General features: G+C 44.7%; 4 long non-coding RNA genes across 21 annotated transcripts; 2 read left to right on the forward strand and 2 right to left on the reverse strand.

The window, feature by feature from the left end:
- Window positions 1–38,403: 38,403 nt before the first annotated feature.
- On the reverse strand, window positions 38,404–64,445 carry LOC133230655 (uncharacterized). Its single transcript, XR_009730933.1, has 2 exons — window positions 64,365–64,445; window positions 38,404–39,923 (listed from the first exon to the last, which is right to left on the reverse strand). It is a non-coding gene; the product is annotated as an uncharacterized LOC133230655 (long non-coding RNA).
- On the reverse strand, window positions 53,858–60,169 carry LOC133230652 (uncharacterized). Of its 12 annotated transcripts, XR_009730926.1 has the most exons (6): window positions 59,927–60,169; window positions 59,530–59,831; window positions 57,780–58,916; window positions 57,222–57,264; window positions 56,423–56,458; window positions 53,858–55,555 (listed from the first exon to the last, which is right to left on the reverse strand). It is a non-coding gene; the product is annotated as an uncharacterized LOC133230652 (long non-coding RNA). The 12 variants fall into 12 exon arrangements; XR_009730922.1 differs by lacking the exon at window positions 59,927–60,169 and having other exon boundaries at window positions 57,222–58,058; window positions 58,765–58,916; window positions 59,530–59,878; XR_009730921.1 differs by lacking the exon at window positions 59,927–60,169 and having other exon boundaries at window positions 57,222–58,058; window positions 58,734–58,916; window positions 59,530–59,878.
- Window positions 63,814–70,119, forward strand: LOC133230651 (uncharacterized). 6 transcript variants are annotated; one of them, XR_009730919.1, is made up of 6 exons: window positions 63,814–64,056; window positions 64,153–64,454; window positions 65,068–66,204; window positions 66,720–66,762; window positions 67,526–67,561; window positions 68,429–70,119. It is a non-coding gene; the product is annotated as an uncharacterized LOC133230651 (long non-coding RNA). The 6 variants fall into 6 exon arrangements; XR_009730916.1 differs by lacking the exon at window positions 63,814–64,056 and having other exon boundaries at window positions 64,365–64,454; window positions 65,068–66,262; XR_009730918.1 differs by lacking the exon at window positions 63,814–64,056 and having other exon boundaries at window positions 64,365–64,454; window positions 67,526–67,679.
- A 3,070-nt stretch (window positions 70,120–73,189) lies between these two features.
- Window positions 73,190–82,572, forward strand: LOC133230661 (uncharacterized). Of its 2 annotated transcripts, XR_009730940.1 has the most exons (4): window positions 73,190–73,824; window positions 79,596–79,645; window positions 80,759–80,795; window positions 81,745–82,572. It is a non-coding gene; the product is annotated as an uncharacterized LOC133230661 (long non-coding RNA). The 2 variants fall into 2 exon arrangements; XR_009730939.1 differs by having other exon boundaries at window positions 80,759–82,572.
- Window positions 82,573–101,503: the final 18,931 nt, after the last annotated feature.

Consider the following 101,503-nt stretch of genomic DNA (forward strand, 5'->3'; position numbering starts at 1 on the left):
AAAATCCAACAGTTGTTAATATTGTTTTAAAAAACATCTTCACATTTTAGATTTAAATCTCTTCTACAAAATTGATGATTCTATTATGTCAGAGATGGATTAGAAAAATGCAATAATTTAGTGCCTACATGCACTATGCCAAAGCCTTTGACTGTGTGGATCACAACAAACTGTGGAAAATTCTTCAGACATGGGAATACCACACCACCCAATCTGCTTCTTGAGAAATCTATATGGAAGTCAAGAAGCAACAGTTAGAACTGGACATGGAACGACAGGCTGGTACCAAATTCGGAAAGGAGTACATCAAGGCTGTATATTGTCACCCTGCTTATTTAACTTAGATGCAGAGTACATCATGAGAAATGCTGGGCTAGATGAAGCACAAGCTGGAATCAAGATTTTCAGGAAAAATATCAATAACCTCAGATATGCAGATGACACCACCCTTATGGCAGAAAGCAAAGAAGAACTAAAGAGCCTCTTGATGAAAGTGAAAGATGAGGGTGAAAAAGTTGGCTTAAAACTCAACATTCAGAAAACTAAGATCGTGGCATCTGGTCCCATCACTTCATGGCAAATAGATGGTGAAACAGTGGAAACAGTGACAGACTTTATTTTCCTGGGCTCCAAAATCACTGCAGATGGTGACTGCAGCCATGAGATTAAAAAATGCTTACTCCTTGGAAGAAAAGCTATGACCAACCCAGACAGCATATTAAAAAGCAGAGACGTTACTTTGCCAACAAAGGTCCATCTAGTCAAAGGTATGGTTTTTCCAGTAGTCATGTATAGATGTGAGAGCTGGACCATAAAGCAAGCTGAGCTCCGAAGAATTGATGCTTTGGAACTGTGGTATTGGAGAAGACTCTTGAGAGTCCCTTGGACTGCAAGGAGATCCAACCAGTCCATCCTTAAGGAAATCAGTCCTGAATATTCGTTGTAAGGACTGATAGTAATGCCAAAACTCCAATACTTTGGCCATCTGATGTGAAGAACTGACTCACTTGAAAACACCCTGATGCTGGGCAAGATTGAAGGCAGAAGGAGAAGGGGACAACAGAGGATAAGATGGTTGGATGGCATCCACGGACATGAGTGTGAGCAAGCTCTGGGAGTTGGTCATGAACAGGGAAGCCTGGCATGCTGCAGTCCATGGGGTTGCAAAGAGACAGACATGACTTAGTGACTGAACTGAACTGATTGAATACACTGCTGCTGCTGCTGCTGCTAAGTCGCTTCAGTCGTGTCTGACTCTGTGTGACCCCATAGATGGCAGCCCACCAGGCTCCCCCATCCCTGGGATTCTCCAGGCAAGAACACTGGAGTGGGTTGCCATTTCCTTCTCCAATGTATGAAAGTGAAAAGTGTAAGTGAAGTCACTCAGTCGTGTCCGACTTAGCGACCCCATGGACTGCAGCCTACCAGGCTCCTCTGTCCATGGATTTTCCAGGCAAGAGTACTGGAGTGGGGTGCCATTGCCTTCTCCAATTGAATACACTGAAAGAACCTATATGGGAAAAGACCTCCTCCCTCCAAAATAGATATATGTTCATGTATACCAAAACCAGGTTCCTGTACCTAAAACAAACACAACATCGGAAATCAACTCTACTTCAATAGAAAATAAACTCTAAACCAAAACAAAAACCACAGCTGGAGCAGGGAGAAATGCTGCCCCTTCTGGCCACTTTAGTATCAGCCACTGAAAAAACCTCTGCTCTTGGGACACTTATCCACCTGCTACGTGGGAGACCTGGGTTCGACCCCTGGGTTGGGAAGATCCCCTTAAGAAGGGGACAGCTACCCACTCCAGTATTCTGGCCTGGAGAAGTCCATGGACTGTATAGTCCATGGGGTCGCAAAGAGTCAGACACGACTGAGCGGCTTTCACTTTCACTTGGACACTTGTTTTCACCAGGCCTGCGAGAATGTAAGGAAAAAACACCTGTCCTCAACAAATGTCCTCAAGCAGATCCTGGAAAAAGAATTCAAAAGAGGGCAGACAACAAGAGGGCAATCTCCACAGGTCAGTTTTACACTGTATTGTTGTTATTTTTTTTTAAATCATATGAAAAGCCTCCACACACTAAAATCGTATAGAAATGCAAATCAAAACTACAATGAGGAATCACCTCACATTGGTCAAAATGACCTTTGTCAAAAAGTCCACAAACAATAAAGGCTGGTAAGTTTTGGAGAAAAGGGAATTCTCTTGCACTGATGTTGTCAATGTAAATTGTTAAAAGTCCATACAGAGGAGAGGGTGGAGCCTCCTTAAACAAGAGAACAGTGAATGAAATTATGACACTCCCTATCCCCCTACAGAAAAAAATAACTCGAAAATGACTGAAGAGCTAAACGGAGGGACAATTACTCTAAACCTCTTGAGGGATTTATAGGGAAAACACACTTTGACATAAACAGCAGCAAGCCCTTTTGGATCCGTTGCAGGAAGGGGGACCCCTCCCAGGGAACGAAACTGGGCTCTTGTCTAACACTCGGAAATGAATTGTCTGAGGAGACACATGCACTGACAAAGCAAGAGATTTTCTTGGGAAAGGGCACCCGGCTGGAGAGCAGGAGGGTAAGGGAACCCAGGAGAGCAGCTCTGTCACAAGGCTTGCAGTCTCGGGTGTTATGGTGATGGGATTAGTGTCCGGGTTGTCTTTAGCCAATCATTCTGACCCAGAGTCCTTCCTAGTGAGGCATGCCTTGTTCAGCCAAGATGGATGCCAGCAAGAAGGATTCTGGGATGTGGTCAGATATGAGGTGTCTCCTTTTGACCTTTCCTGAATTCTTCTGGTTGGGGGTGGCTTATAAGTTCCATGTTCCTTACCAGGACCTCTTGTCATAAAACAATTCATGCAAATAGTTACTATGGTGCCTGGCCAGGGTGGGTGGTTTCAGTCAGCATGCTTCTCCTAACAAATCCACTGTTAAAATAATGAAAAACTAAACAAAACTCGACAAAAGAGCCTCTAACCTCAAAAGCTTTTGCATTGCAAGGGAAACCGTAAACCAAACTTAAAAAAAACTGGGAATGAGGGGGAAAAAATGTTTGCAACTGAATTTAGAAACAAGAAATTTCTCTCCAAAACATGCAATCGGCTCATGCAGCTCAATACCAAAAATACAATCAACCCAGCAGAAAAATGGGCCAAAGATCTAAATGGACATTTGTCCAAAGAAGGCATCCAGGTGGCCATAAAGCACCAAAAAAGATGCTCAGCATCACTAGTTACTGGAGAAATGCAAATCAAAATGGCAACAAGGTATCACCTCACACCCCTCAGAATGTCCATCTTCTCAAAGATCTACAAAGATTAAATGTTGCTGAAGGCAAGGGGAACAGGGAATCCTACACTGTGGGCCTGGCAGTAAATGGGTGGCCTGCAGCCATGAAGTAAAACAGTATGGAGGTTCCTTTAAACATTAACTATAGAGTTACCACGTGATCTGGCAAGCCCACTCCTTGCCTTAGATCCAGAAGGAAGATTAATTTTAAATGACACGTGCATCCCTCTTTTCAGGGCAGCCCTACTGACAATATCAAAGACACAGCATCAACCAAAATGTCCATCCATAGAGAAATGAAGAGTAACTACTCCTCTGTACACTGGAATACACTCAGCCCTCAAAAAGAACAAAAATACGCCATTGGCCGCAGCGTGGATGGATCAAGAGATTTATCATATTGGGTGAAGTCTGTCAGAGAGGGAAAGAGAAATGTCTTATCACTTACAGGTGGAATCTGTCATTTCATTCAAACGAACTAATTTATAAACAGAAACAAACTCACAGGCTTAGAAAACCCACTTATAGTTATTTTTTATTTTTTAAAAAGGTAGGGGAAGGGAGACATTAAGAGGTTGGGATTAACATACACATAGTACTGGGAGGCCTGGCGTGCTGCGATTCATGGGGTCGCAAAGAGTCGGACACAACTGAGCGACTGAACTGAACTGAGTACTTATCAACTAGAGAATCCAAAAGGACCTAGTGACTAGCACACAGAAGTCTACTGAACACATGGAAGGAACCGATATGGGAAAAGAATCTGAAAAATAAAACAGATAAACGTTCATATATAACTAAATCAAGTTCCTGTATACCTATAACAAACAACGTTGGAAATCAGCTCTTCTCCAATAGAAAATAGACGCTAAATTGCAAAAGAAAAACAGTGGAGCATTAAGAAGTGCTGCCGCCTTGTGGCCACTGTTGGTAACAACAACTGAAAAACCTGTTCTCATGGGCACTTAACATTCACCACGTCTGTGGGGCTGTCAGTAAAATACACCAGCCCTCAACAAATGTCCCTGGGTTGGTAACGGAGAAAGAACTCAAAACAGAGCAGATTGTCAAGAGGACGATCTCGGGAGGTCAGTTTGACTCTCACTGTTTTCTAAAAAATCACATGGACATATTTCAACATTGTGAAATCTTAAGAGAAATGCAAATCAAAACTACAATGAGGTATCACCTCACACAGGTTAGAATGGACATCGGCAAAAGGTCTAAAACCAATAAATGCTGGGGAGGTTGTGGAGAGAAGGGAACCCTCCTACAGTGGTGCTGGCAATGTCGATTGTTAACAGCCAGCACACAGAACAGCCGGGAGGTTCCTCAAGTAAAAAGTGAATGAAATTAAGACACTCCAGAGAGAAAAAGAAACTCCACATTGATTAAAGAGCTGAATAGACGGCCAGTAATCCAAATCTCTTGAGGAAAATACAGGTGTAACATGCTTTGACAGAAATCACAACTGTTTTTGGTCTACCTCTTAGAGTAATGGAAAACTAAACTAAACAAATGGGGCCTCGTTGACTTTAAAAGCATTTGCTCAGCAAGGGGAGCCATAAACAGGAAAAAAAATAGAAAGCCCTCAGAATGGTAAAAATTAAGTGAATTTACTTGTTGAATATTAAGTGCCCATCAGCACAGTTTTTCCAGTTGTTGTTATGAATGCACTTGAATCATCCAGAAACATCCCCCTCCCCGGTCCCTGGAAAAATTGCCTTCCACAAATCCAGTCCCCAAAATGCTGGAGACTGCTGCTCTATAGCATAACAATAAGAATATATCTAACAGAACTGACCACTACAGTAAAAACTGACTACATATTAAACTTGTTTTTTAAGTTTTCAAAAACAGCAAGATCTTTCTTATATAGAGCTCCAACATAAATACAAATTAGAATACAAAACATTTTTCAAGGTGAACTAATTAGGTTTTTGGGGAGAAAGTCCACAAAGAAAACAGCACTTTACTGTTACTTATTTCTAGACAAATTAAGGTTCTGTGGGTATTATTTTAGCCCTGTATTACATGCTTTGTCTCTATTTACTGACAATGAGAAGTTTGGAGGTTTTTCCCCTAAAATTTAAAATAAATAACATTTTCTGTAAAGGAAAATTAACAAGCTAACTTGTTAACAAATTAACTTTATACTTAACAAGCTAACTTTATTCTTCAAGGAACTATAAGAGAAGAAATGAGCCTAAAGTTAGCAGAAGGAAAGGAATACTAAAAAAAACTATAATAAGAGAAGAAATGAGCCTAAAGTTAGCAGAAGGAAAGGAATACTAAAAATCAGAGCAGAAGTAAATGAAATAAAGACCAGCGAACTAATAAAACAGATCAGTGAAACCAAGAGTTTTTTTTCCTCTTTCAGAAGAAAATGTTTCATTACTTAGGACTGGTAGGGACACGTGGGAGGGCAACCTTCCGTCAGGCACCTAAGACTTTCAGCAGCTCACTTCCATCCTGTCTTCCGTTCCTGTCTAGATCCGGCTGAATTAATTGCCCTCGAAAAAGCAGGAAACACGTTTTGGTTTCATCCCAGCGATTCACATTCTCCCTCCTCCTGGAACCCCCCTCCCACCACTTCACTCTCGTCACTCCTTCTCCCACTCCAGCCCAGCGGGCTTCACCTGCCCAGACACACCTGCTGGTCATCCTCAATCAGCACGACCAAGCCGCTCTGTTAGTCTCAAAACAAAATTCATACTTTGTTTTTTACTCCTTTGTCCACTGTCTTCCTAATACGCTGAGAGCCATGTGAGGATGAGCACTGCTCTCCTTACCCACTCACAGATGCTCTGCCCTCCGTCTCTGCACACAGGGAGCCTCCCCTCCTTCTCTTCCCCAGCATCTCTCACGACAGAGGAAATACAAACATTCATTCATTTTGAGCTCTCCTCTGAATTATAATTACCTGCAAATTCCCAGGGACTCCAGAAAGCTAGGTTTTATATGGTACCTTCAATAAATCCCATAAAACCTTTTATGTTAGCAAAAAAAAAAAAAACAAACTCTCACTTGAATTTTTGCTCAGTAAAGCCCCACTGGAAACCCCACGATCTGCTCCCCAATCATCCCTCCATCCAGCCGGAGCCGGGGTGTGCTCAGGGGGCAGGGTCAGCACGTGTCCTGCCCAATGTCAGCCCAAACACAGCTCCAATGTTCTCTCCTGTTGGAGACCCCCTCTGTCTTTTGCTTAGCAGTGGAGCATAAAGAAGCACTCACCTGACTCTGGCTCTTTGCTCCAGAGTTCTGTGCAGGTAAGAGTTACTCAGGATGGACCAGGGGATCCTGAGTCTGTAGTTACAGGGACTGGGTCCTGAGACCCGCTCTGCTCACAGAGATGCCATCACCACACCAGCTGCAGCATCAGAGACAACAGCAGCGTCTGCACAGAGCATCTGCTGCGTCTCCAATGAGAAGCGAATGTTTTCCTAGGCACAGTCCTCCTCCTCCTCAGATCAGAAGAGAAAGACAGAGGGAGAGAGAAAGACAGTGAGACAGAGAGAAAGAAACAGAAAGAGAGAGATACAGTGAGAGACACACACGGAGAAAGAGACAGAGACAGGCAGAGAGAGTGTGTGTGTGTTTCTTACACAAAGTAGCCTGCCAGGCTCCTCTGTCTGTGTGACCCCATGGACTGTGGCCCGTCAGGCTCCTCTGTCCATGGGATTTCCCAGGCAAGAAAACTGGAGTGGGTGGCCATTTCCTTCTCTAGGGGATCTTCTCGACCCAGGGATTGAAACGACATCTCCTGAGTTTCCTTCCATTGGCGGGGGATTCTTTAGCACTGCACCACCTGGGAAGCCCCTGACTAAGGACAACTGCTGGCAATTATCCAGATGATTCCAATGGGGAGTGGAACAGCAGGCAGAAAGGGTTCTCAGCCTTCTCGGGGGTAAGACTCGGTTTAGAATCAACATTGAGACTAGGCATTAACGGGACACTCCGAGGCGCATCAGGAACCTCCTCTGTGGGACTTCCTTGGTGGTCCAGTGGTTGAGAATCAGTCTTGCAATGCAGGGGACGTGGGTTAGATCCCTGGTCGAGGAACTAAGATCCCACACGCTGGAGCAACTAGGCTTGCGTGCTGCAACTACTGGGCCTGCGAGCTTTAGAGCCTGTGTGCCACAACTAAGACCCACCACAGCCGAATGCATAAATAAACACTTTAAAAAGAGGAACTTGCTGAGTGCTGCCCCAGGTCACATGTGTGAGGTCTTGCACCAAGGCCACAGAAGCAGAGCCCAGAACCAAGGTCACCGCCAAAGCTGACTGAGCCCCTTTGTAGCCTTGTCAAAAGGCCCTGATAATCACTAACAACCCTCCGGACTCCCAATTAAGCAAAGATGCCCACTCCAGTAAACACCCTATAGCATCCCAACCAATCACCTAATGCCAACCTTCCGGCAGGAATTTCCTTTGTCTTGATATAAAAGCTGGCTCATGAACACTCATGAACACTGTCAACTCTCCTGGTCTATCAGGAGTTGACAGCCTGCTGCGTTCGCAGTGCCCACTCTCTCTCTGCTCTTTGTTCTTAGTAAACTCACTCCCTTCTCAAGTGCTCTGGTCTGGAAATTCTTTTCCAACCCATGCTCATACTGCCTCAACATCTGGTGGCCTATGGGGATTGCTCTCAAGGGACCTTCCCCCAGTCTCCTTTCTTCTTTCCTTCTTCCTTGGGCCCTCTGAGAACAGGCAAGTGGCTGTGGAAGCAACTGAGGAACTCTGGCCAGCGTCACCCTCTGGTGTGTCCCGAAGGCCCCACTGCTCGCTGTGCCCCACCAGTTGCCACCCAAATAGGTGAGGGTCTCTCTTTTTCACTCCTTTCCAACTGAGGACTAGGCAAATCAATATTGTGTTGGCATGGGTCAGCCCTTTAAAAGCCACTAGGATGCCTGCCGCTAGAAGACACCCGTGGCAGAATAAAGGGAGTCATGGAACAGATAGGCTATCAGAGCTTCTGCCCCTAAGACAACTTCCATGCACTGTATGTGCCATATTGGTTCAAGCAAGACACTGAGCCCATTGCCCAGGCCACCACCTCCTAGCAGGAGTAAACAGCACATTACCCCTCAGCTTCTCTTCTCTGTCTCTTTCACTTTCCCTCCCTGTCATGATTTAATTTACAGGGGCCTAGAAGCAGCCTCTGAATCACCCCAAAGAATGCCTTGCACGTGTCAAAGGATCCTCAGAAGGTGAGTCACGGTTGTTCCGGGAACACTCTCTCTGTCCTTTCCGGCCCTAGTTGCCAGGTGTTTTCCGTGGTTTGGGCCTAGGCTGGTGCCTAGCCACACGGTTTGTGCCACTCGCAGTCACACATTCAGAGGTGATCTCTCACTGTCGGACGCAGTTGCTGGGATGGTGGGCCATTTGTGCCGTTAGCCACACGGTGCCTCGTCACACACAGAGCCTTCACTGGGACAGCTGGAACGCCTTCTGTGGCCAGTGAATTCTCGGTACCCCATTCTAAAAATGGGCTCAGGTATGTCTTGAGACCCTCCTTCACACTCACCTCTAGGCTGTATTCTGAAGAACTGGAAAAAAAAATCTGACCCTGAAAATCTTAAGAAGAAAAGGGTCACTTTCTTTTGCAACAAAACTTGGAGCCAGTACAAATTGAGGAACCAAGAAAAATGGCTTCCTCGTGGCCCACTAAATTACAACACAATCCTCCAATTTCATCCCTTTTGATGTTCCATATGCTCAAAAACTTATGGCACTCAGTCAGATTCCAGATCTAAGGGGCTCACGCCACATATGTCTTTCTGCTGCTGCCCTATCCCCTCATCCACCTCTGTCTCTCCCTCCACCAGATCTCCTGGTCCAGGAGTGTTTCCTATAATCAAAAGCCTGGAAAAAACGCTTCTAAAATTCTAAAGAATCCCCTTCTAACTCCTCCTGTCTCTTGGGGCAGTGGGGTGGGAGAGAAGGAAGTGGGAACAGAACCAAGCTTCCCCTATTCCTGCAAGTTCTCCTACTCCTTCAGATTCTTCTAATCAAACCAAGACCCCGCCATCTCAGAGGAACAATCCCTGCTGGGACAACACCTTATCAGTCAATCTGCACCTGTGACCAGAGCCGATGTGAATTTGAACACTCTCCAATTTAAAAATTTAAGCTATAAGACCATTACCACAGAAAGGAAAAACACAATATAGCCATGATATTCTTAGAATCCAGAAAAAAAAAAAAAAAAAACTGGCTAAAATGAAATCTTTTTGAAACTGCAAAACTATTTCTTTTTGCACGTGCAATTAGGAAAAAGCTAGCTTGTTAAGATACTTTGTTTTTGGAGTTCTGATCCTGCCTGAGAAGCAAAAACATTCCTAGGGAAAAAAACTGAAGTTAACTCTTTTCATGTCCTTGAGATACACAGCCCACTCTGCCTGAGACTCCAGCTGAGAGCTAATTAGTAGAACTTCAAGCCAAGGGGAATAAAGGGGCAAAGAGATATTTTAAATCTCAAGTGGAAAACTATGAGATCTCTGTCTGTCCAGATATATGCATGTCTCAGTGTGTGTCTTTGATTTGGATAATATTGTTGAGGTTAATTTCTCAATGAGCTCTATTTAATTGATTATATTCTTTGCAGCCAAAGATGGAGAAGCTCTAAACAGTCAACAAAAACAAGACCAGGAGCTGACTGTGGCTCAGATCATGAACTCTTTGTTACCAAATACAGACTTAAATTGAAGAAAGTAGGGAAAACCACTAGACCATTCAGGTATGACCTAAATCAAATCCCTTATGATTATACAGTGGAAGTGAGATTTAAGGGCGTAGATCTGATAGAGTACCTGATGAACTATGGACTGAGGTTCGTGACATTGTACAGGAGACAGGGATCAAGACCATCTCCATGGAAAAGAAATGCAAAAAAGCAAAATGGCTGTCTGGGGAGGCCTTACAAATAGCTGTGGAAAGAAGAGAAGTGAAAAGCAAAGCAGAAAAGGAAAGATATAAGCATCTGAATGCTGAATTCCAAAGAATAGCAAGAAGAGATAAGAAAGACTTCCTCAGCGATCAATGCAAAGAAATAGGGGAAAAAAACAGAATAGGAAAGACTAGAAATCTCTGCAAAAAAATTAGAGATTCCAAGGGAACATTTCATGCAAAGATGGGCTCTATAAAGGACAAAAATGGTATGGACCTAACAGAAGCAGAAGATGTTAAGAAGAGGTGGCAAGAATACACAGAAGAACTGTACAAAAAAGATCTTCACAACCCAGATAATCAAGATGGTGTGATCACTGACCTAGAGCCAGACATCCTGGAATATGAAGTCAAATGGGCCTTAGAAAGCAGCACTACGAACAAAGCTAGTGGAGGTGATGGAATTCCAGTTGAGCTATTTCAAATCCTGAAAGACGATGCTGTGAAAGTGCTGCACTCAATATGCCAGCAAATTTGGAAAACTCAGCAGTGGCCACAGGACTGGAAGAGGTCAATTTTCATTCCAATCCCAAAGAAAGGCAATGCCAAACAGTGCCCAACTACCGAACAATTGCACTCATCTCACATGCTAGTAAAAAAATGCTCAAAATTCTCCAAGCCTGGCTTCAGCAATAGGTGAACCATGAACTTCCAGATATTCAAGCTGGTTTTAGAAAAGGCAGAGGAACCAGAGATCAAATTGCCAACATCCGCTGGATCATGGAAAAAAACAAGAGAGTTCCAGAAAAACATCTATTTCTGCTTTATTGACTATGCCAAAGCCTTTGATCGTGTGGATCACAATAAACTGTGGAAAATTCTTCAAGAGATGGGCATACTAGACCACCTGACCTGCCTCTTGAGAAATCTGTATGCAGGTCAGGAAGCAACAGTTAGAACTGGACATGGAACAACAGACTGGTTCCAAATAGGGAAAGGAGTACATCAAGGCTGTATATTGTCACCCTGCTTATTTAACTACTATGCAGAGTACATCATGAGAAATGCTGGACTGGAAGAAACACAAGCTGGAATCAAGATTGCTGGGAGAAATATCAATAACCTCAGATATGCAGATGACACCACCCTTATGGCAGAAAGTGAAGAGGAACTCAAAAGCCTCTTGATGAAGGTGAAAGAGGAGAGTGAAAAAATTGGCTTAAAACTCAACATTCAGAAAACAAATATCATGGCATCTGGTCCCATCACTTCATGGGAAATAGATGGGGAAGCAGTGGAAACAGTGTCAGATTTTATTTTTCTGGGCTCCAAAATCACTGCAGATGGTGACTGCAGCCATGAAATTAAAAGACGCTTACTCCTTGGAAGAAAAGTTATGAGCAACCTAGATAGCATATTGAAAAGCAGAGACATTACTTTGCCAACAAAATTCCGTCTAGTCAAGGCTATGGTTTTTCCAGTGGTCATGTATGGATGTGAGAGTTGGACTGTGAAGAAGACTGAGCGCCGAAGAATTGATGCTTTTGAACTGTGGTGTTGGAGAAGACTCTTGAGAGTCCCTTGGACTGCAAGGAGATCCAACCAGTCCATTCTGAAGGAGATGAGCCCTTGGATTTCTTTGGAAGGAATGATGCTAAAGCTGAAACTCCAATAGTTTGGCCACCTCATGCGAAGAGTTGACTCATTGGAAAAGACTCTGATGTTTGGAGGAATTGCGGGCTGGAGGAGAAGGGGACGACAGAGGATGAGATGGCTGGATGGCATCACTGACTCAATGGACGTGAGTCTGAGTGAAGTCCGGGATTTGGTGATGGACAGGGAGGCCTGGCATGCTGCGATTCATGGGGTCACAAAGAGTCGGACACGACTGAGCCACTGAACTGAACTGAACTGAAAGAAAAGTAGGGCTTCTCTGGTGGCTCAGATGGTAAAGAATCTGCCCGCAATGCAGAGGAGCCAAGTTCAATCCCTGGGTCGGGAAGATCCCCTGGAGAAGGGAATGGCTACCCACTCCAGTATTCTTGCCTGGAGAATTCCATGGACAGAGGAGACTGGTGAACTACAGTCCATGGGGTTGCGAAGAGTCCGACACAACTGAGCGACTAAAACACATACAGTAAAGTAAGCGTTTATAAATCAAGCGATTCTGAATTCAAGAAAAAGTAAACTATATGAGTTTCAGGCTCATGTAAACTGGGAAATATTCAGTATTACGTTAATCAGTTCAGTTCAGTTGCTCAGTCGTGTCTGACTCTTTCCAACCCCATGGACTGAAGCACGCCAGGCTCCTTTCCCAATTTGGAACCAGTCTGTTGTTCCATGTCCGGTTCTAACTGCTGCTTCTTCATCTGTATACAGATTTCTCAGGAGGTAGGTAAGGTGGTCTGATATTCCCATCTCTTTCAGAATTTTCCACAGTTTCCTGTGATCCACACAGTCAAAGGCTTTGGCATGGTCAATAAAGCAGAAGTAGATGTTTTTCTGGAACTCTCTTGCTTTTTCCATGATTCTACGGATGCTGGCAATTTCATCTCTGGTTCGTCTGCCTTTTCTAAATCCAGCTTCAACATAAGGAAGTTCTTGGTTCACATACTGTTGAGTCCTGGCTTGGAGAATTTTGATAATGACTTTGCTAGTGATTGAGATGAGTACAATGGTGCGCTAGTTTGAACATTCTTTGGCATTGCCTTCTTGGGAATTGGAATGAAAATTGACCTTTTCAAGTACTGTGGTTACTGCTGGTTTTTTTTTAATTTGCTGGCATATTGAGTAGAGCACTTTCACAGCATCATCTTTTAGGATTTGAAATAGCTTAACTGGAATTCTATCACCTCCACTAGCTTTGTTTGTAGTGATGCTTCCTAAGGCCCACTTGACTTCCGAGTCCAAGATGGCTCTAGGTGAGTGATCACACCATCATGGTTGTCTGGGTCATGAAGATATACCCATTTGAATGCAGAATTTTGAAGAATAGCAAGGTGAGATACGACAGGCTTCCTTGGTGATCAATGCAAAAAAATAGAGGAAAACAATAGAATGGGAAAGACTAGAGATCTCTTCAAGAAAATTATAGATACCAAGGGAACATGTCATGCAAAGATGGGCACAATAAAGGACAAAAATGGTATGGATCTAACAGATGCAGACGATATTAAGAAGAGGTGGCAACAATACACACAAGAACTGTACAAAAAAGATCTTCATGACTCAGATAACCACGATGGTGTGATCACTCACCTAGAGCCAGACATCCGGAACTACCTTATCAGGTAAATAAAAAGCCTGTCTCAAAGAAATCTCAAAGTATAGTGGGAACTCTAGAAGAAAAAATCCACCTCAACAAAAACTGATGACAGACCTATGACATCTACAGTCAATGGACCAAACATATTAATAGCAAATTAGTCTTGGCTGTGTTTAATAAGATCAGATCAGTCACTCAGTCGTGTCAAACTCTTTGCGACCCCATGAATCGCAGCACGCCAGGGCTCCCGTCCATCACCAACTCCCGGAGTTCACTCAGACTCACGTCCATCAAGTCAGTGATGCCATCCAGCCATCTCATCCTCTGTCGTCCCCTTCTCCTCCTGCCCCCAATCCCTCCCAGCATCAGAGTCTTTTCCAATGAGTCAACTCTTCGCATGAGGTGGCCAAAGTACTGGAGTTTCAGCTTTAACATCATTCCTCCCAAAGAAATCCCAGGGCTGATCTCCTTCCCAATGGACTGGTTGAAACTCCTTGCAGTCCAAGGGACTCTCAAGAGTCTTCTCCATCATAGTTCAAAAGCATCAATTCTTTGGCGCTCAGCCTTCTTCACAGTCCAACTCTCACATCCATACATGACCACAGGAAAAACCATAGCCTTGACTAGACGGACCTTTGTTGGCAAAATAATGTCTCTGCTTTTGAATATGCTATCTAGGTTGGCCATAACTTCAAGGAGTAAGCGCCTTTTAATTTCATGGCTGCACTCACCATCTGTAGTGATTTTGGAGCCCAGAAAAATAAAGTCTGACACTGTTTCCACTGTTTCCTCATCTATTTCTCATGAAGTGATGGGACCGGATGCCATGATCTTCGTTTTCTGAATGTTGAGCTTTAAGCCAACTTTTTCACTCTCCACTTTCACTTTCATCAAGAGGCTTTTGAGTTCCTCTTCACTTTCTGCCATAAGGGTGGTGTCATCTGCATAGCTGAGGTTATTGATATTTCTCCCGGCAGTCTTGATTCCAGCTTGTGTTTCTTCCAGTCCAGCGTTTCTCATGATGTACTCTGCATAGTAGTTAAATAAACAGGGTGAAAATATACAGCCTTGACGAACACCTTTTCCTGTTTGGAACCAGTCTGTTGTTCCATGTCCAGTTCTAACTGTTGCTTCCTGACCTGCATACAGATTTCTCAAGAGGCAGATCAGGTGTTCTTGTATTCCCATCTCTTTCAGAATTTTCCACAGTTTATTGTGATCCACACAGTCAAAGGCTTTGGTGCCGGGGTCCAGCCCCGGTGGATCCAGGGAATTCGAAGCGGGGACGGCGTCATGGCGTCGGCGAGGATCAGGAAACAACTGCTTAATTAAACGTTAATTAAGGATATAAAGAGTAATAGAATAAGGATAGCTCAGTGAGGAAATTCAGTGGAGAAAAGAGGCTGAATAATTCAGCCAGAAGGTAAGAGAAAGAACGACATGGTGAGACCAAGTTTCGGTGAACAAGGCCCGCATTTTATTTTCCAAAGTAGTTTTTATACCTTAAGTTATGCATAGAGGATAATGGGAGAAGGGGTAGAGTCATGCAGTAAGCCAGGCTTTCTTCCTGCAAACTTATCATATGCAAAAGTTTAGGTGACTTGCATCATCTTCTGGCCCGGGCCTTTTCCTCTAAAGGTGATTATTCTAAAGTCAGGCGCCAGCCTCCAAAAAGTATTAGATAAAGTTGCATTCCTACAGAGCAAAGGTGTGGTGGGCTATAACAAGAAAAAGAATTAACTCAAGGGTCCCAGGTTACAAACATTAAAGCTACTATTTACACCAATTATATTAATCAATACACTGCCAGGGACACAGCAGGTAAGGGATATGGAGACTTAGCAGCAAATATTGGCCCAACAAGTGAAAATCCCTTCACCAATACAATTTCTAATCAATCTTTTGACTGCTCAAAGGAATCTGTATTTAGACAGTTTAGAACATCTCATGCCTCTCACAGTTTGGAGGCTCTGAGCAATCACATGTGGCCGGAAAAACCTATTCAGGCAGGCTAGAGGACTTCCAAGGGAGTTTGTAGGTTGAAACACTGTCACACCCAGGAATTATTAACTGGAGCTGTAAGCTAACTCTTTTTTCAGAGAGAGGTAGTGGGGGACAGGTGAAAGCACAAAGCAGAAAGTAGGCAGACTCTGGTTTTGGGGGTAGATTGCTCGAGAATTTCCAGGGAGACTCCTGAGGCTTGATACTGCCTTTGCGTATGCCAAGCCTCCTTCCTCATGACCTTTGCCAGGGGCGGAGCTCGCTCCCCGCACTTTGGCATAGTCAATAAAGCAGAAATAGGTGCTTTTCTGGAACTCTCTAGCTTTTTCCATGATCCAGTGGATGTTGGCAATTTGATCTCTGGTTCCTCGGCCTTTTCTAAAACCAGCTTGAACATCAGGAAGTTCACGGTTCATATATTGCTGAAGCCTGGCTTGGAGAATTTTGAGCATTTCTTTACTAGCGTGTGAGATGAGTGCAATTGTGCGGTAGTTTGAGCACTCTTTGGCATTGCCTTTCTTTGGGATTAGAATGAAAACTGACCTCTTCCAGTCCTGTGGCCACTTGAGTTTTCCAAATTTGCTGGCATATTGAGTGCAGCACTTTCACAGCATCATCTTTCAGGATTTGGAATAGCTCAACTGGAATTCCATCACCTCCACTAGCTTTGTTCGTAGTACTGCTTTCTAAGGCCCACTTGACTTCACATTTCAGGATGTCTGGCTCTAGGTCAGTGATCACACCATCGTGATTATCTGGGTCGTGAAGATCTTTTTTGTACAGTTCTTCTGTGTATTCTTGCCATCTCTTCTTAATATCTTCTGCTTCTGTTAGGTCCATACAATTTCTGTGCTTTATCAAGACCATCTTTGCAGGAAATATTCCTTTGGTATCTCTGATTTTCTTGAAGAGATCCCTAGTCTTTCCCATTCTATTGTTTTCCTCTATTTCTTTGCATTGATCACTGAGGAAGGCTTTCTTATCTCTTCTTGCTATTCTTTGAAACTCTGCATTCAGATATTTATATCTTTCCTTTTCTCCTTTGCTTTTCGCGTCTCTTCTTTTCACAGCTATTTTAAGGCCTCCCCAGACAGCCATTTTGCTTTTTTGCATTTGTTTTCCATGGGGATGGTCTTGATCCCTGTCTCCTGTACAATGTCACGAACCTCATTCCATAGTTCATCAGGTACTCTATCTATCAGATCTAGGCCCTTAAATCTATTTCTCACTTATACTGTATAATCATAAGGGATTTGATTTAGGTCATAACTGAATGATCTAGTGGTTTTCCCTACTTTCTTCAATTTAAGTCTGAATTTGGCAATAAGGAGTTCATGATCTGAGCCACAGTCAGCTCCTGGTCTTGTTTTTGTTGACTGTATAGAGCTTCTCCATCTTTGGCTGCAAAGAATATAATCAATCTGATTTCAGTGTTGACTATCTGGTGATGTCCATGTGTAGAGTCTTCTCTTGTGTTGTTGGAAGAGGGTGTTTGCTATGACCAGTGCATTTTCTTGGCAAAACTCTATTAGTCTTTGCCCTGCTTCATTCCATATTCCAAGGCCAAATTTGCCTGTTACTTCAGGTGCTTCCTGACTTCCTACTTTTGCATTTCAGTCCCCTATAATGAAAAGGACATCTTTTTTGGGTGTTAGTTCTAAAAGGTCTTGTAGGTCTTCATAGAACCGTTCAACTTCAGCTTCTTCTGTGTTACTGGTTGGGGCATAGACTTGGATTACTGTGATATTGAATGGTTTGCCTTCGAAACGAACAGAGATCATTCTGTCGTTTTTGAGATTGCATCCAAGTACTGCATTTCGGACTCTTTTGTTGACCATGATGGCTAATCCATTTCTTCTGAGGGATTCCTGCCCACAGTAGTAGATATAATGCTCATCTGAGTTAAATTCACCCGTTCCAGACCATTTGAGTTCACTGATTCCTAGAATGTCGACATTCACTCTTGCCATCTCTTGTTTGACCACTTCCTATTTGCCTTGATTCATGGACCTGACAGTCCAGGTTCTTATGCAATATTGCTCTTTACAGCATCGGACCTTGCTTCTATCACCAGTCACATCCACAGCTGGGTATTCTTTATGCTTTGGCTCCATCTCTTCCTTCTTTTTGGAGTTATTTCTTCACTGATCTCCAGTAGCATATTGGGCACCTACTGACCTGGGGAGTTTCTCTTTCAGTATCCTATAATTTTGCCTTTTCGTACTGTTCATGGGGTTCTCAAGGCAAGAATACTGAAGTGGTTTGCCATTCCCTTCTCCAGTGGACCACATTCTGTCAGATCTCTCCACCATGACCTGCCCATCTTGGGTTGCCCCACGGGCATGGCTTAATTTCATTGAGTTAGCCAAGGCTGTGGTCCTAGTGTGATTAGATTGACTAGTTTTCTGTGAGTATGGTTTCAGTGTGTTTGCCCTCTGATGCCCTCTTGCAACACCTACCGTCTTACTTGGGTTTCTCTTACCTTGGGCATGGGGTATCTCTTCACAGCTGCTCCAGCAAAGCGCAGCCATTGCTCCTTACCTTGGACATGTTTAATAAAAATTAGGGTAATGGTAGAAAAAAATTTGTCTCACTGAATATTAAATCCTAGTTTTGTTAATTAAGGTTAGTGTTTATTAAGATTCACTTCTGAAATAATTATTTGTTGTTATAAAATTTAATTAAGTTAATAAGACGACATTCTAAGTTTGTTTCTGAAGACTAACTTCATAATCAACCTTTGGATAAAGAGCAGATGATCCATGATCTACAACCAGAGGATTAACACCAACTTATGGTCATTCAACAAACTAAGTCAGACGACAAGGTAAATACTGGGCTACCCCTAATAGAAGCTCTTAAATTCTTCCTTGTGACGTTACTATTACTGCTAGCTATATTGCTTTCTATATTGCTTATCTTACAGAATTGTTGTCTTTTCCATTACCAATTGTGTGACTGAGTCTCTAATAAAAGGATGATCTATCGTTCCATATGAGATCAATGATTATAATAATGTAGCTCTAAGTATGAGAAGAAGCCAAAAGAAGGAATATTTTCATGCACTATAAGAGACTACTAGTAAGGCAGATATGATCCAGGACTTTTGCTACTTTCGTAGCCTAATCCAGTAACAGCACATTGAGTGGACAATCAAAACATCTTCGCTAGACCTGGGAATGAGCATTCCTAATATATCTTTACTAGACAAACATTCCTAACATCATGGGACAAAATGATCACAATATGGCCCCAAAACCGTGCTCAAATCTATGGCCATGAAGGGAATCTGAGGCTGGAAGCTGGCACTTGCCATCTGCCTCTACAAAGATGAAATCAGGAGCCACTACAGCTGCTGACCTTCTACACCCACAGAAAGGAATTCAGGGTAGAAATCATGAATGAGGCATTTTGTGCTCTAAGAAAAACTGGCAGGACAGGTCTTCAGACAGTTAGACGTTTTCAAGTAAAGATTTCATGAACCCCAATTCTTGCATCTTCTCTTATCTAGAGAAGCCCCAACATCACAGACCAATGTCTGGCCTTGGTTCTCCTGACTAGCCCCTCTTTTAGGCCCCTCGGCAGGTTTTCTACTTCTATTAATCTTCAGGCCGTGTATCTCTAACCTTCTTGTTAAGTTTATTTCTTCTAGAATACAAATAAAATCTCCAGATGCTGATGCAACAAGGATACCAGCTGGTTGACACGCGGACTATGCTAGAACAAGCAGCTTTCTCATTCCACAGACTCTCATCTCCCTCCAAAAATGCACCCTGACAGTGTGGGCATTGGGACCAGGACCCCACAACCCTCCTGTCCAGCAGGAAGAAGCCAGAGCAGTTTCTGCCCCTTTCCCCAATGACTCGGGTCCCCACGTCGCAAGAGAGGATAGGCAGGTAGTTAGACATGAGCAGGGTATAAAGGGGCCAAAGATTTGGCCCATTAATAAGAGGGGAGAACACTGAATCCTGCCCCAGGGCACAGGTGTGAGGTCTTGCACCAAGGCCACAGAAGCAGAGCCCAGAACCAAAGTCACCTCGAAAGCTGACTGTCCCACTTTATAACTGTTGCCAAAAACCCCCTGCTGCTGCTGCTGCTAAGTCACTTCAGTCATGTCTTACTCTGTGCGACCCAATGGACGGCAGCCCACCAGGCTCCCCCGTCCCTGGGATCCTCCAGGCAAGAACACTCGAGTGGGTTGCCATTTCCTTCTCCAATGCATGCAAGTGAAAAGTGAAAGGGAAGTCACTCAGTCGTGTCCGACTCTTAGCGACCCCATGGACTGCAGCCCACCAGGCTCCTCTGTCCATGGGATTTTCCAGGCAAGAGTACTGGAGTGGGGTGCCATTGCCTTCTCCGAAAAACCCCCTAATACTAACTAAAAAGCTGCCTGACTCCCAATTAGGCAGATGCCCACTCCATTAAACACCCTATAGCGTCCCAACCACTCACCTAATGCCAACCTTTCATCACGAATTTTCTTTGTTTTAAGGCTACAAAACGTGGCTATTAACTCATGCACGCTGTCAACTCTCCCTGGTCTGTCAGCAGTTGTCAGCCAGCTGCGCTCGCGGTGCCCACTCTCTCTCTGCTCTTTGTTTTTAATAAACTCACTCCCTTCTGAAATGCCCTGTGTCTGGAAATTCTTTTCCAACCCGCGCTCAGACTGCCTGAACAGTGTCGACTTGGGAGCTTGGGAGGCAGGCTCCCCATATGAGCAGAGGGCCCAGAGGCGCCAGGGCGGCCTTGAGAGGAGGGTGGGGGGCACAGGGCCCGGGAGCCAGTCTTCAAGGGATAGAATAGGGTCAGAACAGAGGGAAGGAGGAGCTCTGCACCACAGAGGAACCCTCCCAGTGGAAGGACCGTCCCCACAAGAGAAGCATGTGGATGGTGTGGACTCCAACAAGCTCTGAGCTTCCCAAGGGAGGCTGGCGGTTCCAAAGGGCAGGATGCACCTGAGGCCTCTTTTTGCCTGAAAGACAGAAACTACACAAGTAATCTCATCTCTGCAGAGTCATTCCTCACCCCGACTTTCCCCTCCCATCCCCCAGGACAGCAACTTTCTCTTCTTTCCCTGCCCCCTAAACTCGTCCCCCTTCACCCGCTCTTCTAGATCATTTTGGGCTCTGCACACTCCTAGGCCTGCCCCATCCTCCATTTTCTCCCCTTCCCACTTCTTGTATTCTAGATTCTTCTGCCCACTATACCCTTCGCTCCCTGGGTCCTGGATCCTTTTCAGCCTCCATGTGGCCTCAGTTTCACCTACTCTCAAACTCCATTTCACCTACTCTCAAACTCATTTCACCAGCTCTCAAACTCCATGGAAGGACGTTTGGCGCCCCCACGTGGACATTCATTTTCCTGCAGGGCTTCCCCCAGACGCTGGAGGCCCCAACCAGACCCTCTCTGAGAGCAACCCTGCCCTTCTCAGCCTGGTTCCAGCTGGAACCTGGAAACCCTGCCCTCTTGTCCTACATTCTAGGCCCTACCCCAAGCCGTTCCCTCACTTCCCCAGGCTGGAGTCCAGGAACCGTATTCTGGTCCCCATCCCCACTGCTCATGCCCTTCAGTTTTTGAATCGCCTGCACCCTCAGCTCAAGACTTCTGTCTCCTCCAGGGTCCTGACATCCCCCAACTCCTGAGCAAAGTCTGCCTTTCTAGCCCCAAAGGATTCCAATCTCCTTCTCCACCTGGTTACCTGGACCCTTTCTCCATCCACTCCTCTTCCCTGGGACTCCTTTGTGCCAGGAGATTTGTGCCGGCGTGTCACTAACTCCCTTCACAAACAGATGCAAAACACATAGAAACATACACACACACACAAATAGATATAAACACACAATACACAGACATACACACACACCCGTGTACACACACGTATGTAGGCACATAGCTACATACATACACACAAATAGACATATATGGATACATATTCACACACACACACACACACACACACACTCAACCCACAGATCTCCAGCACCAGGGCCTTGACTGATTGGCATGGAGCTCTTCTCTGAAAACCCCGCCCCCTGGGCTTCCTCTGTGAAGCCGGCACCTCCCACGACGTCTCCCGGAGGATGTAAATTCAAGGTGTGTTCTGAGAGGAACACCCACAACTCGAGCTTGCGCCATGTCGTCACTTCTTTCGGTGATCGTAGACAAGGTCGTGGAAGTCCGAGAGTGGGTGCGGGCTAAATTTCTCACACAGAAGGTAAAAAAATTTTCCGTGATGTCCTGGACTGGATGCTCTTACCCAGCAGGGTCCCCCAGTCTGCTGGGGAAGGGCACCTGGCTGGCCAGGAAGTTGCCCACTCTATCTGGGGATCTGGTCAACAGAGGGTGTCTGCCAGATGAACCTTTAATGGTTATCTGCCCTGTGGGTGCCAACTTGGGAGTTTGGGGCGGGCTGATCCCGACCTGTTGGGACGGCGAGGAGCCATGGGGCCTTGAGAGGAGTCAGGGGTGCACTGGGGCCCGGGCAAGGGAGAGAATTGGCTGAGAACAGAGGGAAGGAGAAGCTCCACGCCACCGAGAAGCCCTCGAAGTGTAAGCACCGTTCTGGGAAGGGAAGTGTGGACGGTGTGGACCCCAACAAGCTCTGTGCTTCCCAAGGGGGGCCTGGAGGCTGGCAGTTCCAACAGCGGGAGATGTGACTGAGGCCTCTTTTTGCCTCAAGAACTGAAACTGCACAAGCAGCCCCGCCCTCACGCCCACTTTCCCTTCCCTTCCCCGAGGACAGTAACCCGCTCTTCTTTCCCTGCCCTCTAAACTCGTCCCCGCTTCCCGGCTTTTCTAGCTCCTTCTGGGCTCTGCCTACCACAGTCTTCCTCATGCTTACTCATCCTGTGCCCTCGTGTTCTAGGTTCTTCTCCCGCGCTCCCCTCCCCTCCCTTGGCTCTGGCTCCTCTTCAGCCTCCGCTGTGGTCTCACAGCGGTCTTCACTTGCTCACACATCTCAGCCTCACACAAGCTCAGCGGAAGCACATTTGAAGCCCAGAGATGGACATTCCCTGTTTTGTTACATATACTAGTTTGTGGTATTTTGTTAAATTCCTCATGCAAGTGATATCATATTGTATTTGCCACTGTTTTCTCCCACTTAATAGATTATGTTTACTCTTTTATCTAACCAAAAGCATCTAAAGCACACCAACTGAGAAATGAAAAAGGGATACAAATGAACTTATCTACAAAACAAATAAAATTATAGATGTAGAAAGCAATCTGATGGTTACCTGGGGTAAGGAGGGGAGGGATAAACTGGAAGACTGAGGTTGACATGTACACACGACTATATATAAAATAGATGAGGAATAACAACCTTCTGTATAGCACAGGGAACTCTACTCAGTACTCTGTAATGACTTATATGGAAAAAGAATCTGGAAAAGAGTGGATATATGTATGACTCACTTTGCTGTATAACTGAAACTAACACAACACTGTAAATCACCTATACCCCTAGAAAAAAAGATTTTTAAGGAAGTAAAAGAACAAAACTCTTAATGGAAAAGAAAATGAAAGTCAAAGCAATGTACATGTACCAGATACATACCAGTGTCTGGTATATATTATAATAATACGTATACTAAAAATATATATACATAATATATATATGGGGCTTCCCAGGTGACACAGTAGTAAAGAATCTGCCTGCCAACACAGGAGATGCAAGAGATGCCGGTTCAATCTCTGGGTCACAAAGATCCCCTGACATAGGAAATGACAACCCACTCCAGTATTCTTGCCTGGAAAATTCCATGGACAGAGGAACCTAGCCGGCTATATAGTCTATGGGGTCACAGTTGAACACGACTGAGTGCGCGCACACACACGTATATAACATACATGATATATATCATATTATATAATATATAATGCATAATACAATATATAGTAGATATATATACTATGTTTGTATGCATAATGTATATTTTCTGTGGGTTTCTCATAGATAAATTAATGATATATGGAACAGAACAAGCCCTGAAACCCTTGAACTGTTGGGTTGCCCAGTCCAAGGGATGCTGATATTTGTACTACATAAGATAGCAACTCGTTAAACGTGAATCGTTCATAAAACAATATCATATATATCTTTAAACAGATGTTTGGTCGCCAAATAGCAGAAGCCATTACGGTTTAATTTCTTTTTATATATTTGTTCAGAATCTATGCTATCTTTGCAAAATCTTAGAAGACAACGTCGTTTATTATTGTTAAAGAAGCCGCATCGTTGAAGGAAGTTAACAGTAGAGATTTGGATATCCTTATTAATTATAAATACTGACTCCTCTGTCTAAGAGAGAGGACTGATTTAAAACTGGGGAGACATCCCTAACATGATAACAGGTTTCAGGAGACACAGATTACCAGCTTGGCTTCCTGTGGTGGCCACTAAACTGTGATTTCCTCCAACACTGGCAAACATTTAGAAATCGAACTTTTGCTGTTTTAAGCAAGACACCAACTGTGCCTTCCTGGCAATGAGTAGACTTGACCCTGGAGATAAAGGATTACCAAACTGTCATGTCGTCTTCTGCCTGGTTCTGTGCTGACCGAGACTTCAACCGGGCGCAGAGTAGGGGAAGGGCCAGATGGTGACCGGGCAGGACCCTAGGAGGCTTTCCCAGAATAAAGCCCCAGCCGAGTCTTCCGCCTGCCTTCTGTCTGTAGAAAATCTTTCGTCAAAGAATAAACTTGGGGACTTCCTTGGGGGTCCAGTGGGTGAAGACTCTGAACTTCCACTGCAGGGAACGCAGGTTTGATCTTGGTTGGGGAACGAGAATCCTACTTGCTTGCGACGTGGCCAGAAAATAAAAAGTAAAAATTTTTTTAAAAGAATAAATTTAATCAGAGAAGTGAAAAAAATGCAAAAAGCAAAGGAAAACAGTCAAACAAGCCAAAATAATAATACTTCAGCCATTAGACAAAGTCAAGGACCTTTATTTAGTTCTTCCTCAAGATCTATAGATATTGTTCTGTTCCTTATATGGGAACTGTTTAGCAGATACTCAAACCCCTACCAAGTGGAGGAAGTTAACTGTATGTTGCCCAGAAGCAAGTCAACCCCAGACCACTTGGAAGCAGAAGGTTGATGACGCTGCCTCTTCATTACCTCACCACCGACCATGGGTCGGTAAACAGTGTGAGACTCCTCACTACCACCACCAGGCTGGGACACACAGTCTTAAGGCATTGCCTGCTGTGGCCCTCTTTGCCTGGCCAAACAGTAAAGCTAATTTCTTTCTACTTCACCCAACACTTCCTTAAAGGTTTCATCCTGCACCACTGTACAGAGGCCAGATTTTGGCAACAAATTGGCCGGTCGGTATGGGGTTGATTTAGGGGCAGCCCCACGGGGGTCCCCTTGCTTGATCAGACTCTCCGAGGTCATTCCTCCACGCCAGGCTCTTTTGAGAAGGCAGAGGGTTGGAAGATTCCTTCAAAGGCCAGGTGGCCTGGGACTCTTGTCAAGAAGGCTGAGCTCCAGTCCTACCAGGTACTGCATCCAGGCAGTGGGGGCTCTGAGTCAGAAGTGGAGGGTGAAGGAGGACCACCCTAGAAGCTGGGGAGGCCACCTTCACCTTAAAGAAGTTTCTCCAGCCTATGTCAGCCTGAATGTTTCTGCTCCAAAGAATTATTTGGAGGAAGGAGAAAGAATCAGGGACATGGAGACACCTTGGCCAGCATCTGGGTAAGGCCCCAGGTGAATATTCTGAGGCTCCTTTGAAACAGGAGGGGAAAGGGCAGGGCACAACCTTTGACATATCCCGAGGGCACAACATAAATGAATTAAAATCAAACGAGTCCAAGATGGCCGACAAGTCAACTTGACTAGACCTTGATCCTTGGTATAACTCATTGTAACACATCAGCAAGCTAAATGGCACACTCAAGGTGCCGTGACAGTTCCGAGGTGGAAATCCCCTCCCGTTCCTCAAAACTTTGGGAATAATCCTCCCACTTAGTAGTCTATGAAATGATCCAGCCCATAGAAACTACCACACCACATTTCCAGGCCGTTGTGCTCACCCTCTGTAATGGCTCACACTCTGTCTGTGGGGAGTGTTTCTCTATGAATAAATCTACTTCTTACCTATCACTTTGTCTATCACTGGATTCTTTCTGTGATGAGACATCAAGAACCTGAGTCACGCCATGGAAAAAAACAGAAGAGGGCACTCAATACACCTGTGAGCCCCTGGGAGATCTCAGATACCTATTCAGGACTACCAATGAGTGCCATTCTAATGAACACCCCCAAAATCTGGTTTCTGGGGATAAGATTTCTCAGGATAGCTCTAAAGAGCCAACACAGCTTGGTAGAGACTGTACTCCAAAACAGACAGGAGATAGATCTTCTGATCCCTAAACAAGGAGGGACTTGAGCCATCCTGGCCATGTGAATTTAAAACTGACTGATGCCCCTACTCGTCCATGTTATGCCATATTGATGATGCTTATGATTGTTCCATGTACTGTCAATTGTCTAACCTGTTTTTTCTCTTCCCAAGTCAACCAGCTACAACATGCAGTGCCAGTTCAACAAAGGTATAAAACTACAGCCGACCACGGAAAATATCACTCACCCTGAGATGGACACCGCTGTAAGGACTCTGAGGCTTGAGACTAGCAAGAGGGGGAGGCCCAATACCCCTCGCCGTCCCAGTTCAGCAGGAAGTAGCCAGAAAGATCTCGACACCCCTATTCCCAAAGAACTGGGCCTTCCATCTCTTGAGGGGGTAATGTTAGGTAGTTAGAATAGGGAAAAGGAGTCCAGAATGGCGGTGTCTAAAAGATGAGGAACAGAAAAGCCCACGAAAATAGAACAAAAGAAGGTCTGAGGACCGGAGTGAGGACCTCAGGTAAAACAAACACCACTCCTGACTGGCCCAATTGACATAGGACAGGCCCAGGAAAAAAACATATAAAAAGAGGAGCCAAAGCTAGCTCGCTCGCTCTCTCCCACATGCTGGGGCGCTCATCTCTTCGTGTCTTTGGATCAACGTGCCTTCACGCCTCAAAGATGGATTTTCCTGCTATCTTCTAAATAAAATGGAGCTGTAATACTGAGCTGTAACACTGATTTGTGTAAGAGCTATAACACGGTCCGTTAGAGACCTGAGAGCTATAACACGGTGTCTCCGAGACCCGAGAGCTGTGACACGCCAAGGGGGCTTTAATGTCCATCACTCCAAATCTTTGTTGTGACGAGGCAGAACCGAGGAGCATACACTCGCCTGATAGAACCAACTAAGGCCAAGATGGCAGAGTCGACTTCCACTAGACCCTGAGCCTCAGTATATGCTCATTGTAATATATCAGCAAGCTAAGTGACCATCCACCACAGTTGGCAAAGTGAATAACCATTGTTTCACACTGATCTATGACTCTATCTGATTTAGTGTTTTAACCCCTTTTGATATTTTCAACAAAACTTCCTAAATCAAATTCTAATGAAGTCTTCTTGACCCCTAGCTAACTCTGGGATGCTTCAAAGGGCCCCTGAAACAGGACAAAGAGAGATATTAAGCTAATTAGGTTCATTTGGTAGGTTAAATTACATGGGCAGTATTATCAAATGAGTAATATGTTAAGGTCCTTTAATGAACCAGAACCTGGTGGTCCGGAGTTGATGATAAGAAAGTAAAAGAGAGAAAGAGAAAGAGGCTGATATTCCTTGGTTTATGCAGAAAACCAATAAAGTCCTTTGACACAGGGCTTGTGTCGCTCACGAAGGCACCTGGCGCCCTCTCGAGGCGGGTGAAGGGACAGGGCGCCTTCTTGAGAGGGTCTTAGAAGCCCAGAAAGGAGAGTGAGCACGACGGGTCTCTGCGCTCCACAGAATTAGCCTGAGAGAGAGAGAAAGAAAGACATGGGGACCAAAGCTTTGGTGGAGCAAAGGTGTTTTATTCAACATTGTGTGGGTATTTATACTGTCTTACAAGATAGCTATTTTCAGCAGAGATAAAATCAAAACTTACAAGTTCTCAAGGAAACATGAAGTCATCCATATGAAAGAGAGAGGGTTGTAAATAATCACTTTTACTGTATGGTTCATAAAAAGGAAGAGGGTCGTAATAGTTACTTATCACCGTATGGAAAAACTAACGACGGAAATGCATGCATTCTTAAGCCCCCGGGAGTAGTTTGCTACTCCATGTAATTCCTGAATATTCAGGAATTAATAAGGGGCAGAGAATTCATGACAGACCCAAAACAGCACACAGGAAGCCTCCTTTTAAATGCTTCCTGACAATTCTCCCTATTTTATTATGTTTGTAAAATGAAATTTGATTTGTTCCCAGTTGTAGGCACTATGATTAAAATGAACAGGAGTAACACAAAATTGAAGTAATCTGGAAACAAGTCCAGCCATGGGCCCTTCTTCCCAGGGTCGTTGGAGATTTACTGGTAACCACAAACTACGTCGAGATGGAAGAATCAAAAGGGAATCATGTCTTAAAGAGATAGAGGAGTTAAGACAAGTATATAGTTTGCAATTAATACAAGTTACAGAATATGAAGTCTTATTAAATTGTAAATTTCCTATGGCTATAACAAAAGGAAGTGGGACACAGGCCTGTATAAATATGACTGATTATAGCGAAAGAAATAGTTACTATGACCACGACTGGTCCCTGTGAAATGTCGGGTCCAAGTTCCAATTTCTTCTGTGCTCGAAGCAAGTTTCCAAATGTGTCATTGTTCAGGCCCACTCTGTTTATCGAGGACTATCCTAGGACGAAGTGGGGCTAATCCACCGTCAAGCCACCCAAGAAGTCCTTTGCCAAGGTAATGTTCCATCGTAGTGTCAGTGACCTTCCATGTGACTTGTATAACATAATCACACACCGTGCTATTAACCTCTTCTGAGCAGTTAGAGAACCACATACCATGGGGTCCCCAATCAAGAATTATGTGATAAGCCACAAACATTAATTTTACTGATTTGGCTTGACATTAGTCCCAACGAACAGGAGTATATGTAAAGTTCTTATAAGTAAACCCTTTGCATAACGTTCTTTGTTTTTTACCTAACTCTTTCCCTAACACTTTCCCTAAAGTCTCAGTAGTATAAACGTGGTTCATAGACAAAGAAAGGGCAGTAAATAACCCAAGCAGTGTCCGAAAATTCTTTTTGGGAGGCAGGGCGAAAGCCCAAGTTTGTCGGCTAATGTTTATGCACAATTCTGCTGGGCCCACGCACAAGGGAAGGACTTCAGAGCCTAAAGAGATGTTAATTAGTTTTCCCTACTCCCCAGGGTGTGAGAGCCCTTTCAGGTTCTAGGGAGGGGGCATATGGGTGGAGTCATTGGTTGATAAGATCGGTCTTTTCTCTGTCCATTCTATGACCTGCAATAGAGGGGGGAGGGCCTAGAGGAGCTATCCCACATTGAAGGTCAGGAAGGGCGGCGGTGAGGAGATACCCCTCGTCCAAGGTAAGGAGCAATGGCTGCGCTTTGCTGGATCAGCCGTGAAGAGATACTCCACGCCCAAGGTAAGAGAAACCCAAGTAAGACGGTAGGTGTTGCAAGAGGGCATCAGAGGGCAGACACACTGAACCCATGCTCACAGAAAACTAGTCAATCTAATCACACTAGGACCACAGCCTTGTCTAACTCAATGAAACTAAGCCATGCCCGTGGGGCAACCCAAGACGGGCAGATCATGGTGGAGAGATGTGACAGAATGTGGTCCACTGGAGAAGGGCATGGCAAACCACTTCAGTATTCTTGCCTTGAGAACCCCATGAACAGTATGAAAAGGCAAAATGATAGGATACTGAAAGAGAAACTCCTCAGGTCAGTAGGTGCCCAACATGCTACTGGAGATCAGTGGAGAAATAACTCCAAAAAGAAGGAAGGGATGGAGCCAAAGCAAAAAGAATACCCAGCTGTGGATGTGACTGGTGATAGAAGCAAGGTCCGATGTTGTAAAGAGCAATATTGCATAAGAACCTGGAATGTCAGGTCCATGAATCAAGGCAAACTGGAAGTGGTCAAATAAGAGATGGCAAGCGTGAATGTCGACATTCTAGGAATCAGTGAACTCAAATGGACTGGAATGGGTGAATTTAACTCAGATGAGCATTATATCTACTACTGTGGGCAGGAATCCCTCAGAAGAAATGGAGGGGCCTTCAGGGTCAACAAAACAGTCCGAAATGCAGTACTCGGATGCAATCTCAAAAACGACAGAATGATCTCTGTTCGTTTCCAAGGCAAACCATTCAATATCACAGTAATCCCAGTCTATGCCCCAACCAGTAATGCTGAAGAAGCTGAAGTTGAACGGTTCTATGAAGACCTACAATACCTTTTAGAACTAACATCCAAAAAAGATGTCCTTCTCATTATACGGGACTGGAATGCAAAAGTAGGAAGTCAAGAAACACCTGGAGTAACAGGCAAATTTGGCCTTGGAATTCAGAATGAAGCAGGGCAAAGACTAATAGAGTTTTGCCAAGAAAATGCACTGGTCATAACAAACACCCTCTTCCAACAACACAAGAGAAGACTCTATACATGGACATCACCAGATGGTCAACACCGAAATCAGATTGATTATATTCTTTGCAGCCAACGATGGAGAAGGAGCTGGAACGAAGACCAGGAGCTGACTGTGGCTCAGACCATGAATTCCTTATTGCCAAATTCAGACTGAAATTGAAGAAAGTAGGGAAAACCACTAGACTGTTGAGGTATGACCTAAATCAAATCCCTTATGAATATATAGTGGAAGTGAGAAATAGATTTAAGGGCATAGATCTGATAGATAGAGTGCTTGGTGAACTATGGACTGAGGTTCGTGGCATTGTACAGGAGACAGAGATCAAGACCATCCCCATGGAAAAGAAATGCAAAAAAGCAAAATGGCTGTCTGGCGAGGCCTTACAAATAGCTGTGAAAAGAAGAGAAGAGAAAAGCAAAGCAGAAAAGGAAAGACATAAACATATAAATGTAGAGTTCCAAAGAATAGCAAGAAGAGATAAGAAAGCCTTCTTCAGCGATCAATGCAAAGAAATAGAGGAAAACAACACAATGGGAAAGACTAGGGATCTCTTCAAGAAAATCAGAGATACCAAAGGAATATTTCATGCAAAGATGAGCTCGATAAAGGACAGAAATGGTATGGATCTAACAGAAGTAGAAGTTATTAAGAAGAGATGGCAAGAATACACAGAAAAACTGTACAAAAAAGATCTTCACGACCCAGATAATCATGATGGTGTGATCACTGCCCTAGAGCCAGTCATCCTGGAATGTGAAGTCAAGTGGGCCTTAGAAAGCAGCACTACGAACAAAGCTAGTGGAGGTGATGGAATTCCAGTTGAGCTATTCCAAATCCTGAAAGATGATGCTGTGAAAGTGCTGCACTCAATATGCCAGCAAATTTGGAAAACTCAGCAGTGGCCACAGGACTGAAAGAGGTCAGTTTTCATCCAATCCCAAAGAAAGGCAATGCCAAAGAATGCTCAAACTACCACACAATTGCACTCATCTCACACGCTAGTAAAGGAATGCTCAAAATTCTCCAAGCCAGGCTTCAGCAGTATGTAAACCATGAACTTCCTGATGTTCAAGCTGGTTTTAGGAAAGGCCGAGGAACCAGAGATCAAATTGCCAACATCCCCTGGATCATGGAAAAAGCAAGAGAGTTCCAGAAAAACATTGATTTCTGCTTTATTGACTATGCCAAAGCCTTTGACTGTGTGGCTCACAATAAACTGTGGAAAATTCTGAAAGAGATGGGAATACCAGACCACCTGATCTGCCTCTTGAGAAATCTGTATGCAGGTCAGGAAGCAACAGTTAGAACTGGACATGGAACAACAGACTGGTTCCAAATAGGAAAAAGAGTTCGTCAAGGCTATATATTGTCACCCTGTTCATTTAACTTCTATGCAGAGTACACCATGAGAAACGCTGAAGTGGAAGAAACACAAGCTGGAATCAAGATTGCCGGGACAAATATCAATAGCCTCAGATATGCAGATGACACCACCCTTATGGCAGGAAGTGAAGAGGAACTCAAAAGCCTCTTGATGAAAGTGAAAGTGGAGAGTGAAAAAATTGGATTAAAGCTCAACATTCACAAAACTAAGATCATGGCATCTGGTCCCACCACTTCATGGGAAATAGATGGGGAAACAGTGGAAACAGTGTCAGATTTTATTCTTCTGGGCTCCAAAATCACTGCAGATGGTGACTGCAGCCGTGAAATTAAAAGAGTCTTACTCCGTGGAAGGAAAGTTATGACCAACCTAGATAGCATATTCAAAAGCAGAGACATTACTTTGCCAACAAAGGTCCGTCTAGTCAAGGCTATGGTTTTTCCTGTGGTCATGTATGGATGTGAGAGTTGGACTGTGAAGAAGGCTGAGGGCTGAAGAATTGATGCTTTTGAACTGTGGTGTTGGAGAAGACTCTTGAGAGTCCCTTGGCCTGCAAGGAGATCCAACCAGTCCATTGTGAAGGAGATCAGCCCTGGGATTTCTTTGGAAGGAATGATGCTAAACTGAAACTCCAGTACTTTGGCCACCTCATGCAAAGAGTTGACTCATTGGAAAAGACTCTGATGCTGGGAGGGATTGGGGGCAGAAGGAGAAGGGGACAACAGAGGATGAGATGGCTCGATGACATCACTGACTCAATGGACATGAGTCTGAGTGAACTCCAGGAGTTGTTAATGGACAGGGAGGCCTGGCGTGCTGCGATTCATGGGGTCGCAAAGAGTCGGATAGGACTGAGCGACTGATCTGATCTGGGTATGTAAACTTGGTTAGTCAGAGCTCGAGCAAGGGGAGATACAGGCCAAAAGACTGAGCATTGCCAGGACAATCTATTCAGGACTCCAAGGCATTCCCTGTTGAGAGGCCAAATTTTCAGCTCGATTAGTAAGAGTTTTTATTTGTCCCCAAGTGGGGAGATCATAAAGGTGATGCCGCCGAAGACGGTCCTTCCTGGTGATCTTTAGACCCGCCATGGCCCGTATTGGAATTTCTTTCTCCTGGGGTCCTTGTTGTTCCGTCTCCATTTTGAAGGCCGGGGGCCCCCTTGGGTCGAGTCTTCTGAAGAGGAAGCCATGTGAGTTCCTTGGATCCAACTGGGGAAATACAAGCCTACCCTTTTCCCTGTAAGATTAGTTCCCCGATTTCCATTTTTTCGTTAACCCATCTTGGTACCAAATGGGCAGAGGAAGAGAAGTGTCCTTCAATTCCTTGAAATGCTTTTCTGCATATTTCCCTGTGGTAAGTTTAAAAAATTTAAAACAAAGCTGTATTAACAGTAGTTATAGGTTTAGAAAATGTCTTTTGTTGGAATCTAGTAAAGTCTGCTTTAAATAAGGAAGATAGTAGTGTTGCTGTGTATTCCCCCTTTTTTAACTTTTGTATTTGCAGCTTTAGCGTGTGATGTGCTTGTTCGACTATGCCTTGTGCCTGTGGATTATAAGGAACACCTGTAATATGTTTAATAGAAAAAGATTGTAAAAATTGTTTAAAGTGTCTAGAAATATAGGCAGGACCATTGTCTGTTTTTAGAGAACTAGGAGCTCCCGTTCCAGCAAAACCAGCTAATAAGTGAGTTATATTCACTTTTCACTTTCATGCATTGGAGAAGGAAATGGCAACCCACTCCAGTATTCTTGCCTGGAGAATCCCAGGGATGGCGGAGCCTGGTGGGCTGCCGTCTATAGAGTCGCCCAGATTCGGACACGACTGAAGGGACTTAGCAGCAGCAGCAGCAGGAGTTTCCATTCCAGCAAAACAAGCTAATAAATGAGTTATAACGTGTTGTGTAGCCTCACCGCGAAGAGGTGTGGCCCAAATAAAAGAATTAGTGTCGATACAGACATGCAAGAAAGAACATGGAGAAAGTCCAGGGCAATGAGTTACATCCATTTGCCATAGTTCATTAGGTTGAAAACCACGAGGATTAATACCTTGTGCAATGGGTCGAAGATGTAGAGATCTACAAGTAGAGCAATTACTAACAATTTCTTTAGCCTGGCGGTATGGGATTTTCCATAGCTGGTGTAGGGAGCCAGCATTGTTATGCAACAGAGCATGCTGTTCCTCTGGAGTAGCAAAGGAAACCATTTCCTCAGCTTGCTCATTACCATAAGTCATGGGGCCAGGAAGACAAGAATGTGCTCGAATATGTGTAATATAAATGGGAGAATTGCGGTTTCTAACAACAGATTTAGTTCGAAAAAGAGTTGCTGAATAATAGGTTGATTGGAGTTTATGGTGGAGGTTTCTATATTTTTTAATACAAAAACAATATATAGAGTCAGAGACTATATTAATGGGGTAAGGATGTAGGCAAATAACTTGAATAAGAGCATATAATTCATTTTGTTGAGCAGAATGAAATTCAGTATAAAAGATTTTATATTCTGTAAGAGACCAGAATGAAGCTTTGGCGTTTTTCAGTTCAGTCGCTCAGTCGTGTCCGACTCTTTGCGACCCCATGAGTCGCAGCATGCCAGGCCTCCCTGTCCATCACCAACTCCCGGAGTTCACTCAGACTCACGTCCATCGAGTCAGCGATGCCATCCAGCCATCTCATCCTCTGTCGTCCCCTTCTCCTCCGGCCCCCAATCCCTCCCAGCATCAGAGTCTTTTCCAATGAGTCAACTCTTCACATGAGGTGGCCAAAGTACTGCTTTAGCATCATTCCGTTTTTAGTCCCATCTATAGAGAAAAACCTCGGCCTGTGGTATAGGCTGTGAGCTGATAATGTGAGAAATAATAAACTCCGTATTTTTGAAGAAATTTCACAGCTTACCAGAAGGATAATGAAATGAAATTTCTCCAAAATATTCCAGAAAAGCTATTTGGAAATTGGTAGCAGTTTGTAATGAGTTCTCAAATTGAGATTTATTGATAGGTATTATAATTTTATGAGGATCAGAGCCAATTAGAGTTTTAGTCCTATTTCTTCCCTTGATAATGATTAGAGCAATTAAATCAAGGTAGGGTGTAAGTGACTTTATTCCCCTAAAACGGGTGTAGATCCAGTCTACTGGGTGTTCTTGTTGGGCAAGAAGTCCTGTGGGAGAATGAGGAGAGGGGAGTATAAACAATTCTAGAGGTACATCTAGTTTGATGCGAGTAGGAAATTGTTTTTGTAATTTATTTTGCACCAAATAGAGTTCCTCTCGTGCCTCTTGAGAAAGTGAACGAGGGCTATTTAAATCAGGATCTCCTTTTAAAGTATTAAATAGGTTATTCAGTTGATAATTAGCAATGCCTGAAGAAAGTCTAATCCAATTTATATCACCTAAGAGCTTTTGAAAATCATTTACGGTTGATAATTTATCAGTACGGATCTGAGTTAGTTGGGGAGTAATACATTGTCTATTAACAACAAACCCCAAGTAATGGTAAGGTGTAGAGGTTTGAATTTTTTCAGCGGCAATGATTAATCCAGAGTTTCTTAGGCATACTTGAGCTGTATTAAACATGTGTTGAGTTTCTAAGCTAGATGGAGCTGAAAACAATATATCATCCATATAGTGAATAACAAGAAAGTTAGGAAATTGCTTTCTCACAGACTCAAGGGCTTTGGCTACGTAGTACTGACACATGGTGGGAGAATTCATCATTCCTCGTGGCAGTACATTCCATTGGTACCGTTTATGAGGTCCAATATGATTAGGATAAGGGAGAGAGAAAGCGAATCTTTCTCGGTCTAAAGGGTGTAAAGGTATATTAAAAAAGCAATCTTGTAAATCAATAATAATAATATGTCAATTTTGAGGAATAGTGGTAGGTGATGGGATTCCTGGTTGTAATGCACCCATAGGTTTCATAGATGCATTAACTTTTCTAAGGTCTGTTAGGAGATGCCATTTGTTAGATTTCTTTTTTATAGCAAAAATTGGAGAGTTCCAAGGAGAACAAGATTCCTCAATATGCTTTAATTCTACTTGCGTATCTATAAGTCCCTTAGCCGCCTGTAATTTCTCTTTCATGAAGGGCCACTGCTCTGTCCAAATAGGCTCGTCGTTCTTCCAAGTTATTTTAATAATTGTATTGTTTGTTAATGAGCAGTGGCCCCTAGGAAAAATGTGAAATGTATATCTGAGTTTGCCATTGCATAAGTAAGTCCCTTCCTATTAGATTCAGGGGTTGGCCTTCTGGTTCCTCACATGGATAAATTTGAGTACTCTGATAAACCTCTTGTACTTTGGTTTGAGAAATCCTTGCAATCTGGCAAGAAATTTTTTGTACAGGCCAGGATTTGGGGCCATAAATGTTTGGAAATAATAGTAATATCAGATCCAGTGTCGAGAAGAACAGAAAATCTTTTACCATTAATTTTGATATTTATAGTCAGTCGGGCAAATTCAGATACTAATGATGTCCAAGAGGACTGTTTTTGATCTGTACTGCCAAATCCGCCCATCCGTACATCATTAGAGGAGTTAATAGAAATAGAAGTTAATAGAAATGTAAGGTAAAAGGAGTAATTGAGCAATTTTATCCCCCCCTTTTGATTTGCCATAAAATTTGATGGCATCCTAATTTGAATTTCTGCTTTATAATCTGAATCAATTACTCCAGGGTGAACAGTAATTCCTTTAGAAGTCAAACTAGATTGGCCAAGTAAAAGGCTGAAGGTTTGTGTTTTCCAGAAGACTCACCCTTAGAGAATAAAGATACTCTTAGGAGAAAAGTTGATGTTAAGTCTCACCATGTCCCTGAAGTATTAATACAAACACAGGCCACATTGCCTGCGTTTCAGCCTTGGCTTACTTAGGATTGAAACTGAGCAGGGGGAGAGGGGTGGAAGGAGGGAAGAAAAAGAAGCCTTTGACCTCAAGTGTGTACATTTGTTATTCTCTCTCTTTTTCATAAACCGACAAGCTTAAATGCAGTGCCTGATTCATGAAATGTAAAATGATGAAACAGATCTCTGCTCGTGTGTGTGTCTCAGTGAGTGTCTTTATCTTTAGAAAATATTCCTGAGATTAACTTCTAAATGAGCTCTATTCCATTGACTTAAAGAAAAATAAGTGCTTACAAATTTCTAAGACTCACAAAATCTGAGAAATGTTCAATATTAAGTCTCTGTCTGGTACTGATGTCAGTTTTGCTTGTTTAATTGTGTCTGATTACTAGAGGCACGAGACACCAACATTTAGCCTCAGCACCGACTTTCCTTGTACCTGGTTCTACTGCTAGTCAGTAGGTCACAGCTGTTGCAAAATTTGTCAGCACAAAAGTTGACCCATAGTGATATATTGTCATAAATAACTGAGATAAATGGTAGAAAAGCATTTATGTAAGGTCTTTAAAAGAATTATATTTTGTTTTTCTGGATTCTTGGGAATTTAAACCATTTGAGTTTTGTTAAATTAGTTTCCATGATGAGAATTCATTGAAGAGTTAAATCAATTTTAGATAAAATACTGAAACATTGACTGGTGAACAAGTCTATATTTACTTACCTTAGCCTTTTATGAAAAAAACATTAAATATATTTCAGTTTACTAAGTACATATATTGTACCACATAAAGAAAAATTAGCCATAAAATTTGTATGTCTTATAGGTTATAAAATTTAATGTTGTTAAAGAAAATCAATTGCTTGTTACTTGGTTTTAGTTTTAAGGCAATTAAAAATGCATTAAGTTTTAATATATGCTAAAAATCTATAATAATAAATATATATAAATAAAATATTGCACATAAAATGATATAATACATAGCATAATAATATATAGTAAAAGTTTATATAACAGAGTTATAGAGTATATATTATTACATACATTATATTGATATTAATGTATAGTATAATACATCAATATATAATATATAAATTATATGCTTTAGATATAATGTAAAATGTATATTTATAATATATATTATATAGGGTATATATTCTTATTATGTATAATATAACATATATTGCAAAATATTATATATAACACATTATCTATAATTTTTTATACATTACTAAAATATATCATGATATATATGTCATTATATGAAATATTATATTTTATATATAATACATTCTATAGAATAGTATGTTATCCTACCTTACAATATATATAATTTTATATATAATTTATATATTATATAATATAATACTATCTACTATATAATTATATTTTAATATATAACATATAATTAAAACATTATATATAATATATATTTATATAATATATATTATAGTAATAAATATATCTTACTTATTATCATTAATAACATTAATTCAATGATAATAAAAATAAAATTTATATTATATATAAAATTTAAAATTCATGTAAAATTTTAAAATATAAATTATATAAATTTAAATTTATATTACTATTTAATTACTATAGTATCATGATATTACACTAATATATATTATACTATATATATTATACTAATACATATATACTAATATATATTATACTATACTAATATAATGTTAATATAATAGTACAATATTCAGAAAGCCATGACAATATATTAAGAAACGCCAGATCTGGGTCCTTGTGTCCCAGGGACAAAAACGTTCACATCAGGAAGCCTGTGGGAGGTTTCTATGCCCCTTTCATTCCCCCACTTTATCCTCTGGGCTCCATTGGTATACATCGTGATTGGGGTGTGATTTGATTTCAGAGATTGCCTTCTCAAACCATCCAGTGCCACCACAGCCTCTCCAAATATTCGGCTACTGAGACAGGGTTTTCTCAAAACTGGCCTAGTCTCAAGTCCACAATTTGAGCAGGTGGACCTCCACTCGCCTTCCCGTTTCTCTGAACCACATCTGCACCCCAGCCCCCTGGCCTCCACCCCCCACAGAGGGCTCCTGTCGATTCCTACCCCCACCCCTGCACTTTCTCCTGCTGGAGACCCACTCCCACTCTAGGGTCCTCGTGAGAGACCCTGGGCTGGACATCAGGCAAATCACACCAAAGAAACAGACCATCCACTGCACTGCATTTACTTATATCTTTATTTTACTCAGGTATCAGGTTTCGATTTTCTTTTTTTTTTAAGTTGTAGATGGAGGGCACCACGGGTCGGGGGAGTGGGGCATGGACAGGGTGTTTTGGGATGCGAGGAGAAGGAGTCTCATCGGTTGGATTCAGAAATAAGAATGTGAAGCAGAGAACGTGGCAATGTAACAACCATCTGCAGCCCTCGGGGAGCATTCTCAAGGGACGAGGCTTCCCATTTCAATGAAAACTCAAGATTCAGCAAACTTCCAAGATATTGCTCTGGAGGGAAAAGAAGGCTCAAACCTCAGGCAAATCCCAGTGCAGAGATCAGTACCCTTGTTGCAGGAAGGGGGACCCCTTCCAGGGCCCGAACCTGGGCTCTTGTCTAACACTCGGAAATGAATTGTCGGAGGAGACACATGTGCTGACAAAGCAAGACATTTTCTAGGGAAGGAGCACCCGGGTGGAGAGCCATAGGGTAATGGAACCCAGGAGAACAGCTCTGTCCCATGGTTTGTGGTCTCGGGTGTTATGGTGATGGGATTAGTTTCCGGGTTGTCTGTAGTCAATCTTTCTGACTCAGAGTCCTTCCTGGTGGTGCACGCCTTCTTCAGGCCAGATGGATGCCAGAGAGAAGGATTCTGGGAGGTGGGCGGACATGCGATGTCTCCTTTGGACCTCTCCCAAACTCTTCCGGTTGGTGGAGGCTTATTAGTTCCGTGTTCCTTGCCAGAAGCTCCTGTCATAAAACGACTCATGCAAATGGTTACTGTGGTGCCTGGCCAGGGTGGGCAGTTTCAACCAGTGCGCTTGCCCTAACACCCTGATCACCGGAACCATCTCTACTTAGCTGGAGAGGAAAGACTCAGCAAGCAGCTGAGAAAAGCTGACCAATCCTGGTTAGAACAAGGTGAGCAGTCTTTGCCAGAAAACCAAGGTACCCCTGACCTTGCTTTGTCTGAAGGACATTGTAGCACTGAACAGCTTCTGCCAGAAGGGCACTGCAGCACGAGAATATACTCTATGGAACATTCCAAAGCAAAAGAAAACGTCAAACCAAAAGGCACAGGCAGAATATGAGCAAGCTACGCGTGCTGTGAAGAAACAAGAATTTGAGAGGCAAAAACAAGAGAGAGGAGAAGCTCCAAGGCTCTACCAACACAAGAAAATGCAAGTGTTCAAGATGCGGAGCCAAAAGACTCTCAAAATGGCAAGCCAAATACGGATTTACAAATGGAGTGTTTTCTAAGAAAATACTGGAAAAGAATTAAGGGTAAAAACTTAGGGTAAAAATATCTACTTGCCATTGAGTAGGTTTGTATAGGGGCTGTCCCTCCTAACATGTAACAATTTTTCAACATAAATTGCATTCCGAAGGAAAACAGTGGCAACTTATGGCCTGGGTGCAGTCTGGCCATCATGTAATTAACATCTCCACTTGGTGCTTCAGTATCTGTAATGTGGCTCACAGGATAAGGCTCAGAATATTATCTATAGCCCTTCAGAAACAGCTATGCTTAATGACTATGTTATTATTAGTCTCCTTTGACACTTTTCCTTTGCTTTCCCATCTCTCACTTCTTTGATTGCAGTCATTCTTTGACTAAAGTTTTCCTCAGATAGAAGAAAGGCAGGCACATGGCAGGGCATGGGGCGCAAGGACCATAGGGTTCTGCTCCTGTTTCAATACCTGTGCTCCTGGAGAAAGGGGGATGCCGCTAAAACATTGTCTGCCCAGAGGGTGTGCAATGGAGATGCTGAGCCCTTGGGGTACCTGTGGGAAGCCTGGAAAGGGGGAATTGTGTCCCTTTGGGAGTGCAGGCTATCTTAGATGAGAGACCGTTGACGCAGGCACTGAACAAAACAAAATATGTGCCAGTTGTTGATTGAACAGAATTAGTGGTTTTGACAATATTGGATGTTGGGTCTGGGGGCTCTAATCGATGAAGCCACAGTATTATTAGTAGTCATCCAGTATGAAATGCTCTAAATTTCCCCCCAAATCTTAGGCCAGGTAAGGTTCGGGTGTCAAATGGAGAAGTGGGGATAATCACCCACTAGGTGATTATCTCTTTTAATAATTAATAGATATTAATTAATATCAATCAATTAATTTAATAATATATGGATAATTTAAAAATTAAAAGAGACACTGTAACATATATTAAAGTTAAACCAATTTTCTTGTGATTGTGAATTGGTTTCATAAAACAGCATCCTAGGGACCGCTCCCCCCCAGTTAAAACAGTTAATGTGCTCCAAAGTAAATGAAAACATAGTCTTCAAAGATGAAAATTTTGTAAAACCCTAATTACTAAAGATGCTTACTCCTTGGAAGGAAAGTTATGTCCAACCTGGATAGCATATTCAAAAGCGGAGACATTACTTTGCCAACAAAGGTCCGTCTAGTCAAGTCTATGGTTTTTCCTGTGGTCATGTATAGATGTGAGAGTTGGACTGTGGAGAAGGCTGAGCGCCGAAGAATTGATGCTTTTGAACTGTGGAGTTGGAGAAGACTCTTGAGAGTCTCTTGGACTGCAAGGAGATCCAACCAGTCCATTCTGAAGGAGATCAGCCCTGGGATTTCTTTGGAAGGAATGATGTTAAAGCTGAAACACCAATAGTTTGGCCACCTCATGCGAAGAGTTGACTCACTGGAAAAGATTCTGATGCTGGGAGGGATTGGGGGCCGGAGGAGAAGGGGATGACAGAGGATGAGATGGCTGGATGGCATCACTGACTCGATGAATGTGAGTCTGAGTGAACTCTGGGAGTTGGTGATGGACAGGGAGGCCTGGCATGCTGCGATTCATGGGGTCTCAAAGAGTCGGACACGACTGAGCGACTCAATTGACTGACTGACTGACAGTGTCTCTGCCCATAAGCGATATTTTAAAACAATGGCTAGTATGACTGGAAATTTAGGCCAGGCATCAGTTAAAGTGAAACATTATATTCTTCTATTTTATATGTAGATGGGCTTCCCTGGTGGCTCAGATGGTAAAGATTCTGCCTGCAATGCAGTAGATGGGGTTCCATCCCTGGGTCGGGCAGATCCCTGGAGAAGGGAATGGCCACCCACTCCAGTGTTCTTCCCTGGAGAATTCCATGGACAAAGGAGCCTGGAGGGCTACAGTCCGTGAAGTTGCACAGCGTCGGACACACATGAGCAACGAACACTTTAACTTTTCATATATACTTACCTGCATTGCCAGCCAGATTCTTAACCACTTAGTCCACTAGGGAATCCCCAGATGTCTGGGTAGATTCTCGGGAGAAAGGGCTTGTCTCTGATGAGGCTGGTGTCCCTTCCCAAGTCCTCAGCATCCCCTTTTCACCTACAGCTTCCTGGTCTCTGTCTCCAATCCCTGCCCACAGTATGCCCTCCTGGGGTCCATGTTGAAGCTGGGGGCGTCAAGGACCCAGATGCCAGTCTTCAAGGGACTGAATAGGGTCAGAGCAGAGGGGAGGAGCAGCTCTTGTGAAGTCTTAAGAAAATCCACTATTGTGTTAGAGGACTTATCACTGTGGGATGTTTATGACCAAGATTTCCGTTTGCTTATGATTTACACATCCCAACTCTGCCTGCCTAACCAACAAGACTGATTTGAACCTGGAGAGACATCACTAACATGATGGTAACAGTGTTCAGGAGACAAAGATTACCAGCTTGCCTTCCTGTACTGGTTCCTCCACTGCAGGAACCAGGACAAAATATAGAAATGGAATATTTGCTGTTACCGGCACCACACGAACGTTACCTTCCTGCCTGTGTGCCTCTTCGGTGGTTCTTTGTGACCCTTTGGACTGTGGCCCCCCAGGCTCCAATATCCATGGCATTTCCCAGGCAAAAATGCTGTAGTGGTGTGCCATTTGCTACTCCAGGGGATCTTACGCATCCAGAGACCAGACTCAAGTCCCCGGCTTGTCCTGCATTGCAGGCATATTCTTTACCCCTCAGCCATCCTGATAACGTGTACACTTCACCCTAAAGAAATAAAGTGCATCTGAACTCTCCTGTGGCCTCCTGCCTGTTTCTGTGCTGACTTCCTTCTCCTGGAGGGCTGAGACACCAGGAGGGGCAGACCAGGGAAGGGCCAGATTGTAACCCAGCAGGACCCACTGAGGCTTTTCCAGAAGAAACCCCCAGTCAAGTCCTCCACCAGCCTTTTGTCTGTAGAAAATCTTTCACCAAATAATCCATTTAGGGGCTTCCCTGGTGGTCTGGTGGCTGAGACTCCACCAGTCAAATTCATGGGCTGAAGGTAGGATCCAGGTCGGGGAATAAAGATCCCTCATGCATTCTGGCACAGATCGGGGAAACCAAAAATAAATTTCATCAGAGCAGTGAGAGGATCCTGAAGGGGAAAATGTCAAACAAGACAAAATAACAAACAAGCCATCAAACAAAGTCAAGGACTTTTCTTCCTCAAGGTCTCTTGATAATATTTGTGCCTTATGCGTGAGCTATTTTGCAGTTACCAAAACCCCCACCAGGCTGAACAAGTGAACTGCTGCCCACAGCAGGTAGACCCCAGACTGGCTGGAACAAGAAGGCTGATTCTGCAGCCTCCCCACTGCCTCAACACCAGCCATGGCTCCATAAACACTAAAGACTCCACATATCCGCTCCAGGCTGGCACTCACGGTCTTGGGGGCACTAGGCCAATGTGGGCCAATTTTCCTAGCAAAGCAGTAAAGCTCTTTCTTTCTACCTCACCCAAACTTCTTTCTTACAAACTTCACTTTGCCTTGGTGTGCAGAGGCTGAATTTGGGTAACAAATTTGGAGACCAGTGTGGGGTTGGCTTAGGGGTGACCCCCTGGGTGTCCCCTGGCTCCAGCACACTCTCTAGATTTTTCCTCCACGCAGCCTCTTTCCAGAAGGTTGGAATGCTGGGAAGATTCCTTCAGAGGCCTGAATTCTGAGGACCCGTGTCAAGAAGGCTGAGCCCCAGTCATACTCGGTCCACCAAGCAGGCAGTAGGGACACCAAGGCGGTAGAGGAGGGAAGAGGAAGGGCCGCTCCAGAGGGTGGGAAGGCCACCTTCGCCTCAAGGATGTTCCTGTCTTCCTCCAGCTTGAATTTTGCTGCTCCAAGCAATTATTTTGAGGAAGGAGAAAGACAGCATCTTGGACATTGAGACATCTCAGCCAGCATCTGGGTGAATCCCCCACTCTGTATCCGAGGCTCCTTCAACGTGTCCATCTGAGGAACATTTGTTTCCATCTGGGGAACGTTGAGTGCCTGTCTGTTTAGTTTTCATGTTGGAAATTCCACCTGTGAGGTCTAAGGACTAAGGTCATGGTCTTGGCAGGAATTGGAAACAGCCACTCTGAGCTTTATGCTTTCTGGTGTCCTCCGCCTCATATAAGATTTCCATCAGCTAATGAGATCTGGTTTGCATTTTGCTCATAGGTGTCTGATCAAAAATGGGAAATGCTCCTTTGATTTCCTCTGATAACCTCCTAGGACACATTTTGGATGACTGGTGCAAAATGACCTACACGTTTAAACATATCAATAAAGACAAAATAGTTTAACACCATGTAGTCGCAATATTAGACTTTAGAGAAAATGGTTGAGACGAAACTCTTTTGAAATTTTAGAACTGGTTCTTTTTGCATGTGCAGATGGAGAGAGATGGCTTGATGACACCCTTTAGTTTTCTAGAACACTCACCCTGAGAGAACAAAGATATTCTTAGGAGAAGTTGATGTTAAGCCTCACCATGTCCCTAAGTATTAATACAAACACAGCCCACATTGCCTGCGTTTCAGCCTTGGCTTATTTCGAAGAACTGAAACCGAGCCGGGAGACGGGTGGAAGGAGGAAAGAAAAAGACGCCTTTGGTCTCAAGTGTGAACATTTGACGGTTCTCTCTGTTTTTCATCAGCTGACAAGTTTAATTGCAGGGCCTGATTCATGAAATGTAAAATGATGAAACAGATCTCTGCTCATGTGTTTGTCTCCATGAGTGTCTTTGTCTTTAGAAAACATTCCTGAGGTTAACTTCTAAATGAGCTCTATTCCATTGACTCAAAGTACAATAAGTGCTTACAAATGGAGTATTTCTGAGTCACAAAATCTGAGAAATGTCCAACATTAAGTCTCTGTGTGGTACTGACATCAGTTTAGCTTGTTAACTGTGTCTGATTACTGGAGACACGAGACACCAACATTCTTTTCTGTACTTAGCTCTACTGCTAGTCACTAGGTCATACCTGTGGCAAAAGTTGTCAGCAAGAAAGTTCACTCACACTGATAACTGTCATAAATAACTGAGATAAATGGTATAGAAGCTTTTAGGTAAGCTCTTGAAAAGAATTACACTTTGTATTTTGGACACTCAGGAATTTAAACCATTATAGTTTTGTTAAATTAAATTCAATGATGAGAATTCATTGAAAATGTAAATCAATTTTAGAGAAAACAGTGAAACATTGAGTGCTGAACAAGTCTATGTTTACTTACCTTTCCTTTTATGAAAAAACACTAAACATTTTTGAATTTACTAAGTACATATGTCGTACGACAGAAAGAAAAATTGTACCCTAAGATATGCATGTCTTATATGTTATAAAATATACTGTTGATACAAAAATTAAATTGCCTATTTCTTGATCTTCAGTTTTAAGGGATTTTGCTAATGTGATATGATTTAACATCTACTAAAAACAAATTGGAGTTTCAGACTCAGCACCAGTCCTTCCAATGAACACACAAGACTGGTCTCCTTTAGGATGGACTGGTTGGATCTCCTTGCAGTCCAAGGAGCTCTCAAGAGTCTTCTCCAACATCACAGTTCAAAAGCATCAATTCTTCAGCACTCAGCTTTCTTCACAGTCCAACTCTCACATCCATACATGACCACTGGTAAACCATAGCCTTGATTAGATGAACCTTTGTTGGCAAAGTACTGTCTCTGCTTTTTAATATGCTATCTAGGTTCGTCATAACTTTCCTTCCAAGGAGTAAGCATCTTTTGATTTCATGGCTGCAGTTACCATCTGCAGTGATTCTTAGCCCCCCAAAATAAAGTCTCTCACTGCTTCCACTGTTTCCACATCTGTTTCCCATGAAGTGATGGAACCTGATGCCATGATCTTAGTTTTTGAATACTGCACTTTAAGCCAACTTTTTCACTCTCCTCTTTAACTTTCATCAAGAGGCTCTTTAGTTTTTCTTTGCTTTCTGCCATAAGGGTGGTGTCATCTGCATATCTGAGGTTATTGATATTTCTCCCGGCAATCTTGATTCCAGCTTCTGCTTCTTCCAGCCCAGCATTTCTCATGATGTGACTTTAGCAAGAATTGTGTACATTTCAGGATTGATTATGATTAAATATAAGTTAATTAAGTAAATAACTTTTATTATTAATAGTAAGCTGCAACAATTCTGGAATTTGGTTTTCTCTCTCTGTTAACAGAACAAACTTTTTCTGGAATATGAGCTGCCTTGGAGAACAGATGGTAAGTCTCTTTCTTAGCTAACTCCGAGTGTTCCAGAGGAACTGTGAGGCATCTCAGAGGGAAATATTAGATTAACTAGCATCACTGGTATGTTAAACACCATGGGGAGCATTATCAAGTGAATGAGAAGCCTTCTCAGGTTATACTGGGATGGATATTATTAATAGAGATTTGCCACACACACACAAAAAAAATGGAATTCCTACGAACCTGGTAGGTCCCAATGTCATAATTAGGACATACCAGGGCATACCAAGTTCTGCTACCAAGTCATAATTCTGGTTATTGTAACCAAGTTTCTTAACCCATTACATTGTGCTCAGTTGTGTCACCATATCTTTCAGTCTTTAAGTCAGTCACACATAGTTATTATATATATATATTATATATATATAAGTACATAGTTATTGTACTTGGATGGTTTTGCAAAAGGTCTTCATCTCCAAGAAGATTCATAGCAGAGACCATTTTGATGAGCACTGATGTCTGATCAGTTTCACACTATACCAGGCAACTAAGTGGATAAGATATTTTAAAATCCCAATTAAAAAACCCTGCTGGTATTATAAAAGTATTTAACAAAAGATGAAATACTGAGTCAACTTGTAAATATAGTTTTAAAGTTTATGGGGGTTTTTTTGCTCTGAAATATTATTGATCTGTTGGCTTTCTAGATAAAGCCCAGCCCTTCCCCTCAAGCTACTAATGATTGACAGCAATTGAATAAATGCCCTCTGTGAGTAAAACAGAAATATGTTACTTTTCTCTTGCTTGGTTTCTCAGAAGTTAGAGATGCTTAACTCTGAGCAGCCTTATCAGGTAAATAAAAATGACCGTCTCATGACATTTGCAATAATCTTCATATGTCGGGGCCCTTATGAAGAGAGAAATCAGCAAGCAAAATCAAATGACAGGATTTGGGCCTGGACTTCCTGAGGTTAGAATGGTGTTGGTTCCTTGTCTTCTGGAATTCAGTCTGAGACTCTTTTTTGTACCTATGGTTTTATGATTTACTTATTTAGGCATTCTTGGAGGCTGGTCTTTGATGTAGCACATAGGCTCTTCATTGCTACTAAGGCTTTCTCTGGTTGCAACACTAATTCTGAGCGAGACAATTCAAGCTCTAGCCTCACAGCAAGGACCACTGGGACATGACATATTTATCAGATGGAAACACTCGAAAACTCATCTTGCTTGTGGCCCTCTATAATAGGAGGACTCTTGAAAAATATCACAAATCATTAATCATTATTCTCATTGTAATATGCTTTCATATTTTGCAAATGTTTGTCCAGGGGCTAGGATAAAGTGATCAAAGAGAGAAATAATATTTCCTTAACACAAACTGTTGATGCTAACAAAGCTTGGAACTTGAGATTATTTCCAGCTCTTGTGTCCTTTCCTCAAATCAGATAGGTTGACTCCCCTTGGAATTGTAGCCCAGAAGGAACTTACGAGGCCTTCGTAGATCCCCACCCACGTGCACCTGCCTTTGATCTATGAAAAACAACTTTAGTCAAGAATGTCTTTAATCATAGCAGTGAGAAAATACAGAAATAAAGGAAACTGTCAAAGAAGTCAAAATAATAATATCGTAGCAATTAAACAAACTCATGGACTGCTAGTTCTTCCTCAAGGGCTATCGATAATATTCGGAGCCAGGACCTTTGACCCCTTTTACAGAATCTGAAACCTCTGCCAGATGGAAGAAGCCCACAAGCAGGAAGACCTGAGACCGCCTGGAACCACAAGGGTGATGCTGCTGCTCCCCGAGACCTCATCACAGACCCAACAGAAGAGCATCCTCGAGTTGATCAGGCTCTGCTCCTTGAACAATGTAAGACTCCTCAAACCCCTCCAGGACCAGACACATGGCCTTTCCTTTATTTTAATATTTTATTTATTTATCTATTTATTTGGCTGCCTTGGTTCTCATTTGCAGATGTAGGATAGTCCCTACCTCTGATGGGATCTTGCTTGTAGCGCAAAGACTCACCAGCTGTGGGGCGAGGGCTCAGCTGCTCCTGGACTGTGAGATCTTAGATTCCCCACCAGGGATCGAACCCACGTCCACTGCATTTCAAGGTGGACTCTAAACCACTGGACCACCACGGAAGTCCCAGGACACAGTCTTGAGGGCAATTTGCCTGTTTGGTCCCCCTTGTGTGGCAAAGCAGTAAAGCTAGTTTTTCCATTTCACTTAAAACTCTCTCTCTCAGATGTAACCTGGCCCCAGTACACGGAGGCCCAATTTTGGCAAGGAGATCTGGAGGGAAACCAGAAGCAATTGGAAGAACAGGGTCTTGGGGGCAGGAGGGCTGAGGGACCTGAATCCCAGCGGGGTGGAAGGCTGCGAGGTGCCAAATGGGACATTCCGGAGGGGAGCCCTGAGGAGGTGTCCTGTGGGCAGCAGGGGCGGCGCCCGCACAGACGGACTCCTGATCTCAGCGGAGGGGCCAGAGGAACTCGGGCGGCCCGGAGAGGAGTCAGGGGCACAGGGCTCGGGCGCCAGTCTTCTAGGGACAGAACAGGGTCAGAACAGAGGGAAGGAGAAGCTCTGCGCCACGGAGGAGCCCCCGGAGTGTGAGGACTGCCCTGGAGGGGAAGCGTGTGGACGACGGTGTGGACTCCAAGAAGTTCCGTGCTTCCCAAGGCGGGGCCCAGGAGGCTGGCAGTTCCAACAGTGCCAGATGCACCTGAGGCCTCTATTTGCCTCAAGGAGGGAAACTGGGAATGCAGCCCCGTCCCTCCCCCACCAGAGTTACTCCTCACCCTGACTTTCCCCCCGATCCTTCAGGGCAGTGCCCCTCTCTTCACCCCCTGCCCCCTAAACTCGTCTGCCATCACCGGCATTTCTAGATTCTTCTGGGCTCTGCACACTCCTAGGCCTGCCCCGTCCTCGATTCTCTGCCCCTCCCCGCTCTCCAGGTTCTAGATTTCAGACACGCTGGGACCTGGGCTGCAGTGCTTCCACGTGGACACACATCTTGAGCCACAGACAAGAAGGAAACGACAAGGGACTAAAAATAACTCTACATACATGAACAGCTGGGGCAAATGATGCACGAGATAAAAAAAGGAAAAAGATCAAAACTCCAGTCACCCCTTCAGAGCTGGAGAACTAAAGAGGGACCTGGACGTGATGCCTGCACAGAGCACCACCAAGGGGCTGGGCAGACCTGGCAGTCAGCCCTCCGGCCCAATGCTGGACCCAGCCTGCCCTCACCCCACTTAATGGACCAGATTTCCCACACGCACCCCTACACCCCCTCACCCCCCAGGAGCAAACAAGGCAACTTGTCACTTGACTCCCTTCCTGATGCACCCAGAGCCCCAATAAAACCTTGTCTGAATTTCCTGTCTGGCCTCTTATCAATGTCTATTGACTGAGGATTCCAAGAACCCTGGTGGGTAACATCCCCTTCCGGCTCTGCACACTCCTAAGTCAACACACTCCTCCCTTTCCTCCCTCCCCGCTCCCTGTGTTCTAGACTCTTCTGTCCTCGGTGCCATCCCCTCCCTGGACTCTGAATCTGTTTTGCCTCCACTGTGGTCTCAGTTTGGTTCACCTACTCACACATCTCAGCATCTCTCAAACTTGGCTGATGCATGACTTTGACTTCAAGGTGGGCATTCACTTTCCTACAGAGCTTCTCCAGATGCTGCAGGCCCCACCCAGACTCCCTCTAAGAGAAATCCTGCCCTTCTCAGCCTGGTCCCAGCTGGAGCCTGGAAAGCCTGCCCTCTGTCCCACACTCTAGATCCCACCCCAAGACCTCTCACCATTGGCCTCCCTCACTTCCCCTGGGCTCGAGTCCAGCAACCCTTTACTCACACACCCAGGCTCAACTCAGTTCGTATTAAATTCTAAAATTATTTCATTGATAATTTTGAAAGGCACTTTCCATTTACAGCTCTTACAACATATTGCCTATATTCCCGTGTTGTACGCTCCATCCTTGAAGCTGTCTTAGGGCTTCTCAGGTGGCACTAATGTTCAGGAATCTGCCTGCCAATGCAGGACACATAGGAGACACGGGATCGATCCCTGGGTAGGGGAGATCGCCTGCAGAAGGAAATGGCAACCCAATCCCAGTATTCTTGCCTGGAAAAGTCCATGGACAGGGGAGCCTGTCTTCCTCCCAGCAGTTGGTACCTCCCCCTCCCCATATTTAAGCTCCTGCCCTCCCACCAGAAACCACTAGTTTCAAAATATCCTTCTGCTGCTTTTTTTGTTATATCCACTACTGGCCAGGAAAGTAGTGTATACAACAATTTTTTTTTTGTTATATCCACTACAAGAAAACAGTATAAAAGTATAAAAACTTTTTTCTTATATCCACTTCATGTACCGTCAAGAAAGTTCTGTATATAGAAACAAAGTGTTACTTTGTGCCACTTTGTTGGATACTGTGCTGTAATCCAACAGCACAGTAAGGAGTAGCCAAAACACAGCCTCTAGGAGATGGAGACTTCCCATATGTCTGTCAGAGCAAGTAAATTCAGGACCTAGACTAAAAGCAACAGAAACGCTCACTTTTTCGGCATGGAGACACTGATTTATTTAACCTCCAAGACAGACCATCCACCAAAATGTCCATCAATAAAGAAATAAAGGGTAACTGGTCCATCTATATACTGGAATACACTAAGCCATCAAAAAAACCGAAGGAAAGAAGGCCATTGGCAGCAGCTGAAATGGACCCACAGATGATCATAAGTAAGTGAAAGACAAATATCCTAAGCTATCACTTCTAGATGGAATCTCAACATGGATACAATAAACTTCTTGACAAAACATAAACAGCCTCCCAGACTTAGAAACAGTCCTTATGGTTACCAAAAAATGAAAGTTTGGGGGCAGGGAGAAATTAGGAACATGAAAATAACAGATACACTACTGTTTATAAAATAACCTACAAGGACCCACTGCAAAGCACAAGGAACCCTACTCAACATTCTGTAATGACCTACATGGGGAACGAAACTGAAAAAGAACATATAAGGCATGTGTGAATTATTCAAGTTGCTGTACACCTAAAAAAAAACACCCACCACAGTGTAAACTATCTATATATTCCAATTCAAAATAAGTGGCAAAAATAGAAAGACCAAAAAAAACCAAAACAAAACTGAAGAGTCTATTCTGCTCAGGCCTTGGGACCTGGGCTGATGTCACATCCCTGGAGCCTGAGTAGACTTGGGTCCCCAGACTGGACTGTCGTGGAGCTGAGGGTCTGGTGAGGGTGCACCAGGCAATGAGCCCCGCACTGTGACAGACATGAACTTCCTTTTCCCCTCTGTATGAGCCCACAGTCTCCAGATCCAGGCGGGTCCTCCTGCAGCAGAACCAGCCATAGTGCCCCCAAAGGATGGTGGAGCCTCTGGACTGGAAGAATTTTGCAAAGTCCCCTGGGCTCTGCGTCTCCTGGTGGTGGGGTTGGGGTTCCCACCTCCAGCTTCCTTCCTTAGCGTCACCCCACCTGTGGATGACACCCCCTTCTGCAGAGTGGTGTTGCGACTGGGATCTGTCTTGGGAATGGAGGGTAAGGGGGAGGAAGTAAGGAGACACAAGTCTTAAGCATAGCCGCTCTCACTGACAACCCAGAAACAGGACTTGTCCTAAGGCTCTGGTTGCCCAGGTACCCAGCGTTGGGCATGAAGAAATGCTGCCACCTTGTGGCCATTTCCCACAACAACCGCTTGAAAGCCGGAGCTGATGGCTATTCACAAGCCTGCCCTTAAGAAATGCCCTGGGGTAAATCACCGGAAAAGAATTCAAAACAGGGCGGATCTTCAAAAAGCTAATTGCAAGAGGTAAGTTGTACTCACAGTGTAGAAGATAAACAGGGACCTGGAGAGATACTCAACATCACAAAGTATAAAGAACTGCAAATCAGTACTCGAATAAGGTTTCACCCTACACTGGTCAGAATGACCATCATCAAAATGTCTATTCTCCCAGTGTTTATTGCAGCACATGGAAGCAACCTAGATGTCCACGGATAAAGAAGTTGTGGTATGTATATACAATGGAATAATAATAAGCTATAAAAAGGAAAAAAGTTGAGTCAGTTCTAGTGAGGTAGCTGAACGTGCTGCTGCTGCTGCTAAGTCGCTTCAGTCATGTCCAAATCTGTGTGACCCCATAGACGGCAGCCCACCAGGCTCCCCCGTCCCTAGGATTCTCCGGGCAAGAACACTGGAGTGGGTTGCCATTTCCTTCTCCAATGCGTGAAAGTGAAAAGTGAAAGTGAAGTCCCTCAGTCGAACCTAGAGCCTGTCATACAGAGTGAAGAGAACAACAAATATTGTATATTAATGATATATATGGAATCTAGAAAAACGGTATTGATGAACCTGTTTTCAGGAAGGAATGCAGACACAGATATAGAGAAGGGACTGGGGGACTAGGGAAGGAAAGAGTGGGGTGGATGGAGAAAGTTGCATCGACATAGATACACAGCCGAGTCTCAGACAGACAGCCTGAGAAGGTGCTAGACAGTACAGGGAGCCTGCCTGGCGCTCTGTGATGAGCCAGAGGGTTGGGATGGGGTGGGGGGAGAGTCTCGAGGGATGGGATACATGGATATAACTATAATTATGACTGATTGACATTGTTGCATGGCAGAAACCAACATGACATTGTTAAGCACTTTTCCTCCAATTAAAAAATAAAAAATTTTTAAAAAGATTTTATGCTAAGTCACTTCAGTCATGTCCAACTCTTTGTAACCCCATGGACTACACAGTCCATGGAATTCTCCAGGCCAGAGTACTGGAGTGGGTAACCTTTCCCTTCTGCAGGGGATCTTTGCAAGCCAGGGATCAAACCCACGTCTCCAGCATTGCAGACGGATTCTTTAGTAGCTGAGCCACAAGGAAAGCCCAAGAATACTGGAGTGGGTAGCCTATCTATTCGCCAGTGGATCTTCCTGGACCTAATTAAGCTGAAAAATTTTGCACAACAAAGGAAAACACCGACTAGAGGGCAATGACATATGAATGGGAGAAAATAGGTACAGATCATGTAGGAGTCACTGATATGAGGACCTGACAAAATAAGCAAGGTGGCGTGTGCAACCAAAAGCAGCAGACTCACTGATAGTTTGAATGACTAGTGGTTTCTAGTGTGAGGGCAGGGGCTTCAGTACGGGGGAGGAGGAGTGGGAGGTACAAACTGTTGGGAGGAAGACAGGCTCCCCTGTCCATGGAATTTTCCAGGCAAGAATACTGGGATTGGGTTGCCATTTCCTTCTGCAGGCGATCTCCCCTACCCAGGGATCGATCCCGTGTCTCCTGTGTGTCCTGCATTGGCAGGCGGATTCCTGAACATTAGTGCCACCTGAGAAGCCCTAAGAAAACTTCAAGGATGGAGCATACAACATGGGAATATAGGCAATATGTTGTAAGAGCTGTAAATGGACAGTGCCTTTCAAAATTGTCAATGAAATAACTTACTTTTAGAATTTAAAACAAAAGAAGTGAGTTGAGCCTGGGTGTGTGAGTAAAGGGTCACTGGACTCGAGCCCAGGGGAAGTGAGGGAGGCCAATGATGAGAGGTCTTGGGGTGGGGTCTAGAGTGTGGGACAGAGGGCAGGCTTTCCAGGCTCCAGCTGGGACCAGGCTGAGAAGGGCAGGATTTCTCTTAGAGGGGGTCTGGGTGGGGGCTGCAGCATCTGGAGAAGCTCTGTAGGAAAGCGAATGCCCACCTTGGAAGTCAAAGTCATGCGTCAACCGAGTTTGAGAGATGCTGAGATGTGTGAGTAGGTGAACCAAACTGAGACCAGAGTGGAGGCAAAACAGATCCAGGGTCCAGGGAAGGGATGTCACGAGGACAGAAGCATCTAGAACACAGGGAGCGGGGAGGGAGGAAAAGGAGGAGGGTGTTGACCTAGGAGTGTGCAGAGCCTGAAGGGTATGATACGCACCAGGGTTCTAGGAATCCTAAGTCAATAGACACTGATAAGAGGCCAGACAGGATATTCAGACAAGGTTTTATTGGAGCTCTGGCTGCATCAGGAAGGGAGTCAAACAAGTGACAAGTTGCCTTGTCTGCTTCTGGGGGATAAGGAGGTGTCGGGGCGCGTGTGGGAAATCTGGTACATTAAGTGGGGTGAGGGCAGGCTGGGTCCAGCATTGGGCTGGAGGACTGACTGCCAGGTCTGCCCAGCCTCTTGGTGATGCTCTGTGCAGGCATCACGTCCAAGACCCCATCTTTGCTCTCCAGCTCTGAAGGGGTGACTGGAGTTTTGATCTTTTTTCTTTTTTTATCTCATGCATCGTTTGCCCAAGCTGTTCAGGTATGTAGAAGTATATTGAGTCCCTTGTCGTTTCCTTGTTGTCTGTGGCTCAGGAAGATGTGTGTCCACGCGGAAGCACTGCAGCCCAGGTCCCAGCGTGTCTGAAATCTAGAACCTGGAGAGCGGGGAGGGGCAGAGAATCGAGGATGGGGCAGGCCTGGGACTGTGCAGAGCCCAGCGGAATCTAGAAAAGCCGGGGATGGGGGATGAGTTTAGGGGGCAGGGGGTGGAGAGAGGGGCACTGCCCTGAGGGATGGGAGGGGAAAGTCAGGGTGAGGAATAACTCTGGTGGGGGAGGGGCGGGGCTGCATTCCCAGTTTCCCTCCTTGAGGCAAATAGGGGCCTCAGGTGCATCTGGCACTGTTGGAACCGCCAGCCTCCTGAGGAGCCCCGCCTTGCGAAGCACAGAGCTTCTTGGAGTCCACACCATGGTCCACAAGCTTCCCCTCGGGGTGATCCTTAAACTCCGGGGACTCCTCCGTGGCACAGAGCTTCTCCTTCCCTCTGTTCTGACCCTATTCTGTCCCTTGAAGACTGGCGCCCGGGCCCTGTGCCCCTGACTCCTCTCGCGGCCGCCCGGGTTCCTCTGGCCCCTCTGCTGAGATCAGGAGCCCGTCTGTGCGGGCGCCGCCCCTGCTGCCCACAGGACACCTCCTCAGGGCTCCCCTCCGGAATGTCCCGTTTGGCACCTCGCAGCCTTCCACCCCGCTGGGACTCAGGTCCCTCAGCCCTCCTACCCCCAGGACCCTGTTCTTCTAATTGCTCCTGGCTTCCCTGCAGATCTCCTTGCCAAAACTGGGCCTCTGTGTACTGGGGCCAGATTTCATCTGAGAGAGAGAGTTTTTAAGTGAAATGGAAAAACTAACTTAACTGCTTTGCCACACACGGGGGACCAAGCAGGCTAATGCCCTCAAGACTGTGTCCTGGGACTTCCGTGGTGGTCCAGTGGTTTAGAGTCCACCTTGAAATGCAGTGGACGTGGGTTCGATTCCTGGTGGGGAATCTAAGATCTCACAGCCCAGGAGCAGCTGAGCCTTCGCCCCACAGCTGGTGAGGCTTTGCGCTACAAGCAAGATCCCATCAGAGGTAGGGGCTATCCCGCATCTGCAAATGAGAACCAAGGCAGCCAAATAAATAGATAAATAAAATAAAATATTAAAATAAATAAAAGGCCGTGTGTCTGGTGGAGGGTTTTGAGGAGTCTTATAGTGTTCAAGGAGCAGAGCTTGATCAACTCGAGGATGCTCTTCTGTTGGGTCCGTGATGAGGTCTCGGGGAGCAGCACAATCACCCTTGTGGTTCCAGCCGGTCTCAGGTCTTCCTGCTTGTGGGCGGCATCGTTCACTTCTTCCATCTGGCAGAGGTTTCAGATTCTGTGAAAGGGGTCAAAGGTCCTGGCTCTGAATACTATCGATAGCCCTTGAGGCAGAACTAACAGTCCATGAGTTTGTTTAATAGCTATGATATTATTATTTTGACTTCTTTGACAGTTTCCTTTATTTCTGCATTTTCTCACTTCTATCATTAAAGGCATTCTTGACTAAAGTTGTTGTTCATAGAAGAAAGGCAGGTGCACATGGGTGGGGATCTACAAAGGCCTCCTAAGTTCCTTCTGGGCTACAATTCCAAGGGGAGTCAACCTATCTGATTTGAGGAAAGGACACAAGAGCTGGAAATAATCTCCAGTACCAAGCTTTGTTAGCATCAACAGTTTGTGTTAAGGAAATATTATTTGTCTCTTTGATCACCTTGTCCTAGCCCCTGGACAAACATTTGCAAAATATGAAAGCATATTACAATGAGAATAATGATTAAGGATTTGCGATATTTTTCAAAAGGGTCCTCTTATTTTAGAGGACAACAAGCAAGATGAGTTTTCGAGTGTTTCCATCTGATAAATATGCGGTGTCCCAGTGGTCCTTGCTGTGAGGCTAGAGCTTGAATGGCCTCACTCACAATTAGTGTTGCAACTAGAGAAAGCCCGCACTAGCAATGAAGAGCCTGCGTGCTACGTCAAAGACCAGCCTCCAAGAATGAGTAAATAAGTAAATCATAAAACCACATGTACAAAAAAGAGTCTCAGACTGAATTCCAGAAGACAAGGAACCAACACCATTCTAACCTCAGGAAGTCCAGGCCCAAATCCTGTCATTTGATTTTGCTTGCCGATTTCTCTCTTCATAAGGGCCCCCAAATATGAAGATTATTGCAAATGTCAGGAGACAGTCATTTTTATTTACCTGATAAGGCTGCTCAGAGTTAAGCATCTCTAACTTCTGGGGAAACCAAACGAGAGAAAAGTAACATATTTTCGTTTTACTCACAGAGGGCATTTATTCAATTGCTGTCAATCATTAGTAGCTTGAGGGGAAGGGTTGGGCTTTATCTAGAAAGCTAACGGATCAATGATATTTCAGAGCAAAAAAATAATAATAATAATAATAATAACCCATAAACTTTAAAACTATATTTACAAGTTGACTCAGTATTTCATCTTTTGTTAAATACTTTTATAATAGCAGCAGGTTTTTTAAATTGGGATTTTAAAATATCTTATCCAGTTAGCTGCCTGGTATAATGTAAACTGATCAGACATCACTGCTTGTCAAAATGCTCTCTCCTATGAATCTTGTTGGAGATGAAGACCTTTTGCAAAACCATCAGAGTACAATAACTATGTGTGACTGACTTAAAGACTGAAAGATATAGTGATACAACTGAGCAGAATGTAATGGGTTAAGAAACTTGGTTACAATAACCAGATTTATGACTTGGTAGTAAAACTTGGCATGCCCTGGTATGTCCTAATTATGACATTGGGACCTACCAGGTTTGTAGGAATTTCTTTTTTTTTTTTTTTTTAGCAAATCTCTATTAATAATATCCATCCCAGTATAATCTGAGAAGGCTTCTCATTCACTTGATAATGCTTCCCATGGTGTTTAACATACCAGTGATGCTAGTTAATCTAATATTCCCCTCTGAGATGCCTCACAGTTCCTCTGGAACACTCGGAGTTAGCTAGAGAAAGAGACTTACCATCTGTTCTCCAAGGCAGCTCATATTCCAGGAAAATTGTGTTCTGTTAACAGAGAGAGAAAACCAAATTCCAGAATTGTTGCAGCTTACTATTAATAATAAAAGTCATTTACTCAATTAACTTATATTTAATCTTCATCAATCCTGAAATGTACGCAATTCTTGCTAAAGTCACATCATGAGAAAGCTGGGCTGGAAGAAGCAGAAGCTGGAATCAAGATTGCCGGGAGAAATATCAATAACCTCAGATATGCAGATGACACCACCCTTATGGCAGAAAGTGAAGAAAAACTAAAGAGCCTCTTGATGAAAGTGAAAGAAGAGAGTGAAAAAGTTGGCTTAAAACTCAACATTCAGAAAACTAAGATCATGACATCAGGTCCCATCACTTCATGGCAAATAGGTGGTGAAACAGTGGAAACAGTGGCTGACTTTATTTTTGGGGGGCTCCAGAATCACTGCAGATGGTGACTGCAGCCATGAAATTAAAAGATGCTTACCCCTTGGAAGGAAAGTTATGACCAACCTAGACAGCATATTAAAAAGCAGAGACATTACTTTGCCAACAGAGGTCCGTCTAGTCAAGCCTATGGTTTTTCCAGTGGTCATGTATGGATGTGAGAGTTGGACTGTGAAGAAGGCTGAGCGCCGAAGAATTGATGCTTTTGAACTGTGGTGTTGGAGAAGACTCTTGAGAGTCCCTTGGACTGCAAGGAGATCCAACCAGTCCATCCTAAAGGAGACCAGTCCTGGGTGTTCATTGGAGGGACTGATGCTGAGGCTGAAACTTCCATTTATTTTTAGTAGATATTGAATCATATCACATTAGCACAATCCCTTAAAACTGAAAATCAAGAAATAGGCAATTTAATCTTTTTATCAACAGTATATTTTATAACGTATAAGACATGCATATCTTAGGGCACAGTTTTTCTTTTTGTCATACGAGATATATACTTAATAAATTCAAAAATGTTTAGTGTTTTTTCATAAAAGGAAAGGTAAGTAAACATAGACTTGTTCAGAACTCAATGTTTCACTGTTTTCTCTAAAATTGATTTACATTTTCAATGAATTCTCATCATTGAATTTAATTTAACAAAACTATAATGGTTTAAATTCCTGAGCGTCCAAAATACAAAGTGTAATTCTTTTCAAGAGCTTACCTAAAAGCTTATACACCATTTATCTCAGTTATTTATGACAGTTATCAGTGTGAGTGAACTTTCTTGCTGACAACTTTTGCCGCAGGTATGACCTAGTGACTAGCGGTAGAACTAAGTACAGAAAAGAATGTTGGTGTCTCGTGTCTCCAGTAATCAGACACAGTTAACAAGCTAAACTGATGTCAGTACCACACAGAGACTTAATGTTGAACATTTCTCAGATTTTGTGACTCAGAAATACTCCATTTGTAAGTGCTTATTGTACTTTGAGTCAATGGAATAGAGCTCATTTAGAAGTTAACCTCAGGAATGTTTTCTAAAGACAAAGACACACACGGAGACATACACACGAGCAGAGATCTGTTTCATCATTTTACTTTTCATGAATCAGGCACTGCAGTTAAACTTGTCAGTTGATGAAAAACAGAGAGAACCGTCAAATGTTCACACTTGAGGTCAAAGGCTTCTTTTTCTTTCCTCCTTCCACCCGTCTCCCGGCTCGGTTTCAGTTCTTCGAAATAAGCCAAGGCTGAAACGCAGGCAATGTGGGCTGTGTTTGTATTAATACTTAGGGACATGGTGAGGCTTAACATCAACTTTTCTCCTAAGAATATCTTTGTTCTCTCAGGGTGAGTGTTCTAGAAAACTAAAGTGTGTCATCAAGCCACTCTCTCCATCTGCACATGCAAAAAGAACCAGTTCTGAAATTTCAAGAGTTTCATCTCAACCATTTCCCCCAAAGTCTAAAGAATATTGTGACTACATAGTGTTAAATTCTTTTGTCCTTATTGATAGGTTTAAACGTGTAGGTTGACCAGTCATCTAAAATGTGTCCTACGAGGTTATCAGAGGGAATCAAAGGAGCATTTCCCATTTTTGATCAGACACCTATGAGCCAAATGCAAACCAGACCTCATTAGCTGGTGGAAACCTTATATGAGGGGGAAGACACCAGAAAGCATAAAGCTCAGAGTGGCTGTTTCCAATTCCCGCCAAGTCCATGACCTTAGTCCTTAGACCTCACAGGTGGGATTTCCAACATGAAAACTAATCAGACAGGCACTCAGTGTTTCCCAGATGGAAACAAATGTTCCTCAGATGGACATGTTGAAGGAGCCTTGGATACACAGCGGGGGACTCACCCAGATGCTGGTCGAGAAGTCTCGATGTCCCAGACGTTGTCTTTCTCCTTCCTCAAAATAATTCCTTGGGGCAGCAAAATTCAAGCTGGTGTGGGCTGGAGGAAGACAGGAACATCCTTGAGGCGAAGGTGGCCTCCCCACCCTCTAGGGCGGCCCTTCCTCTTCCCTCCTCTACCGCCTTGGTGTCCCCACTGCCTGCTTGGTGGACCGAGTATGACTGGGGCTCAGCCTTCTTGACACGGGTCCTCGGGGATCAGGCCTCTGAAGGAATCTTCCCAGCGTTCCAACCTTCTGGAAAGAGGCTGCGTGGAGGAAAAATCTAGAGAGTGTGATGGAGCCAGGGGACACCCAGGGGTTACCCCTAAGCCAACCCCACACGGGACTCCAAATTTGTTACCCAAATTCGGCCTCTGCACACCAAGGCAGAGTGGAGTCTGTAAGAAAGAAGTTTGGGTGAAGTAGAAAGAAAGAGCTTTACTGCTTTGCTAGGAAAAATGGGCCACATTGGCCTAGTGCCCCCAGAGCCGTGAGTGCCAGCCTGGAGTGGGTATGTGGAGTCTTTAGTGTTTATGGAGCCATGGCTGGTGTTGAGGCAGTGGGGAGGCCGCAGCATCAACCTTCTTGTTCCAGCCAGTCTGGGGTCTACCTGCTGTGGACAGCAGTTCACTTGTTCAGCCTGGTGGGGGTTTCGGTAACTGCAAAATAGCTCACACATAAGGCACAGAACATTACCAAGAGACCTTGAGGAAGAAAAGTCCTTGACTTTGTGTGATGGCTCCAGTATTATTATTTTGTCTTGTTTGACGTTTTCCCCTTCAGGATTTTCTCACTGCTCTGATGAAATTTATTCTTTGTTTTCCCCCATCCTCGCCAGAACGCATGAGGGATCTTTGTTCCCCGACCTGGATCCTACCTTCAGCCCATGAATTTGACTGGTGGAGTCTTAGCCACCAGACCACCATGGAAGCCCCTAAATGGATTATTTGGTGAAAGATTTCCTACAGACAAAAGGCTGGTGGAGGACTTGACTGGGGTTTCTTCTGGGAAAGCCTCAGTGGGTCCTGCTTGGTTACAATCTGGCCCTTCCCTGGTCTGCCCCTGCCTGGCGTCTCAGCCCTCCAGGAGAAGGAAGTCGGCACAGAAACAGGCAGGAGGCCACAGGAGAGTTCAGATGCTCTTTATTTCTTTAGGGAGAAGTGTACACGTTGTCAGGGTGGCTGAGCGGTAAAGAATATGCCTGCAGTGCAGCACATGACGGGCACTTGAGTCTGGTCTCTGGATGCGTAAGATCCCCTGGAGTAGGAAATGGCACGCCACTACAGTATTTTTGCCTGGAAACCCCATGGGCATTGGAGCCTGGGGGGCCACAGTCCGAAGGGTCGCAAAGAACCACTGAACAGGCACACAGGCAGGAAGGTAACATTCGTGCGGTGCCGGTAACAGCAAACTTTCGGTTTCTATATTTGTCCTGGTTCTTACAGTGGAGGAACCAATACAGGAAGGCAAGCTGGTAATCTTTGCCTCCTGAACACTGTTACCATCATATCAGTGATGTCTCTCCAGGTTCAAATCAGTCTTGTTGGTTAGGCAGGCACATTTGGAATGTGTAAATCATAAATCTTGATCACAAAGATCCCACAAAAATAAATCTTTTAACATAAAAACTTGTAAGATTTCGCAAAAATAGCATAGATACTGAAGTGGTAGATAAATAGAGATTAAACCGTAAAGACTTCAGGTCGTTTGTGACCAAACATTGCCTTAAATATATACAAGGTCTTCTTCTGTAAAGAACTCAGGCCCAGCTGGTTCCATGCCACGGAACCTATCTTTTGTAGGGCCCATCCCACCAAACATTTGACTAGGTGTTTAAGCAGCCGTTTGAAGGGCGTCCGGGCCTGCTCCATTCTATATAATTGTAATTTATCTTCTACAAATTTACTTATTTTCTCTGTGAGAACATCAGCAAGTGTATTTTGAAGAGTTTCCATTAGCTCGGTCTTGGTGAAAGAAATCAATGTCTCCATGCCAAAACACTGAGCTTCTCTGAGTGTGTCTGTTCCCCTTAGTCCAAGTCCTCTATTTATTTGCTCTCAAATCCTGCACTTTTTATCAGACAAACTAGGCTACTTTTGTAGCTCTTTTTAGCATGCAAAAAAAAGGCTCTAAAGGGCAGCTGGAAATCCCCACTTCAGCAAGTCCCCAGTTCAGGAAGTCCTCAGTTAGAGTGCATTTCTCACTGTGCTCTTAAATATGTTCACCAAGATTTAAATGTTCAACCATCTGTTGAGTGTTACTACAACTACCCTAGCTTTACTTCCCTGTGACTCATTGTGGTCACTGTGACTCATTGTGGTCCTTGCCCTAAGGGAGTTTGCTTTAATGCAACCATCTCTGACTTTGTTAAAAAAAAAAAAAAAAAGAAGAATAGGGGGAAAAGAAGAACACTTTAAGGGAAAAAAGAAAGAAAAGCCAAATCAAATTACTCAGTGTCTCATTAATATGTATTAGAAAGAATGAACAAAGTCAGAGATGGTTGCATTAAAGCAAACTCCCTTAGGGCAAGGACCACAATGAGTCACAGTGACCACAATGAGTCACAGGGAAGTAAAGCTAGGGTAGTTGTAGTAACACTCAACAGATGGTTGAACATTTAAATCTTGGTGAACATATTTAAGAGCACAGTGAGAAATGCACTCTAACTGAGGACTTCCTGAACTGGGGACTTGCTGAAGTGGGGATTTCCAGCTGCCCTTTAGAGCCTTTTTTTTGCATGCTAAAAAGAGCTACAAAAGTAGCCTAGTTTGTCTGATAAAAAGTGCAGGATTTGAGAGCAAATAAATAGAGGACTTGGACTAAGGGGAACAGACACACTCAGAGAAGCTCAGTGTTTTGGCATGGAGACATTGATTTCTTTCACCAAGACCGAGCTAATGGAAACTCTTCAAAATACACTTGCTGATGTTCTCACAGAGAAAATAAGTAAATTTGTAGAAGATAAATTACAATTATATAGAATGGAGCAGGCCCGGACGCCCTTCAAACGGCTGCTTAAACACCTAGTCAAATGTTTGGTGGGATGGGCCCTACAAAAGATAGGTTCCGTGGCATGGAACCAGCTGGGCCTGAGTTCTTTACAGAAGAAGACCTTGTATATATTTAAGGCAATGTTTGGTCACAAACGACCTGAAGTCTTTACGGTTTAATCTCTATTTATCTACCACTTCAGTATCTATGCTATTTTTGCGAAATCTTACAAGTTTTTATGTTAAAAGATTTATTTTTGTGGGATCTTTGTGATCAAGATTTATGATTTACACATTCCAAATGTGCCTGCCTAACCAACAAGACTGATTTGAACCTGGAGAGACATCACTGATATGATGGTAACAGTGTTCAGGAGGCAAAGATTACCAGCTTGCCTTCCTGTATTGGTTCCTCCACTGTAAGAACCAGGACAAATATAGAAACCGAAAGTTTGCTGTTACCGGCACCGCACGAATGTTACCTTCCTGCCTGTGTGCCTGTTCAGTGGTTCTTTGCGACCCTTCGGACTGTGGCCCCCCAGGCTCCAATGCCCATGGGGTTTCCAGGCAAAAATACTGTAGTGGCGTGCCATTTCCTACTCCAGGGGATCTTACGCATCCAGAGACCAGACTCAAGTGCCCGTCATGTGCTGCACTGCAGGCATATTCTTTACCGCTCAGCCACCCTGACAACGTGTACACTTCTCCCTAAAGAAATAAAGAGCATCTGAACTCTCCTGTGGCCTCCTGCCTGTTTCTGTGCCGACTTCCTTCTCCTGGAGGGCTGAGACGCCAGGCAGGGGCAGACCAGGGAAGGGCCAGATTGTAACCAAGCAGGACCCACTGAGGCTTTCCCAGAAGAAACCCCAGTCAAGTCCTCCACCAGCCTTTTGTCTGTAGGAAATCTTTCACCAAATAATCCATTTAGGGGCTTCCATGGTGGTCTGGTGGCTAAGACTCCACCAGTCAAATTCATGGGCTGAAGGTAGGATCCAGGTCGGGGAACAAAGATCCCTCATGCGTTCTGGCGAGGATGGGGGAAAACAAAGAATAAATTTCATCAGAGCAGTGAGAAAATCCTGAAGGGGAAAACGTCAAACAAGACAAAATAATAATACTGGAGCCATCACACAAAGTCAAGGACTTTTCTTCCTCAAGGTCTCTTGGTAATGTTCTGTGCCTTATGTGTGAGCTATTTTGCAGTTACCGAAACCCCCACCAGGCTGAACAAGTGAACTGCTGTCCACAGCAGGTAGACCCCAGACTGGCTGGAACAAGAAGGTTGATGCTGCGGCCTCCCCACTGCCTCAACACCAGCCATGGCTCCATAAACACTAAAGACTCCACATACCCACTCCAGGCTGGCACTCACGGCTCTGGGGGCACTAGGCCAATGTGGCCCATTTTTCCTAGCAAAGCAGTAAAGCTCTTTCTTTCTACTTCACCCAAACTTCTTTCTTACAGACTCCACTCTGCCTTGGTGTGCAGAGGCCGAATTTGGGTAACAAATTTGGAGTCCCGTGTGGGGTTGGCTTAGGGGTAACCCCCTGGGTGTCCCCTGGCTCCATCACACTCTCTAGATTTTTCCTCCACGCAGCCTCTTTCCAGAAGGTTGGAACGCTGGGAAGATTCCTTCAGAGGCCTGATCCCCGAGGACCCGTGTCAAGAAGGCTGAGCCCCAGTCATACTCGGTCCACCAAGCAGGCAGTGGGGACACCAAGGCGGTAGAGGAGGGAAGAGGAAGGGCCGCCCTAGAGGGTGGGGAGGCCACCTTCGCCTCAAGGATGTTCCTGTCTTCCTCCAGCCCACACCAGCTTGAATTTTGCTGCCCCAAGGAATTATTTTGAGGAAGGAGAAAGACAACGTCTGGGACATCGAGACTTCTCGACCAGCATCTGGGTGAGTCCCCCGCTGTGTATCCAAGGCTCCTTCAACATGTCCATCTGAGGAACATTTGTTTCCATCTGGGAAACACTGAGTGCCTGTCTGATTAGTTTTCATGTTGGAAATCCCACCTGTGAGGTCTAAGGACTAAGGTCATGGACTTGGCGGGAATTGGAAACAGCCACTCTGAGCTTTATGCTTTCTGGTGTCTTCCCCCTCATATAAGGTTTCCACCAGCTAATGAGGTCTGGTTTGCATTTGGCTCATAGGTGTCTGATCAAAAATGGGAAATGCTCCTTTGATTCCCTCTGATAACCTCGTAGGACACATTTTAGATGACTGGTCAACCTACACGTTTAAACCTATCAATAAGGACAAAAGAATTTAACACTATGTAGTCACAATATTCTTTAGACTTTGGGGGAAATGGTTGAGATGAAACTCTTGAAATTTCAGAACTGGTTCTTTTTGCATGTGCAGATGGAGAGAGTGGCTTGATGACACACTTTAGTTTTCTAGAACACTCACCCTGAGAGAACAAAGATATTCTTAGGAGAAAAGTTGATGTTAAGCCTCACCATGTCCCTAAGTATTAATACAAACACAGCCCACATTGCCTGCGTTTCAGCCTTGGCTTATTTCGAAGAACTGAAACCGAGCCGGGAGACGGGTGGAAGGAGGAAAGAAAAAGAAGCCTTTGACCTCAAGTGTGAACATTTGACGGTTCTCTCTGTTTTTCATCAACTGACAAGTTTAACTGCAGTGCCTGATTCATGAAAAGTAAAATGATGAAACAGATCTCTGCTCGTGTGTATGTCTCCGTGTGTGTCTTTGTCTTTAGAAAACATTCCTGAGGTTAACTTCTAAATGAGCTCTATTCCATTGACTCAAAGTACAATAAGCACTTACAAATGGAGTATTTCTGAGTCACAAAATCTGAGAAATGTTCAACATTAAGTCTCTGTGTGGTACTGACATCAGTTTAGCTTGTTAACTGTGTCTGATTACTGGAGACACGAGACACCAACATTCTTTTCTGTACTTAGTTCTACCGCTAGTCACTAGGTCATACCTGCGGCAAAAGTTGTCAGCAAGAAAGTTCACTCACACTGATAACTGTCATAAATAACTGAGATAAATGGTGTATAAGCTTTTAGGTAAGCTCTTGAAAAGAATTACACTTTGTATTTTGGACGCTCAGGAATTTAAACCATTATAGTTTTGTTAAATTAAATTCAATGATGAGAATTCATTGAAAATGTAAATCAATTTTAGAGAAAACAGTGAAACATTGAGTTCTGAACAAGTCTATGTTTACTTACCTTTCCTTTTATGAAAAAACACTAAACATTTTTGAATTTATTAAGTATATATCTCGTATGACAAAAAGAAAAACTGTGCCCTAAGATATGCATGTCTTATACGTTATAAAATATACTGTTGATAAAAAGATTAAATTGCCTATTTCTTGATTTTCAGTTTTAAGGGATTGTGCTAATGTGATATGATTCAATATCTACTAAAAATAAATGGAAGTTTCAGCCTCAGCATCAGTCCCTCCAATGAACACCCAGGACTGGTCTCCTTTAGGATGGACTGGTTGGATCTCCTTGCAGTCCAAGGGACTCTCAAGAGTCTTCTCCAACACCACAGTTCAAAAGCATCAATTCTTCGGCGCTCAGCCTTCTTCACAGTCCAACTCTCACATCCATACATGACCACTGGAAAAACCATAGGCTTGACTAGACGGACCTCTGTTGGCAAAGTAATGTCTCTGCTTTTTAATATGCTGTCTAGGTTGGTCATAACTTTCCTTCCAAGGGGTAAGCATCTTTTAATTTCATGGCTGCAGTCACCATCTGCAGTGATTCTGGAGCCCCCCAAAAATAAAGTCAGCCACTGTTTCCACTGTTTCACCACCTATTTGCCATGAAGTGATGGGACCTGATGTCATGATCTTAGTTTTCTGAATGTTGAGTTTTAAGCCAACTTTTTCACTCTCTTCTTTCACTTTCATCAAGAGGCTCTTTAGTTTTTCTTCACTTTCTGCCATAAGGGTGGTGTCATCTGCATATCTGAGGTTATTGATATTTCTCCCGGCAATCTTGATTCCAGCTTCTGCTTCTTCCAGCCCAGCTTTCTCATGATGTGACTTTAGCAAGAATTGCGTACATTTCAGGATTGATGAAGATTAAATATAAGTTAATTGAGTAAATGACTTTTATTATTAATAGTAAGCTGCAACAATTCTGGAATTTGGTTTTCTCTCTCTGTTAACAGAACACAATTTTCCTGGAATATGAGCTGCCTTGGAGAACAGATGGTAAGTCTCTTTCTCTAGCTAACTCCGAGTGTTCCAGAGGAACTGTGAGGCATCTCAGAGGGGAATATTAGATTAACTAGCATCACTGGTATGTTAAACACCATGGGAAGCATTATCAAGTGAATGAGAAGCCTTCTCAGATTATACTGGGATGGATATTATTAATAGAGATTTGCTAAAAAAAAAAAAAAAAAGAAATTCCTACAAACCTGGTAGGTCCCAATGTCATAATTAGGACATACCAGGGCATGCCAAGTTTTACTACCAAGTCATAAATCTGGTTATTGTAACCAAGTTTCTTAACCCATTACATTCTGCTCAGTTGTATCACTATATCTTTCAGTCTTTAAGTCAGTCACACATAGTTATTGTACTCTGATGGTTTTGCAAAAGGTCTTCATCTCCAACAAGATTCATAGGAGAGAGCATTTTGACAAGCAGTGATGTCTGATCAGTTTACATTATACCAGGCAGCTAACTGGATAAGATATTTTAAAATCCCAATTTAAAAAACCTGCTGCTATTATAAAAGTATTTAACAAAAGATGAAATACTGAGTCAACTTGTAAATATAGTTTTAAAGTTTATGGGTTATTATTATTATTATTATTATTTTTTTGCTCTGAAATATCATTGATCCGTTAGCTTTCTAGATAAAGCCCAACCCTTCCCCTCAAGCTACTAATGATTGACAGCAATTGAATAAATGCCCTCTGTGAGTAAAACGAAAATATGTTACTTTTCTCTCGTTTGGTTTCCCCAGAAGTTAGAGATGCTTAACTCTGAGCAGCCTTATCAGGTAAATAAAAATGACTGTCTCCTGACATTTGCAATAATCTTCATATTTGGGGGCCCTTATGAAGAGAGAAATCGGCAAGCAAAATCAAATGACAGGATTTGGGCCTGGACTTCCTGAGGTTAGAATGGTGTTGGTTCCTTGTCTTCTGGAATTCAGTCTGAGACTCTTTTTTGTACATGTGGTTTTATGATTTACTTATTTACTCATTCTTGGAGGCTGGTCTTTGACGTAGCACGCAGGCTCTTCATTGCTAGTGCGGGCTTTCTCTAGTTGCAACACTAATTGTGAGTGAGGCCATTCAAGCTCTAGCCTCACAGCAAGGACCACTGGGACACCGCATATTTATCAGATGGAAACACTCGAAAACTCATCTTGCTTGTTGTCCTCTAAAATAAGAGGACCCTTTTGAAAAATATCGCAAATCCTTAATCATTATTCTCATTGTAATATGCTTTCATATTTTGCAAATGTTTGTCCAGGGGCTAGGACAAGGTGATCAAAGAGACAAATAATATTTCCTTAACACAAACTGTTGATGCTAACAAAGCTTGGTACTGGAGATTATTTCCAGCTCTTGTGTCCTTTCCTCAAATCAGATAGGTTGACTCCCCTTGGAATTGTAGCCCAGAAGGAACTTAGGAGGCCTTTGTAGATCCCCACCCATGTGCACCTGCCTTTCTTCTATGAACAACAACTTTAGTCAAGAATGCCTTTAATGATAGAAGTGAGAAAATGCAGAAATAAAGGAAACTGTCAAAGAAGTCAAAATAATAATATCATAGCTATTAAACAAACTCATGGACTGTTAGTTCTGCCTCAAGGGCTATCGATAGTATTCAGAGCCAGGACCTTTGACCCCTTTCACAGAATCTGAAACCTCTGCCAGATGGAAGAAGTGAACGATGCCGCCCACAAGCAGGAAGACCTGAGACCGGCTGGAACCACAAGGGTGATTGTGCTGCTCCCCGAGACCTCATCACGGACCCAACAGAAGAGCATCCTCGAGTTGATCAAGCTCTGCTCCTTGAACACTATAAGACTCCTCAAAACCCTCCACCAGACACACGGCCTTTTATTTATTTTAATATTTTATTTTATTTATCTATTTATTTGGCTGCCTTGGTTCTCATTTGCAGATGCGGGATAGCCCCTACCTCTGATGGGATCTTGCTTGTAGCGCAAAGCCTCACCAGCTGTGGGGCGAAGGCTCAGCTGCTCCTGGGCTGTGAGATCTTAGATTCCCCACCAGGAATCGAACCCACGTCCACTGCATTTCAAGGTGGACTCTAAACCACTGGACCACCACGGAAGTCCCAGGACACAGTCTTGAGGGCATTAGCCTGCTTGGTCCCCCGTGTGTGGCAAAGCAGTTAAGTTAGTTTTTCCATTTCACTTAAAAACTCTCTCTCTCAGATGAAATCTGGCCCCAGTACACAGAGGCCCAGTTTTGGCAAGGAGATCTGCAGGGAAGCCAGGAGCAATTAGAAGAACAGGGTCCTGGGGGTAGGAGGGCTGAGGGACCTGAGTCCCAGCGGGGTGGAAGGCTGCGAGGTGCCAAACGGGACATTCCGGAGGGGAGCCCTGAGGAGGTGTCCTGTGGGCAGCAGGGGCGGCGCCCGCACAGACGGGCTCCTGATCTCAGCAGAGGGGCCAGAGGAACCCGGGCGGCCGCGAGAGGAGTCAGGGGCACAGGGCCCGGGCGCCAGTCTTCAAGGGACAGAATAGGGTCAGAACAGAGGGAAGGAGAAGCTCTGTGCCACGGAGGAGTCCCCGGAGTTTAAGGATCACCCCGAGGGGAAGCTTGTGGACCATGGTGTGGACTCCAAGAAGCTCTGTGCTTCGCAAGGCGGGGCTCCTCAGGAGGCTGGCGGTTCCAACAGTGCCAGATGCACCTGAGGCCCCTATTTGCCTCAAGGAGGGAAACTGGGAATGCAGCCCCGCCCCTCCCCCACCAGAGTTATTCCTCACCCTGACTTTCCCCTCCCATCCCTCAGGGCAGTGCCCCTCTCTCCACCCCCTGCCCCCTAAACTCATCCCCCATCCCCGGCTTTTCTAGATTCCGCTGGGCTCTGCACAGTCCCAGGCCTGCCCCATCCTCGATTCTCTGCCCCTCCCCGCTCTCCAGGTTCTAGATTTCAGACACGCTGGGACCTGGGCTGCAGTGCTTCCGCGTGGACACACATCTTCCTGAGCCACAGACAACAAGGAAACGACAAGGGACTCAATATACTTCTACATACCTGAACAGCTTGGGCAAACGATGCACGAGATAAAAAAAGAAAAAAGATCAAAACTCCAGTCACCCCTTTAGAGCTGGAGAGCAAAGATGGGGTCTTGGACGTGATGCCTGCACAGAGCATCACCAAGAGGCTGGGCAGACCTGGCAGTCAGTCCTCCAGCCCAATGCTGGACCCAGCCTGCCCTCACCCCACTTAATGTACCAGATTTCCCACACGCGCCCCGACACCTCCTTATCCCCCAGAAGCAGACAAGGCAACTTGTCACCTGTTTGACTCCCTTCCTGATGCAGCCAGAGCTCCAATAAAACCTTGTCTGAATATCCTGTCTGGCCTCTTATCAGTGTCTATTGACTTAGGATTCCTAGAACCCTGGTGCGTATCATACCCTTCAGGCTCTGCACACTCCTAGGTCAACACCCTCCTCCTTTTCCTCCCTCCCCGCTCCCTGTGTTCTAGATGCTTCTGTCCTCGTGACATCCCTTCCCTGGACCCTGGATCTGTTTTGCCTCCACTCTGGTCTCAGTTTGGTTCACCTACTCACACATCTCAGCATCTCTCAAACTCGGTTGACGCATGACTTTGACTTCCAAAGTGGGCATTCGCTTTCCTACAGAGCTTCTCCAGATGCTGCAGCCCCCACCCAGACCCCCTCTAAGAGAAATCCTGCCCTTCTCAGCCTGGTCCCAGCTGGAGCCTGGAAAGCCTGCCCTCTGTCCCACACTCTAGACCCCACCCCAAGACCTCTCACCATTGGCCTCCCTCACTTCCCCTGGGCTCGAGTCCAGCGACCCTTTACTCACACACCCAGGCTCAACTCACTTTCTTTGTTTTAAATTCTACAATTATTTTGTTGACAATTTTGAAAGCCACTTTCCACTTACAGCTCTTACAAAGTATTGCCTATATTCCCATGTTGTACGCTCCATCCTTGAAGCTGTCTTAGGGCTTCTCAGGTGGCACTAGTGTTCAGGAATCCGCCTGCCAATGCAGGACACACAGGAGACACGGGATCGATCCCTGAGTAGGGGAGATCGCCTGCAGAAGGAAATGGCAACCCAATCCCAGTATTCTTGCCTGGAAAATCCCAGGGGCAGAGGAGCCTTGTAGGCTGCAGTCCATGGGGTCGCTAAGAGTCAGACACGACTGAGCGACTTGACTTTCAATTTTCACTTTCATGCATTGCAGAAGGAAATGGCAACCCACTCCAGTGTTCTTGCCTGGAGAATTCCAGGGACAGGGGAGCCTGGTTGGCTGCCATCTATGGGGTCACACAGAGTCAGACACGACTAAAGCGACTTAGCAGCAGCAGCAGCAGCAGCAGCATGACTGGTGTGTTAAATACCATGGGGAGCATTATCAAATGTAAGTCTTCTAGAGTTCTACTGTGGATGGTTGCTATTAATAGAGATGTGTTAAAAATTATGGAATTCCTACAAACCTGGTATGTCCTGATTTTACCAAGTCATAATTCTGGTTATTGTAATCCAGTTTCTTAACCCATTACATTGTGCTCATGCGTGTCACCATATCTTTAAGTCACTCACAGATGGTTTTGCAAAAGTGCTTCCTAGAGGGAAGACCATTTTGAGAAGCACTGGTCTCTGATCAATTTCACATTAGGAAATTTAAAATGAAGTGAAAGTTGCTCAGTCGTGTCCGACTCTTTGCGACCCCATGGATTACACTCCGTGGAATTCTCCAGGTCAGAATACTGGAGAGTAGCCACTCCTTCTCCAAGGGACCTTCCCAACCCAGGGGGCTTCCCTTGTGGCTCAGCTGGTAAAGGAGAATTTAAAATCCTAATATAAAACACCTGATGATATCCTAAAAGTGTTTAACAAAAAAGATGAGTTACTGAAACAACTTGTAAATATAGTGTTCAAGTTGATGGATTCTGTGTGCTGAAATATTACTGGGTTTGATCTGTGATTTTCAGACAAAGCAAAGCCCTTGCCCTCAAGCTACTAATGACTGACAGCAATTGAGTAAATTCCCTCTGTGAGTAAAATGGAAATATGTTTCTTTTCTCTCTTCTTTGCTCCTCCAGAAATCAGTGATTCTTACTTTCTGAGCAGCCTTATAAGGTAAATAAGAAAGACAGTCTCCTGACATATGAGCAGAAATCTTCATATTTTGCTCGAGTGCACTGGGGCTGGGGGGACCCCCTGTAGTGTCTACAAGCAGCACAGGACACGGGGGTTTACGCCGCAGCCACTGGGGACAGGGACACTGACGGCAGCCGAGGGGAGGAGTTAGGAAGAGAAACCAGTGTCCAAATACTACATGCTGCAGGGCTTGTGGAGAACAGGTGGTGGGGATGTAAACTGGTGCAACCACTTGGAAGCAATATGAAGGTTCCTCAAAAAATCTAAAAATATAGTTGCCATATATCTTGCAATCCTTATTCTGGGCATGTACTGAGACATATGTGTAATTCAAAACGATAGATGGACCCCAGTGTTCAAACTAGCCAAGACTACTGACAATAGCCAAGACATGGAAACTACTAAATGTCCATCAACAGATGCACGGATACAGAAGATGTGGTATATGTACATACATATATATACATTATACGTACATAATGGAGTATCACTCGGCCATTCAAAATAATGAAATAATGTGATTTGCAGCAACATGGACGGCCCTAGGGTTTATCATACTGAGTGAGTTAAATCAGAAAGAGAAGGACAAATACCATATATCACTTGTACGTGGAATCTAAAATAAGACATAAACAAACTTGTCTTTGAAGCAAAAACAGACTCACAGACATAGAGAACAACTTCTGGTTGCCAAGGGGAAGGTGGTTGGGAGAGGGAACGATTGCAAGTTTGGGACTGGCAGATGGAAGCTGCTATATGTAGGGTGAGTAAACACCAAGGTCCTACAGTATAGCACTCATTACCCTGTGATGAACCATAATGAAAAAATATGAAAAAGACTAGATAGATATGTAAATAAATCACTTTGCAGTGTAGCAGAAATCAAACACAACACTGTAAATCAACTATACTTTAAATTAATAAACAGGATGGCAATCTGCTCCCACTGTCAGAAGTTCCGCAGAAGAGGATAAAAGGAAAACGGCTCTGAACTGACACCTGTTTAGTACCGTGTCCCCCTGGGTCCACTCTGCACAGGATCATTCTCAGTTACCAGGTGCTAAGGGCCGCCAACGGCAATAGTGCTAGAGGGAGAGGCCCACTGCATATCAATCTTTCCCCCGACTTTTTAAATTGTTAGTCTTTATTCATTTTTCTTTTATTTTTTAATTATGAAAGTATGCAAACACATTTACAGGAGACTTGAAAAATAGAGAACAAGGTTACATGTATTTCCACTGTATATTGTAATTATATTTTGAATAGATAAATTAAGATTTGTAATTGGAGTTTCAATATCAAACTCTCAAAAATGTATAGAACAAATATTCAGAGAGGTAGAGGATAGAGTAGACCTGAAAAGCACAAGGAACCAATTCAACATAATTAAGACTTACATAATTTTCACACAACAGTAGGATACAAATTCTCTTCAAGTTCCCATAAACTAGGAGACACTGGAACACATCCAGGGACATAAAACAAGGTACAAAAATGTCATGGTCTAAAGGTATTAAAATCATACACAGTCTATTCTCTTATCACTGTTGAATTAGTCAGAACTCAGTATCAAAAGATGTTTTAAAATAAGCAATACATTTTCAAGTGCAATGTGACATACACTATGGACTTTGACTCATACACTGAATCCTCCCCGAAGTTTTATGATTAGTCATCATGCTGGCAAACAAGTGGGCGTGAACTAACCTCTTCCCTCAAGTGTTGCCCTGTTCCTGTCACACACTCACTGGCCAGTGACTTCATCCCGTGACTTCTGTCAGAGAAAACAAATTCTGGACGGGGACCGAAAGGAGCAGACGCACTTGCAGTTTTCCTCATGGCTTTACTTATTTCACTGAAGGAGCACAAGACCATGGAACTTCTAGCGGCTATGGTTGCTGAATTCCTCACAGAGAAGGTAAGGAAATTCATAAATAATAAAGTAATGATACATGGAACGGAGCAAGTCCTAAAAGCCTTAAACTGGTTGGTTGCATACCTGATTAAAAGGATATTGATATTTGTACTACAGAAGATAACATTCGGGACATACAACCAGTTATACCTGAATTGTTTAAAAAATAAGCTCATGTACGTCTTTAAAAGCTTAAAACATCAACCAGCAAAAGTGACTGATTTAATTTCTATTTATATATCCGTTCGCTATCTATACTATCTTCAGAAAATCTTAAAGGACGTCATATACTATTGTATAAGAACAGGCATCATTGTGGGAAGTTTAAAACAGAGATTTAAGTTTCCTTGCTAATTATAAATACCAGTTGCACCTGCCTAACGAAGAGTGATTAGAAACTGAAGAAATGTCACTAACGTTATGATAACGAGTTTGGAAAAACACATCGGATTTGAATTAATATATTGGCTCCTAAATTGCCAATTCCGCAAACACTGGGAGAAAATTGGAAAGCAAACTTTGGCTGTTACCGTCTACATACCAACTCTGCCTTTCGGACAATAAATACACCTGACCCTGGAGAAATAAAACGGTAACTGCGGTTTCCTGCCTGTTCGTGTGCTGACTTTCTTCTCCTGCTGGGGTGAGGGTCCCGCAGGAGGGCGCAGAGCAGGGGAAGGGCCGCGTCTGGAGGAGCGAGGAGGCAGGAGGGCCGAGGGCAGAAGAGGTTTCCAAGGGAAAACTCCGGAGGGGAGCCCTGAGGAGAGGTCGGCGTGGGGAGCAGGGCAGCGCTGGGCGCGGAGCTGGGAGGCCGGTTCCCGACCTGAGGGAACCTGAGGACCGGAGGAGCCCTGGGGACCTTGAGAGGAGTCGGGGGGCACAGGGCCCGGGCGCCGGTCTTGAAGGGACAGAACAGGGGGAGAACAGGGGGAAGGAGAAGCTGCGCCACCGAGGCGCCCTCGGAGTGGAAGGACCGCCCCGAAGGGGAAGCGTGCGTACGGTGTGGACTCACAAGCGCTGAGCTCCCCAAGGCGGCCCAGGAGGCTGGCGGCCCGGGAGGCTCGCGGATCCAGCAGCCCGGGGGTGACTCAGGCCTCATTTAGCCTCAAGAACTGAGGCTTCGCTGGTAGTCTGGTGGCTAAGACTCCACCAGTGAAATTCATGGGCTGAAGGTAGGATCCAGGTCGGGGAACAAAGATCCCTCATGCCTTCTGGTGAGGTTGGGAGAAAATCTGGCCCAGTACACAGAGGCCCAGTTTTGGCAAGGAGATCTGGAGAGAAGCCAGGAGCAATTGGAAGAACAGGGTCCTGGGGGCAGGAGGGCTGAGGGACCTGAGTCCCAGCGGGGTGGAAGGCTGCGAGGTGCCAAACCGGACGTTCCGGAGGGGAGCCCTGAGGAGGAGGCGTCCTGTGGGCAGCAGGGGCGGCGCCCGCGCAGACGGGCTCCTGATCTCAGCGGAGGGGCCAGAGGAACCCGGGCGGCCCCGGGGCACAGGCCCCGGGCGCCAGTCCTCAAGGGACAGAATAGGGTCAGAACAGAGGGAAGGAGTCGTCCCCGGAGTGTAAGGACCGCCCCGGAGGGGAAGCGTGTGGACGACGACGGTGTGGACTCCAAGAAGCTCTGTGCTTCCCAAGGCGGGGCCCAGGAGGCTGGCGGTTCCAACGGTGCCGGATGCACCTGAGGCCTCTATTTGCCTCAAGGAGGGAAACTGGGAATGCAGCCCCGCCCCTCCCCCATCAGAGTTATTCCTCACTATGACGTTCCCCTCCCATCCTTCAGGGCAGTGCCCCTCTCCTCACCCCCTGCCCCCTAAACTCATCCCCCATCCCCGGCTTTTCTAGATTCTTCTGGGCTCTGCACACTCCTAGGCCTGCCCCATCCTTCATTCTCTCCCCCTCCCTCTCTCCAGTTGCTAGATTCTTCAGGCCCTGCTCACCACAGTCTGACTCGTCCTCCATTTCCTCCCCTACCCAATCTCGTGTTCTAGATTCTTCTGTCCTCGATCCCCACCCCTTCCTCGGCTCTGGCTCCATTTCAGCCTCCGCTAGGGTCTGAGTCGGTTTCATCTACTCACGGGTCTCAGCGTCTGGAGAACTCTGTGGAAGGACGTTTGGCGCCCCCGTGTGACCACTCCCTCTCCTGCAGGTCTTCCTCCCCACCCAGACACCCCCACTCCGCATTGGCTTTCCTACAGAGCTTCTCCAGATGCTGCAGCCCCCACCCAGACCCCCTCTAAGAGAAATCCTGCCCTTCTCAGCCTGGTCCCAGCGGAGCCTGGAAAGCCTGCCCTCTGTCCCACACTCTAGACCCCACCCCAAGACCTCTCACCATTGGCCTCCCTCACTTCCCCTGGGCTCGAGTCCAGCGACCCTTTACTCACACACCCAGGCTCAACTCACTTTCTTTGTTTTAAATTCTACAATTATTTTGTTGACAATTTTGAAAGCCACTTTCCACTTACAGCTCTTACAAAGTATTGCCTATATTCCCATGTTGTACGCTCCATCCTTGAAGCTGTCTTAGGGCTTCTCAGGTGGCACTAGTGTTCAGGAATCCGCCTGCCAATGCAGGACACACAGGAGACACGGGATCGATCCCTGAGTAGGGGAGATCGCCTGCAGAAGGAAATGGCAACCCAATCCCACTATTCCTGCCTGGAAAATTCCATGGACAGGGGAGCCTGTCTTCCTCCCAGCAGCTGGTACCTCCGCCTCCCCATATTTAAGCTCCTGCCCTCCCACTAGAAACCATTAGTTCAAAATATCTCTCTTGTGCTTTGTTATATCCACTCCTGGCCAGGAAAGTTGTGTATATAACAATTTTGTTTTGTTATATCCACTACAAGAAAACAGTATAAAAGTATAAAAACTTCTTTCTTATATCCATTTCATATACAGTCAAGAAAGTACTGTATATAGCAATAAAGTGTTAATTTGTGCCACTTTGTTGGATACTGTGCTGTATCCAACAGCGCAGTAAGGAGTAGCCAAAACACAGCCTCTAGGAGATGGACACTTCCCATATGTCTGTCAGAGCAAGTAAATTCAGGACCTAGACTAAAAGCAACAGAAATGCTCACTTTTTTGGCATGGAGACACTGATTCATTTAGCCAAGAACAAGGTCAAAGAATCTCTTGAAAATATAGTTGCTGACCTTCTCACAGAGATGTTATGGACCTTTGTAGAAGATAAATTACAAGTCTATGAATTAGGGCCGGCCCAGAGGCCCTTCAGTGAGTGGCTTAAACACCTAGTCCAGTGGTTGCTGCTATCTGTCCTACACAAGATAGCTTTGGTGACATGGAAACAGTTAGGCATGAGTTGCTTAAGCAGTAAGATCATATATGTCTTTAAGAAGTTTGGTCACCAACCAGCTGAAGTCATCATGGTTTAATTTCTATTTATGTATCAGTTCAGTATCTACGCTATCTTTGTGAAGTCTTAACAAGACAGCATGGAGAAGGAAATGGCAACCCACTGCAGTATTCTTGCCTGGAGAATCCCAGGGACAGACGAGCCTGTTGGGCTGCCGTCTCTGGGGTCACACAGAGTCGGACACGACTGATGTGACTTAGCAGCAGCAGCAGCAGCAGCGACAAGACAGCATCGTGCATTATTGGGTAAAAGGACTCATCATTGTGGGATGTTTACGGCTAAGATTTCAGTTTCCTTCTGATTTATACATCCCAACTCTGCCTGCCTAACCAACAAGACTGATTTGAACCTGGGGAAACATCCCTAAGATTATGATAATAGTATTCAGAAGACACACATTACCAGCTTGCCTTCCTTTATTGCTTCCTCAACAGCAGTTTGCTCTAACACTTGACAAAAATTTAGAAACAGAATTTTTGCTGTTACCAGCAACACACCACCTCTACCCTCCTGACGACGGATGACCTGTATGCCTTTTCAGCTGCCATTTGTGACTCTTTGGACTGTATGCCTCCTATGTTCATGGGGTTTCCCAAGCAAGAATACTGCAGTGGGGTGCCATTTCCTATTCCAGGGGATCCTATGGACCCAGAGATCAGATGCATGTTTCCTGCATGTCCTGCATTGCAGGCATATTCTTTATCACTGAGCCCCCTAACAGTGTATGCTGCACCCCAACAGGCTCTGCCATCCCTGGGATTCTCCAGACAAGAATACTGGAGTGGGTTGCCATTTCCTTCTCCAGTACATGAAAGTGAAATGTGAAAGTGAAGTTGCTCAGTCGCGTCCGACTCTCAGCGACCCCATGGACTGCAGCCCACCAGGCTCCTCCGTCCACGGGATTTTCCAGGCCAGAGTACTGGAGTGAAGTGCCATTGTCTTCTGTATAGACTTCACTCTAAGAATACAAAGGATATCTGAACTCTCATATGGTCTCCTGCCCGGTTCTGTGCTGACTTCCTTCTCCTGGAGGGCTGAGACTCCAGCCAGGGGCAGACCAGGGAAGGGACAGACTGTAACCAAGCAGGAGCCTCTGAGGCTTTCCCAGAATAAACCCCCAGCCAAGTCCTCTGCCTGCCTTTTGTCTGTAAAGAAAACTTTCACCAAAGAATAAATGTAGGAACTTAACTCTTGGTCTAGTGGTTAAGACTCCACCAGTCAAATTCAGGGGCTGAAGGTTGAATACTTGGTTGGGGTACGAATATCCCACATGCCTTGCAGTGAGATTAGAAAAAAAAAAGAATAAATTTAACCAGAGAAGTGAGAAAATGTGGAAAGGAAAACAGTCACATAAGACTGATGAAAAAATGAGATCTAGTCTTAGCTGAATATATGTATGACTCAGCGTGTGTCTTTGTCTTTAGATAAAATTCCTGAGATTCATTTCTAAATGAGGTCCATTTAATTGACTTAAAGAAAAGTAAGCCCTTACAAATAAAGTATTTCTAAGGTTCACATAATCTGGGAAATGTTCAATATTAAGTCCGTATCTGGTACTGACCTCAGGTTAGGTTGTTCTTTAACTGTGTGTGAATTAATGCAGACATGAGTCACCAACATTGTCATCCACTTTCATTGCACCTAGTTCCACTGCCAGTCAAAAAGTCATATCTGTTGCCAACTTTGACTGCAAGAAAATTAACCATGATGATACTGTCATAGATAATAAGAGATAAACGGTAGAGAAGTTTTTAGGTAAACTCTTTAAAAGAATTATAGTTTGTGTTTCCGGATTTTGGGGAATTTAGAACTTTGGGGTTTTGCTAAATTCAGTCAAATGATGAGAATGCATTGAAGACTGAAATCAATTTTAGATAAAATACTGAAACACTGACTACTGAAAAGTCAGTGTTTATTTATCTTTACCTTCTTTTGAATAAAAACACTAAATGTGTTTATTAAACACACATCTTCTACCACCTAAAGAAAAATTCTGCTATGAAATATGTATGTCATATACTTTATGAAATCTAATATTCGTAAAAAGAAATACAATTCAATTGCTTGTTTCTTGGTTTTAAGTTTTAAGGGATTTAAAAAATGCAATGTATTTACACTTACTAAAAATGGTAAGAGAATGGAATGCAAGTAGGATACATGCTTGTTGTCAAAAGAAGATATAGAAAATAACAGTAGTTTTTCTTGAAATCTAACAAGAGGATAATTTTGCTGATTTGGATAGGGAAAAGCAAGAGACACGTCATATGGATACAAAAAATGAGAAACATTTAAAAAAAAAAGGAGGATTGATTAAGGTTAAATTAAATTTAATTAGGTAAAGAACTTTCTTTTTAATAGTAAGCTGGTACAAGACTGGAATTTGGTTTTCTCTCTCTAGTAACAGAACAAACTTTTCCTGGAATAATGAGCTGCCTTGGAGAACAGATGGTAAGTCTCTTTCTCTAACTAACCTGGAGTGTTCGAGAGGAAGTGGGAGGCAGCTCAGAGGCAAATATTAGATTAACTAGCATGACTGGTCGGAGAAGGCGAAGGCACCCCACTCCAGTACTCTTGCCTGGAAAATCCCATGGGCAAGGAGCCTTTGTAGGCTGCAGTCCATGGGGTCGCTAAGAGTCGGACACGACTGAGCGACTTGACTTTGACTTTTCACTTTCACGCATTGGAGAAGGAAATGGCAACCCACTCCAGTGTTCTTGCCTGGAGAATCCCAGGGACAGGGGAGCCTGGTTGGCTGCCATCTATGGGGTCACACAGAGTCAGACACGACTAAAGCGACTTAGCAGCAGCAGCAGCAGCAGCATGACTGGTGTGTTAAATACCATGGGGAGCGTTATCAAATATAAGTCTTCTAGAGTTCTTCTGTGGATGGTTGCTATTAATAGAGATGTGTTAAAAATTATGGAATTCCTACAAACCTGGAATGTCCTGATGTTACCAAGTCATAATTCTGGTTATTGTAATCCAGTTTCTAACCCATTACATTGTGCTCATGCGTGTCACCATATCTTTAAGTCACTCACAGATAGTTCTTGTACTCTGATGGTTTTGCAAAAGTGCTTCCTAGAGGGAAGACCATTTTGAGAAGCACTGGTCTCTGATCAATTTCACATTAGGAAATTTAAAATGAAGTGAAAGTTGCTCAGTCGTGTCCGACTCTTTGCGACCCCATGGATTACACTCCGTGGAATTCTCCAGGTCAGAATACTGGAGAGTAGCCACTCCTTCTCCAGGGGAACTTCCCAACACAGGGGGCTTCCCTTGTGGCTCAGCTGGTAAAGGAAATTTTAAAATCCTAATGTAAAACAGCTGATGATATCCTAAAAGTGTTTAACAAAAAAGATGAGTTACTGAAATAACTTATAAATATAGTTTTCAAGTTGATGGATTCTGTGCGCTGAAATATTATTGGGTTTGATCTGTGATTTCCAGACAAAGCAAAGCCCTTGCCCTCAAGCTACTAATGACTGACAGCAATTGAGTAAATTCCCTCTGTGAGTAAAATGGAAATATGTTTCTTTTCTCTCTTCTTTGTTCCTCCAGAAATCAGTGATTCTTACCTTCTGAGCAGCCTTATAAGGTAAATAAGAAAGACAGTCTCCTGACATATGAGCAGAAATCTTCATATTTTGCTCGAGTGCACTGGGGCTGGGGGGACCCCCTGTAGTGTCTACAAGCAGCACAGGACGCGGGGGTTTACGCCGCAGCCACTGGGGACAGGGACACTGACGGCAGCCGAGGGGAGGAGTTAGGAAGAGAAACCAGTGTCCAAATACTACATGCTGCAGGGCTTGTGGAGAACAGGTGGTGGGGATGTAAACTGGTGCAACCACTTGGAAGCAATATGAAGGTTCCTCAAAAAATCTAAAAATATAGTTGCCATATATCTTGCAATCCTAATTCTGGGCATGTACTGAGACATATGTGTAATTCAAAACGATAGATGGACCCCAGTGTTCAAACTAGCCAAGACTACTGACAATAGCCAAGACATGGAAACTACTAAATGTCCATCAACAGATGCACGGATACAGAAGATGTGGTATATGTACATACATATATATACATTATACGTACATAATGGAGTATCACTCGGCCATTCAAAGTAATGAAATAATGTGATTTGCAGCAACATGGACGGCCCTAGGGTTTATCATACTGAGTGAGTTAAATCAGAAAGAGAAAGACAAATACCATATATCACTTGTACGTGGAATCTAAAATAAGACATAAACAAACTTGTCTTTGAAGCAAAAACAGACTCACAGACATAGAGAACAACTTCTGGTTGCCAAGGGGAAGGTGGTTGGGAGAGGGAACGACTGCAAGTTTGGGACTGGCAGATGGAAGCTGCTATATGTAGGGTGAGTAAACACCAAGGTCCTACAGTATAGCACTCATTACCCTGTGATGAACCATAATGAAAAAATATGAAAAAGACTAGATAGATATGTAAATAAATCACTTTGCAGTGTAGCAGAAATCAAACACAACACTGTAAATCAACTATACTTTAAATTAATAAACAGGATGGCAATCTGCTCCCACTGTCAGAAGTTCAGCAGAAGAGGATAAAAGGAAAACGGCTCTGAACTGACACCTGTTTAGTACCGTGTCCCCCTGGGTCCACTCTGCACAGGATCATTCTCAGTTACCAGATGCTAAGGGCCGCCAACGGCAATAGTGCTAGAGGGAGAGGCCCACTGCATATCAATCTTTCCCCCGATTTTTTAAATTGTTAGTCTTTATTCATTTTTCTCTCTTTTATTTTTTAATTATGAAAGTATGCAAACACATTTACAGGAGACTTGAAAAATAGAGAACAAGGCTACATGTATTTCCACTCTATATTGTAATTATATTTTGAATAGATAACTTAAGGTTTGTAATTGGAGTTTCAATATCAAACTCTCAAAAATGTATAGAACAAATATTCAGAGAGGTAGAGGATAGAGTAGACCTGAAAAGCACAAGGAACCAATTCAACATAATTAAGACTTACATAATTTTCACACAACAGTAGGATACAAATTCTCTTCAAGTTCCCATAAACTAGGAGACACTGGAACACATCCAGGGACATAAAACAAGGTACAAAAATGTCATGGTCTAAAGGTATTAAAATCATACACAGTCTATTTTCGTATCACTGTTGAATTAGTCAGAACTCAATATCAAAAGATATTTTAAAATAACCAATACATTTTCAAGTGCAATGTGACATACACTATGGACTTTGACTTATACACTGAATCCTCCCCGAAGTTTTATGATTAGTCATCATGCCGGCAAACAAGTGGGCGTGAACTAACCTCTTCCCTCAAGTGTTGCCGTGTTCCTGTCACACACTCACTGGCCAGTGACCTCATCCCATGACTTCTGTCAGAGAAAATAAATTCTGGACAGGGACTGAAAGGAGCAGATGCACTTGCAGTTTTCCTCATGGCTTTACTTATTTCACTGAAGGAGCACAAGACCATGGAACTTCTAGCGGCTATGGTTGCTGAATTCCTCACAGAGAAGGTAAGGAAATTCATAAATAATAAAGTAATGATACATGGAATGGAGCAAGTCCTAAAAGCCTTAAACTGGTTGGTTGCATACCTGATTAAAAGGATATTGATATTTGTACTACAGACGATAACATCTGGGACATACAACCAGTTATACCTGAATTGTTTAAAAAATAAGCTCATTGTGAAATTATTTGTTCTAGCTCTGTGAAGAATACCATTGGTAGCTTGATAGGGATTGCATTGAATCTATAAATTGCTTTGGGTAGTATACTCATTTTCACTATATTGATTCTTCCAATCCATGAACATGGTATATTCCTCCATCTATTAGTGTCCTCTTTGATTTCTTTCACCAGTGTTTTATAGTTTTCTATATCTAGGTCTTTAGTTTCTTTAGGTAGATAAATTCCTAAGTATTTTATTCTTTCCGTTGCAATGGTGAATGGAATTGTTTCCTTAATTTCTCTCTCTGTTTTCTCATTATTAGTGTATAGGAATGCAAGGGATTTCTGTGTGTTGATTTTATATCCTGCAACTTTACTATAATCATTGGTTAGTTCTAGTAATTTTCTGGTGGAGTCTTTAGGGTTTTCTCTGTAGAGGATCATGTCATCTGCAAACAGTGAGAGTTTTACTTCTTCTTTTCCAATTTGGATTCCTTTTATTTCTTTTTCTGCTCTGATTGCTGTGGCCAAAACTTCCAAAACTATGTTGAATAGTAATGGTGAAAGTGGGCACCCTTGTCTTGTTCCTGACTTTAGAGGAAATGCTTTCAATTTTTCACCATTGAGGATAATGTTTGCTGTGGGTTTGTCATATATAGCTTTTATTATGTTGAGGTATGTTCCTTCTATTCTTGCTTTCTGGAGAGTTCTTATCATAAATGAATGTTGAATTTTGTCAAAGGCTTTCTCTGCATCTGTTGAGATAATCACATGGTTTTTATTTTTCAATTTGTTAATGTGGTGTATTACATTGATTGATTTGCGGATATTGAAGAATCCTTGCATCCCTGGGATAAAGCCCACTTGGTCATGGTGTATGATCTTTTTAATGTGTTGTTGGATTCTGATTGCTAGAATTTTGTTAAGGATTTTTGCATCTATGTTCATCAGTGATATTGGCCTGTAGTTTTCTTTTTTGTGGGATCTTTGTCAGGTTTTGGTATTAGGGTGATGGTGGTCTCATAGAATGAGTTTGGAAGTTTACCTTCCTCTGCAATTTTCTGGAAGAGTTTGAGCAGGATAGGTGTTAGCTCTTCTCTAAATTTTTGGTAGAATTCAGCTGTGAAGCCGTCTGGACCTGGGCTTTTGTTTGCTGGAAGATTTTTGATTACAGTTTCAATTTCCGTGCTTGTGATGGGTCTGTTAAGATTTTCTATTTCTTCCTGGTCCAGTTTTGGAAAGTTGTACTTTTCTAAGAATTTGTCCATTTCTTCCACGTTGTCCATTTTATTGGCATATAATTGTGGATAGTAGTCTCTTATGATCCTTTGTATTTCTGTGTTGTCTGTTGTGATCTCTCCACTTTCATTTCTAATTTTATTGATTTGATTTTTCTCCCTTTGTTTCTTGATGAGTCTGGCTAATGGTTTGTCAATTTTATTTATCCTTTCAAAGAACCAGCTTTTGGCTTTGTTGATTTTTGCTATGGTCTCTTTTGTTTCTTTTGCATTTATTTCTGCCCTAATTTTTAAGATTTCTTTCCTTCTACTAACCCTGGGGTTCTTCATTTCTTCCTTTTCTAGTTGCTTTAGGTGTAGGGTTAGGTTATTTATTTGACTTTTTTCTTGTTTCTTGAGGTATGCCTGTATTGCTATGAACTTTCCCCTTAGGACTGCTTTTAAAGTGTCCCACAGGTTTTGGGTTGTTGTGTTTTCATTTTCATTAGTTTCTATGCAAATCTTGATTTCTTTTTTGATTTCTTCTGTGATTTGTTGGATATTCAGCAGCGTGTTGTTCAGCCTCCATATGTTGGAATTTTTAATAGTTTTTCTCCTGTAATTGAGATCTAATCTTACTGCATTGTGGTCAGAAAAGATGCTTGGAATGATTTCTATTTTTTTGAATTTACCAAGGCTAGATTTATGGCCCAGGATGTGATCTATCCTGGAGAAGGTTCCATGTGCGCTTGAGAAAAAGGTGAAATTCATTGTTTTGGGATGAAATGTCCTATAGATATCAATTAGGTCTAACTGGTCTATTGTATTGTTTAAAGTTTGTGTTTCCACAAGACAAGGGTGCCCACTTTCACCATTACTATTCAACATAGTTTTTGAAGTTTTGGCCACAGCAATCAGAGCAGAAAAAGAAATAAAAGGAATCCAAATTGGAAAAGAAGAAGTAAAACTCTCACTGTTTGCAGATGACATGATCCTCTACAGAGAAAACCCTAAAGACTCCACCAGAAAATTACTAGAACTAACCAATGATTATAGTAAAGTTGCAGGATATAAAATCAACACACAGAAATCCCTTGCATTCCTATACACTAATAATGAGAAAACAGAGAGAGAAATTAAGGAAACAATTCCATTCACCATTGCAACGGAAAGAATAAAATACTTAGGAATTTATCTACCTAAAGAAACTAAAGACCTATATATAGAAAACTATAAAACACTGATGAAAGAAATCAAAGAGGACACTAATAGATGGAGAAATATACATGTTCATGGATTGGAAGAATCAATATAATGAAAATGAGTATACTACCCAAAGCAATTTATAGATTCAATGCAATCCCTATCAAGCTACCAATGGTATTCTTCACAGACCTAGAACAAATAATTTCACAATTTGTATGGAAATACAAAAAACCTTGAATAGCCAAAGCTATCTTGAGAAAGAAGAATGGAACTGGAGGAATCAACCTACCTGACTTCAGGCTCTATTACAAAGCCAGTTATCAAGACAGTATGGTACTGGCACAAAGACAGAAATATTGATCAATGGAACAAAATAGAAAGCCCAGAGATAAATCCACGCACATATGGACACCTTATCTTTGACAAAGGAGGCAAGAATATACAATAGATTAAAGACAATCTCTTTAACAAGTGGTGCTGGGAAAACTGGTCAACCACTTGTAAAAGAATGAAACTAGAACACTTTCTGACACCATACACAAAAATAAACTCAAAATGGATTAAAGATCTCAACGTAAGACCAGAAACTATAAAACTCCTAGAGGAGAACATAGGCAAAACTCTCCGACATACATCACAGCAGGATCCTCTATGACCCACCTCCCAGAATATTGGAAATAAAAGCAAAAATAAACAAATGGGACCCAATTAAACTTAAAAGCTTCTGCACAACAAAGGAAACTATTAGCAAGGTGAAAAGGCAGCCTTCAGAATGGGAGAAAATAATAACAAATGAAGCAACTGACAAACAACTAATCTCAAAAATATACAAGCAACTCCTACAGCTCAACTCCAGAAAAATAAATGACCCAATCAAAAAATGGGCCAAAGAACTAAATAGACGTTTCTCCAAAGAAGACATACAGAGGGCTAACAAACACATGAAAAGATGCTCAACATCACTCATTATCAGAGAAATGCAAATCAAAACCACTATGAGGTACCATTTCACGCCAGTCAGAATGGCTGCGATCCAAAAGTCTACAAGCAATAAATGCTGGAGAGGGTGTGGAGAAAAGGGAACTCTCTTACACTGTTGGTGGGAATGGAAACTAGTACAGCCACTATGGAGAACAGTGTGGAGATTCCTTAAAAAACTGGAAATAGAACTACCTTATGATCCAGCAATCCCACTGCTGGGCATACACACTGAGGAAGCCAGAAGGGAAAGAGACACGTGTACCCCAATGTTCATCGCAGCACTGTTTATAATTGCCAGGACATGGAAGCAACCTAGATGCCCATCAGCAGATGAATGGATAAGAAAGCTGTGGTACATATACACAATGTAGTATTACTCAGCCATTAAAAAGAATACATTTGAATCAGTTCTAATGAGATGGATGAAACTGGAACCTATTATACAGAGTGAAGTAAGCCAGAAAGAAAAACACCAATACAGTATACTAACGCATATATATGGAATTTAGAAAGATGGTAACAATAACCCTGTGTATGAGACAGCAAAAGAGACACTGATGTATAGATCAGTCTTATGGACTCTGTGGGAGAGGGAGAGGGTGGGGAGATTTGGGAGAATGGCATTGAAACACGTATAATATCATGTATGAAACGAGTCGCCAGTCCAGGTTCGATGCACGATACTGGATGCTTGGGGCTGGTGCACTGGGATGACCCAGAGGGAGGGTATGGGGAGGGAGGAGGGAGGAGGGTTCAGGATGGGGAACACAGGTATACCTGTGGCGGATTCATTTCGATATTTGGCAAAACTAATACAATATTGTAAAGTTTAAAAATAAAATTTAAAAAAAAATAAGCTCATGTACGTCTTTAAAAGCTTAAAACATCAACCAGCAAAAGTGACTGATTTAATTTCTATTTATATATCCGTTCGCTATCTATACTATCTTCAGAAAATCTTAAAGGACGTCATATACTATTGTATAAGAACAGGCATCATTGTGGGAAGTTTAAAACATTGATTCAAGTTTCCTTGCTAATTATAAATACCAGTTGCACCTGCCTAACGAAGAGTGATTAGAAACTGAAGAAATGTCACTAACGTTATGATAACGAGTTTGGAAAAACACATTGGATTTGAATCAGTATACTGGCTCCTAAATTGCCAATTCCGCAAACACTGGGAGAAAACTGGAAAGCAAACTTTGGCTGTTACCGTCTACATACCAACTCTGCCTTTCTGACAATAAATACACCTGACCCTGGAGAAATAAAACGGTAACTGTGGTCTCCTGCCTGTTCGTGTGCTGACTTTCTTCTCCTGCTGGGGTGAGGGTCCCGCAGGCGGGCGCAGAGCAGGGGAAGGGCCGCGTCTGGAGGAGCGAGGAGGCAGGAGGGCCGAGGGCAGAAGAGGTTTCCAAGGGAAAACTCCGGAGGGGAGCCCTGAGGAGAGGTCGGCGTGGGGAGCAGGGCAGCGCTGGGCGCGGAGCTGGGAGGCCGGTTCCCGACCTGAGGGAACCTGAGGACCGGAGGAGCCCTGGGGACCTTGAGAGGAGTCGCGGGGCACAGGGCCCGGGCGCCGGTCTTGAAGGGACAGAACAGGGGGAGAACAGGGGGAAGGAGAAGCTGCGCCACCGAGGCGCCCTCGGAGTGGAAGGACCGCCCCGAAGGGGAAGCGTACAGTGTGAACTCCAACAAGCGCTGAGCTCCCCAAGGCGGCCCGGGAGGCTGGCGGCTCCAGCAGCCCTGGGGGTGACTCAGGCCTCTTTTAGCCTCAAGAACTGAAACTGCGCAAGTAGCCCCCCCCCTTCCCCCGCAACCCCCCACTCCCCGCCGCCGAGTTATTCCTCACCCCGACTTTCCCCTCGCGTCCGTCAGGGCCGTGACCCTGTGTTTATCCCCGGCCCCCTCAATTCGTCTCCTCTCCCTGGCTTTTCTAGACCTTTCTGGGCTCTGCACACTCCTAGGCCTGCCCCATCCTTGATTCTCTCCCCCTCCCTCTCTCCAGTTGCTAGATTCTTCTGGCTCTGCTCACCACGGTCTCACTCGTCCTCCTCCATTTCCTCCCCTACCCCATCTCGTGTTCTAGATTCTTCTGTCCTCGATCCCCTCCCCTTCCTCGGCTCTGGCTCCTTTTCAGCCTCCGCTAGGGTCTGAGTCGGTTTCATCTACTCACGGGTCTCAGCGTCTGGCGAACTCTGTGGAAGGACGTTGGGCGCCCCCGGGTGGCCATTCCCTCTCCTGCAGGTCTTCCTCCCCACCCCGCACCCCAGAGCAACCCTGCCCTTCAATGCCTGGTCCCAGCTGGAGCCTGGAAACCCTGCCCTCCGGTCCTACAGTCTAGTCCCCGCCCCAAGGCCTCAAGTCCTTTCCTTTTTTGAACCGCCACAGTCTCAGCTCAAGCTTTTTCTTTCCTCCCATTCCTCCTAGGTCCTGACATCCTCTACTCCCTGCTCATTCTCTGCCCGGAACTCCTGTGTGTCAGCTGATTTGTGCCTGTGTGTCCCTAACCTCCTTCACAGGCAGATGCACAGCACACAGAAACATACACACACACACACACACACACACACACACACAGATACCTATAATCATATGAATACACATACATATACCCACACCTGCATGTCGGTACGGATTACATAGACACATATAAACACACACAAATATACACGTACATAGAAACACACACAAACATTACCCTATGTCCAAACACACACACACACATATATATAGGCACATACACACAAATATACACATACACATACTTATTCACACACAAACACACAGGTGCACACACACAAACACACAGAGATATAATGAACACCCCTCCCCCTGTGCTGGGTCTGGAGAGCGTCCTTTCTCTTAGTGACTCTAGCCCTGATTGTGCTTTGGAGGGGCTTCCCTGGTGGCTCAACTGGTAAAGAATCCACCTGCAATGTGGGAGACCTGGGTTCGATCCCTGGGTTGAGAAGATCCCCTGGAGAAAGGAAAGGCTACCCACTCCAGTATCCTGGCCTGGAGAATTCCATGGACTATACAGTCCATGGGGTTGCAAAGAGTCAGACACAACTGAGCAACTTTCACTTTCACTTCCTTTCATGTGCTTTGGAGCCTTATAATCTCTCATCTCATCCCGGATCAGAATCCTAATTGCCACCTCTGTTTCCAAAGCATCTGATGTTGTTTCCCAGAGAGTCTGATCTTTTCCTCTAAAAATATTTATACGATATAGTGCATGCCGTGGATGCACAGTGTGGTGCCTGTACCCAGGCTGCTCAGTGGTCTCACAGAGGCCCTCACTCTGTTGCAGAGACTGCCCTCAGCTGAGCCACAGTCCCTTCTTCAGACAGTTGCCCCCCACCCATTCCTGGGAGCAGCCAGCAGCCAGGACTGCCTGGTGCAGGGCTCTGGAACCCCAGGTGAGGCTGGCCGTGGGCTGAAGTGTGTGCTCAGAGCCCCGCGGTCAGGCTGCAGCACATCCCCCCTCAGACCTGACCTTGGCTAGCTCCTGGCTCTGTGCTGCCCGGGTTCCCTCCAGTGACCCCTCCAGGAAACTCTGGAATCTTCTCTCTTGCTCTGCTTCCAGAAAGCCTGACTGGAGACCATCCACTCCAGCAGTGGCTCTTTCTCAGAAGCCAGCCCTGCAAGTTGTTTCCGGATTGGATCACTCACCACAGGACTGGGAAGTAGGGCACCGGTATCCTGGACATTTTATCTGAGGGGAGCAGTGGGGATAAGAACAGGGGTGCACAGCTGGCATGCTGTCTCAGGGTTGAGACGTGGGGGCTGGTAGAAGGCATGTGGAATCAGGAGCTGGTAACCTGAGCCTGGACCAGAGACAAGGACGGGCTCACTCCTGTCACTCAGTAGTGACAGCCAAGTGTGAGAGGCCAGGGGGCCCTCACCGCCTGCAGCCAAAGGCTGAGACCTGGCACCGGCCTTAAGTGTAAAGAGCAAAACTTAAAAATGGAGCTCTTGGCTTCAGCAAACACTTGTGCCTACACTGGGGAAGGAAGGCACCCTGAGACGAGGTCGGGGGGACCTGCTCCAGAATAGAGCCCCTTGTGGTCTTGACCCCACAATACCCTGAGTCCTCTGCATGGAAGAAGGAAGAGAGAAGTCCCCTAAGGTAGACAGAGTAACGGTCCTCCAAAGATGCCCATGCCCTAACCCCAGACCCTGTAAATCCCTCCTTTTACACAACAAATGAGGAGATTTTGCAGACATGATGAAGTTAAGGATGGTGAGGTGGGGGGACTCTTTTTTTGGATTCTCCACATGGTTCAGTGTTATCATCTTGGTCCTCATGAAGTAGGGGCAAGAGAGTGAAAGACAGAGGAAGTGTGAGAGCAGAAGCAGAGGCAGGAGTGATGAGCTGTGAAGACACAGGAAGGGGCCGTGAGACCTGGATGCAGGCAGCCCCCAGAATCCAGGAAGAGGGAGAGAAACACATCCTGCCCTGAAGACTCCAGACGGGGTACAGCCCCACTGACCCTGGATTTGAGCCCCGTCGGGTTCACTGCAGACTTGGAGGACAGGACTGTGCTGTGTGTGTGCTGGGTGGTTACGGCAGCCATAGGAAGCAAAGACACCCCTTCTTGAGAGATTGCGCAGATTTCAAAGGACACACAACAGCCTCAGAAATTCCCTGGATGTCCAGCTGTTAGGACTCAGCGCTTTCACTTCCCTGAGCCCAGGCCCTAGCCTGGTTGGGGAACTGAGATCCTGCAAACTGCAGTGTGGCCAAAAGAAAAAAAAAAACCTACAGTTCCTCAAGTTATGGATCTAGTGTCTTTTCTTGACTAGATCCTAAATTCCTGTAGTGAATTTAGGAACTGAGCGTTGTTTGGATTGGAATCCCAGGCATGGGGCAAACCGGTGATGGTTTATGAACCCGAGTTTATCCTTGAGGGGCTTTAGGATGTGAACCCTCCAAGAGAAATGAGGGGCGTGTTTCTGGTTAAGGGAGGGGCGTGAGCCCAGGCCCAGAGTTGGAAATGGGTGGAAGGCATGCTCGAGTGCACTGGGGGTGGGGGGACCCCGTGTAGTGTCTGCAGAACCGCCACAGGACGTGGGGGTTTTATGCTGCAGCCACTGGGGACGCGGACACTGATGGCAGCCGAGGGGAGGAGTTAGGAAGAGAAACTAGTGGGCTGCTATCTGCTTCCACTCTTAGGAGCTCAGCTGAAGACAGCGACAGGAGAATCCGTCTTAGCTGACACCTGTTCAGAAACAAGTGTCCTGCAAGGTCCTCTTCCACACAGGGCCCTTCTCAGGTGTCACATTGAGGGAGGTGTTAGGACCAGGGAGGGTTCACAGCTTATTTGGTTTCAGGGAGGTTGAAAGCACTGATGACAGAATTTCAGCCCACATCTGCCTGACTGCAAAGTCCTTGTTCTTTTCACTGCAACACATGCCTCTGTCAGCACTGTTAACAGTCCAGGCTTCTGAGAACCAAGAGAAAGTGTAAATAAGTCTGTTGTAATGGGATTTAAGGGTGAAACAAAAGACTAGGGAGATAACAGGCTTGAAAGACTGAAAGAAACTCCCCATCTTTATGGGCAGAGCAAGTAAGGCCTCCACAGGACAAGTGACCAGAATGTGTCTAATAGGCATCTTCAGGTTTTATGTCCAAATGAGGCGCTTGGGTTCTTTTTGGTTTCCACAGTGATTTTCCTGAGAGTTCCCCACATCGTGTAATGGAACCACTATCCCTCTGTTGATTCAGTCAAAAGCTTGATTAAAGTTAGGGCCTTGCATTGTTTAAAATTAATTAATTAATTATTCTTTGGTTGCCCTGGGTGCTGGCTGCTGCATGCAGGCTTTCTCTAGCTGTGGCGAGCAGGGGCTACTCGTTGTGATGCCCGGGCTTCTCATTGCTTTCCTTGGTGTGGAGTATGGGCTCTAGGGCACATGGGCTTCAGTAGTTGCAGTGCCCGAGCTCAGTAGTTGTGGCACACGGGCTTAGTTGCTCTGCAGCATGTGGTATCTTCCCAGACCAGGGATCGAACCCGTGTCCCATGCGTTGGCAGGTGGATTCTTATCCGCTGGACCACCAGGGAATTCCCTGGCCTAATGGTTTAGAAAGCTGAGCCCAGCAAGGTTTCCCATATGGCCACCAGAGAGAAGTGAGGATGTTTCCTTGGGCAGTGGCAGCCCTCAGACAAGCAAGTCTCCCATCATTACTTTCCTTTACGTCAGGACGGGACCTGCACGTGCGGCTGAGTGTTCCCTGGGACATAGCTGCTCGCGGGCCCACCACGTGCTGCAGAGCGTCGACTCCGTCAGCTGGAAGTGTACCTGCTGTGAGGTGCGCCATCACAGGCTCTCAAGAAAACCTTGCGTATTTCAGCAGTTCCTGTTATTGGTCCTGACTATGAGGGAAGAAATGTGTTTGAGGAGGAAAAAAAGGGTGTTGGCATCTGCCAGTACCCTGGTGGTGGAGATTTTTTTTTTTTAATTATATTCATGGTGCACAAGGAAGAAGAAAGATGCTCAGAACAAATTGCCCCTTGAAGTTTGGGGAAGAATGGATATATGTATAAATATGGCTGAGTCCCTTTGCCGTCCACCTGAAACTATCACAGCATTGTTAATCAGCTATACACCAATACAAAATAAGATGTTTTAATAAAAATTAAATTTTAAGGAGGGCTTCCCTGGTGGCTCAGTGGTAAGGAATCTGCCTGCCAATGCAGGAGACATGGGTTCGGTCCTTGATCCGGGCAGATCCCACATGCTGCAGAGCAACTAAGCCCGTGTGCCATAACTGATGAGCCTGTGCCCGAGAACCTGGAAGCCGTAATCACCGAGCCCACGTGCCACAACTACTGAAGCCCAAATGCTCTAGAGCCCGTGCTCCATAAGAGGAGAAGCCACCGCAATGAGAAGTCGGCACGAAGACCCAGCACAGCCGAAAATAATAAAATAAAAACAAATTGCCCTTGGAATTACTTTCACTTTGGGGCCACCAAAGTACACGTATGCAGCTAGTCACAATTTAACAAGGAAAACAAGGACGATGAGGGCATGTGGTGGTCGATAATGGCCTGACCAGCGTCTCTACGACTCCTTAGCTGTCACGTACAGGACAGCGCTGGCCACCAGCAGGGCAGCCAGGAAACTGTGATAGGCTGGCACAGGAAGTCCCTGGTGGAGGCCAGATCTCGAGTCTGTGTGCCCTGTTAGCTGTTCCACTGCCCACTCGATTTCGTCCACACCTTGGAAGCCTGAAGACCTCAATCCAGGTCCACACTGTCAGATCGTATCACTCTGGCTGCACTTGCGCCCATCACTCCTCGCTGGCCTCTCATCTAAGCTGGGCCCATACTTCACCAGTCAGACCCTTCACTCTCAGCCACCTTCTCTGCACACAATTAAAAAGTTTCTTTCTGGTCTCCACACAGGCTCCCTCCTCATACATCTCGTCCTGTTCTTTCCATCCACCCGCTTGTTCAATTAAGGGTCATGGGATCGGACTTCCCTGGTGGTCTAGGGGTTAAGAATCCACCTGCCCGTGCAGGGGACACAAGTTCGATCCCTGGTCTGGGAAGATCCCGCTTGTCATGGGGCAACTAAGCCATGCAGCAACTGCTAAAAACCACACACCCTGGAGCCTGTGCTCTGCAACAAGAGAAGTCATTGCAACGAGAAGCCTGCACACTGCAACTAGAGAGTAGCCCTCTCTCGCCGTAACTAGAGAAAGCCTGTGCACGGCAATGAAGACCCAGTGCAGCCAAAAGTAGGTATAAAATAAATACATACTTAAAAAAAAACAAGAGTGATCCAGTCTCCAAGACAGACCCTGGTTGATTCCACGTAGAAGTCCTTTTTTTTTTCTTTTTTTTTCCTCATTTTTTCCACGTAGAAGTCCTAATCGTGAATTCTTGCATTTAAAATAAACATTTCAAAATGACTGTCAAATTCCTTCAGCTTGAAATATTATCCATGTGCAGGGGCCAATCACATACAGACACCCTTCAGGGCACCTACAGGACCCTGCACAGCACCAGGCAGGCATCGGGAGAAAACTGAAGAGAGGGAACGAGCCATGTGATGTCCCAGAGACAGTCGCTGGGAGTCTGCTGTGAGAGTTGAGATGGGATTGTGAAGGGCAGATGGCCTGGGGACTGCAGGGAGGGGGAGGGAGCTGGGTACTGATGTCCAGGGAGGAAGCATTGCTATTCCCAACAGAGACCACGTCTCTGCAGCAGCTGCCCCTACAGAGGGTCGCCCTGGCGAGCCTGGCAGTGCCTTGGCCCCCACACCAACCTTTCCCTGGGGTGAGAAATTTTCAGTCTGTGCCCCAAATGGGTAGGATTGTTGTTGATGGTGACACCCAACAGAAACCTATGATTCCATACTCAAAATCTTGTGTCTGCAAAACAGGACAACACCCGTGTGTTCCATGTTAAATTTCCCAGGCAGCGCTTCTTCTTCTTCTTCTAAGTCGCTTCAGTCATGTCCAACTCTGTGCGACCCCAGAGATGGCAGCCCACCAGGCTCTGCCGTCCCTGGGATTCTCCGGGCAAGAACTCTGGAGTGGGTTGCCATTTCCTTCTCCAATGCATGAAAGTGAAAAGTGAAAGTGAAGTCGCTCAGTCGTGTCCGACTCTAGGGATCCCATGGACTGCAGCCTACTAGGCTCCTCCATCCATGGGATTTTCCAGGCAAAAGTACTGGAGTGGGGGTGCCATTGCCTTCTCCAAGGCAGCACTACCACATCCAAATGACAGGAAGTTCAGTCATTTCCTGGCTTCCTCCCCCACAGGTCTTGCAGACACAAGGGATGGATAACAATTGTCCCTGCCTCTTTCCTCTGCTCAGTTGCTGCAATCATCCTGGGAGATGGTTTATAAGCAGGATATGGAGGCTGAGAGCCTGGTCGCACAGCCCACCAGGAGGGCAAGACTCAGCCTCCATCCTGGTGGGGTCAGAGGTGGCAATGACCATTCTGATGACCTGGGTGTGTCTGGAAAACTGAGGCCGTCAAACTGAGTTGCCCAAGTGTGGTCAGGACACAGACTTGAAGCAGGACTGGGTGGGGGGAACAGAGTTAAGGCACCTCAGCTAGAAGCAATGAAGTATGGTTGTTTAGTTGCTCTGTCATGTCTGACTCTTGGCGACCTGATGGACTGTGTCACTCGCCAGGCTCCTCAGTCCATGGAATTCTCCAGGCTAGAATACTGGAGTGGGTTGCCATTTCCTTCTCCAGGGGATCTTCCTGACCCAGGGATTGAACCCTCGACTCCTGTATTGGCAGGTGGATTCTTTACCATCTGAGTCACCAGGGAAGCACAGGAATGAAGTGAGAAGTTCTCAGATGTTTGCCAGGACACGGCTGGAGTCTCCGAGGAAAACCACCCACCCACTGGTCCAGCGGCAGCAGTTGGGCAGACAGTGCACGGGTGTCTGTCCATCATCTAACTGCTCCCCCTCCAGGAACACCAGCCTCTCCTCATGTCCACCTGCTGAATCTCACCTGTGCACCTACATTGTCCGATCTACTTGAAGGGACTCTGGGATCTCTTTTCCTGCACTGCAGGGAGTGGGAAGGGATGTCAAGCGCAGGAATGGTCCTGAGAGACGGGGTGGCAGGACCTCCCCGTCCCAGCACCCTGGGTCCTGATCTGGGGTTGACGGTGAACCTGGGACCCCCACCTGCCCCCTCAGGCCCCGGGAGAACCTGTGCTGCAGTGACGGACACATCTCCCCTGACTCTTCCTGGCACAGGGCTCCTGAAGTGCCCAGGAGGACTCGTCTCCTGCTGTGGAGAGTCCATTCTGGAAGGTTCCTCAGCAGCCCAGCCAAGGGCACATACACAGATCCTGAGTGACGGGGCCGCAGGTTCACAGCTGTTTCCCCCAGTGCCCACGCTGGTGGCCTAGGTGTCTGGGTACCCGTGTCCAGCCCCACACTGCCCTCTGTGCCTGGAGCCGTCCCCCTCAGCAGTGATTTGGGTCCTGGGGTGGGTTCCAGGTCATCAGTCCATCCTGCCACCTCCTCCATGTGAGGTTCTTCCCGGGGGACCCTAATGTCTGTCCCAGGAGCTTCGCCCAGAGCAAATCTAGAGTGTTTGAGGGCTGGTGGTTGTGGCAATGAACACACGGGCATTTGTCTCAGGTGATGGAAAAAGAGGAGCGTGAGTGCCCTCTAGTGGACTGATCGTGCTAGAAGAGGAGCAAAGAGGATTCTGGGGAGTTGAGAGTCTGGGGTTGATCTTGGACAAAGGGCACATTTGGGTTCAGGAGGCATACTGAGGGGGAAAACTTTTGGCTGCCTGTAGCTCCCAAGTGGGAAGACTAGTTTTCCAAAGGGGGTAACCACAAGACAGATTGTCACCCACTGGGTTATACTGAGAGTACAATGAGGGTGATTCTGTAGCCATTGGAAAGAAACGATATATAACAAATCCATACGCATTGTCAGTAGACAGGCTATTCTGATATTACCATCTGAAGAGAGGTCTTAGCAATGAATACAAGACCGCTTATAGTTTGAAAGAAGTATCCTACTAAGAAGAAGATTATATCATAGGGATTTCTTTCTTTTTTTTTTCTGCAAGGTATTTGCTTTACAATATTGTGCTGGTTTCTGCCATACATCAACATGAATCAGCCACATGTGTCCCCACCCTCTTGAACCTCCCTCGCATCGCCCAATGTTCATTGCAGCATTTTTCACAATAGCTAGGACATGGAAGCAGCCTAGAGGTCCAGTGACATGAATGGATACAGAAATTGTGGTACATATATACAACGGAATGTTACTTAGCTTTAAAAAAGAATGCATTTGAGTCAGTCTTAATGAGGTGGAAGAACCTAGAGCATATTGTACAGAAAGAAGTCAGGAAGAGAAGGAATTTCTTTTGATTTTCAGTCATGTACCTTGGCATCATTCCTTAAGGATGAATCTGTCCCCCATGATGGTGTGATCACTTACCTAGAGCCAGACATCCTGGAATGCAAAGTCAAGTGGGCCTTAGGAAGAATCAGTACGAACAAAGCTACTGGAGGTGATGGAATTTCAGTTGAGCTATTTCAAATCCTAAAAGATGATGCTGTGAAAATGCTGCACTCAATATGCCAGCAAATTTGGAAAACTCAGCAGTGGCCACGGGACTGAAAAAGGCCAGTTTTCATTCCAATCCCAAAGAAAGGCAATGCCAAAGAATGCTCAAACTACAGCACAATTGCACTCATCTCACACGCTAACAAAGGAATGCTCAAAATTCTCCAAGCCAGGCTTCAGCAATACATGAACCGTGAACTTCCAGATGTTCAATCTGGATTTAGAAAAGGCAGAGGAACCAGAGATCAAATTGCCAGCATCCACTGGACCACTGAAAAAGCAAGAGAGTTCCAGAAAAACATCGACTTCTGCTTTATTGACTATGCCAAAGCCTTTGACTGTGTGGATCACAACAAACTGTGGAACATTCTTCAAGAGATGGGAATACCAGACCACCTGACCTGCATCCTGAGAAATCTGTATGCAGGTCAAGAAGCAACAGTTAGGACTGGACATGGAACAACAGACTGGTTCCAAATTGGGAAAGAAGTCTGTCAAGGCTGTATATTGTCACCCTGCTTATTTAACTTCTATGCAGAGTACATCATGAGAAATGCTGGACTGGATAAAGCACAAGCTGGAATCAAGATTGCCGGGAGAAATATCAATAACCTCAGATATGCAGATGACACCACCCTTATGGCAGAAAGCAAAGAAGAACTAAAGAGCCTCTTGATGAAAGTCAAAGAAGAAAGTGAAAAAGTTTGCTTAAAGCTCAACATTCAGAAAACTAAGATCATGGCATCTGGTCCCATCACTTCATGGCAAATAGATGGGGAAACAGTGGAAACAGTGACAGACTGTATTTGGGGGGGCTCCTAAATCACTGCAGATGGTGACTGTAGCCATGAAATTAAAAGACACTTGCTCCTTGGAAGAAAAGTTATGACCAACGTAGACAGCATATTAAAGAGCAGAGACATTACTTTGCCAACAAAGTTCTGTCTAGTTAAAGCTGTGGTTTTTCCAGTAGTCACGTATGGATGTGAGAGTCGGATCATAAAGAAAGCTGAGCGCCGAAGAATTGATGCTTTTGAACTGTGGTGTTGGAGAAGACTCTTGAGAGTCCCTTGGACTACAAGGAGATCCAACCAGTCCATCCTAAAGGAAATCAGTCCTGAATATTCATTGGAAGGACTGATGCTGAATCTGAAACTCCAATACTTTGGCCATCTGATACGAAGAACTGACTCACTGGAAAAGACCCTGATGCTAGGAAAGATTGAGGGCAGGGAGGAGAAGGGGATGACAGAGGATGAGATGGTTGGATGGCATCACTGACTCTATGGACATGAGTTTGAGTAAACTCTGGGAGTTGGTGATGCACATGGAGGCCTGGTGTGCTGCAGTCCATGGGGTCGCAAAGAGTCGGACACGACTGAGCGACTGAACTGAACTGAACTGAAACTCCTCGGGGATTCCTCTGATGTGCCCGGTGGCCCGTGCCCGTCTTTTCCCTCGGGGTCTGCAGGTAAGGCCACACTCCTCCGCACGTCAGCAGACTCTGCTGCCACTTGTTCCTCCTCACTGATGTCACTATCGCCATCTTCAAGATGTCTCATCATCTTCATTTCTGTCTCATCCATAACACTGTCATCTTCCTCCTCCTCCTCATCTTCCTTGGAAACATTCTTTAATGTGGTGAGTGATCGATAGTAACCAGACACTTGTTCTGGTTCACTCTCTGCTTCACTTTCAGAACCTGAAGTATCTGAACTCTCTGACAGTTGACAAATCTGGGGTTTTGCTTCCTTTCTGGAATCCTTGTCATAGAAGGGATGCTCCTCACCAAAATCTCAAGGATGCTTCTTCTGCGTTTTAGTCAGGGAGCCGAGCAGCTGGCTCCAGCTCTGGCTCCCATGTATGCCCATGGCAAGCACCTCAAATCTGCCCACCCCTAAAAATTAGCTTTTTTCACCTGGAAATAGTCTGGTCAACCCACTCACGTGGGACCACCGATGAGGCTTTACTGCGGAAGGCCCTCATTTGTCCGTATTTTGCTTAGGGGAATGGTCTCGTAGCAGAAATTCACCCATAACTTTGAGTCCACTCTATCCTGGGGGCACAGGGGTACACAGAAAAATATTATATCTAAAGTATCCTAACCTCCATCACTGTTTCCTGGGAGAGAGAAGTTCTGGTGGCAGAACGTGGTGGGTATGATATTAACAGGAAAGGATGACATTCACAAGAATCTTTACCCTGGGACTCTCCCTGGTGGTCCAGTAACTAAAACGCCTCGCTCCCAGTGCAGGGGACCTGGGTTCCAACCTTGGTCAGGGAACCAGATCCCTCACATCGCAGCTAAGAGTTTGAGTGCTGCAGCTAAAGATCCTGAAAGCCGCAATGAAGATGGAAGATGCCGGTGCTGCACCTAAGACTTGGCACAGCCAAATTAAATAAGTAAAATTTTAAGAGTAGAATATTACAGGAGAGCTTTAAAAAAGAGGGGGTGGAAAGCCCTTGTCCAACCAAGATGGCTCTGGGCTACGCTCCTGCTGCCCTGAGGACCGAGGGATCATGGCTAGCTCTCAAACTTTTTTCCTTTGCAAACACAGGAAGGGACGCGGGGAAATGGGGCTGGCTGATGTCCACACAAATATGAGCAGCAAGAAGCAACCGCAGGTGGTAGACATGTCATGAACAGTTACTTCTTGTTCCCTTCCAGTGCCCTGAGCCCTCCTGGCCTCTTCAGTCCAGGCTCTGGGGGGAAAGACACCATGTGTGTCTGTGTATGCGTACTAAGTCGCTTCAGCTGTGTCTGACTCTTTGTAACTCCATGGACTGTAGCCTGCCAGGCTCCTCTGTCCATGGGAATTCTCCAAGCAAGAATACCGAGTGGATTGCCATGCCCTCCTCCAGGGGATCTTCCCCACCTAGGGATCGAACCTGCATCTCTTATGTCTCCTGCATTGGCAGATGGGTTCTTTACCACGAGCACCACCTGGGAACCCCAAAAGGTACCACAGAACACACCAACTCTTCAGAAAAGCTACCATCTCTTTCGTCTCACCTTCCCCCAAGAGCTCCCTCTCCCCTGCTCCTTGTTGTCTCATTTCCACATGTTCTGTCCCCTCATCACTCCTGGTCCACTGGGACTTGCTCGCCTCCCTGTATCTGCCTTCGCAGTCCCTGCATGGGATGGCCTCGTCCCCTTTCCCCATGAACTTGCTCCGTCCCCTCTTAGAGCCAGACTCCCTGGCCATCTGCCACAGTTCATCCCAACCTCCGCAGGTGAACCCCAGGGTCCCCCTCTGAAGCCCCACCCCTGACTCTCTCCTCCTTCGTGCTGTAACCACATGCTCAGGACCAGTTCCTTTGCTCACATCATGTGTCCTGTGGATCCCTGAGTACCTGACAGGCAGGCAGGATGGGTCTAGCTGGGCTTGTCAGTGGTGCCGCCACTCCTCGAGGAATTGGCACTGAAAGTGCTCAGAGTAGGAATAAAGGAAAGAACAATGGGTAGATGGGTGGACGCCTGCTTCGGCCCCTGTATAATTACTACGGGAATGCTTAGGGCGTGAAGAAATGGACATTCATGTACACTCCCAGCAGTGCTTTGGTGCCAGCTTTACACAAGGTAAGGGGTAGGATCCTCTCCTAAACTTTTTGTTTTTGAGATAAAATTCACAAAAGCTGACATTCACTGTTTTAACCCTTTGGAAGTGTGGGACCAAGGGGAATGTGGCCCATCCCGTCCTCCCAGAGTTCTCCTGGGCTGCAGGCATCCTGCACTGACTGCCCAGCAGGCACGTCAGAGCCCATCTTTGCCTAGGAGTTGGTGTCCATAGCACTAATCTGAGCCAGATGGTGACATCAGGACACATAAAGGTGTCTCTCACACCACACTACACCCCCACTGTGGGAGCTGCTAGACTCCCTCTGCCCAAAAATGTCCTCAAGGACCCTGAGAAGGGGCGGCTTCCCTGGTGGCTCAGCGGTAAAGAATCTGTCTGCCATGCAGGAGACACAGGAGATGGGGCTTCGATCCCTGGGTCAGGAAGATCCCCTGGAGAAGGAAATGGGAACCTACTCCAGTGTTCTTGCCTGGAGAATCCCAGGGACGGGGGAGCCTGGTGAGCCACAGTCCATGGGGTCACAAAGAGTCAAACAGGACTGAAGTGACTTAGA

This window comes from Bos javanicus, chromosome 18 (assembly GCF_032452875.1).
Source record: "Bos javanicus breed banteng chromosome 18, ARS-OSU_banteng_1.0, whole genome shotgun sequence".
NCBI classification, from domain to species: domain Eukaryota; kingdom Metazoa; phylum Chordata; class Mammalia; order Artiodactyla; family Bovidae; genus Bos; species Bos javanicus.